General features: G+C 44.2%; 1 protein-coding gene across 2 annotated transcripts; it reads left to right on the forward strand.

Moving 5' to 3' along the window:
- The first annotated feature begins 63,167 nt into the window (after positions 1–63,167).
- On the forward strand, positions 63,168–109,106 carry EXO5 (exonuclease 5). 2 transcript variants are annotated; one of them, XM_069227005.1, is made up of 6 exons: positions 63,168–63,434; positions 75,870–75,924; positions 86,594–86,853; positions 95,221–95,325; positions 103,502–103,674; positions 107,923–109,106. In XM_069227005.1, the coding sequence occupies exons 1-6, from the start codon at positions 63,311–63,313 to the stop codon at positions 108,388–108,390; spliced, it is 1,185 nt and encodes a 394-aa protein (XP_069083106.1). In that variant the 5' UTR covers positions 63,168–63,310; the 3' UTR covers positions 108,391–109,106. The 2 variants fall into 2 exon arrangements, with proteins under 2 accessions (XP_069083106.1, XP_069083107.1); XM_069227006.1 differs by lacking the exon at positions 63,168–63,434 and adding an exon at positions 63,525–63,588.
- Positions 109,107–144,179: the final 35,073 nt, after the last annotated feature.

Genomic DNA, 144,179 nt, shown 5'->3' on the forward strand with positions numbered 1-144,179 from the left:
CCAAGGATGAAAAGTCTAACACCTATGAGTATGGGGCAAACATCGTGGAGTGATGTCGGGTTGCACGCGCTCATGATACGCCATCTCTTCTCTCTCCCCCTCCTAAATACCAACCGTATCACATGGCAAAGAAAACCTCAAACAGAGTTCGACCCAGAGGACTGGACAGACTCATAGAGGCATGCAACTGAGGGGCCAGGGAGGCACAAATGAAATTCTGCTTCTTCAAAACATTACATGACTGGAACTAGACCCCGACCAAACTGAAGGCCACAGGACTAATACCCCATGACAAGTACTGGCGATGTCCTGTCACCCACTGTGACCTGATACATGTCATCTGTGACTGCCCCTCTGTAGCAACCTACTGGGAAGAGGTGGGACAAACACTACAAGAGATTCCCCCTCTACAAATCCCACTCTCACGCTCCTTAATCTTCTTATATGAAACTAGGAAGATCCCTACATTGACTCGCCCGCAAGCCCGCTTACTACACACTGCTCTCGCCATGGCGAAACTCTGCATCTTGCGTCACTGGCACACCCCGAATTCCCCTACCCATGATGAATATCTCAGGACAATGTACCAGGAGGCGACATTCGAACGCACTGTTTAAAGCCTACAAGACAATCTTGATGCCTTCTTAACCACCTGGGAACCATTTTTAACACCATTAGCGACTGAGCAAGATGGCACAGCATACTAATATCCTCAGGCTCTTATATTTGCCTACAGAGGCCTGCCCTCCACTCATCCTAACCGCTTCCATCGCCACCACACACATACTTCACCAGCCGGACTGTCCCTCCCCCCACCCCTCCTCTCCCCTCACCTCACATACCATCCTCCTCTCTGGCCCTCCCCCCCCACTTTAGCATAACTGACCCTTCGATACATCGGCCCCTTTTGGTCTCTATATACCTATGCTAATAGCAACAGGCCAAAAAAGCGAACAGATAGTACCCTGTTCCTCGCTGACATACTCATCCAATCCCTGAAATCACCCTATATGGAGCGTTCATGGCAACAAAGAAATACCTGCCCATATTTCCATACCTGGACCCTTATCCCCCAGACCTGCGGACACACGACACAATCCACACATACGGTCATCACACATGTCCACACAGGATAGAGGGGTGTTCCCACCCCACCCTGAGACCTAGACACACACATGAAACACCCCCCACCCACCACGCTGGGGAAATGTAAATACTGTCACTCCAGCCGTGCAACCGTCCCCGACCAACTGCCACCCACGCCCCCACCCCCGCTTAGACTATCCCCTACGGTGCCCTGCAGACCGAGGTTTTTTAATTACACATATCAACCTTACATGGAATGTCAATGTGATTCCAGGTTCTATGCTTTGGCTCTGTTAATATCACAATGTACAGGTACCCCCGATGATGTGCCTTCTATCTCAAGGTACTCTGTTGTACCTTCCTGTTTGACCTAACCTGGTCTCATGCTTAATAAAGAATTGAAAAAAAAAACCACAACACATGCAGGTGCATCGAAACATTCTTAGTGAGAGAGGAACTTCGATCCAGGGACGCCAGGCTGAGCATCAGCCATATATATTGGAGATCAAAAGCTGGAGAGAGCTCAGAGTAGGAGGGGACAATAGTTTCTATAGGGCCACAACCAATACCTGTGCTGGAAGTAAAGTGTGGTCCTACTAGTATTGTAAACAAAGAAGCAGAAGTGGTGAAGATTTCAGGCGGGTTTATTTAGCACTGTGCTCTAATCCAACCATCACATATCAAGCTGTCACAACAGTTGATCACAGTTGTCAATAAGGAGAGCGTAGTGTGTTTAACATTCCAATATTCCAAAACCAACTGAAAGAAATAGCCTGAATATATGACTAATGTCAATAGGTAAAAAGAATATACAAATGCACACATGGATTTCTGCCCCCTTTGTACACCCAATACAAGTTATGTTTACTTTGCACCATACTGAACCTAGTCTCACATAACAGTTCTACTCATACAACTCAATGGGCCAGCACTTCACAGACACCATTGTCGCTGCAGGTTTGACTAACAAGCTCTCATATACCAATACTATCTCCTTCCTTGTCACTTACACTTTCTGGTGTCACAAATGTAGGACTACTAGGACTGTCTTGCAAAGCTATCCTCAGAGCAAAGTGACGACTGGACCTTGTCCCTCACTGGTAAATCTCAACTATTCAACAGGTGCAACACCAAGGCTGGGATTGTGCAGTGTACACAACGCGCACACTTTCAGAACCCTTTGAAAGAGGTTGTCAGGTATGGCTGACTTGAGTATCTCCTAGGTTAGGAAAAACCATTGAACTGGACTTATAAAGCAAAGAAGAACAAATAGACACTGGATGCTCTAAAACAGGAAGACAGAAAAATATGCTAGGAATCTAGGTGTTTACGTAGAAGCTGGCTCTATTAGCAGAGAGTTGATTAGAGATCCTCGTTAGCTTATCCAGCATTCTCCATATTGGTCTGTGCAGAGCAGCACAAGTCCTACTGTAATGATTGTTATACGCGCCCTAACTGAGGCTGCTCTATGGAATTCCCAGTGGTGCTGGAACGATTTGTAGAGTGTGGGTACTGGCCAGTGTTGCTAACTTACTACAGGAATAGGGGTTTTATCAAATTATTCTGTTTCCAAGCTAGTATTTTTAGAGAGAACCAAGTACTTTTCATAAGAGAATGACAGACAATTGTGTAAGAGATACACTACACTTTTAAAGCACATTTACTCCAAAGCATGACTACAATGTGATATAGTCTGATATGCTCATTTGTAGAATACAATATTTTCATCCAATTGAACTGTTCTTAAATCACTGATCACTCATAACTGTAGTTAAAGTACTTGGGACCCTATTCCCGAGAATACACTATCACAAAACAGAACACTCCCTCGAAATGCTGTGTTGAAACAAACTAACAAAGCACTGTGCTAATATTTACACATATATTACTCCACCCAAACCATGTGTTGGACGTGACCCTCTCTTTTTTACCATCACCTCTCCTGTTTTCTGAAGTTTGTTTTTGTTGCCTTTAGGATTCTATGCACTTTACCACTGCTAATCGGTGCTAAACTTCTTGTACTCACTCCTTAAGACATTGTACAACTGGAATACACCAGATTGATATATCTGATTTACTTATAAGTCCCTAGTAAAATGGTATACCATATACCCAGGGCTGGTAATTTAAATGCTACTAGTGGGCCTGCAAAACTTATTGTGTCAGCCACTTAAGTAGGCCTTAAACATTTCTCAGGTCTCCCAATGCAGCCAGTGTGCAGTGTTAAACTGCCAATTCGACTTGGCAAAATAAACCACTTGTTAAGCCTAAAACTCCCTTTTCAGACATATAAGTCACCCCTAGGGTAGGCCCTAAACAACCCAAGGGGAGGGTGCATATTTAAAAAGTTTGACATGTACATTTAAGTTTTACATTTCTTGGTAGTTAAAAACTCCCTAATTCATTGTCCACTACTGTGAGACTTACCTCTCCCATAGGATAACATTAGGTTGCGTTATTACATTTGTTAAGTGATAGATTTTGTTTGGAAGCAGGAAGAAATGTAATGTTTGTTGTCTAAGGAATTGTAATTTGTAATCATTTTAATGGTAAAGTCCGATTTAGAGTCACAAGACCCTCAGACCTACTCCTCAGTTCACCTCTGGACCTGCAGAGGATCCTCGGAGGCCTGTACTGCCATGTGTGCCCTGTTGTATACTTCAGAGGATTTCCTGGTGTACAAAGTAAAGAGGACTGCCCTGCTACCTGAAGCCTGCCCTGTGTCCTCAGATGATTGCCCTGTTGCTTGAAACCTGCTTTTCTGCTTGAACCCAGGACTTCCAGAGTGACTCCAAGGACTAGTTGGCAGACCTCCTGATCAGAGCCTAAGTGATAGAAAAGGCTCCAACCATCTTGAACCCACACCTGAACCCAGCCAGAGTAAGCCCTGACCTTCCAAGTGGTACCCCTCCAGACCTGGAGCTTTTTATGTGGTGTTAGAGGTGTCCAGATATCCCAAATCCAAAACTTCGGTCAGAGAAAATATTCAGCCAAAAAGAGCCCAGAGAACTGAGAGAGGACCGAGACCTATCTGCTCACTGATCCGCATCACCAGACCTGCCAATCCCACTTGCCGCTGTGCATCGTCAGTTAGCTTGACTTTGTGACAGTCCCTGCTATGTTCTTCTCTGCAGCAGAAAAACTTTTCAGCGGCTCCTAGCCAACGGGATATCCAGCCTTGTGGAGCCCTCATAGGCTACAGCATGCAGGTACATCTGGCAAGAGACTTTAAACTTCCATAATGGAGACTAAGGTGCAGATTGAAGAGCCACTAGCACCTCCGTGCACCACATTAGCATCTTTTTTTTGTACGCTAATGTGGCCCAAAGAGGGAAAAATCACCACGCCAGATTTACAAAGTGGCACAATGCATGCATTTCACCACTTTGTAACCCTTTGCCCTACATTATGCTTGCGGCAGGCATAATGTATGCAAAGGGGCGTTCCCCCATTAGGGGGATCGAAAAAAATAGTTCAAAGAAATCTAAGAGATTTCTTTGCGTCCTTTTTTGCCACTTTTAACGCCTGCTCATAAAAGGCATTAAAAGGAGGCACACCATTATTTACAATCGGCCTCAATGGGGTTTGCAGGATTAGCTTCAAAAGTTTTGACACTATTCCTGCAAAGCTCTGAACTAGCATCAAACATTTTGATGCTAGTTCCCCTAACTATCGCCGTGGTGCGCGTCATTTAGATATGGTGCACACATGGTGGCGTTAGGGGGGCGCTAAGCGGTGCAAGAAAAGTGGCACTGCGCTGGGTGCAGTGCCACTTTTCTTAAATCTGACCCTAAGTCCAAACGTAGTAAGCTTCATCATGACTTCATCCAGTACCCCCCCCCCTCAGATACCTCCAGCTGCCTTGCCCCACTGAATTTTACCTGCTCTGGCATTTGTTATCAAAAAGGTTTCTAAGTGTGAAGGTAAGCAAAGATCGAGCCCAATCCATTTCGTGTATTCGAACCGTGCTCAATCGCAGTCAGCCATATCTTTCAACTTTGCCCGGGTCTTGCGCAACTAGATGACCGCAGTTGGCACTTTGATCTTTTAGGTGCTATTTTTCACTTTAAACTGTAACATTTCATATCTCCAGATATACTGATTGCATGTTTGTCATTTTAGTGTCAAATAATGTATTAGATTTGAATTTATTTCTCTAAAATGGTATGGGATTTTCCCAACTTTAAGTTTCCTTCAACTAATATTTGCTAGAATGGCTATGGAGCTGCTTAAGAATGATGACCTCAGCAAGGCTGAGCTGCAGAAGCTCTGCAAGCAGAAGGGGCTGAATGCAGGAAAGAAGGTCACAAAGTTGGACCTATAGATATCCCTCCTTGCCTATGAGGAGGTCAAGAGTATCCAGTTCACCCAAGACGAGCCAGAAGATGCCAACCCTGAGGAACAGTAGATGTAGGGGAGAAGAAAGAGAAGGAGGCAGGCCTGGCCATAGACCCTGAACTACAGCTTCCTGAAGAGAACAACAACTTGCCTAAAAGGTACCCTGAGAATGAGAGGAGACTGGAACCTACCTGCTCACTGATCTGTATGACCAGACCTGCCGATCCCACTTGCCGACTCGCATCACCAGTTGGCCTGATTTTGCTGCAGCTCCTGCTACGTTCTTCTCTGTAGCAGCAAATCCTGTTCAGTAGCTCCTGGCTGAAGGGATAGGTAGCCTTGTGGAGCCCTTGTGGGCTACAGCATGCAGCTTTTTCCCGCTGGAGATTTTCAACTTCCACGGTGGAGAATAAGGGTCTGATTTAGAGTTTGGCGGAGAGGTTACTCCATCATAACAGTAACGGATATCACATCCACTGAAATATAAATACCATTGGATACAATGGGATTTACATTTCAGTGGATGGGATATCCGTCTCTGTTGTGACAGAGTAACCCCTTCACCAAACTCTAAATCAGGCCCTAAGTCTGAATGTAGAAATCTTCATCATGATTTTATCCAACAGACCCTCAACTATGAGGCCTACTTCTCGGATACCGATGGGTGCCTTGCCCTGCTGAACTTTACCTTCTCTGATATTTTTTATCAGAAATTCTTCTAAGTCCTAAGGTAGGCGGAGACCGGGCCCAATCCATTTCACATATCTGAACCGTGCTCCATCGCAGGCAGCCATAACTTTCAACTCTGCGCCAGTCTTACATGAATAGATGGCCGCGGTTGGTACATTGATCTTTAAGGAGCTGTTTTCACGTTAAACTTTAAAATTTCATAGCTCTACTGATTGGAGTTTTGTCATATTAGTATGTCAAAATATTTATTCACTTTAACTCTATTTTTCTAAATTGGTGCGGGATTTTTCTCGAGATGCATTTTCACTTTGCTACTGTTTAAATGTGCTTAAATACTTTACACGTTGTCTATAAGTTAAGCCTGACTGCCTTTGGGCTAACATAACAGAGGGGAAAGCAAAAGTTAATTTAGTGACTTTTTGTGGATTCCACTGACAAGGATTGTGACAAGGATTGTGGCTGTTGTCCCCCTCAACCAACAACACAATTTCTCACATTGGTGCTTTGTGATGGGATCTAGTGCTTGTGTTTGTGCAGTATCACACAGTGATTGGTGTAATAATAAAACCCCAGACAAATAATTTGACACCAGATTGTACCTTTTTGTTTTAATTCTCCGTGGTCTAGGATTGGTTATTTTTTCCCCTTCCCAAATGTAGGTTTCCCCTGCCTAATATCTGCTACAGTGGATATGGAGCAGCTCAAGATTCATGACATCAGCGAGGCTGAGCTGCAGAAGCTCTGCAAGCAGAGAGAGCTGAATACAGGAACGAAGGCCACAAAAGTGAACCTATAGATAGGGATATAGGTATCCTTGCCTATGAGGAGGTCAAGAGGATGCAGTTCATCCTAGAGGAGCAAGTGGATGAAAACCCAGAGGAAGAGGAAGTGAACTTAGAGAAGGAGGAGGAGGGTGTGGCCATAGACCCTGAACTGCAGCTTCACGAGGAACATGCATACAGGAAAGGAGCCCCCTGTCAAAGCAAGGAGTAGTGGTTCTCCCACAGCCTGTCCCCTTAGGAGTTGGAGGACATAAAGGCTCAAAATGAATTCATACTGCAGATGGCCAAACCTAAATTGAAGGGAAAGAAGCTGGCTCATGAAAGGAGCTGAAGCTGAAAGTCAAGGAAGCAGCAGGAATCAGCAGCAGTGGTCACAGCAGTCCAGTGCCCTATGGAGAGGTGAGAGTCTGCATACCTAAAGACTTGGTGCCCAGCTATGTTGTGGGAGTTGACATAGATAAATGGATTTGTGTCTATGAGGTAGACCATAGAATGCACAGGGTCTCTGGATGAAAGCGGAGCAAGGTTGTGGAAACACATGCCCACCATGGAGAGGGACACCTTTTTGACACTGAAGATGGAGGATCAGATGAAGTATAATTCTACAAAAAGCATTCTACTTGCCAAGTTTGGGCTGACCCCTGAGAAATATCACTTCAGGTTTAGGAACAGCCAGAAACTACTAAACCGGTCTTGGACAGATTTCTTGGACTTCTCTAGCACGGCACTGAGTGGCTCTGTGAATGGCAGCAAGATTGATGATTGGGCTGTGCAATCTAATTTTGAAAAAACATATGCTCAGTACTTTTTTTACAGAGCTGTGCTAATACCCTGTTGGTAGTAAGCTCACTGACCCGAGTGAGCTTTCTAAATAGGAAGACCTCTGGATTGCTATCAGAGTGTCTAAGAAGGTACTTGGGAGAGAACCCAAGAAAGGTGGTTCAGCGTCTCCACCCCCAGCAGAAGGGGGGAGAGGTCCATGGAGAGACAGTCCCAGAATAAAATGCAGGTAAATGGTTCCCATGCCCCTTCTGAGAAACAGGAGGGAAGTTCTGGTGGGTGGTGGTTCAGAGCACCCCATTTCCAACACCATTGTTCTAAGCTAGGACACAAGTGGGGGGCTCTATCTCGCCTAACAAACCATTCACTTGTGTAAACTCTACAAGGGTGGCCAATATGGCCTCAGAGGTAAGTAGTCCCCAGTGCTAGTAGAACATGCCCTAGTCTCACTTAGGTGGGAGTTATACTCAGAGTGTGAGCTTGTGATCCCTGAAGATGAGAGTCGTCACTTCACCCAAGTTACAATACATGGGATCCCTGAGGGATACCAGTGCCAGCCAGCTCCTGGTAGTGAATGAGTACATCGGACATGTATAGGGTGACTAAGTCCCAGGGACAGGATTTCTTCTGCCCTATGGTTCTGGTGCTACTTGGAGGAGTTGATGAAGTTCTGTCAAGCGCAGAAGGAGTGTCCCATTTATCAAAGACATTCTGCACCAGGTCGAGACCCAGCCAAAGGCAGATAGTTCTGGTGATCATCTTGTCAACTGGGAGAATGATCTCCTGTATGGTAAGCATACAGTAAGGTTCCTGAGCCTGGGTCAACCCACGCCTGACCCTGGGGCGTTTTGGTGGTCCCATTGCTACAGGTCCTTTCTACTGGGACTGGCTCATGATGTACCCCTGGCAGGACATCTGAGGCAGAGTAAGACTTGACTTCAACTAAGTTCTGTATGTCCTGCATTGTTAATTACTGACAATAACAGATAGACATTCTTGCATTTCACAATTTCCTAGTCTTAAAGTTCCCTCCTCAAGTTCCCTACTCTTTCCTATCAGAGGGTTAAGCAGGGGCTAATTTAGTAACTGTTTGTGGTTCACCTTAACAAGAAATGTGGCCATTGCTTGGGAAGGGTTTCAGTGCCCTCAACCAGTTATACAATTCCCCACATGGGCATACATCAATGACCCATAGAATATAAGAATTAGAGGATGCCCAAAGAATATCATGCTACAGAATATGACCTTGGAATATACAATAGAATATGTTCATTATCTTTAGTATCAGTTGAAACAAGACAGTTTAGTACCTGTATCAAACATATAACAGGTCATCCTTTATAGTTGCAACCATTTCAAGTAATATTAAAGACTGACTGTAATTCAATTATAACTATTTTGAAAAGTTTCTTGTCGATTTTTGATTTAGAAAAAGTTAGAATTGACAGGACCTTTCCACCTTTGCAGCCCTTCTGCCTATTTCAACCAACACCCAGAAGACCACCTTGACCACCTGGCTCACTATCACCACTCAGGAACCTGCAAAGACCATGCAGTCCATACACTCCAGAGCACCTCTGGATCCCTGCCATAACCAAGTCTTCATCAAAGAACTAGACCCCATCAGCGCAGATTCACCCTTATACTGAGTGACTCAACCATCAGAGCCACCGTCCCAGATACCTGGAAACATGTCAAGTTACTCCCTCCTCCGCAAGTAACCCTGAGTAAACCCAAAGACATTATCCAACTACCAGCTCAGATACCTGCTTCCTTAATTATCAAAAGTCATTAAAAAGATGAAAAACACATATTTAGTCACCCACTTCAATAGCTACCACCTCCTCAAGATCGCTCAATCTGCATTGAGGTCAAACCAAAGTACAGAGACCCCCCCTCTTCGCCACAATGGACAACATCTGGTTGGTCATGGACAGAGGTAATACCCTGGCCCTAATCCTAATGGACCTTTATGAAGCCTTCAACACTATTTCCTACGCTATCCTTATCCAACAGCCGAAGCCAGGATTCAAGGACCCACACGTTGCTGGATCTGCTCCATCCTGACAGGCTACACCATCAGTCAGTCAGCCTGGACTCCTTGACCCAGAATGCAACCCTCCTCACATTGTTCGCACCTATGTAACCCAACTCATCAGCATTGTCCGCTCCCACAGAATCAACATCATATACTACACTAACAACACCTGTTAGACTTGGCATCCTTGGCACGGTCTCCCCTAACTTTTTGCCTCTGTTTCCCAAGTTGTTGATGTGTGCTGGACTCTGTTTTGACTGATTTTGGATACTCTAGGCACTTTACCACTGCTAACTAGTGCTAAAGTGCAGGTGCTCTTGTGTAAAATGTAGGTATAATTAGAGATTCCTGTTGAGAGCAGATAGAAATTTCGAGTTTGGGGTCTCCAAGGTCACAATTTAAAAATACATCTTTTAGTGAAGTTAGTATTTGGATTGTGAGTTTGAAAATGCCACTTTTAGAAAGTAGGCATTTTCTTGCTTAAACCATTCTGTGGCTCTGCCTGTTTGTGGATTCCCTGTCTGGGTCAGTTTGACAGTTGGGCTGTTTGCACCTCTCCTCTAGAAAGTGACACAAAGGGAACTGGGGTGTAGCCTGCATATCCTGATGAGCCATCTGTGCTAGGAGGGGAGGGATGAGTAGTCACTCACACCTGAAAGGGCTGTGCCTGTTCTCACACAATGCTCTCTCCAGGCCCCTGGTGTGTGCTTGGCCCTGGCCTGGGCAAGGCAGGATCGTGCAAACAAGAGAGACTTTGCTTTGAAGTTTACCAACTTCAAAAACAGAAAGGTATAAAAGTATTGGACCCAAAACCCCTGCAAATCAGATTACTTCAAGGATTCAAGAGAAACCTCTTCCTGGAGAAGAGCTGAAGAGCTGAGGAGAAGTGTTGCAATGGCCTGTGACTGTGCTGAATTGGGCTATCCTGCAGTTGATGCTTCTGCCTGTGCAAAAGGACAGAGACTGGACTTTGTTTTGCATTCCTGCTTGAGAGGTACCTCCAAGTGCTTGGAGTGGAGCGTGCCTCCTGTTGTGAAGCCTCAGGGACAGCAAAGGTTTCACCACCCAGTTCTGAGTCTGCCTGCCGTGGACTCTAGCTTGCCAGAGGGTTCCATTCAAGTTCTTGGTACCCTGGAAGTGAATTTCTGGAGAAAAACCTGCCTAACAATGCTGGATGAGGCAGTGCGACTTCGTAAAGGATGCCGCTGTCTGGAACCTCGCCGCCTTCCCCAAGGCCGTGGACCTCGCAGAAGTGCGACGACCCCGATGACCCTGTAGGCTTCACGTTGCTGCAGATCCCACCTGACTTCGCTGACTTCGGAGTGTCATAAATCTGACATCAGTGACATTCGACACAATCACAGCACCTGCAGCTCTGTGACGTTACCATGACCCCATAAGGTTGGCCCGCAGCATCATGACTTTACCGGACTTCGTGCCTGCTGGAACCAAGGGACCAACTTTGCAACCGACGCCGCTTTACCTCCACTGCTCTGCAGTAAGGACCCAACACTGCTGCAGGACGCCTTTGCCCTTCTGCCCCGTAGCAACGGAACCGATGCAGCATCGGATCCAGGAACGCTTCGCTCCCAGGCTCCGTGCACCAGCCTGTTTTCTACTTGTTTGCTAAGGTACTGTACCTGGGGGTTGAGCGGCTCCGTAAATGGCGCCATTGGCATTGCATTATAGGTAACAACTCAGTCACGACACTGCTTTATTCCATCTTGCAGCGTTTGTGCCTCTATGCACTATTTTTGTGCTTTTAAGTGCTAAATTCATATTTTTAACAGTATATTGTGGATTTTTAAAATAAAATAATAACTATTTTTCTAAACTTGTGTTGAGTCAATTTGTAGTAGTTCACTGTATTACTGAGTGTGTTGGTACAAATAGTTAACACATTAACTCCGAAGTTAAGCCTGCCTACTCGTGCCAAGCTACCGAGGGAGTGAGTGGGGTTTAACTGAGTGTGATTCTCCTCTACCAAGACTAGAGTGAGGGCCTTGCTTGGACAGGGGCTAACCTGACAGCCAACCAAAGAGCCCATTTCTAACACCACCCAATTCATACTGTCCCTCTGTGACAAGACGGCAAATATCCAGACCAATTTCTCTACCTGCATGACCAAAGTCACCAAATGGATGTAAACCAACTGCCTCAAGCACAACACAGACAAGAAGGAAGTAGTAATCTTCAGTAGAGACACCTTGCTATGGGGCTCCAATGGTGGACTGCTGAACTTGGACCCACATCCATCCCAGCAACTCACATAAAGAACCTTGGAATAGTAATGGACAACCAACTCACCATGACTAGCTAAATTAAAGAAATCTCCATCTTCTGCTTCCACACATTCAAGATGCTCAATATCTTCAAACAGCTCTCCACCAACACCTAAGCCCTCATCACCAGCAAGTTTAGCTGCGGCAAAGTATCGTATGCCAGAATCAATGCTCAACTAACCGGAAGATTCCAGACTACTGTATTTTGCCTTTGTAGCATTAGAATGTAGAAAGTACTTTAAAGAGTACCTTGTGTTTGTTTTGTGGACCTAATAGTGGCAACGAGCTGCAGCTCGTGTGAATATTTTCGTGGACCAGCCCAGTTCATCTATTTTTGGGGTAGCATTCGTTACAGGGAGTATCTCTGTGTAGTAGTGGCTAAACTTTGAGTAGAACTCTACAGCTGCCTGCATTGCTTCATGCTCACAAGATAATGTGAAGAAATTAAGGAATTCATGTTTTTAGAATTTACCTATAGGTGTTTATTGTTGATGCTAGTCTCTGTTATCTGTCGAGCCGCATGTGACGGTTCAAACGCTTTCTTCGTGGATGTAAGGAGCCGCATGTGCGTTGCAGGCATACACTCCTAACTGGTAGCCCTCACGACCACACATATGTATTCCTGGCTGTGCGTTTCTGTTTATTTTACCTACGTTACTCGCAGATGAGGAAGCAAAAGAACATGATTCCACCTTTAAAGCACTCCTCTCATCAGCCGGTTCTTCACAATGTCAATTATTTTAGAGAGGGGTACAACACACTGTACCTAGAGCTGACTGAGTGAAACTAATCTACTAACCTCAATGTAATTGGAGGGAAGGGTGTTAAATCTTTGCTATTGGCAGAATATATAATGCTTGTATTTGTGAGTGAAATATTCTTGGCTATTTGTTCAATGGAAGCTGGAGCTGTGAAAGGACATCGGTGACTATCTTTCTTACAATAATATATTATTTTGCATCTTCTGTATGTTGCAGAGATGTCGTTGACTACTTTTCCTATGTACGTTTGTTATTTTTATTACCAGACTACTTTTATTTCTTTAGTTTTTTTTGTTAAGGACTAAAACTTCATTAGTACAGTTAACTTGTGTTGGAAGAGTAGTTGTCATATTTTGTTCCAGTGTTACTGTTATTACTGTATATCACGAAGTAGCATTAATATTCAGCCATGAAGTCAATTTCGCCTCCAACCACGTTTTTCGCCACTCCTGGTGACCCCATTATTGCATGGAAGGATTGGCAAGGACCTTTCAAAACTTATTCAGAGTCTATCGGGGGAGAAGACTGCAGCAAAGAGAAAGTTAGCATTGCTTAAGTGTAGAGTAGGAGTGGGGGTTAGAAAAGTACTCAAAGCCTTACCGGGGTGAAAAAGTCACTCTGGCAAAGGTGACAATGACATGGATGATGAGTTAGATGATAAACACATGTTGGCAGTAAATGCAATAGAGGGGAATTCCGGGAAGAAAATAAGGCGCATATACACAACACCACCGAGTCACACAACATAACAACCACAGCTATACAAACTCATTGGCAAGCTGTAGAAGGCTGGCCTGGTTTGTAGTGGGTATCTATGGTACATACACCTTATAACAGGTCCGGTTATCCCTTATTAGTGAAATGTAGGCAGTGTCTAGAAGCAAGGCTCTCTAGAGGTAGATGCAGCTGAGCAGCCAAGGCTTATCTAGGAGACATGCAAAGCTCATGCAATACCACTGTAGTCACACAGTACTCACACACATGAAAGAAAATACTCAGTGTTACAAAAATAAAGGTACTTTTGGTGACACAAATACCAAAAATACCATAAAGACTATACTCCCTTAGGAGGTAAGTAATACACAAATTATACACACTAGTATGCAGAAATAGGCATAAAAACTGTTAGAAAAGAGTGCAATTAGTGAAAATCACAATAGTTAGAAATGGGCCTAAGGGGGAACACAAACCATATACTAAGAAAGTGGAATGCGAAAGTCGGTTTCCCAACTAGGGAAGTGTAGTGTGTAGGGGATTGCTGGGAGTACTAGAAAACACCAAAGGTAAGTACTAGAACCCACCCTACAGCCCAGGAAAGCAGGAGTAAAACACAATTACTTTCCCAGAACACACACAGACACGAGAAAGAAGATTATGCAAGAACCAGAAGAGACTTTAAGACACCAACAGTGGACTCCTGGACCTGAGGACCTGTGGAAGAAGAGGACCAAGTCCAAGAAGCACAGAAGAGTCCAGGGAGAACAAGAGCCCCTGCTAACTCAGATGAAGGTGCAAAAGAAAAACCACAGGTGAAGAAGAACAGTCAGTACTGCACCCAAGAAGATGGAGTTGGGTTCCTGGTTGGTGCAAATGATGTCCCACGCCGGATGGAAGATTGCAGTCTGGTATACATTGTTGGAGTCTGCCAACAAGCCAGCAAAATGTATTAAATATGTGATATAGAAATAAATAAAAACTATATACAAGAAAAGGCCATTGACCAGTCCAATGTCTTTGGACTTAGGCTCCTCAACATGCCCCAACTTGACTCCTGGATGCAAAATGACCTCCACAGGGTAGGGGCAACAATGGGGCAGACAGGCACTTCAGGGGTGATAGGAGAGGTTGGATGTGGGGGTTTGGGCTTGGGAGGGGGGTCCTTGGGTTTCGGTCTGGGGGTCCTTGGGGTTGAGCTTGGGAGGGAGAGAGGACCTTGGGTTTGGTGGGTTGACTTTTTGGCAGAGGGAAGGGCATGGGCACTACCAGGGGTGGCAGGGGAGGACTTGGAGGTGGAAAGACTGGATTTGGGGAGTGACACGGAGCACGTCAGGGACTCACTGGGTGGGAGAGGGGTAGGGAACAGGGAAAACTCATACAGAAAATGTTTCTTTGGCTCACAAGGGCGGTCATGGGAATAGGGTTTGGGAGTGGAGGGAGTGGTGGTAAGATGTGTCTTTGTGGGTGTCTTGGGTGCAGGTGTGTGCGTGGAATGCTTGTGTGTGCTGGGGGTCTGTTGGGAGGGTGGTTGAGGGCGTTTAGGTGTCTTGGGAGAAGGGGGGAGGAGGTGCTGGGAGATGCCATGCTGAATGGGTGGCTGACTGTTGGGGTGGTGTCTGCAGGTTTGGTACATGTGCTGCAAATGGGTGTGTTGGTGGTTGTTGTGAGTCCGGATGTGGTGACTGGGGTGGATGTCTGAGTGTCTGCTATTGTGGTGACTGTGGGTAAGACAGGTGATGTGGCTGGATCTGTAAATGATGATGTGCTGGCTGCAGGAGTGTCAGGTGTAGTGTCTGTGAAGGAGGGGGTGGTGGGGAAGTCTGTGCAGGGCGTGGATGTTGTTGTGGCTGCAGGTGGGTGTCGTCTGTGTGCATGCCATTAGTGGGTCTTGTGGTGCATGCGTTTGTCAGTGCCAACCGTGTCTGTTGAAATGGATGCATGCCTGTGTGAATGTGTGCTCTGGATGGGTGTGGAGAGAGGCGAGTGGGATTGGGAAGAGGTAGGTGGAGGGGGAACGGTAGACAAAGGGACACTGGCTGCCGGCAGTGAGGAGGCCAGAACCTGAAAGGATCACTGCAGGCCAGCCAGTGCACCATGAATGTCTTCCAGGAGCGCATTGCTCTGTTGGACTTGAGCTGCCAGTCCCAGGATGGCATTCACGATGGTGGACTGACCCAGAGAGATGGACCTCAGCCTCCTCACTGAGAGCAGCAGGGCTGACTGGGGCAGGGGCAGAGGTGCCTGCAGAGAAGGAGATGCCCACCCTTCTGGGTGAGCGGGAATGGCGAACTGGGTGGGGAGCTACAGGGAGGGTGGTGCTAGTAAGGGGAGTGGCGGACAATGGGTCCGCCACCACCAGAAAGTGTCCACTGTAGGAGGATTCTGAGGAAGATGTTGTTGATCCGGTCTCCCCAGTGGCACTCCCCTCACCCTTCATCCCACTGGGTACCTCGCTCTCTCTGGTGGCAGTTTCCTGGGTCCCGTGGGCTGCTGCTTCCCCACTGGCCTGTGCCCCTTTTCCTATGCCTGATGATGCTGATGCACACTAGGCGAGAGTGAGAGAGGGAGGGAGGGAGCGAGAGAGAGAGAGAGAGCAAGGTAGGGTGGAAAAGGGTCAAAACATACCTCCCATAGACACAAATAAACGTTCACATCTCTGACATAACATATCATTGCAGGGCAAATGCATATGGCAATAACATAACCAACATCATGTCAGTACATGTCACTACTACCCACACCTGTATACTTAGACTAACGCCCACAACAGTCCCTAAGTAGGACTGTACTACTAGAGTCATCCTCCTGATTCCAAGCAAATATATGCTGGCTGACACATCATGCCCTGGATGCTGTACCTATTGCCCAAGCCAAGCTGTAATAGTCATTGAAGATAAGATGTGCACACAAGTTACCATATTGACATGATGAAGGCAGTAACTCTGCATTGCAGCATAGGAATTGCCAGGGCTTTGTCATAGACGACATGAACACACAATGGTGATAATTCAGGGACCTCCCAGGGCACTTACCACATCTAGTACCATCCCATTATTGAAAGGCCAAGTCCCCCAATGATACTCCAAGGACTTCATTTTCTGTGGAATCTATTCTCATAAAATATCAGTTTTCAGTAGCCCATGGTTGTCTCCCTACACCTACCCTACACTCTGGAGTTGACATATATATGCATAGCCAGCAATCAGGGCAATACTCCTGTCCCATTGATGCCCTTCATCTGGTAGAACTGTGATGCCAGCCCCACAACTAGCCCATGCCAGCTACAGTACAATATCTAAATTTTCTCAGTTATTATAGGAGAGTAACCCAGATGGGATTGGACTTACAGCTCAAATACTTTGATGCAGATATATGGAGCTGGCCATACACAATTCTTAGGGTGTCAAAACACACCCAACAATTGGAAATGTAAAATGTACATCCACTGACAGAATAGTATTGTCTTACATCAACGATATATACCCTGCCAAGGTGGCTGATACCCATGTCCCATTCTCAATGTGCATGTACTATTGTCCACAATCACATATTCCGACTAGTAAGCCACCCAATCCCACTCAAGGCCTGTCAAGTCTGCCCTCAAGCGCCCATCCACCTCAGGGTAAGCCACAGCCAAAATGGGGGCCATTAGGGGGGTCAGGGTCTAACGGGCACCCCTCCCTCATTAGGAGGACATTCCCAGCTGGGCCTCCATGGTCTTCCGGGCCCAGCGTCTCAGGTCCTTCCACCACTTTCAACAATGGGTGCTACACTGGCTATGGACCTCCAGGGTCCGCACTTGCTTGGCGATTGTAGGAAAGTACCATCTTGTCTGGCATGTTACCCCCATATTTCACTGTGTATATGTTGTTTTAGTCTATGTGTCACTGGGACCCTGCCAGGCAGGGCCCCAGTGCTCATAAGTATGTGCCCTGTATGTGTTCCCTGTGTGATGCCTGTAGGAGGCTGGCCTGGCTTGTAGTGGGTACCAGAGGTACTTACACCTTGTGCCAGGTCCAGTTATCCCTTATTAGTGTAGAAGAGGTGTTTCTAGCAGCTTAGGCTGATAGAAGGTAGCTATGGCAAAGCAGCTTAGGCTGAACTAGGAGACATGTAAAGCACCTACTATACCACTGGTGTCATATGCACAATATCATATGAAAACACAATACACAGATATACTAAAAATAAAGGTACTTTTTTTTTATGACAATATGCCAAAAGTATCTCAGTGAGTACCCTCAGTATGAGGATAAGTTATATACACAAGATATATGTGCACAAACCAAAATTATGCAAGTAATAGCAGAAGGAAGTAATGCAAGCAATGTAAAGTTACAGTAGATTGCAATAGGAGCACATAGGTATAGGGGCAACACAAACTATATACTCCAAAAGTGGAATGCGAACCATGAATGGACCCCAAACCTATGTGAGCTTGTAGGGGGTCGCTGGGACTGTAAGAAAACAGTGAGGGTTAGGAAAATAGCCCACCCCAAGACCCTGAAAGGTAGGTGTAAAGTGCACCTACTACCCCCAGAGAGCACAGAAGTCGTGATAGGGGGATTCTGCAAGGAAAACAAACACCAGCAATGCAACAACAGTGGATTTCCGGACCTGAGTACCTGTAAGACAAGGGGACCAAGTCCAAGAGTTGCGACAGTGTCGAGAGTGGGCAGGAGCACAGGAAATGCCAGCTGAGGGTGCAAGGAAGCTGCCACCGGGTAGAAGAAGCTTGGTGTTCTGCAAGAACGAAGAGCACTAGGAACTTCCCCTTTGGAGGATGGATGTCCCACGTCGTGAAGTAGCTTGCAGAGGTGTTCCCACACAGAAAGACCACAAACAAGCCTTGCTAGCTGCAAGGGTCGTGGTTAGGGTTTTTGGATGCTGCTGTGGCCCAGGAGGGACCAGGATGTCGCCACTTGGATGAGGAGACAGAGGGGGCACCCAGCAAGTCAGGGAGCCCTCATAGAAGCAGGCAGCACCCACAGAAGTACCTGAACAGGCACTTGGAAGAAGAGTGAACCGGAGTCCACACAAAGTCACAAAAGGGAGTCCCACGATGCAAGAGGACAACTCAGAAGGTTGTGCACTGAAGGTTAAAGTGTCAGGGAACCAGGATTGGCGGTGCATGAAGGAAATCCTGGAAGAGTGCACAGGAGCTGGAGCAGCTGCAAATCATGCCCAGCAATGCAGTCTAGCGTGGGGAGGCAAGGACTTACCTCCACCAAACTTGGACTGAAGAGTCACTTGGACAGAGTTGCTGAGTTCCAGGGACCACACTCGTCGTGCTGAGAGGGGACCCAGAGGACCGGTGATACAGTCTTTTGTAGCCTGCGGTTGCAGGGGGAAGATTCAGTCGACCCACGGGAGATTTCTTCAGAGCTCCTGGTGCAGAGGCTACCCCCAGAGCATGCACCACTTGGAAACAGTCGAGAAAGCCGACAGGATGAAGCGATACAAGGTTGCTAGTAGTCTTCTTGCTACTTTGTTGCGGTTTTGCAGGCGTCCTGAGCAGTCAGCGGTCGATCCTTTGGCAGCAGGTGAAGAGGGAGATGCAGAGGAACTCTGATGAGCTCTTGCAATCGTTATCTGGTGAGATCCCCAAAACAGAGACCCTAAATAACCAGAAAAGGAGGTTTGGCTACCTAGGAAGGAGGATTCGCTACCAAGAGAGGTAAGAGCCTATCAGAAGGAGCCTCTGACGTCACCTGCTGGCACTGGCCACTCAGAGCAGTCCAGTGTGCCACAAACACCTCTGTTTCCAAGATGGCAGAGGTCTGGGACACACTGGAGGAGCTCTGGGCACCTCCCCTGGGAGGTGCTGGTCAGGGGAGTGGTCACTCCCCTTTCCTTTGTCCAGTTTCGCACCAGAGCAGGGCTGGGGGATCCCTGAATTGTGTGGACTGGCTTATGCAGAGATGGGCACCATCTGTGCCCATCAAAGCATTTCCAGAGGCTGGGGGAGGCTACTCCTCCCAGCCTTCACACCTATTTCCAAAGGGAGAGGGTGTTACACCCTGTCTCAGAGGAAGTCCTTTGTTCTGCCTTCCTGGGCCAGGGCTGCCTGGACCCCAGGAGGGCAGAAACCTGTCTGAGGGGTTGGCAGCAGCAGCAGCTGCAGTGGAAACCGCGGAAAGGCAGTTTGGCAGTACCCGGGTTCTGTGCTAGAGACCCGGGGGATCATGGAATTGTCACCCCAATGCCAAAATGGCATTGGGGTGACAATTCCATGATCTTAGACATGTTACATGGCCATGTTCGGAGTTACCATTGTGACGCTGTACATAGGTAGTGACCTATGTACAGTGCACGCGTGTAATGGTGTCCCCGCCCTCACAAAGTCCAGGGAATTTGCCCTGAACGATGTGGGGGCACCTTGGCTAGTGTCAGGGTGCCCTCACACTAAGTAACTTTGCACACAACCTTCACCAGGTGAAGGTTAGACATATAGGTGACTTATAAGTTACTTAAGTGCAATGGTAAATGGCAGTGAAATAACGTGGACGTTATTTCACTCAGGCTGCACTGGCAGGCCTGTGTAAGAATTGTCAGAGCTCCCTATGGGTGGCAAAAGAAATGCTGCAGCCCATAGGGATCTCCTGGAACCCCAATACCCTGGGTGCCTCAGTACCATATACTAGGGAATTATATGAGTGTACCAGTATGCCAATGTGAATTGGTGAAATTGGTCACTAGCCTGTTAGTGACAAATTTGGAAAGCAGAGAGAGCATAACCACTGAGGTTCTGGTTAGCAGAGCCTCAGTGAGACAGTTAGGCATCAAACACGGAACACATACAGGGCACATGGTTATGAGCACTGGGGCCCTGGCTGGCAGGGTCCCAGTGACACATACACTAAAACAACATATATACAGTGCAATATGGGGGTAACATGCCAGACAGGATGGTACTTTCCTACACAAACCCCCCAAACGAAGGACAATAAGACTAGCCATGACCTGATGAGTCTTCATTGTCTAAGTGGAAATATCTGGAGAGTCCATCTGCATTGGAGTGGGTACTCCCAGGTCTATTTTCCACTGTATAGTCCATTCCCTGTAGAGATATGGACCACCTCAACAATTTAGGGTTTTCACCTTTCATTTGTTTTAGCCAAAGTAGAGGTTTGTGGTCTGTCTGAACAATAAAGTGAGTGCCAACAGGTATGGCCTCAACTTTTTCAGTGCGCAGACCACAGCAAAGGCCTCCCTCTCTATGGCAGACCAACACTTTTCTCTAGGGGTCAACCTTCTGCTGATAAAAGCAACTGGTTGATCCTGGCCCTCAGAATTCAGTTGTGATAAGACTGCCCCTACCCCTAATTCAGATGCATCAGTTTGAACAATGAATTTCTTGGAGTAACATGGGCTTTTTAGGACAGGTGCAGTGCACATGGCCTGTTTGAGCTCCTCAAAAGCTTTCTGACAGCTAGCTGTCCACAATACCTTTTTAGGCATCTTCTTGCTAGTGAGATCATTAAGTGGGGCTGCAATGGAGCCATAGATTTTAATGAATCTCCTGTAATACCCAGTGAGGCCTAGGAAGGCTCTCACCTGGGTCTGTGTTGTAGGGGGAACCCAATCCATGATTGTTTGGATTTTCCCCTGAAGTGGTGCAATGTGTTCTCCACCTACCAGGTGTCACAGATAAACCACCTTTCCCTGGCTGATCTGGCACTTTGAGGCCTTGATAGTGAGGCCTGCCTTTTGCAGGGCCTCCAAAACTTTCCAAAGGTGGACCAGGTGCTCATCCCAGGTGGAGCTAAAGACAGCTATGTCATCAAGATATGCTGCACTAAAAGCCTCCAACCCTTGCAGGACTGTGTTCACCAACCTCTGAAAAGTGGCAGGTGCATTCTTCAAAACAAAGGGCATTACTATAAATTGGTAGTGCCCTCCTATAGTTGAAATGCAGTTTTAAGTTTAGCATCCTCAGCCAATTTGATGTGCCAATACCCTGCAGTCAAATCAAAGGTGCTTAGATACTTGGCAAATGCCAGTGTATCTATGAGATCATCTGGCCTGGGTATAGGGTGGGCATCAGTTTTTGTTACCTGGTTGAGACCTCTGTAATCTACACAAAACCTCATCTTCCTTTTTCCATCTTTTGAGTGAGGCTTTGGTACAAGCACCACAGGTCTCACCCATGGGCTTTCAGAAGGTTCAACCACTCCTAGGTCAAGCATTTTCTGAACTTCTTGTTTTATGCAGTCCCTGACATGGTCAGGCTGCCTATAGATTTTACTTTTGACAGGCATGCTGTCTCCAGTATCAATTGTGTGTTCACACCAAGATGTGGTGCCTGGCACAGTTGAAAAGAGTTCAGAAAACTGTCCAAGGAGATTTATGCAGTTGTCTTTCTGTTCTGCAGTCAGACAATCTGCTAAAACTACTCCCTCCACCAGAGCATCCTCTTCAGTGGAGGAGAAGAGATCAGGGAGAGGGTCACTCTCTTCTTCCTGTCCTTCATCTGTTGCCATGAGCAGGATGAGATGAGCCCTGTCATAGTAGGGTTTTAGGCGGTTGACATGAATCACCCTAAGGGGACTCCTGGCAGTGCCCAAGTCAACCAAGTAGGTGACCTCACCCTTTTTCTCAACAATGAGATGGGGTCCACTCCATTTGTCTTGGAGTGCTCTTGGGGCCACAGGCTCCAATACACACACCTTCCTTCCTGGTTGGTACTGAATCAGAACAGCCTTCTGGTCATGCCATTGCTTCTGGGGCTCTTGGCTGGCCTGAAGGTTTTTACTGGCTTTTTTCATGTACTCAGCCATTCTGGATCTTAGGCCAAGTACATAGTCAACTATGTCCTGTTTGGGAGCTTTTAAAGGTTGTTCCCAACCCTCCTTCACAAGTGTTAGTGGACCTCTTACAGGGTGCCCAAATAGGACTTCAAAGGGGCTGAAGCCCACTCCTTTCTGGGGTATCTCCCTGTAAGCAAAAAGGAGGCAAGGTAACAGGACATCCCATCTCCTCCTGAGTTTTTCAGGGAGTCCCATTATCATTCCTTTGAGAGTTTTATTAAATATTAAACCTCTCTACCAGTCCATTAGTCTGTGGATGATAAGGTGTGGTGAATTTGTAGGTTACACCACATTCCTTCCACATAGCTTTCAAGTATGCAGACATAAAGTTGCTACCCCTGTCTGATACAACCTCTTTTGGAAAACCCACCCTGGAAAAGATTCCCAGGAGGGCTTTTGCCACTGCAGGAGCTGTAGTGGTCCTTAGAGGAATTGCTTCAGGATATCTTGTGGCATGGTCCACAACCACCAAGATAAACCTATTGCCTGAAGCAGTAGGAGGGTCAAGTGGGCCAACTATGTCAACCCCTACCCTTTCAAAGGGGACTCCAACCACAGGTAGTAGAATAAGGGGAGCCTTTGGTGTGCCCCCAGTCTTGCCACTGGCTTGGCAGGTCACACAAGACTTACAGAAATCTTTTGTGTCCTCTGACATCCTAGGCAGGGAAACATGGGGCACAAGCCTTTCCCATGTTTTGATCTGGCCCAAACGCCCAGCCAAAGGAATGTCATGTGCCAGAGTTAGGAGGAACTCTCTGTACTGCAGGGGAATGACCAATCTCCTGGCTGCTCCAGGTTTTGGGTCCCTTGCCTCTGTGTACAAGAGGTTGTCCATTTTGCTGCTTGACAGCTTGCTGTCTGAGACACTCTAATGTGGGACAGGATTGCTGTGCCACACTCAGCTCTTCCCTGGCAGGCCCCCCTCCACCCAAAAGCTCAGCAGTGTCTGCTGCCAGCTCCTCTGGTGAAGGTTCTGCACAGGGAGGAAATTCTTCTTCCTCAGAAGGAGAATCATCTATAGAGGGAGGGATAGTGGGTAGGGATTTACCCTTGCTACCCCTAGCTTTAGGGAGCACTTGGTCCATTGTTCCAGGATCCAAGTCACCCTGTCCTTTTTGCGTTTTGGCCTGAGCCCTTGTCAAAGCAAACATATGCCCAGGAATGCCCAGCATTGCTGCATGAGCCTCTAACTCCACTTCTGCCCAAGCTGATGTCTCTAAATCATTTCCTAGTAGACAGTCTACAGGTAAATCTGAAGCAACCACAACTTTCTTTGGACCAGTAACCCCCCCTCCCAGTTGAGATTCACAACAGCCATGGAGTGGCTAAGAGTGTTGTTATGAGCGTCTGTCACTTGGTACTGCTGACCAAGTAGGTGTTGTTCAGGGTGTACCAGTTTCCCTATTACCATGGTAACACTGGCACCTGTGTCCCTGTAGGCCTGAACCTCAACACCACTTATTAGGGGAAGTTGCTTGTACTTATCCATATTAAGGGGACAAGCAACCAAGGTGGCCAAATCAATGGCACCTTCAGAGACTAACACAGCCTCTGTGGTCTCCCTAACAAGACCAACCCCAACTAAATTACCAAAAGTGAGCCCAGCTATTCCCTTGGATTGGCTATTAGTAGGTTTGCTCCCACCACCACTGCTATTACTAGGGGCACTAGAGTTTGCAGTAGGGGTTGTGGTAGTGGGAGGTTTGGTGTTTTTCTTTGGACAACTGGCATCAGTTGTCCAATGGCCTTTGACTTTACACAAATAACACCAAGGCGTTTTAACTTGATTTGAAGAGGATTTAACCCACCACCCCCACCAGAGGATTTTTGTGGGCCTGATGAAGACTCAGTTTTACTTTTGTCCCCACCATTGTCAGAAGACTTACCATCCTTCTTCTTGCCATCCTTGTCACCCCCTGTATGAACTTTTCTGTTCACTCTTGTTCTGACCCATTTGTCTGCCTTCTTTCCCAATTCTTGGGGAGAGGTCAGATCTGAGTCCACTAGATATTGGCGTAACAAGTCAGACACACAGTTATTCCGAATATGCTCTCTCAGAATAAGATTATACAGGCTTTCATAGTCAGAAACTTTACTGCCATGTAACCACCCCTCCAAGGCCTTCACTGAACAGTCAACAAAGTCTATCCAGTCTTGTGAGGAATCTTTTCTGGTGGCTCTGAACTTAATCCTGTATTGTTCAGTGGTTAAGCCAAATCCATCCAAGAGTGCATCCTTCAAAACTGCAAAATTGTTAGCATCACTTTCTCTAACAGTAAGGAGCCTATCCCTACCCTTTCCATTGAATGATAGCCACAATATAGCAGCCCACTGCCTTTGAGGGACCCCCTGTACCATACAGGCCCTCTCAAGTGCAGCAAACCACGTGTTGATGTCATCCCCCTCCTTGTAAGGGGGAACTATCTTGTGCAGATTCCTGGAATCATGCTCTCTAATAGGATTACTATCAGGAATACTGCTTCTGCCACCATGGGGGCCCTAACCGCAATCTCTGTCTCTCCTTCTCCAGGTCTAGGGATTCCCTGTCTAGAGCCAGCTGATGCTGTTTAAGCTTCAGTCTGGTCTCTTCCACTCTCAACTTTTTGAGTTCCCTTTCTAACATGTTGTCTTCAGGGTGGGTGGGTTGGGAATGCTTAGACACTGAGGACAAATTGGAAACAACAAAGGGAGATCTGTCCCTAACAGCTTGGACTCTAAGAACCTGGCCTCCAGGTATAAAAACATCCCTACTATGATGGGAGCTCCTATTACCACCAGCATTGCTATGTGGCCTGCTAAGGGGCAGATTTGGAACAGAACCCTCTCCACCTCCCTCAAGGAGTTCCCATGAGTCAGAAAGGGAGCTATCTATTAACTTCTCATTTGAAGTGCCAGCTAGGGACTCATCATTCACAATGAGCATATTATACAGAAATTCTCTTGTAGGGTTCTTTCCTATCACTAAACCTCTATCTAAGCAGAGACTCCTTAGGCTCTTGAAATTTAAATTGGCATAGGTAGTATTGACCATTTTAAGAACAGACTCTACAGCAGACATGATAAAAGAAGGTTCAGAGACAGTGAGAAGAAAGAAAAAGTTTCAGAACTTTTTTAAAGAACAGAAACAAAAACTTTTTCAAACTTTTAGAATGTTTTTTGAAGTTTTGGAGTACTTTTCAGCACTTAGTAGAAAGTGTAATAGGAGAAAAGCAAAACATGTTTTGTTAGGTGTACATACACTGAACTTGTTTTGTATATTATTCTCTTATGAAAAGTACACAATGACAAAGTGGTAAGTAGTTACAAGTACTTATCCCACCGCTGCACAACCAATGTAGGAGGCTGGCCTGGCTTGTAGTGGGTACCAGAGGTACTTACACCTTGTGCCAGGTCCAGTTATCCCTTATTAGTGTAGAAGAGGTGTTTCTAGCAACTTAGGCTGATAGAAGGTAGCTATGGCAAAGCAGCTTAGGCTGAACTAGGAGACATGTAAAGGGAATTATATGGGTGCACCAGTATGCCAATGTGAATTGGTGAAATTGGTCACTAGCCTGTTACACCCATATAATTCCCTAGTATATGGTACTGAGGTACCCAGAGTATTGGGGTTCCAGGAGATCCCTATGGGCTGCAGCATTTCTTTTGCCACCCATAGGGAGCTCTGACAATTCTTACACAGGCCTCCCAGTGCAGCCTGAGTGAAATAACGTCCACGTTATTTCACAGCCATTTACCACTGCACTTAAGTAACTTATAAGTCACCTATATGTCTAACCTTCACCTGGTGAAGGTTGGGTGCAAAGTTACTTAGGCGGTCACCGCCATTTGGCCGCTCCGCGGTCAAAAGACCGCGGAGGCCATTCTGGCTTTCCCGCTGGGCCGGCGGGCGCCCGCCAAAGGAGCACCCGCCGGCCCAGCGGGAAAGGCCCTGCAACATAGAAGCCGGCTCCGAATGGAGCCGGATGTGTTGCAGGGGTGCGACGGGTGCAGTTGCACCCGTCGCGATTTTCACTGTCTGCTATGCAGACAGTGAAAATCATACTGGGGCCCTGTTAGGGGGCCCCTGCATTGCCCATGCCAGTGGCATGGGCAGTGCAGGGGCCCCCAGGGGCCCCACGACACCCGTTCCCGCCATCCTGTTCCTGGTAGTAAAAACCGCCAGAAACAGGATGGCGGGAAGGGGGTCGGAATACCCATGGCGGCGCTGCTTGCAGCGCCGCCATGGAGGATTCTCCCAGCCGGGGGAAATCCGGCGGGAAACCGCCGGACCCGGCTGGGCGACCGCGGCTGTCGGAATCCCAAATGAAGCACCGCCAGCCTGTTGGCGGTGCTTCCGTGGTCATCCACCCTGGTGGTCAATGACCGCCAGGGTTGGAATGACCCCCTTAGTGTGAGGGCACCCTGGCACTAGCCAATGTGCCCCCACATTGTCCAGGGCAAATTCCCCGGACTTTGTGAGTGCGGGGACACCATTACACGCGTGCACTGTACATAGGTCACTACCTAGGTACAGCGTCACAATGGTAACTCCGAACATGGCCATGTAACATGTCTAAGATCATGGAATTGTCACCCCAATGCCCTTCTGGCATTGGGGGGACAATTCCATGATCCCCCTGGTCTCTAGCACAGAACCCGGATACTTCCAAACTGCCTTTCCGGGGTCTCCACTGCAGCTGCTGCTGCCAACCCCTCAGACAGGTCTCTGCCCTCCTGGGGTCCAGGCAGCCCTGGCCCAGGAAGGCAGAACAAAGGACTTCCTCTGAAAGAGGGTGTAACACCCTCTCCCTTTGGAAATAGGTGTGAAGGCTGGGGAGGAGTAGCCTCCCCCAGCCTCTGGAAATGCTTTGATGGGCACAGATGGTGCCCATCTCTGCATAAGCCAGTCTTCACCGGTTCAGGGATCCCCCAGCCCTGCTCTGGTGTGAAACTGGACAAAGGAAAGGGGAGTGACCACTCCCCTGACCTGCACCTCCCAGGGGAGGTGCCCAGAGCTCCTCCAGTGTGTCCCAGACCTCTGCCATCTTGGAAACAGAGGTGGCTGTGGCACACTGGACTGCTCTGAGTGGCCAGTGCCAGCAGGTGACATCAGAGACTCCTTCTGATAGGCTCTTACCTCTCTTGGTAGCTGCAAGATAAAGGGGCTACTTAAGTGGGTGGCACAACCAGTGCTGCAGGCCCACTAGTAGCATTTAATCTACAGGCCCTAGGCACATATAGTGCACATTACTAGGGACTTATAAGTAAATTAAATAGTCCAATCAGGTATGATCCAAGGTTACCATGTTTAAAAGGGAGAGAGCATATGCACTTTTAGCACTGGTTAGCAGTGGTAAAGTGCACAGAGTCTAAGAGCCAGCAAAAACAGAGTCCAAAAAGTGGAGGGAGGTAGGCAAAAAGTTAGGGGTGACCACCCTAAAGTATGTCAGGTCTAACATGTGTGTCCCCCAGCTGAAAGTGGGGAGAGCTACCCGACCTCCTGGGAGCTCTCATCGCTAAGGCAGAAGTATCTGGAGAGACCATCAGCGTTGGCGTGGTCAACCCCTGGGCGATGCTCGACCGTAAAGTCCATCCCCTGTAGGGAAATGGACCACCTCAAGAGTTTGGGATTCTCACCCCTCATCTGCATGAGCCAACTGAGGGGCCTGTGGTCTGTCTGAACCCGGAAGTGAGTCCCAAACAGGTAGGGTCTTAGCTTCTTCAGTGCCCAGACCACAGCAAATGCTTCTCTCTCAATAGCACTCCACCTTTGTTCCCGTGGTAATAGTCTTCTGCTAATAAAGACTACTGGTTGGTCTGAGCCCTCCTCATTTAGCTGTGCTAGAACAGCCCCTATGTCATGCTCTAAAGCGTCTGTCTGCACAATAAATTCCTGGGAGTAGTCAGGGGCCTTGAGCACTGGGGCCGTGCACATAGCTTCCTTCAGAGAATCAAAGGCTTTCTGACAAGCCTCTGTCCAATTCACCAACCTAGGTTGTTTGTTGGAAGTGAGTTCTGTCAAGGGGGATACAATGGTACCAAAACCCTTGACGAATCTGCGGTAGTATCCAGTGAGGCCCAAAAAGGGTCTTACCTCGGTCTGTGTTCTAAGTGGTTGCCAGGCCTTGATAGTCTCAATCTTGGCCTGGAGTGGCTGCACCTTGCCACCACCTACTAGGTGTCCCAAGTACACCACAGAACCCTGCCCAATCTGGCACTTACTAGCCTTGATAGTCAGGCGTGCCTGTTGCAGAGCCTGAAGCACCTCCTTGAGGTGGAGCAGATGTTCCTCCCAGCTGGAACTGTAGACAGCTATGTCGTCCAGGTAAGCTGCACAGAAGGCATCTTTACCAGCTAGGACCCCGTTAACCAACCGTTGGAAGGTAGCCGGGGCATTTTTCAGCCCAAATGGCATCACCCGGAATAGGTAATGGCCATCAGGGTTGGAAAATGCTGATCTTTCTTTAGCCCCCTCAGTCAGGCCAATCTGCCAGTACCCTGAAGTAAGATCGAACGTACTCAGGAACTTGGCAGCGCCTAGCCTGTCAATGAGCTCATCAGCTTGGGGGATGGGGTGAGCATCAGTCCGGGTCACTGAGTTGAGACCCCAGTAGTCCACACAGAACCGAAGTTCTGGCTTCGCACCTGGGGCAGTAGCCTTAGGAACCAATACCACAGGGCTGGCCCAGGGACTACTGGATTTCTCAATAACCCCTAAAGTCAACATCTTGGAGACCTCCTCCTTGATGCTGGCCTTCACCTTATCCGACAACCCGTAAATTTTGTTCTTCACAGGGGGACTGTCACCTGTGTCAATGTCATGAACACAGAGGTGGGTTAGTCCAGGAGTAAGGAAGAACAGGGGGGAGAACTGCTCTAACAGCTCATAGCAGACTCCTCTCTGGGTTAGAGTCAGGGAGTCAGAGAGAATGACACCCCCCACTGACCCATCCCCTTCTTTGACAGCGAGGAGGTTGGGGAGAGGTTCACTCTCCTCTTCCATGCCCTCATCGGTGACCAGGAGCATACTGACCTCAGACCTCTCAAAGTGAGGTTTGAGCCGGTTGTGATAGAGGACCCTTAGGGGGTGCCTAGAGGTCTTGAGGTCCACTAGGTAAGTGGCCTCCCCTTTACGCTCCTTGATCTCAAAGGGGCCAGTCCAGCGGTCCTGGAGAGCCCTAGGCTGTACTGGCTCCATCACCCAAACTTTGTCTCCAGGTGAGAACTCAACTAGAGTGGCCTTCTGGTCATACCACTTCTTCATCACCTCTTGACTGGCCTCGAGGTTACTCTGGGACTGCTTCCAGGAGCGTTGGGTTTGGTTGCGGAGGGTCAGCATGTAGCTGACCACATCCTGGGGAGGTGACTTGGGAGCTTTCTCCCAGCCCTACTTAACAATGATTAGGGGTCCCCTGACAGGGTGACCATAGAGAAGCTCAAAGGGGCTGAACCCCACCCCTTTCTGGGGCACCTCTCTGTAAGCAAACAACAGGCAGGGTAAGAGGACGTCCCACTTACGCCTCATGGCCTCAGTCAGCCCACCAATCATGCCTTTCAGAGTCTGGTTGAATCTCTCAACAAGCCCATTGGATTGAGGATGATAAGGGGTGGTAAAACAATAGGTCACCCCAAACTCATCCCACATGGCCTTCATGTATGCAGACATGAAGTTTTTGCCCCTGTTGGACACAACCTCCTTAGGGAATCCCACACGGGTAAATATTCCCAACAGGGCTCTGGTCACCACCGGTGCAGTCACTGTTCTCAGGAGGATTGCCTCTGGATAGCGGGTGGCATGGTCCACCAAAACCAGGATAAACCTGTTGCCCAAGGCAGTTTTGGGGTCCAAGGGAACAACAATGTCGATGCCCACCCTTTCAAAGGGGGTGCCAACGACTGGGAGTGGGATCAGGGGAGCCTTAAGCCGTTTCCCTGTCTTCCCACTAGCCTGGCAGGTGGGGCAAGTTTTGCAGAAGTTATCTGAGGCTGTCCTCATTCTGGGCCAATAGAAGTGGGTGTCAAGCCTGTTAAAGGTCTTTTCTTGGCCCAGGTGTCCTGCCAGGGGGATGTCGTGAGCCAGGCCCAGTAGGAAGTTCCGGTAACACTGGGGGACCACCAGCACATGGGGGCCCCAGGACCTGGAGCCTTACGCTCACTGTAAAGGAGATCATTCTCCCAGTAAATATGGTGAGCACCAGAGGCGTCACCTGCTGCTTGGGCTGTGGCCTGTTGCCTCAGACCCTCAAGGGTGGGGCATTCCTTCTGCGCCTTGCAGAATGCTACTCTGGTTGCCCCCCCCCCCTACTTGCCAGCCAGCAAGTTCAGGTAGGTTACCCAGGTCAGCTATGTCCTCCCCAGTTGGCTCAGGGGCCTCCTCCTCCTCAGGGGCCTCGTCCACCACCGTGGGAACATTTGAGGCGGGTTTCCCGCGCCTCTTGCCCTTCCTCTTTGCAGCTGTCTGGGCCATCTTTCCAGGCTCCAGACGCCCTTGACTCCCTTCCCGGGCAGCCATGGACCGTGTGGTCATGCAGACCCACTCAGGTAACCCTAACATCTCCAGGTGAGATCTGAGCTCTACTTCTTTCTAAGCAGCATGCTCAAGATCATTGCCTAACAGACAATCTACAGGCATGGCAGGACTCACAGCTACTTTCAGAGTACCAGAGACCCCCCCCCCACTCAAAGGGAACCAGAGAAATCGGTAGGTGACTCTCATGATTGTCAGCGACTATGACCTGGTGGAATGTATTAGGGACTATCTGCTCTGTTGACACCAGCTGACTCTTGATAGTAGTCATACTGGCTCCTGTGTCACGCAGAGCCTCCACCTTTTGCCCATCAATGGTGACCCACTGCCTGTACTTGGAAGTATTTCGGGGCATGTGGGCTTTGGGCACCATTTCTCTTTCTCCCAGGGACACTAGGGAAATCTCTACCTTCTCCCCAAAGCTATCTGGGTCCATCTCCCCCCCCGAGTGCTACACTAGTCAACCCAGGTGTCTGTCGGGTAGTGGACGGTGCCCCCTTTGAGCACTGGGGGTCGCCTTTATAGTGACCATACTGGTAACACTCCATGCATTTGGGGTTGGATTTCCCTGATTTATCAAATGTCCCTGGCTTTTTCCCAAATCTGGAAAAGGAATGGTTGCCACCCCCTCCCTGGGAATTCTTTTGGGGGCCTTTTGAGAGTTCCTTATCTGTAAGTTTATCTCCCCCCTCTTTCTTCTGTTGGGAACCCTGACCACCTTTGTGGGTGTGTCCCCCAGGTACCTTTTTGGACACTCTGGTGCTAACCCAGAGGTTCGCCTCCTCAGCAAGCTTCCTGGGATCAGTCAGCTTACTATCTACCAAGTGCTGGCGCAACTCTGTAAAAGTAATATTGAGCATATGCTCTCTCAGAATCAAGTCATATAACCCTTTATAATTATCTACTTTGTTGCCCCGCACCCATCCATTCAGTGCCTTACTGGATAAGTCAAAGAAATCTACCCATGTTTGTGTGGCTTGTTTGGTGCTGTCCCTGAACCTCTGACGGTATCCCTCAGTGGTCAGCCCAAACTTGGCAAGTAAAGTGGCTTTCTGAAGTGGGTATGTGTTTTGATCAGGTTGATCCAATGTGAGAAGTGTGTCCCTCCCCAGTGGCGGCACATAACCCCACATAGCTACCCCCCATTGCCCTTCAGGAACCTCATGAGCCCTTAGTGCAACTTCATAAGCAGCTAACCATTTATCTATGTCATCTCCCACCACAAAACTGGGCACCACATTTTGGGGTATACGAACTTTCTTTTCTCCAGCAGGTCCTGTCTGTATGCTGCCACCATTATTGCTGGATTCAGACTGTCTCGCCTTGATCTCCAGCTCCTTGAGACTCAGTTCATGAGCCAACAATAGTTTCTTTTCAGCCAAAGCTCTTTCAGCTTCTCCTTGTTTGGCTTCTATCTCTGCCCTCTTTTCTTCCTGTATGGCCTAAATTTTCAGTTTTGCTATTTGCAATTGGAACTCCCTTTCTTCTCTCCTTTCCTCTGCTGTCAGACTTTGCACAGACACACTGCTCCCTGGTCTGGAAGGGGGCACAATTGCAGTGCTAACATCATCCATTGATAGCAACAAATCCTCTCAGGGGCCATTTTCTGGCTCCTCTTCCTCATCATCCTCCTCTAAATGGGCTTCTGCCCAGGCCCTCAGCGCCACTTGAAAGTCCTCCTTTTTGGAGGCCCCTTGGGTGGGTACTCTCATCACCCTGCAGAACCCTCTTAGCTGTTTGACCGTATATGTATCCAACAGGGCTAGGTCAAAGTCTCCTACTTGAGACCCAGTCAGAGACATGTTGAATGAGGAATTAGATTTTGAAAATTGACAGGAAAACGACTTTGCAAAACAAGTGATAAAAATCAAGTTGACCTTCAACTGTGGGTAGGTAGTGAAATACTTAGCTACTGTATGTCACTGCGAAATACAAGTCCTATCCTCGCCGCTGATCACCAATGTTAGAAATGGGGTTTTTGGTTGTCAGTCAGGTTACCCGCTGTCCAAGCAAGAACCCTCACTCTAGTCAGGGTAAGTCACACACAATCCAAAATTATCCTGTGCCCACCCTCTGGTAGCTTGGCACGAGCAGTCAGGCTTAACTTAGAAGGCAATGTGTAAAGTATCTGTGCAATAAATCATACAATAACACCATATAGCACCACAAAAATACACCACACAGTGTTCAGAATAATATATAATATTTATCTGGATAATTGCAGGTCAAAACGAATAAAGATGCAATGTGAAATTGTAGAGATATCACTGAAAAGTGATATAAAGGGTCTTAAGTCTTTGATAAGGAAACAAAGTCTCTTTCAAGCACAAAGTACCTGGTTTAAACTGGAAAAGGGCCGCAGAAGAAGAGATACATGGAAAAATGATGTGTGCGTCGATGTCTCCCCTGCACACACGGACCTGGTCCGTTATTTTTCACGCGGGGAAGTCGTGCATCGTTTTCCGCTGCGCGGACAGTCTCTTTCTGTGGGTCGCGGGATTACCAGATGTCCCGGGGTCTGTGCGTGGATTCTTTGGCTTGATTTCCGGCTGCACGTCGTTCCGCGAGGCTGTGCGTCGAAGTTTCGATCTCACGGCAGGCGTCCCGTCGATTTCCCCTCTGGAAGTCGGGTGGCGTTGTCCTTCGAGGCCGTGCGTCGAAGCCCTTGGAGAGCACTTTTACAGCCAGACAAGAGTTCAGCAAGGCAACAGGCCAACAGCAAGGCAGCAGTCCTTTGTAGAAAGCAGACAGGTGAGTCCATTGAGCAGCCAGGCAGTTCTTCTTGGCAGGATGTAGTTTCTGGTTCAGGTTTCTTATCCAGCAAGTGTCTGATGAGGTAGGGCAGAGGCCCTGTTTTATACCCAAGTGTGCCTTTGAAGTGAGGGAGACTTCAAAGAGTGGCTAAGAAGTGCACCAGGTCCCCTTTCAGTTCAATCCTGTCTGCCAGGGTCCCAGTAGGGGGTGTGGCAGTCCTTTGTGTGAGAGCAGGCCCTCCACCCTCCGAGCCCAGGAAGACCCATTCAAAATGCTGATGTATGCAAGTGAGACTGAGTACCCTGTGTTTGGGGTGTGTCTGAGTGAATGCACAAGGAGCTGTCAACCAAGCCCAGCCAGACGTGGATTGTAAGGCACAGAAAGATTTAAGTGCAAAGAAATGTTCACTTTCTAAAAGTGGCATTTCTAGAATAGTAATATTAAATCCAACTTCACCAGTCAGCAGGATTTGGTATTACCTTCTGCCCATACTAAATATGACCTTCCTACTCCTTTCAGACCAGCAGCTACCACTTCAATACTGTTTAAGGGCAGCCCCAATGTTAGCCTATGAAGAGAGCATGCCCCACAGTAGTGCAAAAACGAATTTAGGAGTTTTACACTACCAGGACATGTAAACTACACAGGTACATGTCCTGCCTTTCACCCACACAGCACCCTGCTCTAGGGGTTACCTAGGGCACACATTAGAGTTGACTTATATGTGGAGAAAAGGGAGGTTTAGGCTTGGCAAGTACTTTTAAATGCCAAGTCGAGGTGACAGTGAAACTGCACACACAGGCCTTGCAATGGCAGGCCTGAGACAAGGTAAAGGGGTGGACTTAAGTGGGTGGCACAACCAGTGCTGCAGGCCCACTAGTAGCATTTAATCTACAGGCCCTAGGCACATATAGTGCACATTACTAGGGACTTATAAGTAAATTAAATAGTTCAATCAGGTATGATCCAAGGTTACCAAGTTTAAAAGGGAGAGAGCATATGCACTTTAGCACTGGTTAGCAGTGGTAAAGTGCACAGAGTCTAAGAGCCAGCAAAAACAGAGTCCAAAAAGTGGAGGGAGGGAGGCAAAAAATGAGGGGTGACCACCCTAAAGTATGTCAGGTCTAACAGTAGCCAATCCTCCTTCCTAGGTAGCCAAACCTCCTTTTCTGGCTATTTAGGGTCTCTGCTTTGGGGACCCCACCAGATAACGAATGCAAGAGCTCACCAGAGTTCCTCTGCATCTCCCTCTTCACCTTCTGCCAAAGGATCGACCGCTGACTGCTCAGGACGCCTGCAAAACCGCAACAAAGTAGCAAGACGACTACTAGCAACCTTGTATCGCTTCATCCTGCCGGCTTTCTCGACTGTTTCCAGGTGGTGCATGCTCTGGGGGTAGCCTGCCTCCTCTCTGCACCAGGAGCTCTGAAGAAATCTCCTGTGGGTCGACGGAATCTTCCCCCTGCAACCACAGGCAACAAAAGACTGCATCACCGGTCCTCTGGGTCCCCTCTCAGCACGACGAGTGTGGTCCCTGGAACTCAGCAACTCTGTCCAAGTGACTCCCACAGTTCAGTGACTCTTCAGTCCAAGTTTGGTGGAGGTAAGTCCTTGCCTCCCCACGCTAGTCTGCATTGCTGGGTACCGCGTGATTTGCAGCTGCTCCGGCTCCTGTGCACTCTTCCAGGATTTCCTTTGTGCACAGCCAAGCCTAGGTCCCCGACACTCTAACCTGCAGTGCACAATCTTCTGAGTTGTCCTCCTGCATCGTGGGACTCACTTTTGTGACTTCGGGTGGACTCTGGTTCACTTTTCTTCTAAGTGCCTGTTCAGGTACTTCTGCGGGGGCTGCCTGCTTCTGTGAGGGCTCCCTGACTTGCTGGGCACCCCCTCTGTCTCCTCATCCAAGTGGCGACATCCTGGTCCCTCCTGGGCCACAGCAGCATCGAAAAACCCTAACTGCGACCCTTGCAGCTAGCAAAGCTTGTTTGCAGTCTTTCTGCGTGGGAACACCTCTGCAAGCTTCTTCACGACGTGGGACATCCATCCTCCAAAGGGGAAGTTCCTAGTCCTCTTCATTCTTGCAGAACACCAAGCTTCTTCCAACAGGTGGCAGCTTCCTTGCACCCTCAGCTGGTATTTCTTGGGCTCCTGCCCACTCTCGACACTGTCGCGACTCTTGGACTTGGTCCCCTTGTCTTACAGGTCCGGAAATCCACTGTTGTTGCATTGCTGGTGTTTGTTCTTCCTGCAGAATCCCCCATCACGACTTCTTTGCTCTCTGGGGTAGTAGGTGCACTTTGCACCTACCTTTCAGGGTCTTGGGGTGGGCTCTTTTTCTAACCCTAACTGTTTTCTTACAGTTTCAGCAACCCTCTACAAGATCACATAGGTTTGGGGTCCATTCGTGGTTCGCATCCCACTTTTGGAGTATATGGTTTGTGTTGCCCCTATACCTATGTGCTCCTATTGCAATCTACTGTAATTTTACATTGCTTGCATTACTTCCTTTTGCTATTATCTGCATAATTTTGGTTAGTGTACATATATCTTGTGTATATTTCTCATCCTCATACTGAGGGTACTCACTGAGATACTTTTGGCATATTGTCATAAAAATAAAGTATCTTTATTTTTAGTATATCTGTGTATTGTGTTTTCTTATGATATTGTGCATATGACACCAGTGGTATAGTAGGAGCTTTACATGTCTCCTAGTTCAGCCTAAGCTGCTTTGCCATAGCTACCTTCTATCAGCCTAAGCTGCTAGAAACACCTCTTCTACACTAATAAGGGATAACTGGACCTGGCACAAGGTGTAAGTACCTCTGGTACCCACTACAAGCCAGGCCAGCCTCCTACAGCGATGGCATGCCAAATCCCCTTCTTCTGATAGGTGCTGACCTGGATGGGTGACACAGACAGAAGGAGAAAGTAATGAAGACTGGCACAACATCAACAGCAGCAGACTAAACACATCAGGCATACCATATTCCCACCCAAATCCATGGTAACGGTTCACACGCCTTAACTCCATGCACCCTGCATGCATGTACTCCCTGGCGGTATGCCTACGCCATTCACCCTGACACACACCCCTATCACACATGACAATGGCATAGGGCTCACCTGCTCCTCTGGTGCCCCATACAGCTGTCCATACACGAGTAGGACCCCGTCCACCAGCTTCTTCAGCTCTTCTTGGGTGAAGGCCGGGGCCCTATCACGTGCAGGATGAGGCATGATGGCTCCCAGAGACAGTACGCAGCGGCTCACATTGTGGAGGTCTTGCTTGCAGGAGTGTCAGGAGTCAAGTGAGCTAGGCGGCAGAAAATGTCGGCCGCCGCTTACATGACCGTCACCACCGGCGGTGATCTTCATTGGCCCATTGGATGTTCATAGGCAGCAATGTAAACCAATGAGAAGTTACACAGCAGTTGCAACTGCCTACGGCCATGACGACATATGCTGGTGGATTTAGATCGCTTCCATCTGCCCTGTGCTACAGGACAGGCAGCTGCCCTTTTATGAACAGTTAATGGCTTGTTGCAGAAAAAATAAGTGTGTCATGGTAGTAACATGCCCAGAATGCTGAGCTGGCCCATGTTGTGTCATCACGTTAGGCTCATACATTCATGGCACAATGCTGTCATATGGGTGGATTTCACATGAAGTGTATGTGCCGCTACTCGGTGCTTTGTAGGCTGTGTAACCCCACAGGTTACTGGCACAAGTACATACATGGTCCATGCAGGACCCATTTGTACACACAACATGGAACATTACACATGTGTGCCACAACCTATTGTACAAGGCCAGCAATAGGCAGCAAGGATGCTTAAACTGGTGCTTCTGCATGCACAATTTAGTATGCGTCAACTGTTCAGGCATGTCTGCAGTGTTAGGTGTGTGCCACAAGCTCTTGTACAGCTAACATGTGTGGAGTGCGCATCACATTGTACATTCTCTCCTTTCTATCCTAGATACCATGTAATGGGGAGAATGAGAAATGCACCAGTGTACCGTTCGCTAGTCGACCTTGGTACCCTGGAAGAGAGACACATCATCCAGACCTATCGTCTGAATCGTCTGACCATCATGGACCTATGTAACCAGTTGGAGACAGATCTACTGCCTGCTACCCGCAATCCCTATGCCATCCCTCCCACAGTACAACTCTTGTCAGTGCTACACTTTCTTGCCACAGAGTCCTTTCAGGTTACAGTGGGCTTGGCAGCAGGGATCCCACAGCCCATGTCCAGCCTTGCGTTGAAGGATGTGCTGTGTGCTGTTCTGAAACACCTGGACAGCTACATCAGGTTCCCCCAACCTGCAGATTTGCCCACTGTGAAGGTAGTCTTCTGTGATCTTGGAGACATCCCTCATGTGATAGGGGCCACTGAGGGCACCAATATTGCTTTGGTCCCTCCTAGTGTTAATGAGCAAGTGTGTAGGAACAGGAAAAACTATCATTCAATCTATGTCCAGGTTTTGTGTCTAGCGGACCAGTACATCGCCCAAGTGACAGCCAAATTTCCGGGCTCTGTCCATGACTCCTACATTCTGAGGAACAGCAAAGTCCCACACATGATGGCACAACTACAGAGAAAGAGAGCTTGGCTCATTGGTATATATTCATATAGGGTATGTGTCCCTGTTGTGGCACCTGTCATCACAATCTGCCCTGTGGCTGTACCTGGATTGTAACAGGTCCTACGTTTATTCACAGATTGATTCAGGCTATCCTAACCTTCCCTGGCTGTTAACACCAGTGAGGTACCATGGGGAAAACCGTTTCAACGAGGCCCACGGCAGGACGAGGCATGTGACTGAAAGGACTTTCAGCTTACTGAAGGCACAATTCTAGTGTCTACACATCTCTCGAGGTGTCCTCCTCTACAGTCCCCAAAAGATATGCCAGATCATTGTTGCCTGCTGCATGCTCCACAATCTAGCACTGAGACATCAGATCCCATTACTGATGATGAGGACGTGGGAGCTGGACCAGTGGCTGGTGATGGTGACATGCAAAGTGATGAGGATGGTGCAGCTGACTCTAGGACTTAGCTGATCAATCAGTACCTCCAGTGACATACAGGTATGTTGTGTATGTAGTAGCAGGTGTTATATTCCCTCCTCTTTGATTAATGACAATGCTCCCCCTAGCCAGGTACAGCAGTAGAGATGTTCAGTGTACCTATCCCTATGTGTTGTTAATGCTAGAAGACAGATTGCATGTCAGGAGCAGTGTTACTGGTCTCAACTCTTCTCAATGCAGGTTGCTAGGTTAACATCTCCTGTGACAGTCCTGTAGTGTGCAATGTGTCCTGTAATCTCCTATCCAGATGTGACTCCAGCCATTGACTTGTACTGTGGATCTTTCCCTATCGTACCTGTTGCCTGACCCATTCTTGTAAATTTGCCTTTGCTAACAGTTGCAAGTGTAGAGATTAGCCCATTACAGCTGTCAGCTGCAGCGTTTTAGTCATTTATTTCCTGTGATTGTTGATGTAGAAGTGTAATCTGTTGTGCCCTGTTTCCTTGCCAGTCCACACTGGGCACAACAACAATGACCAGCATATGTGCTTTGAGTGCCACCATGCCCAACATCCTGATGTGTGTCTCTGTCTTGTACTTTTTGCAGGTTGGATAAGTGGATCTACCCTGGTGTGTGCCTTGACTATTGACTCCCTTACAAATGACTTTTGTGACATCTCTGATGTACTCTGTCCCCTGCAGAGGATGCCTCCCTCTACTGTCAATTTCACTTGCTGTTGGTTAAGGGGAATAATCACACATAACTGATTGGTGACCACACATTTGTACATCACAAAATAAAGTCACAAATGCAGTTGCTGTGATCTACAGTGTGTATTGTGCATATATTGTCCAACAGTTGATGAGTGGGGTCATGGTGGATGAAATCATCAACGTAGATGGCCTAGCTGTAGGTCCAGTGTCCAAGGGCCATGGGAATGTGGAGAAATTACATTGACCAGTCTACAGGGTGTCTCAGTGGCACACAAGGGAGAATGTTCAGGAGGGGGTCACTTCCTGACAGTGAGTTTGGTCTTGTCATCTGCTCCAGCCGGATGTCTGGATGGACGACCATGTTTGTGGTGGGGTTCCTCGGCTACAGTGGGAGGGGTGCCAGTGGCCTGTGGCTCCCCTGTCAGGATCTCCAGTCCAGTAGCTGCTATGGATATTGATGGCTCAGATGAGGGGTACATAGTGGAAGGGGCCTGCTGGTGGGTGGAGGTGGCACACAGGATGGTTGGGAGCTCCTTGAGCACCCCTGCAATGATTGGCCATGGAGGCATTGAGTGACTTCTGCTGCATGGGCTCCTCATGGTATTCCCTCTGCAGCCTTTGGTTTCCCCCCAAGATGGTGAGTATTTGGCCCATCTTGTCCTGGGATTGCTGGTATGCTCCTAAGACTTGTGAGATGGACTCCTGGTCAGTTGGGTCCCTTGGTTGCCCAGTCCTGTAGCCCACAGATTTTCCATGGCCTATGTGCCACTGGCATGGTGGGCCCACTTCCAGTGTCACCAGGACCTTCATTGTCTTGAGTTTGAAGGGTTGACTCTGGTTCCTGTACTGTGGGACACACTATTGATTAAACAGTCCTTGTGACACAGGTTTGGGGATGAGGGGTTGGCTGTGCCGTTAATGTCACTAGGTGGGGGGTTGGATGTGGGCAGAGTGAGGCTGGGAGTGGAGGACTGACCAGGTGTACACGATGGGCCAGGTAAGTCGTCAATGTCCAGACATCCTGAGGCATAGTCCTCACTGGGGCCTTCATCCAGGGAGGGCTGGCTGTCTCTGGCATCCTTTCCATGGAGGCAGTGGCAGGGGTACGTGTGGATGGAGTGGAAGAGTGTTACATGGTGTAGGTGTGAATGGTTGTCTCTTTGTCTGATGCATACTGTGTTTTGACTTTATTTCCATTTATGGCAATGACAGATACAGCACTGCAGACATTGTTTGTGGGTAGTGGATTGTGACCTAGGTACCATGTTCCATTGAGGGTTGAGGAATACGGATTGCATTGCAGTCATTGCCATGTAGTGGTCCTCAGTCGAAGCATCCAGTTGGAATGGCAGGTGCAATAGGTTTACATGCAGGAGTTGCACTGTGCAGTGGACATAGCAGGTTTAGATGTAGATGGGCTGGTCCATTGTGGGAGTTGTAGTGATTGTTATTGGCAGTGCTATCCATGCACCTGGCAGGAAGTCTGTAGACATTGTTGCTTGGTGGTGGTGTGGAATGCAGGTGGGCATTAGGTAATTGGGTGGGAGGTGAAGTGGAAGATAGAGTGACTTGGGGAGACATAGGGCGGTGGGGAAGCATGCTGGGCAGGAGTACTTAGTGTCAGGGGAGTGATAGTTACTTACCAGACTCCAGTCCTCCGGGTATTCCAGTCAGGCCCTCAGGATGCAGTATTTCCTTCTCCTCCCACGTTGTGAACTCGGGAGGAGGAAGTGGTGGCCTACCACCAGTCTTCATTACGGCCATTTGGTGCCTGGATGCCATGGCACGGACCTTCCCCCGTAGCTCGTTCCACCTCTTCCTGATGTCCTCCCTTGTGCATGGATGGTTGCCCACTGAGTTGAACCTGTCTACAATTCTCTGTCATAACTCAATTTTTCTGGCTACAGATATTTGGTGCTCCAAACAGTTGTGACTCTATCCTGATGATTTCATTGACCATGACCCTCAACTCATTGTCTGTGAAGCGTGGGTGCTTTTGACGGGACATGGTGGTTGTGTTGTGGGTGGTGGTGTGTATTGTGTGCAGCGGTAAAGTGTAGGGTGCTTGGTGGGATGGGGGGGTGTTTGGTTGTGTGTGCTGGTTGGAGGTGGTGTTTGTGTGCAGTGTAGATGTGTGTATTGTGTTGCTGGTACAGTTGTGTGGTGTGTGTTGAGTGTTGAGTGTGATAGTGCCTATGATATACAAGTGCAGAGTCTTCGTTTGTGCGCTCCTTGCTGTCTGTATTGGTAGTTGTCGTTGCAAAGGATTGTGGGTTGTGTGGGGGTGTGTTATATAGTGCAGTGAGCAGGTGTGTGTGGGGTGTGTATGTGTCTCAGGTGTGGGGTATTCGTACTGTCCAATGTGGTGGTGTATTCTAGCGGAGGTGGGTTTTTGACCATGGCAGTTCGCATCGCCAATGGTTTTCCACCATGCAATGACTGCCGTGCTGATTTGTGAGTCATAATCTGCAGGGTGGAATGTGGTTGGCGTGGCAGTGCTGGTGGTGAGCCCGCCTCTATCCCGCCCTCGGTTGTCCTGGCAGTTTTGGATTTGTGGCTGTATTTTGGCAGTGTTCAGTGTGTGACTCATAATACGGGGTCAGGTTACCACTTCTATTATAGTCTTTTGGCGGCCGCCACCGCAGCGGTCTTCGGTAAAGACCGCCAAACTCATAATGAGGCCCTAAGTGTGGTGGTGGAGACATAAATTCTTTTCTACCGCACAGTTAGCTTGTGACACTGTTGACCAATATATGGCTGAATTAAGAACTTTGGCAGCAGCATGTAATTTCAAAGATCTTCAAGAGGAGATCATTAGGGATCAATTAATTATTCAGACTTAGAGTTTATTGCACCCAGATTCCAAACATCTAACCTCATTTATGACACTTGAGGGTGCATATCACTCTGTGTGGATGCCATTCGGGCCGTCTTCGAATTGGCAGTGCTTCAATATGTCATGCAATGTTTGTTAGGAAGGTTAGGAGTAATTTTCTTTTAAGCTGATGTGGTAGTTCGGGGTATGGACAGGAATGATCATGATAAGTTGTTAAGTAAGGTGCTGGGAATTTTAGAAGGAGCAGGACTCAATGTGGAAATTGACAAATATAAATTTGTAGTTAGGGAAGATGAGTATTTAGGACACACTATTTCTGGTGAAGGGATAAGACATAAAGTAGAGTTGAGGGAGGGAATAGAAAAAGTACCATGCCCTCCGAATAAAAATCAATTAAGATAATTACTGAGTTTAGCCGAATACTACACAATATTTGTTGATCACTTTGCTGAAAGAATGCAACCCATGTAAGTGCTGATAAAGGGACAGAAGTATGATTTGACATCAGCTTGTCAAAGTGTTTGATTAAACATTGCATTACACGAGATACAAGCCTAAACCTTTTGATCCCAAGTATCACAGCATTATATACACTGATGCCAGTATGCACTGGTTAGGTGCTGTTTTATTGGAGATGAATTGTAGAAAAGAAAGAGTGGTAGCATTTGCTTCTAGGACACTGAGTGATGCTGATGTGAGCTACTCCACAAGCAAGAAAGAAAGAAGCATTGCCTTGTTGGTGGGGAGTTTCACATTTCAGAAATTATGTGTGGGGTTCAGAATTTGAGTGACAAATGTACCATAAACTATTGATTTATTCACCTCAAAAGGACCCAGCAAGGCGATGGCACAAATAGCAAAGTGGTTGTAAAGGTTTGCAAGAGTTTGTATCTGAGGTCCACTATGTTCCAGGAATAAAAAATGCGAAAGCAGATTGTCTCTCCCATTTACCACTGCAGGTGCATGGAAACCACCTATATGATGATTGGGTGGTGGCTGATGTTGAGCGCTCTAGTTTAAAGGCAATAACTGTGTGTGAGTGTTAATGTGTTGTAGATGAAGAAATACAGAAGATAATGAAATTATTACCCCAATAAAGAGTGGGGGGAACAAAATTACAAATCTGTTTGGTCGCAATTATTGTGTTTGGATGGGATTGTCAGATGGGGAGACAAGTTGCTGGTACTGAAGGTGTTTGAAAGAGAGATTAATGATAACATTACATGAGGAACATGGAGGGATGTCTTCCATGAAAAGGAAGTTAAAGCAAACATTTTCATGGCCGGGAGTGGATTCGGATGTGGAGATGTTTGTGAGGGGATGTATAGCATGTGCCTGTAATGATAAGAGTCACTTGGTGAGGGAGACCCTTGCTGGGAGAAATTCAGTTGTTGGTTGACTGGGGTCGGACCCCTGGTCAATCCTTGTCAGGGGAAGTCACAATTCTTGTCAGGGGAAGTCACAAACAACCCCCAAATTAACCTTTGCTCACCCTCTGGTAGCTTGACACAGAGGAATCAGACTAAACTTGAAGGCAATGTGTAAAGTATCTGTGCAGCACTTCAGACAGTAAAACAGTGAAGACACCATACAAAAGGGATCCCACACGGGGTTAGAGCTTTAATTAAAAAATAACACAAGACAAAAATGACAAAAATCCAATAATCTGAACTTGAGTTTTTGAATTTTTGAAGAATAAACTGATAAATAGCAGTTAAAAGCCAAAAGCGTCTACCAGGGATATCCAGTCGTGTCAGACAAGGACAAATTCAAATGTTTAGGCCAACAGTGTTGGAGCACGGGCCGCCTACAGGGACACAATTAGGCCTGCTGAACCAAAGTACCTTAAAACCGGGTTGCAGAGAGTTGCATTTGTCCAAAACAAAGATGCATCGCACAACCGAAGCGTTAAATTGGTTCTTGAAGTCCGGCGAGGCTGTGGTGTGAGGTCTTGTTGCTCTGTTGTCAAGGATCTTGTTGATGAGGCTTGCGATGCGAAGGCCAGTGTCGAGGATGTGTTGGCCAGCTGAGGTAATGCTTCGGTTCTGATGAGCTCTGAGGCTGTGATGCAGAGTTTTAGCGTCATTGTTGAGGCTGCCATCGATGAGGGATGTGAGGAGCCTGTGACAGGGAAACTGCAATGAATGGACTGGTAAAGCAATTTAACAGAGTACTGGGTGAGAACATACAATTTTCAGTACAAAATGGTCTGGATTGGAAACAAGAGACAAAGGGCCAGTTGACTCTCCCCTTTCAAACGAGGCCTTCCGCTGCGATCGAGGGCCAGGAAACCCTACTAGACAACAGGGATTTCACTTGAAGGGGTGGGCCCCCTCGGCAAACAGGCCACCCAACCTCCCCCCCCCCCCCCGAGCATTTATATATTTTTTTTGGTAGGTGTCCGCTGATCCCCTGAGGGGCTCCTGACCGGCTAAATTTAAATAAAAAAAACAAAAAACTGACATTTGTGATTTACAGTCTATTGTGTGAGCCTCACGATCAGCTTTGCTGTTGTGCTAGTGCGCTATTGTTATTATTGTTATTTCTGTATTCTCAGCATTCCGGAGCGCTTTTTCATTTGTGGAGTTGGAGCGATCATACACCCTCAATCCTCCAGTTGGACCCCTCTTCTTGAGGTGGCGGAGTATATCTAGGAGCTTATTAGGTTGGGTTTCGATAAAGAAGTAAGAGACAGACTCCATGCAAAGTGTCCGAGACGTGACCTAGATGGGAAAGTCGCTGATACTCCTGAAGTTGACCCTACGATGGTCACTTTTATGAAGAAGTGGTCCAAAAACCCAAAGAAGGGACTTAATTGAGCCTAGCGATCCTTTCAGAATAAACTGTTAGATCTTCTATCCAAGCTATATTCCCGGCCCTCTCCACTACAGGGCTCTCAGAGGCTCAAGATTTCTCATCTCCAGAAGGGGTTATCTTACTTGGAGAAGGTCCCCCTGTCAGAGGAGGCCAGGACAGAGATAACTTGGTGGCTCGGAAATATGGCTGCCTGGAATAGCAGGGCGATTTTTGGCAGCTCTACAGATGTCATCCTACAGTTGGATGCCAGCAGATGGGTGTGGGGAGCCCATTGCGGGTCCCAGGCCACAGGGGGGTCGATGGTCAGAGAAGGAACTCCAGCTCCACATAAATTGTCTGGAACTGCTGGTGGGCTCATTTGCAATCAGGAGCCTTACACCTCTTCGATCAGACTGTTGCATTCTTCTGTGGATGGACAACATCTCGGCAGTCAGATATGTCAACAAACTGGGTGGTTTGAAATCACGCCTTCTAGTGGAGATTGCCAAGGATTTTTGGCATTTTCTGTCTTCAGCACAAGATTCTGGTGATTGCGGAGTATCTTCCAGGAGCGAACAATTCAGTGGCGGACTGAAATTCCAGATTCCTCCGGAATGGGAGTGATTGGAAACTGCAACCAAGAGTATTTCACTGGATCAATCAGCGATGGGGCCCATGTTCAATGGACTTCTTCGCCTCTTGCCTGAATCATCACTTACCCAGGTACTTCAGTTGGAGACCAGATCCAGAGGCAACAGCCACGGATGCATTTCTGCAGGACTGATCCAACAAGCTGGGTTATGTGTTTCCACCTTTCAGTCTGATTCCGTGAGTTCTAGCGCAGGTTCATTGGCAACGAGTGGAGATAACCTTGGTGACTCCTCTTTGGAGAGCAATGTCATGGTTTCCTGTAGCTCTGGAACTCTCTTGCGATGTCCCACACCTGATCCTGGTTTGGGGCAACTTGTTGCTGGACCCGTTAGGGAACCCGCATCCGTTGATCTTGATGGGCAAGTTACACCTAGAAGCATGTAGAATTTCAGGAGACGCTGTCACATGCCATGCATTTCTTCACATGCTTCCTTTTACATTAATCAGGCATGGTCATCAGGCACCCATAAACAATATGCCTTCACTTGGAGACGATGGGTGCACTGGTGTTCAGAACGGGATTCCGATCCCTTTAAAGCTGTTACTCAACACTTTGGGATGCTAATAGGGTATTATAATTTCTACAAAAGTGGCCAGAGAATAGATACCTTTTCACGAAAGCAACTATCGGCCAAGTTGACCTTACTTTTGTGCCTTATAGCCTTCAAAACAGTGAAAGATGACAGGGCTCTCGATTTGGCTGGGAGAATTTTTTCTCCGGAAGGGGTTTCCTTTTCTATTTCTAGATGGATAAAAACTAATATTAGGACATGACCTATCGAGCATTTCCGCATAATTCTAAGTTGTGCGTGGTCCAATGAAGCGGTCACTAATGAATTCAGGAGGGATCCTTGAGGACAAGTGCTTATTGCTCTTCAGAAACCTTTTAATACAGTGACTGCCACCACCATGGCTAGATGGATTCGATGGCTGCTCTCTGAGGAATTGACACCTCCATTTTTGGAGCTCATTCAGTCTGAGGAGCTATGGCTTCTAAATCCTTTACTTTGGGAATCAGATTGGAGGACATTATGAAGGCGGCTGATTGGTCAACAGAGTCAACGTTCAAGGCCTTTTTGTTAGGGTTTGTACACAGCAAAGAGCATGTCCCCTCTCACTGCACTTGTGGGTTCTGTAATAGCTCCCTTTTAAACTTACTATTGAAAGCCTTTCTTGTTATCTCACCTTCCCCCCCCTAGGCTTCTGTGTATGTTGTTTAATGTGCTGTTTTGTTTACACATTGGGCCTTGCTTTTACCAAGGCTTCTTTAAAATACTCCTCCCTAGGCCATGTGTTAATCCAACTCATTTGTATAATAACTGAAACTCTGCACACCTTTTAAGAACATGTGCAGCATGTGAGGACCACACCCAGCTCTTCAAACCACACCCAGCTCTGCACACCTTCCAAGAACATGTGCAGCATGTGAGGACCACACCCAGCCCTTCAAACCACACCCAGCCCTGTCTATAAAAGGCATCCACCGAGCCTCACCCAGTGCTTGTGCTCGTCTACCTCCCGCTTACCTGAGAACAGATCCCTCGGCGCTGGCACTCCTGCTCTTTACAGACTTTCATTGACTTCAATGGGCGCAGCTTCTGGCTCTTCCTTCTTCCGGTTTCCGGTTCCTCCTTGCTTCAGCCTCTCTCCTATGAGTAACCTGCAAAAGAGAAAGAAGACAAGGTTAGACTAATCAGTATCTCTTGCCAGCAACAAGTAAGTGCAAAACCTTTTATTACCTGAAAGAACTTTGACAACAATTTCTGGATTCGTGTATAGACAATTTGAAACGAAATACCTTCCACGAACATTGTGATTCAAACTCTTTGTTACAAGAATATTTTGCAGAACTTTGTGAAGCAAACATTTTTTTTTCTCATGGAACTTTTAAGAATCGAACAGTGGAAACCATTAACAGCAAGGCAAACAGTAAATCAAGGACTTGCGCAAATTACATGCTGTATTTTGATGTAAAAGTACAGTATTTGTTTTATAAAAGATTCTGGAAATATGGGAAAAGTGAGTCTGCTATTGGGAATTTAGGCTTTAGTTATATTATGATGAATGTTTGATATTGGTAATTCTGATAACGGTATTTGTTTAATGTTTTAGAAGCTTTACAGTAATAGAAAACACATCCCAGAGCAGTAACACATTCCAAACCTGGAAACTAGAGACCAGGATCCAAGAGGTACTTTTAGAAGAGAATTTCTAATAAATAAAGGGATAGTCAGGAACCCATTTAGGAATAGGTTGCACTTATCTGTTCTTTGTTTATGTTTCATTAGGCACCAGTTTCTACAGAAGTCAGAAAGGGCCGCAGATTTGTGCAGCACTTCAACAGTGGAAACGCAAGAACGGTGTTGTCTCTCTTTTTAATATTATCCACTTCCCCCCTTCCCTTGAGCTTCTGTTCTTAGTGCACTGTTTTTAAAAACTAGTGTGCTGGAACAAGCAGTTTCAGGGTGGGGTCGGATTGTCTTCAACCTCCATCAGAACTGAACAAGAACTCAGGTGAGCTGGGCTTTGACAGAAGCACAAGCCTTAAAAAATTTCAGTTCTGGTGGACGATGAATACCGGGGAAGAAATAGAGGGCATTGACGTCACGGATATGGCGCAGGCCCTAAATGAGGACTTGGCTCATAATGAATCAGTGTCTGGCATCTTGCAACATATGCAAGAGGAAATAGAGAGATTAAAGATGGAGAATACCTCTTTAAAACAGGATTTAAGCAGGTATAAATTTAGGGGATCTCAGTGGAACACAGCTTCTACGCCTTTGTTTAAAACCTCCTCAGAGACAGGGGCGCCATCAAAACATACAACTTTGTCTTCCCCAGTTGAGGTTACTGTTAATGTTCCTAATGTTGTGCCCTTAGCAGCACCTGAACGTTTTCATGGAGATAGTAACAAATTCCATGTTTTTATCAATCAATGTCAATTACACTTCATTTGTAAGCCACAACAGTTCCCTACTGATGATACGAAAGTGGCATTCGTCTTGTCTTATTTGGGTGGCACAGCAGCCAATTGGTCAATTCCTTTCGTGGATAGAGATGATCCCATCCTCCATAATTGGAATCAATTTAAACGTACCATGACCAGCCTTTTTGCAAAACACACTTTCATGCAGGCAAGTGATAATGAGCTTTTAAATCTTAAACAAGGTAACAAGGATTTATTGACCTATCTCACTAGTTTTAATCGTTTACTCACCGAGACACAGTGGCCAGAAGAAAAGTGTGTCTCCCTTTTTTATAAAGGTTTGAGAGACGAGTCAAAAAAAAAGCACTGGCTCATATCGTTGATTTGCCAAAAGACTATTCGGACATTGTAGATTTAGTTGTGAAATTAGAACATAGACTAGGAGAAAGAAAGGGAGATAAATACAAACTGGAATCACGGTTAACTTTTATTAGACACGAGAAGAAAGACACAGATAATAAACTCCCTGAACCAGAGCCTATGCAAATAGGGACACTCAGAAGTCCACTCACATCAGAGGAAAAAGAAAGAAGGAGAAAATTTCAATTATGTTTATATTGTGGCAGGGCAGGTCACTTTGCCAGAGAATGTCCAGTAAAGCCTAAAACTCCACGAAAGGGTGCTGTTTCCTCCACCTCCTCAACTGAATCGGGAAACGATTAAGCTCGACAAGGGGAGAGGTTACTTGTTCGAGAAAACATCTTAATCAAACCTCTAATGCTGCAGCCTTCAGGGTACCGCACATACCTAGACATTTCATAATTCAGGTCATTTTAATTGTTACTACCCAAGTGAGGCATTCTCTCCCTGTCCTACTGGACTCAGGCGCGACAGGAAATTTTGTGGATAATAAGTTAGCTGAAATCTTAGGACTTCCTATGTGCCTAAAGCCTTGTCCAGAAGCAGTATGTGCAGTGGATGGGTCAGAATTGACCTCTGGATTAATCACAAAACAAACAAGTCCACTTGTTATGGTCTGTCAGAACGGGCACACAGAGGTGATTAGCTTTGATCTGATAGATACTCCTAATTTTGGTTTGATTCTCGGGGTACCCTGGTTAACAACTCATAACCCAAAAATTGATTGGGTGAATAGAACTGTTACTTTGGATTCCTCTTTCTGTAGAACCAATTGCTATCAAGAAGCAGGTACAGAACAGAGCACAGTATTACACTGTGCTAGTGTTACACAAGATGAACCAAGTCTCCCTCCTGAATATTCTAACTTTAAAGACGTCTTTGATCCAGTAAAGGCTAGTGTGCTGCCCCCACATCGGTCTTATGACTGCCGTATAGATCTTATCCCAGGGGCCCCTTTACCTAATAACAGAGTATATGCTTTGACTGACGAAGAAACCAAATACTTAAGAACCTACCTAGATGACCTACTACAGTCTGGGTTCATCCGTCATTCCACATCTCCGGTGTCATCTCCACTCTTTTTTATCCCGAAGCCGGATAAATCCCTGCGCGCGTGTATCGATTATAGAGGACTAAATAAGGCTACAATAAAGAATAAATATCCTCTTCCTCTAATACCTGTGTTGTTGGATCAATTAAGACATTCTACTGTATACACTAAACTAGATCTGCGGGGAGCTTACCACCTGGTCCGAGTAAAAGAGGGGGATGAGTGGAAGACAGCTTTCAAGACAAAGTTTGGTTTATTTGAGTACACAGTAATGCCCTTTGGGTTATGTAATGCCCCTGCGGCCTTTCAGTTCTTTATAAATGAGGTCCTACACGAATTCCTGGACGTTTGTGTCATAGTATACATAGACAACATCCTCATTTACTCTAAGAACTCAGAAGAACATACCCAACATGTTCGTGCAGTATTATCAAAGTTAAAAGAAAATCATCTTTTTGCTAAGTTAGAAAAGTGTACTTTTAATGTCAACAAGGTGGACTTCTTAGGATACTGCCTGTCACCTCAAGGAATAACTATGGATGTAAAGAAAATCAGTGCTATTGCTGATTGGCCAGAACCATCCTCTGTAAAAGATATTCAGAAATTTCTGGGTTTCGCCAATTTTTATAGGAGGTTTATTGCACATTTTGCAGACATTGCAGCCCCAATAACTACCTTGTTGCGGAAAGGGCAACGATTTCTTTGGACTGATGAGGCGGCACACGCCTTTCAACTCCTAAAACAAAAGTTCACTTCGGCCCCAATTCTGAAACATCCTGATCCTGACTTGCCCTTTTTTGTTGAAGCGGATGCTTCACAAGTAGCTTTAGGAGGAGTTCTCTCTCAACGAGATGCAGTAGATGGCCAGTTACATCCTATAGCCTTCTATTCTAAAAAGTTATTGCTAGCTGAACAAAATTACACTGTGGCTGAAAGGGAACTACTAGCTATCAAAGTAGCCTTTTCAGAATGGAGGCACCATTTAATGGGAGCCAAGTACCCAGTTACAATCTTTTCTGACCATAAGAACCTACAGTTTTTTGGATCACTTAAAGCACTAACACCACGTCAGATGCGCTGGTTAAATTTTTTTAGCACATTTGACTTTGTTATAATCTATAGACCAGGTGCACAACAAATTCAATCTGATGTGTTATCTAGATACGGACATACCTCAGACATGAAACAAGATAAAATAGGAGAACCCATTATTCCTCCCCAAAAGTTGTTGGCACCAGTACAACAGAAGGATTTCATCACAGATCTATATAATGCACACATGCAAATAGCACCTCAGGATTGGTTAAAGGATTCCCATAACACAATACAACGAGGTTTATTGTATCACGACAACATGCTGTTAGTGCCCACCTCTGAATTACAAACACAGGTGATAATTTGGCATCACGCCTCACCGTTGGCAGGTCATCCTGGTTGGGTAAAAACCCTGGAAAATGTGCAAAAACACTTTTGGTGGGACACTATAAGAAAGGACATTAAGCAATTTGTCACTACCTGTCCAATTTGTGCAAGACATAAATCTTCTCATAAGGCTCCTGACGGCTTGTTAATACCAATGCCAACACCCAAACAACCTTGGCACACTGTGAGCGTAGACTTTATTGTAGGTTTACCACCTGTAAAATCCTTCACAACAGTGTTGGTTATAGTGGATTTTTTATCTAAAATGGCACATTTTGTACCATTACGGAAATTACCCACGGCGGCAGAGTTTGCCGATATTTTTATAAGGGAAATTGTGCGTTTACATGGTTTGCCAAGCAAAGTGGTGTCAGACCGAGGGAGCCAGTTCAACTCCAGATTTTGGAAAAAATTATGTGAAAAACTGAAAATAGATGTGGCCTTATCCACTGCTTTCCACCCAGAGACAGATGGACAGACTGAACGACTGAACGACTGAACCAAACCTTACTTCAAACGCTACGTTGTTTATTGGCTGATTATTCTAGTGAATGGTTGGAAGCTCTCCCTGTAGCAGAGTTTGTTTATAATAATACTGAGCATTCAGCTCTACTTTGCTCACCATTCTATTTCTTGCAGGGGTATCATCCAAGAGCTCTACCCATTTTGTTAGAAGATTCCCTGTTGCCTACAGTAACGGATAGACTAACGAGGTTAGGTGACATACAAGACAAAGCCAGGAAACATTTATTAAAGTACAAGGAAAGCATGAAAAGACAAGCAGACAAACACAGGTCTGAGGCCCCAATGTATAAAATTGGTGACAAGGTATGGCTCTCCACAAAGAACCTAAACATAGAGGGATCCCGAAAGCTGCAACCACGTTTCATTGGACCCCTTAGTATAACTGCCATAGTAAACCCGGTAACAGTAAAATTAGATTTACCAAAAGAATATCCAGTACATACTACATTCCATGTGTCCTTGCTTAAGCCGTACAACTCAAAAACCCGACCTGAACCACCACCTCCAGCCATACCAATTAAGGGAAATCTGGAATATGAAGTGAAAAGCATAAAAGACTCAAAAAGAATTAGTGGACGTCTGTTTTATTTAGTAGAATGGAAAGGATATGATGAATCTGAGAATTCATGGGAACCAGCATCATATGTACATGCCCCACAGCTGATTAGACGGTTTTATTTAAAAAATCCAGGAAAACCCCGTCCTGTAGGAGGGCCTTTGAGGGGGGCAACTGTTAGGGTTTGTACACAGCAAAGAGCATGTCCCCTTTCACTGCACTAGTGGGTTCTGTAATAGCTCCCTTTTAAACTTACTATTGAAAGCCTTTCTTGTTATCTCCCCTTCCCCCCCCCTAGGCTTCTGTGTATGTTGTTTAATGTGCTGTTTTGTTTACACATTGGGCCTTGCTTTTACCAAGGCTTCTTTAAAATACTCCTCCCTAGGCCATGTGTTAATCCAACTCATTTGTATAATAACTGAAACTCTGCACACCTTTCAAGAACATGTGCAGCATGTGAGGACCACACCCAGCTCTTCAAACCACACCCAGCTCTGCTTACCTTCCAAGAACATGTGCAGCATGTGAGGACCACACCCAGCCCTTCAAACCACACTCAGCCCTGTCTATAAAAGGCATCCCCCGAGCCTCACCCAGTGCTTGTGCTCGTCTACCTCCCGCTTACCTGAGAACAGATCCCTCGGCGCTGGCACTCCTGCTCTTTACAGACTTTCATTGACTTCAATGGGCGCAGCTTCTGGCTCTTCCTTCTTCCGGTTTCCGGTTCCTCCTTGCTTCAGCCTCTCTCCTATGAGTAACCTGCAAAAGAGAAAGAAGACAAGGTTAGACTAATCAGTATCTCTTGCCAGCAACAAGTAAGTGCAAAACCTTTTATTACCTGAAAGAACTTTGACAACAATTTCTGGATTCGTGTATAGACAATTTGAAACGAAATACCTTCCACGAACATTGTGATTCAAACTCTTTGTTACAAGAATATTTTGCAGAACTTTGTGAAGCAAACATTTTTTTTTCTCATGGAACTTTTAAGAATCGAACAGTGGAAACCATTAACAGCAAGGCAAACAGTAAATCAAGGACTTGCACAAATTACATGCTGTATTTTGATGTAAAAGTACAGTATTTGTTTTATAAAAGATTCTGGAAATATGGGAAAAGTGAGTCTGCTATTGGGAATTTAGGCTTTAGTTATATTATGATGAATGTTTCATATTGGTAATTCTGATAACGGTATTTGTTTAATGTTTTAGAAGCTTTACAGTAATAGAAAACACATCCCAGAGCAGTAACACATTCCAAACCTGGAAACTAGAGACCAGGATCCAAGAGGTACTTTTAGAAGAGAATTTCTAATAAATAAAGGGATAGTCAGGAACCCATTTAGGAATAGGTTGCACTTATCTGTTCTTTGTTTATGTTTCATTAGGCACCAGTTTCTACAGAAGTCAGAAAGGGCCGCAGATTTGTGCAGCACTTCAACAGTAGAAACGCAAGAACGGTGTTGTCTCTCTTTTTTATTTTATCCACTTCCCCCCTTCCCTTGAGCTTCTGTTCTTAGTGCACTGTTTTCCTTAATAGAATTGAAAATTCTTGGCGCAATAGCTAGCAAATATTTTATTCTATTTCAGGACCGGAGCCTCAGATTATGCTAGTTCAAAGCTGATAGAAACACCCTTGTCGCAATATCACCCTCCGGTTTATAATAAAACTGCTTGAAAGTAGAATCGGAGGACCAATCAGCTGATTTCATAATATCTTGAATAGTTACTCCCAATTCAAAAGACCTGGAGGCCATGGCTCCTCTAACTGAATGAGCGCCAAACTGAGTAACGTCAATCCCTGCCTCTGCCTAAATACGGGGGTCAATAGGAACACCAGTCTCCCTGGCTTTCAACGCCATTTCAAGTATTTTTGCCAGGAGACCCATCAGATCAAGAAGCTTGTCCTGGCATGATCACCAGGCCCGGTCAATCCCCTTCTTTGGATCTTTTGCAATTTTTTTTAAGAATGTCAGCATGCTGGCATCGATCTCAGGCGTCTCCGCCACCTTTTCTGGGAGCTCGGGCCTAGGACATTCGGCTCGCAACCTATTGCGCACCTCCTTGTCAAAACTCCTGTGCAGCTTACCATGCAAATTTTCCGCCATCTCCTGTGCAAGAGCCCAGTCTGCAGAACGGGGATGTACTATGCCCTCCGGATTGATTTGATTTTTTGCACTTGCGCAAAGGACTGCTGGAGTGAGATGAATCTGACTCACTGGGATCAGAGTTCAGTGAAACTCGAACCCCTCTAGGGAAAACACTGGAAGCGGATGGAACAGAGCAATACTGAAGATCCTCAGACGAGGGGTGTTGCAGTGTGGCCATGACGCCATCATGAGGCCAGGCGGAAGGAGCGTCCTTTGAAGTATTACGAAATGAAGGACGCCCTACCGCGGAATTACCCTCTTGAAAGGGAACAAGATTTTGCTTCTTAGCGAAGACCTCCAACTGCTGCGTGAAAGGATTTAGCGCCACCACCAACCCTTGACTGATCTGTTGAGGAACAGAAACTTCCAAGGCCCTGCTGACCGACTGCTGAACCGAAGCACTGATCGCCTCGGACACACTGTCGCCCAGAAATTGACCGTCTTCATCATAACACCCATAATCCTCCTCGAAGGGCACCCAATCGGTCATTTTCACAAACTGCCACAAACAGTATGCACCGAGAGTACCCCAGAAACAGAGGTCACTCAGGATTCAAGGGAGGAGTCACCCCTAGTGCTAGAGAAAAGAATAAATGACTCCTCAGCAAAAGCTGTCCACTAATTATTACAGCCCCCCAATACGGAGGACGTGTTGAGAGCCACAAGTATTGAGGAAAAATGCAACTAATACGAGCGTGCACTCGGCTCCTTTTCAGGCCCAACTCGATTATTGCAGCCTGAGATGGCGTCGAGAACACTGACAAAAGCCAGGAATTCGAAAAATGCACTCAATTCCCGGCGTCCTATTAGTTCCAGAGGAGGAGAAACGAAGGTAGGACAGCGCGTAGCCCAATCCTACTACAAAAGAGCAGAATTAGGCTACGCGCTCACATCCGGCTCTCCGCCTGGGCCCGGCATTGTTCTGCTTTCCTTCTTATCTCGTATCAGAGCTTACAGAACATATCAAGAATGCACTTCTGAGTTCAAAGAAGACCTTTATTGTTGTTAATTCCTCCCCACCCACAAGTTCTTGAGGGACGAATTAATAGATTTCAAGCACACGTTCAAATGAGTAAAAGTATCGCAGCAATGAAAATAAAATATATCTCAGTTCTTCTCAGTTGCAATGTACACAGCAGGTTATATATATAATGCAAAGCAAAACAAATACTTCACAGTGTGAGAAACTATTTACAGCTTCATCTTTCTGGGGTCTGCAAGTTGATGACTCCGGTCAACTGCGAGAAAGAGATTATCTACCCACACGGGAGACTGGCAACTGGCTCCAAGTTCCAGCCCGAAGTCAGGCAGATTCGAATCTAATTCTCTGAAGCCCCGAGCCATCTTTACAAAAGCGTGCCCCCTCCTCTCAGACTCAGGAAAACTATGCAAGCCTTTGGAGACTGGCCAGATCTCCTAGACTTCTCCTCTTCCCAAGCCTGAGCAGAAAGGAAAACACCAAATGTACTCTCTCTTATCAGGTCTAGTCTGGTGTGAGAAAAACAGTTTGGTTCATCTTGTGGAAAAACACAGCTTGGAAAAATACAGCTTGGATTCTCAACTGCAATGTCTAACTCCACGTTAAAGGCAATAGGCAGCTAACCTAAATATCAAATGTAATGTCTAATGTCATGTCAAAGCCAATAGGCAGCTGAGCTGAATACAAAATGTGATGTCTAATATCATGTCAAAGCCAATAGGCAGAATACAGAATGTAATGGCTAATGCAATGTCAAAGCCAATAGGCGGCTAAACTGAACAAAACATATAGGGCCTGATTCTAACTTTGGAGGACGGTGTTAAACCGTCCCAAAAGTGGCGGATATACCACCTACCGTATTACGAGTTCCATAGGATATAATGGACTCGTAATACGGTCGGTGGTATATCCGCCACTTTTGGGACGGTTTAACACCGTCCTCCAAAGTTAGAATCAGGCCCATAATGTGCTACTGGTGAACATTGAGCAACTAATATGCGCAGTAGTGAAACACAAAGTCATTGATCAAACAGAATTAATAGCATCACAGGCATGGGAAGGCTCCGGGCAGCAGCAGGATCGCTGCCTGAGGGGGAAGGAAAAACTTGCCGGATGAGTAAATATTAAAATATAACCTCTCAGCACACCACCTTAGAAAATTACTGACCTGCACCCGAGGAACGCCACATGCTGAGAAGCAATCAGCGCTCCGCTGAAGAAGAAAAAACCAGCACGCCGAAGAGGAATGCACGCGCCACGCGCTGATGATGAATGTTTTTTCTCAACGTGCGGCGCGCTGCGTGTACAATCAGCACTCCCCGTGCTGAAGAAGAAACCAGCGCACTGCACGCTGATCAAAGAGGAATGTTGCCAAGCGCAATGGCAGGAAGAGTCCTGAGCGTGGGACGAAAACGGGTGCTAAAGGAAAACCATTAAGAGAACAATGTAGATTTTCCTAGTAGGTTAATTTTATTAAAGACACAGAGGCGAGTATTAGGCTTCTCTATCTTGCTTTATTTTAAACAGCAGCAGTCAAGAAACTACAACTCCCATGGGGCTTGGAAAACAGGAAAGCCAATGGGAGGTCAACAAGTAAAACGAATGCACCAATCACAACGTCAGGGCATACGTGACTACTAAGCTTGACTGCGACCAGCCCTCTTTCTTGATGCGAGAAGTTAATCAATGTGCGAAAACAACTGAAAAATAGTGAGAACAATTACAACTGCCAAAATTAAAGAACAAAGTTCTTGGATAAAGTTCAGGCAAAAGAGGAAACGAGGAGAAAGCCGGAGAATGGTTGGGAGACTCCGCTGGAACGAAGCTGGATATCCAGAAGGAGCCTCTGGAACCGGCAGAACCAAGGTCCGATCAGGTAGATGGTTGAGATGTTGTGGATGTTGCTGTGAGGGAGGGAAAAGAAGACAAAATCAGTAGATTGTCCTACTTGAGGCGGGATAATACTCGCCTCCGTGTTTTTAATAAAATTAAGACTTTCCATCATAACCTACTAGGAAAATCTACATTTTATGTCAAGAACGGAGGCTCGTATTATGCTTTTTTAAAGCATATTAATCACCACAGAAGTTGCAGTATGTACAGGTTTACAATAGAATGTTCTGAAAACATTATCATTAGACCAATCAGCCAATCTCAGAATGTCTTCCAAACTGGAACCAACCCAGAAAGATTTAGAGGCAATAGCACCTCTAGTGGAATGAGCCCCAAAAATAGAGGTATCTATACCCGCCAAAGACATTACCCAGTGAACCCATCTGGCAAGAGTTGCCAAAGAAACAGGCTTATGGGGTTTGCGAAAAGAAATAAGTAACTGGGAAAAAGAAGACGTTCTGAGATTGGCCGTGCGTTCTTCGTAACATTTAAGACATTGTCCAACGTATAACTTAGGTTGATTGGGGAAATATGGATAAAAAACTGTATGCAAATTAGTTTTGGTACGTTTGTCAATAGATAATAAGACCCCCGTAGGGGCGAACTGTCGAGAGGAAACATCCAAAGCTTTAACGTAAGATAACTGTTTGATGGAAACTAAACAAAGCAACATAGTGAGTTTGGCAGAAAGCGTTTTCAAAGACAACTCATAATTATCTTGCCAAGATAAAAACAAATTTAATACTACATTTACATCCCATAACTTTGAGTATTTAGGTAAAGGAGGACAAGAACATTTTACTCCCTTTAACAAGCGGCAGAGAACGGGGTGTTCCTCCACGGGTTTCCCATTGATGTAAGCATGGTGCATGGAAATTGCTGACCTATATAGGTTGATCGTCCTGTATGACTTACCTGTACCAGCCTGTGCGGCCAGGGAATTCATTACATAGTTTATATCTGTTGAAACTGGATCAAGGTCCCTTCCCACACACCAGCAAGACCAAAGAGACCAGGCGGAACTATATGCCTTCCTGGTACCTGGGGCCCAGGCCTTGCTGATGAGGTCCGCAGCTTCTTCCGAAATTGGGATGGGAGGTCGGGAAGTCACGACACTTTCCATGCAGAAAGCTGGAGAGATTTGTTGATGACAAGGGGATGAGGGTTCCCTAGATGGTCCAGAAGAAGAGAAGGGAACAAGGGGAGAAGAAAGGGGGAGTCGATTGCCAATTCTAAGAGAGGGGGGAACCAAATTTGCGATTGCCAGAAGGGGACCATCAGCACAGTTGTTGCCTTCTGGCGCCTGATCTGGGCCAAGACCCTGGTGATCATTATGAAAGGAGGAAATGCATAGTTGATCGTTTTGAACCAGTCCTGAAGAAAAGCGTTCAAGGCCAATGCGGATGGGTCTGGACGCAAACTGAAAAAGAGGGGTAACTGAGAATTGAGGCGGGAAGCGAAAAAAAAGGTCTATAACAAAAGGACCCCATTTGTGAAGAATAGAATGGAAAACTGAGGGATGAAGCTTCCAATCGCTGTAGTCTTTGAGGAAGCACGAGTGCCAGTCCGCCGTTTGGTTGAGGGACCCTGGAAGATATTCTGCTGAAAGGGATATCTCGTTGAGAAGGCAAAATTCCCATAGGCTTTTTGCCAGGTCTGCTAATGGTTTCGATCTGGTTCCTCCAAGATGGTTTATGTAACGGACCGCCGAAACATTGTCCATGCGGAGAAGGATGGTACACTGCACTCTGTCCTTTGCCAGACTTTTGACTGCAAAGGACCCCGCAAGCATCTCTAAATAACTGATGTGCAATTTGGACTCCTCAAGTGACCATGTACCTCCAGTTGAGATTGTACAACAGCGGGCGCCCCAACCCATCAGGCTTGCATCGGACTCTAACACAAGATCGGGGGCTGATGGAAAAATAGCCCTGCCGTTCCAGGCGTCTAAATGGTCTATCCACCATTGGAGTTCAAGACGAGATTCGTGATCGAGAGCAACCATTTCCGAATAGGAAAGTCCTCTTCTGAGATGACGGATTTTTAGCCGCTGAAAAGCTCGGTAATGCAGCGGGCCAGGAAATATGGCCAGGATCGAAGCAGACAGAAGACCCACAACCCGGGCCAGAGCTCTGAGAGAAACCTGAGATCTGCTGAGAGTTTTTTGAATTTCTGTCTTTATGGTATGTACTTTTTGTTGAGGGAGATGGAGAGTAGAGGAAGAGGAATCTATCTCGAACCCTAAGAAGTCTATCCTTTGAGATGGGAGAGAATTTGACTTTGCCTCGTTGAGAAGAAAACCGAGTTGGGAAAGAAGGGAACAAATTATTTGTAACTGCGATAGAAGAGTGGAACGATCTTGATGTAATATGAGAATGTCGTCCAGATAAATTAACAGTCTGATGCCCAAAGATCTGAGATGAGCCGTGACCGGTTTCATTAACTTGGTGAAACACCAAGGTGCTGAGGACAGGCCGAATGGAAGGGAAGAGAACTGATACGTCTGACCTAGCCATTGGAACTGAGGATACTTTCTGTGATTTGGATGAATGGGGACTGAAAGATAAGCATCTTGAAAGTCAAGACGAACCATGAAATCGAAGGGAAGAAGAATGTCCCTGAGATGTATAATGGTCTCCATTTTGAAATGTCGGTAAACGACAAACTGGTTGAATTCTCTGAGATTAATAACGGGTCTGAACTTTTTGTTTTTCTTCTGAACCAGAAAGAGAGAACTGAGAAAACCGGAGGGATCTAGGGGAGATTTTTGAATGGCTCGTTTTGCAAGAAGAGATGCTACTTCTTCTGAAATGAGAGTAGACATCTCCGTGGAGAAACGTGGAGGAGGGGGAAGTTAACTTTGGTAAGGATTTGAATAGAATTCTATTTGATAACCGAAAATTGTGGCGAGAACCCAAGGATCTGAAGTTAGGGTGCAGCACTTTTGGGTGAAATAACGAAGTCGACCCCCGATTGGAGGAAGGCCAGAAACAGGGCTTACCTTGGTTGTTGTTGGACCGGAATCCACGTTGACCACGACCCCTTTAGCCTCTGCCTCGTTGGGGATAGAATTGGGGTTTGTAGGATTGAGATCCATAGGTGGAGTGTGAGGAATAAGAGGAGCCCCTGTTTCCCTGGAAGGACCGGCCGGTAGAGCGGCTCCTGCCTGTACCGGCCCTGGCAAAAACACGCTGGTTGAAGACCTTTTTAATGTTCTGTTGCGCCTTGTCAATAGAGGCAAATGTGAAACAAATTTTCCTAGGTCCTTAATGAAAGAATTGCCGAAGAGGCGACCATCGGCCTTGATACCGGGGTCCATGGTTGTCAGATTTGACAATTTGGGGTCTAGCTTTAGGAGCAATCCTTTTCTCCTTTCATGAATGATGGAGGCATTCGCATTGCCTAGAAGACAAAAGGCTCTCTGAGTCCATAAAGAAAGTTCTGCAGGATCAATTTCTGCCTCGTCCATTTTCGCAGATTCTGCCAGGTCTAAAATACGGGCCAAGGGCCCCACCAAATCCAGGAGTTTATCCTGGCAATTTGACCAGGCCTTGTCTACCCCCTTACGAGGGTCTTTACCAAATTTGGAGAAAAAAGTCATAAGTGATTCATCAATGGATGGAGTCGCTGTGATATGAGAAAAAAGGGACGGTCTGGGACACTCCGACCTCAATTTGGCTCTCGTCTGTTTATCCAGAGGAACCCTCAATCTGGAAGCAATGTATTTGCCAACGTGGGATGATGGGGACCACTCTGTGGAATTAGGGCGGTGAAGGAGTGAAGGATCAAACATGGGGTTACCATCCGCATCGAGAACAGTTTTGGCAAAAAACGGGTCTGAAACGTCCAGTTTAGGCTTTTTTGTAGGGGAAGCCTGAGATTGGGAACCCCATATATCCGAGACGTCATCCACCTCATCCGCATCAACAATATCATCATCAGTATCTGATATGTGAGAAATCACAATCTGTTTTGGCGCCGAGACAGAATGTTTAGTCTTGGATTTACATTTACCAGAAAAAACTTTAGAATTCCCCTCCTGAGAAGGAGGCCTGGGAGGAAACTCGTCCTCAGCCATGGGTGAAGAAGCTTCACCAGTCAGAAAAGCTCCATCGGATGGTTTTTGTATGTACAAATCCTTTAATTTTCTTTTTCTGCTATCCCCCGCAGAATGGGCCAGGAAGGATTTGTAGACCATGTTCTGGACAGTGGTCTCAAAATTCTTTGACATCTTAGTCATAGAGGCTGAAACAGCCTTGGCCACAGCCTCATTAATGAAGGCTCCAAATTTGTTGGCGTCAGGTAAAGAAGAATCCTGACGATCCATTATTCGGAACAGAACAGGCAAAATGAAGTAAAAACAGTGTAAAAACTGTGACCGTTAAATCCCCTCACTGAAGGGGTTAACAAAACCAGGAAATGCTGTGGGGAATTTGAAGTACACACCCCCAAGGCGTGTCTGGCCGAGGAAAATAATTTTTGGAAGCAGATGAGCGAGGCAGAGAAGCGGCACGGCTTAGAACAAATAGCCGAGGCCGCCTGAGTATTGGAAACGCGCGAGCCAAAGAAATAGAGACCAACGGTAGGAAGCGCTGCCGTTAGAATGTTGGGGAAGGAGGCAGAAGTTGCCTCAGGCGGCGCGCGAGCAAGCGGGGTTTCCGAACCCCGAGGGGTGAAAGCAACGCAACGGAGCGTTCACGAAAGAAACAACACTATTAACAACATAAGGAAAGAGAACACTAAATAAGCGGTATCGTTAGTGCATAGCAATCACCCAAAACATTATGTAAATATTTCGCAAAACATAAGAGAAGTAAATAACGCCACTTATCTTGACTGTGAGCAGCAAGAAAGAGGGCTGGTCGCAGTAAAGCTTAGTGGTCACGTATGCCCTGACATTGTGATTGGCGCATTAGTTTTACTTGTTGACCTCCCATTGGCTTTCCTGTTTTCCAAGCCCCATGGGAGTTGTAGTTTCTTGACTGCTGCTGTTAAAAATAAAGCAAGATAGATAAGCATAATAGGAGCCTCGTTCTTGACATAAAATGTGAAACGCACTTATCTTATGCTGGAGCAGCAAAGAAAGAGGACTTCAGGATGCCGTTCGGGGCTCTAATAGGGCCCGGAGAGACATGATTGGTGGTGACATTGAGATGTGCAAGATGGGAAATGTAGTTTATAATTTTCTGAAAGAGAAGCATAATCTGAGCCTCCGGTCCGGAATAGAATTTAACAGGCCATGCCCAAAACGGGGAACATTAGAAATGCGAGCCCCAGAATGCAGTTTGCTGTTGGTTTAAAAACCGATGAGTGAACCTGTCACACCTGAAATGGGCCAACTAGTGTCTTAAATTATGTAATAAAAATTAATTGCGCCCAGCGTCCAAGCTTTTTATACAATGAAAACATTTAAAACCTCTATGACTAACAATGTCGGTATAAAGATAATAAAGCGCTTTTACAAGATGGCAAAGCACGGAGCTTAAGAAACGATCTGTTCTATCCTAGGGAATCAATAAAATAAAATGACAATAATGCCCCTTTTCTCCCAACAACATGTAGCTCTTCGCACACAATTCAAACATGGGTCAGCGCTCTAGTTGTTCACTGGAAGCTTAGCCTTGCCTGGCACTTGCCGAGGGAGTATTGTAAGTTTTGCTATGGGGGTGTGGCTTACGGGGCTGCTAGAGCCAAAGACCAGGATACGGAACAGAGAGCTCCCGTATTCTGGGCACTTAAGACTCTTTCCAGTGCCCGGGAGGTGCCGCCATGGGCACAGCTGAGCCCCGTGCATGACGGACGGCTCGTGCAATGGCGGACCCGGAGAAGTTGGCCGAGACTGAGGACAGCGAAGGAGGCTTCTCCGACTTCAGCGACTCGGAGCTACTGCTCGCGGACCTGCCGGACACGGAGCCCGCACCACCAGCGGCTGCAGGTAAGCTCGAGATGCAGCCTGGGGGCGGTGAAGGGGCGTGCCGAGCATGAACGCGCCGCGCTTGCGTGGGAATGTGGTTACCTACCGCGCCAGCAGCATTGTGGGACGGCCTGGCAACATGGTTACATGCATGGCAACATTTTAGAAGAGGAAAGTAGGTGATTAAAAAAAATAAAAAAATCTGGAGACTGTATTTCTTCCTTAGGGTAACATTGAAGCAGAGGCAATTTTAGGCGAGACAGACAAAATAAAGATGTTTTTGGCTTTACAAATCGGGAGTCTCCCGTCTGAATTGGGACTATTGGCATGCATGATCCCCCTTTCCTACTATTCTAACGCCCCTTTAGGGTTTGCAACAGTTTGAGGCGAGCACTATTGTGCTTTTCACCTGGCCCAGGCTAGTAATATAGGGTTTTTTTGAGGAACGAACATGACTAGCCACCAAAGCAGTACTCGCGCTGCTGGGTAGGCAGTGGCACACCACAACATTTTCAACAGGTGCAGCACAGCTACTCAATGCCTTTTCAAAGACGTTGTCACTTTTCTACCCATTTAGAGCATAGTTACGCTGTGGCGTGCTTGCTCCTAATAACAATACCCTGTTAGATTTTTCTTTCTTAATACATGGAACTGGCCAAATAGCAGGACATCAGCAGACAGCAGCAGGACTTTAAGGCTGCTGACTTGAAATACCACCTAAGCAAGAATGTTGCTAAAACACAAATTCAAAAATTGTCCCACCTATACATTCAACTGAGTGATTTAAGCGCCCACATCAGAGATCTGTCTGTAACCAGGCCTCGAGAAATCTACTTTCCCACTTGCTATGGCGAGTCAGATTTTATCATGTCGAGCTAAATTTAAAACCAACTTCACCCGTTCTGGCGAGTTGACAAAGATCAGGTGTTCTGTCCACTCAGTTAATGAAGGAGCAATAAAGATACCTTTAAATCTTGTTTTTATCTTGTCCCATTTGCTCTTTGTTCAGAGAAAAGGGTCAGAAATCAGGCTACGGCTAACTGCAGAGTTCCAGGATTTCGTAAGGTGACCTGTCTTACCTGCTGTACAAATAGTGTGAAATGAAAAGCTGAAGGCTGTCAGATTTTTCCTAACACACGGAAATTAAATAGCTAATAAGTTACCTGTGCAAACATTTCAAAATGTATTTCAAAAGTTGTGAAAGCCTATTTTTTCTACTTCTGTGAGATGAAAAATATATTTTTATAGGATGAAAGCAAATCAGAAAACTTTAATTGGTGTTGTGCAAATGATAAATATGTTTTTTGAAACCCGATCTTCACAGATTATTGTTAATACACTATATAGTTTTATCAGTAAAGCTGCAAGTTAGTGGGAACTTTTTTTTCTCATTTCAATGGGAAATTTACTGAAAGTAAATGACAGTGCACTACCCCATCATGCTTTAGAAATATATTTATTAAAAGTGAGCGTTTAAACATGAGCCAAGAAACTCTCCTGTCCTGATGGCAATGCTATTAGTAAAATTAAGAGGCAAGTCAAGTATCATGTACCGTAGATGTGGGCTATTGGTGGCCAATTCAGTGTTGTCTTGTGATTCAGAATGGCGTGTGCTGATGCAAACCTAGCTGTGTCTGTCCTTTGAAGTTTGGAAGCTTCCACTGTTACTGACCACGGTTTTAGTGTACCTGTTCTATGAAGAGGGGAGTTTCCAATGCTGCCGCCCCATCTTATAAAAATGCAAAAGGTACTTTGAATGTACATTCCCAGGCCAGTCAGAAGCTTTTTTTGAACTCATAGCACAAAGTAATTGCAGGGCCCTGACCAAGAGGTCCTGGTTTGAGTCACAGTTTCCCAGCTTGACCAAACTGTGTGACCCTGGATAATTACTTTTCTTCCCTCTGTCTCCTTTTATAAGATCATAACATTTAGAGCATACAAAATAATTCAGTTCAGTTTGTGCACTATACATAAACCTTTCTCTTACACGATTTAATAAATCTTAATATTGCTTCATCTATAACAGCAATAAAGTCCTTTTACAGGTGGCACCAGACAACTGACTTGCCTACTAGTTCACTGATAGAATTGCCATCAAGGCAGAAGGGGGAGAGATAATGATACCTCTCCAGAATCAGAATTGCACAATGTCTAATCATGAAACCCTGTTCCAATCCTAGCTTACAAACGTGGCCAAACATGATAACTCTGGGTGATTATTTTTCTTCCCTATGCCTCCTTTTCCATGATCATCACGTCTGAGGGCACCTTCAAATAATTCTGTTTAAGATGCACACTGTACATTCATCTTGCTTGTGTGTGCTTTAATGGTCCACAGTGCTGTCCCATCTATAACAAATAAAGGCTTGTATAGGAGAAACAAGACAACTGAAATGACTCAAATCATTAGTAAACTCACAGCAGAGAGGCTGTGGTTCACTAATTCTAATAAAGACCACTCAATGCAGTGTGTAATCTAAGATGCTAAAGTGAAACAATCAAAAATACACTTTTTATGTGTAAGTTTGTACCTCAGCTGTACATAAAGTTACAGACTGCAACCCTTTCAGCAGGACATGAGGTTCAGAGTGAGCTAAGAGCTATTCTCCTGCGCTTCCACAGCTCTGCTTTTCCAGACGGGATGCAACATAGATGAGTATGAAGACAATTATGGGACCTGGCCATCACTGCCATACTACCACTGCCCTATTGGTGCTGGTAGCGAAGCAGGAGATGCTTTGGTGTTGGGTGCATGGTTCGCAGCCTGAAGGCCAGTGCACTCTTGTTTCTCAAACTCAGTCATCCGCAACTGTGGTTTGGCACGTGAGCTTGGCCTGTTTAGTAGCACGGGTTACAGTGACCTTTAGACATGAGAAATATACTGCACATACAGACATCCTTGGCAATAACATGTGCAAGGCCTCCTCAAGGAGTGGGACCTGAGGAAATTTGCCCCATCATCCCACCTCCCATTTGAGGCTGCTGAACAAGCAGTAGGAAGCAGGGACTGTTTCACAATATTTGATGTGAAAGACCTATATTCTTAGGGAAGATATCTGACCCTAAGGGGAAATATTCAAGCATTGAAACATACTAATTGAAAAGAGAAGAAGGGTCCAGTGCTCAGCCCTCCTTTTTGATTCTTGTGGTAGGGAGACACCAGTAAACAACATTTTTAGCTCACCCACGTACAGTTTTAATATAGGTCTCACAAAAGGAGAACATAAATGTTGACATAAGTGACATAGCTGCACCAAAACTAGGAAACCCATAGCAAGGAGACCCTACAACCAGTGAACAAAACTACTCTTGAGTGCTTCCCAGTGAAAGATATGGAGCCCATTGATGAAGTTTACCACACCACAAGTACACCACCAGTGACGTTTCACCTCCAAGGCAGAACTGGCCAATGGGCAAGTATATGTGCCAACTCTGAGGCCCACCTGTGAGCTGTGTGCTGTTTCTGTATACAAAACGTAACCAGGCAGGTAGGCACAATACATTTCACACATGCATAGAATTAACATTGTTTGATGGGTGCTACAGTTTTGAAAAGGATTGACTCCATTAGAGCCAAGATATTTTCTGTCAGGTGGGTAAATAGAAGTAAAAAGCAGGTGGTACTTGCCAGATGCGGGTGAATGAACGGGTACGCAATCAGGAGTGCTGCAACGCAGGCCTCACCCACTCTCAGCTAGGCACATTAACAGAGCTGGCATTCAAAGTATCCTCATGAATTTTTTCAAGAACCGTAAAAAGCCTGTATGGAAAGGTTGGGTTGTAATGATGAGGATGACTTGGAATACAAGTAATGAAGATTACCATTAAGTAATCAGGCCTTTACTTCTACATACCTCATTCTTGTCCCAACAATTACTTGTAAACTGTACCAAAATGTAAATGGATTAGACACGTAATCCTTATAACAAAAATCAGAACCAGCTTCATAGAAAACATGACATTGTTAATGCATTATGGTGATATCAAATTTACAAGATCATGCTTATGCCATTTTTTAGCTTATCAACCAAGCAAACCACTCTATCTTTTTTCAATTAACAACTCTTGAACAGTAATTTTACTGTATTCAAACTCCACTTTAGACGATAATGTTTCACAGACCTATGTTCTGAGGTCCATGTCCCTGGTCTACATATCTCCTGAAATGATACCTCATGAAACTGAACCCCAGAGGCAGAAACTCCTCTTGTAGAGCCCTCTTGAATGTTTCTCAGAACAGCAAGCTCTTGTGCAGTATAACCTAAAGGAATGATCGCTTTAGTCCATCTACCAGTTGTCTTCTTGAATGCCTTTTTACCTCTAACTAATATATTGAAGGTTATAAATAATTTGTTTTCCTGAATGTACTGATCTGTTGAGATAAATTGACAATACTCTTTTGATATCACTGCAGTGCAACAGACATTCTTTCTCAGAAATAGAAGGAAAGAAGGTTGGCAAGATGCTCTCTTGAGATGAGTGAAAAAAATTAACTTTTGGCATACAGGGAAGGATCAGAAGAAAAACGTGATGAATTTACTGTTCTAGCTTAATTCATGGTGCTTTTGAGAAGAGACAGATTTTAAGGGTCTGTTTAAACCAGGCAAGATTTTGCTCCTTCTAGATGTGCTAGTTTATTGCAGTGCCGAGCTGTGGCAATTTGGAGGTGTCACTAGACGTTAAAAGACAAGGAGACTGATCGAAGGCAAAACGAATGTCCAAGAAAGCTCTCATTGAAGCATAGACAGCTTTGTGCTCTAGACAAAATGATTCAGAAATTGCATGTTCCTTCACAAGAAACCAGTGAATGGAGAGCAGCGCAAGAGAAATATTGTCCAAGGCTTTAAGCAGCATAATCTGAACCATTCAAAGTTTGTAGATCAGCTATAGAGGGAGATCTTTGCTCACCTCTTTACAGTAGAATAACCACAAAGAAATAAATTTGCTCAGAATCACCACTTTGAGGGAGAAAGAATAAAGACCAGGGATCCTTTTCAGTGTTCTGATTTTAAGGAACATGACCATCATCCCCTGTTCCATCATAGACAGGGTGGAGACAATTTTTACTCCTAAAATGTTTACAATGGGAACTGGAATGAGCTTTGGTCCTAACTGAGATCACCAGTAAGGAAGGTACCAAAATGGTGAAGGTTGGAAAGGTAGTTTACTTTAAGGTAATTATTTGGTCATTCATTGTTGAACCTGGAGCAGGCAAGAATGGAATTGGGCAGATACTTCCTCAGGAATGCTGGTGATCTTTAAGATGATATGAGTGATGACCTACATGTACGTGACTGGGTCAGCTGGGTTAGGGAGGGTAATTATAGGTTGAAGAGCAGAGCAGACAAAATTGACCTCTGTGTGACCCTTCAAAATAGTAACCAGACTTTGGAGTGATAAGCTCCAGTGCTGGTTTGAAATGTGCTGTTTGATGAAAAACTGAAATGAGGAACAGTCCTTGTCATTGATACCTATGTCTCCTAAACGGAGAAGTAACATCTGATAACTAATGGTATCAAATACTGCTGAGAGGACTAATAAAATCAGCATAACAGTAAGGTTGGCATCTGGATGGTGTTGCAGATCACCTAATGCTAGTGTCAACACTGCCTCTGCCCCCCTAACCCACACCGACTTACCTCTCCAGACGAAAACCAACATGGAGAGAATGCAGCAAGTTGTTACACTCAATAGAAACATATGTCTGCTGAAAAACAGGTAAGGTAGCTGGGATATAGGGCTGTAATTAGACAGAACCTCCAGACCGAGGGAGGTTTTCTTCAACAGTTTGGAGATGGCTGCAAGTTTAAACTCGGAAGGGACCTCACCTGTTCAGAGAGACGCATTAAAGATGGCTCGAGATACATTTTGCAGAGTTATTTTAGAAATCTTGCAGGGAACAGGTTTTTGGTAGAACCAGTTGGGTTATTTCCCCTCAATTATTGAAGGAGGGTCTCATTGTGCAAGAATGAAAATTGTGTTAAGTGGTAATTCATATCCCTGGATTTGAACATTTGAGGTAGCCTGAAGAATGGCTATATGATGGCATGTCATGCGTGGTAGTTGTATTTTTCTATTTAAAATAATCTGTCATCGAAGTAAACTTATCAATGGATTCGCAGTTCTTGGTAGTACTGATTGTGGATGTTGAAGCTCTTAAATGGTGAAAAAAATGCCAGCTGGCACTTTGAGCTGAGTAATTTGTGTAGTAAACAAATATCTTTCAGTCTTATGAGTAGGGCATTTTTAGATATAGTTTAGATGCTTCCATAATTTACAGCAGGATAACAGTTCCATCACTAGCTGTATTCTGTTGCCTGCAGATCTCTGTGTCACCGGCTAACTCTTTGCTATACTGCTTCCAAGATTTATGTAGGGTATTGGTCCTCTTGCTGATATCAGAGCCACCTAATTGTAAACATTGATCAAATGGTTATAATCAGACTTCACCCCTGGCTAGAGATCATTGACAGTCTTAAAAAAAAAACAATGGGGTAAGTGGTAAGCTAGATTATCAGCAGCAACAGGTTTCCAGTCCCTCACACTGGAAACCTAGACATTAAAAGGCATGTCAAGCATACATCTCCTTGCTGCCCTTTTTGAGATGAAAAACCAAAAGGTAGGAGGAAATGGTCTGGCAGGGGGGAGAGAATGTCCCAAAAGAAGACAGAACGTGGGGAAAGTTGGAGCACAATGTGTCCAGTGCATGTCCCTTAATATTAGAAGGGTATGGAATGCTCATGGCAAGGTAAAAAGTGTTTTTAAGCTCAATAAAAGAGTTGGGTTTTCAAAGTACAAATTGAAATCTCCTAAGGCAATTACTTGGGATATATATCAAAATTGGACTCCAACATGGCTGAAGTCACTACCATAAGTTCTAGAACAAGGTAGCAGAAGCTAAACAACTTAAAGCATTGTTACAAAGAAAAGCTAAACCACCACCTTGCTTCTCTTGGTTGTGGCAGATAACATGGGTAGCCCAGAAGAATTATCTTGTTGAAAATGGCTCTTTCTACAGGGTCACTCACAAACATTTAGCCTTTTACTCCACTTCCCCCATACTTTTAGCTGAATTTGTTTTTGTTGGATTTAGGGCTCAGAGCACTTTATAGCTGCTGACCAGTGCTAAAGTGCATGTGATTCTCCCTTAAACATGATAATATTGGTGTATAGACAAATTGCAGTGCTTAATTTATAAATAAAAACGCGCTGGTGCCCAAAGCTCTCCTCTGAAACACACGGCTGTTGCAGTTAAATGCGCAAGCAAAGAATACTGAGGCAGTATAATCCTAAAGCCATCTCCGGCTTCTTTAATACATTTACAGCCACTCCCTGTCCCTTTAGCTCACTCTGGCAGCTTTCTGCTTTCTCCCTTTGTGACGCTTTTTTGTCTTTCTCTTATTTCGTCTTTCCCATGTGTCTTTTGCTCGCAGTAAATGCCTAATGCCAAAAAATAAGTCCGGCTCTCAAAAATAATGCTGGTGCCCCCCCACTGGAAACCACTGGCTCAAATTAAGCACTGCACAGTTGGCATATTTAATTTACTTATAAGTCCCTTGTAAAGTGGTATACCATATACCAGGACCTGTAAATTAAATGCTACCAGTGGGCCAGTAGCCCTTAAACATTTCTTAGCCCTGTCATTATAGAACCTGTGTGCGCAATTTCATTGCCACTTCAACTTGGCATTTAAAATTCCTTCACAAGCCTTAAACTCCCCTTTTATTACATATGTCATCCCTAAGGTAGGCCATAAATGGCACACAAGGCAGGGTGCTTTGTAAGTAAAAGATAGGAAAGGTACTTTTAAGTTGTGCATCTCCTGGCAGTGAAAAACTCCCATCGTCGTTTTTCTCTACTGTGAGGTCTACTCTGCCCATAGACCAGCATTGGGAATTCTTTGAAACACTTCTTAATCTGTAATTTCTGATCAGAAAGGAGTATCTACAACATGTTTCATATCTTTGGAATGGTAATGATAAGTCCTCTTTACTGGTAAAGTTGGATTTGACATTACTATTTCAGAAATGCCACTTTTACAAAGTGGGCATTTCTCTGCTCCTACTGCTCTGGGTGCATTGCAGCCTTTCTCCAATATACGTCTGGGGTAAGTGACAGCTACACTTTGTGCATTCCCTCTAGATCACCGGTCTCCAACCTTTTCTGCATTGAGAGCTACTTTTGCTCAATGAAAATCCTGCAGAGCTACTAGCATATTTTGTCACTGTAAAATAGTGACAACACATGTTAACATTACACTATGACCACTCTAAGCAGGATTATAAGTGGTAACCACCCAAGCATTCCAGACAAAGCACAACGTGGCCTCAACATCCACAGGGGACAAACCAAGATTCTGAATCCTAACAGAGTCAGCACAACTGCAGTCATCCTGGCAGGTAATGCATTGGAAGAGGTTAAGGCCTCACCTACCTGATCAGTGAAATAGACAAGCAGAGCAGCACAGACACCAATGCCATGGCAAGATTCGGCACAGCAAGGGCTGCCTTCCTTGACCTAAAGAAGCTCTGGAGCTCCAAGGACCCAACGTTGCAAACCAAGATCAGGTTTTTTAGCACCAACTTAAAATGAGTTCTTCTGTATGAAGCAGAAACCTGGAGGACAACAGTGACTGCCATCAACAAGATCCAGACCGTCATCAACACCTACCTATGGCAGCACACGATTCAACTCACTGCTCATGAACAAATCCTGAAAAGATGCTGGGGCAGCATAGGTCACACCCTCTGCCAGCCCTCATCAGACACCACCAGGCAACCCCTCACCTGGAACCCTCAAGGGAAAAGGAAAGGAGGAAGGCCAAGGCCTTGAAGCTGACTGCAAGGAGATAGGTTACACCCCGAGTCCGATTGAAAGAAAAGCCCAGGACGGCGATGGCTGGAGAGTACTGGTTGATGACGTATACCATAGGAGGGCTAGCAGGCATAGGTAGATAGTAAGTAAGCATTCCAGACAAGGTATGGTAGGAAAACCCCTTTTTCAAAGTTAAATGCCCCCAACTCCCTACTGAAGTGATTTTTAAATCACCACATGCTCGGTGGTGCAAAGGATGTAACCAGACCAGTAAGTTCCTGAATTGTTACTTGGCTATCAACTTTAAATGTGTTTTAGCACTGCCTTCATCAGTATATATATATATATATATATATATATATATATATAGGTTTTTAAAAATACACATTTTTTTCTATAAAATACTACTTTCCATTTTGGTCAAACAAACTCAATTTTCCAGGAGAAAAACCTACTTTTGCCTTTTAAAATATCAGTTTTCATTTTTAGAAAACACAGAATCTCTAAACATCAGCATTGTCATGTATGAATGCCTCACATCGACACATTCTGCTTAAAGTGCCCAGGTATTACAATCATAGGTCATGGATGTTCACCGTAACACCAAGGATGCCTATGTTTATGCCAATAATGCACACCATTATACCAGGGCCACCAATGTGACAAGGCTGAAAAACATCATACCCAGTTTGCCCTCTGTATCTGTCATGGCCATTATTACAGGAGGATCAGTCACTGTTCTGTCATGGATGGCTAAATGTAGGCCAGTCATGCTCTTAATGTCAAAGATGGCAGCCTGAATGCCACAACTAGACAAAAAATGCCCATAATGGTCAAGGATGACTATTATTACGCCATGCAAAAACAACAGATGATGGACGGAATGCAAAACAAATCAAACATTCACCCCAGTCACAGATCTGGGTTTAATCCATCAGTTTGTTTGCTTGCCATGCCATTCCAGTTCGGACCCAGCCATATGCAAATCAGCCTTGACCCTGTTCCCCATGGGAACAGTCCAGCCCGAACTGCCAGGCCAGGTCTTTCCTGGACCAGAAACCAGCATCATGGGACCGGTTTCAGGGTATCACCCTTCATCAGCCAGGCTAGCTTGAATCTGGTGGCATAGCAAGCACGGAAACCAAGTCTGGGCATACCCTTCCCACTTGGGGTGACAAATGCAAAAAATGCAGAACAAATCAAGCATTCACCCCCAGTCACAGATCGGGATTTAATCCATCAGTTTTTTTGCTTGCCATGCCATTCCAGTTGAGACCCAGCCATATGCAAATCAGTCTTGACCCTGTTCCCCATAGGAACAGTCCAGCCCGAACCGCCAGGCCAGGTCTTCCCTGGACCAGAAACAAGCATCCTGGGACCGGTTTCAGGGTATCACCCTCCATCATTTGTGTTTTGCTTTATTATTACGCCATGGGCACTATTTTGTCATGAACAGACATAATTGCGCCAGAGATAAACCCCTTATGATGTGGTCTAGCATACACATTTGACAGCACTTGACACTAGGCATAGCTCCCAAGAAACAAACCTGTTTATTAGGGAGGAAGATAATGTGAGACAGACACACACATAAATGAATGCAGATGAGGCTATTGTTTTTTCTTTGCTCTGGGTCCATACCCTGCTTCTCTCAGCTCTTGGGCTGATCTTGCCCTCAGCTAAACAAATTTTCACTATGGCTCCTGCAGTCCCACACTTTGGTGGGTTAGCAGTGATTACTACTGTCACTCTTCTTTGAAAACGCATTGTTCACACATGTGCTGTGACTGACAGACCGGGGCTTACAACATGGCCAGTCCCTGTGTGACTTAGATTTAGAGTGGATACAGATGGTCATGTGGCAGACCCCAAAACCCAACACAGTTTGTGTTTGAGTGTTACTAAAAGGCTCTGCTATTGGTTTGGCTTACTTCCACTCTAAGGGTTTTGAGATGAACAGGACTGCCTTGTTTAATATGCATAGACTCAACTGAGATAGACTTGGGTTGTCTTCACCTCTTAGAGTTACTTTCAGTGTGCTGGCCAGCTGCCAGTAGCTCCTGAGCTACTTGTCTTAAGACCCCTGCTCTACGCATCAGCAAACACAGGAAGGTTTGGTGTACCTGAGCCCTCATCTGCATTCATCTGCACTCTGATGGGCCTTCCTGGGTAGGAAGGATGGAGGGGAGCTGAGACTAACACATGAATAGGAACGTGCCTGTCCCCACACAAAGGGCTGATTACCCCTTACTGACAGTCTAGAGCTAGGGTTGGAATGAAAGGGGACCCGTGCGCTTCAAGGAACTGCTTTGGAGTGACTCCCACTTCAAAGGCACATTTGGGTATAAGTACTGGAGCTCTGACCCTTCCAAATCAGTACACCTCTGGACGTGGGAAGAACTTTGCTGGAATAAAGCATGCTGTGCTAAAGGATTGCCACTCTGCTCGACTGGCTGTTCTGAGGATCTGCTTCACTGCTTTGCCTTGCTGAGCTGTCCCTGCTGAGGACAAGGACTAGACCCATCTCTCTTGAACCCAGAGTGTCTCTGAAGGGCTTGCTGACTTGCCTCCTGTTTTCTGAAGTCTCAGGGACACAAAAGACTTCTTCAAACTCACCTGCTACAGCTTTAGGATCCGTTGAAATTGCTGATAATGAATGTATGAGTTTTCTAATTGTGAATATTGTGTTTATATGCTTATGAGGGTATGAATTGGGTAGGTCGTGTTAAGGGTAAGGCACGCAATTTTGTTTACCTGCTGTGCGAAATGCAGAATATAAGGCATTAGGTGCCACAGGCGAATTTGTAGTTCAGTTACCAAGCATGCATTATGTGTGAAATATATATTTTTTGTCATTGGCATAACCTGTTCGAAGTAAGTGCTGTCTTAACTCCTAACATTATTTTTTGGGGGATAGTGATCACCGCAAGCGCACTGTTGGGCTCATGTCCAAAAACCTAGGTCACAAATAGCACAGGCAAATTGAGCACCAAGGGCTTCCTTTACAAGGTCCTTGCGCCTCTGCAGCTTCATTTTTTTTGATGCTGCAGCAAAATGCCACACAGAACTGATGCAGTGAAATTTACAGCATATCACTCTGCGCCTTCACTGCATCAGAATTTAACTGCTTGCTCATAGGAGGCGGTATAAGTGATGCAGGGCTTTTGTCTATGGGGCCTCCTCGCATTGCTGGAGTAGCGTCTTTTAAAAAAAGATTTTAGTCCAGCGCCACAGTTGCGTCCGAATTTCTGACGCATCGGTGAAAACCTGCGCCATGGAGCTCTGCGTTGTTAATACAGCGCATTCATGGAGTTTTTAGGGGGTCCCACAGTTGCATTTGCAAAGCATTGGTATATTTCATTGCGTATCACAGAAAGGAGGGGATGGTCCTTTCATGCTCCCTCGTAACTGCATTTGGAATCAGTAGCAAAATCCCTTTTGGTGTTTAGGAAAGGCTTTTCCAAGTTGTACAATGGAATTAGTACATTTTTATAAGATATTGCACTCACAAATCCTGTGATTTTGTGAATTGCAGGGTTTGTCACTGCAAATGGTTTACGCTTACTTCCTGTAAACATTTCAACCAAGTACACCCTGATGTGTTAGTAATGTTTTTTTCCCACTGTCTTAATCTTTCCAAAGCTGCACCTGCATCTAGCCTTCAGAGACAAAGAAGACTAAAGGGCATTATTGAAAGGTATGTATGCCTAACTGGCAAGTACCTCACTTTGCAATTAATTGACTTCTTTGTATCCATCCAGTGCATTGTTCAAATCGCTTTCACGTGTTCTACAGTTAGCATTTGCTTTTACCAAAGCTCACTTTGAATTTTATACCAGTTATATCAGTCTTCAATTTTCCTTTCCCCAGAGCCCTGTTTTTTGGAAGACCATGGCCCAGACAGGGGCTACTAAATAACAGCTGTTGGGGCTTGGCTTGTTTTCCTCTAATCTCCTGGGGCCATTGTTCAGTGGCTCTGTGCACTGGGTCAAGTACAACCCTTTCAGAACATGACTTTTAGTAGGAGTCATGAAGAGCAATCACAGGCTTCTCTGGAAGGCTCATGTGGGTTTACTAGTGCTCAGCAATCAACAACACCTCAAGCAGTGCAGCAAGAAAATTGTAGAGCAAAGTGCTTTTCTTTATGAAGGCAAGCGCTATGTTACATAAAAAGAAAAGAAATTCACACTATACTAATGCTAGAATATCTGACTTGCGGTGTAACTCTTTTATGGTTCAAAGTAAAACTCCACAGATGCTACCCACCAAGTCCTCCTTTTGTCTCAGACTCATTCTCTCTTGTATGGATTCAGCACCTCCTTCCCCACTTCTCTCGGCATAGAGTCTCCTGGGCTGTAGGACAGTTTCAGTCTCTCACCCATCCATAGTGGTGTATTTGGGGGGCTAGGGGGGTGTTGCGGTAGTGGATTCACCGACGGTGGTGAAGGCCTTCACGTACAGCATGTGGCAATCCCACTGGAAGCGAGCAGCTGCCGACTGTAGGGTGAGCCTCTGATCGCCAGCGAGAGGAGCAGATGCTTATTGTGGAGGCCCTCTTAAGGGCTCCAGTGATTGCTCCGAGCTGGAAGGACTTGAGGATTTGGCAGGCCCAGTCCCGTCACTTTGGTGAGTCATTCGTCACTGGGACCTTCCTGGTTGGAGGAGGGCAATGACAAAGTGAAAGTACCCAGATTAGAGGGGCGCCTCAAATCTTAAGGGTAGAGCTTGCTACCAGGCACATCTCGGGCAGTTACGGGTTCTCTACTCACATAGGGGTACTTTGGACAAGCATCTGTGAATTGCAGTCTTTATTTTCTTGGGGTGGTCAAGAGCACACACTACCAGTGTTTTGATCACACCATCCATGCTCAGAGGCACCCAGCAGGTGCCATAGACAAATACCTAATCCAGTTTCAATTGGGCACCCAAACTCCATTACCAAGGTTAGTATGCTTCAGTAGTGCTGCTGCTCCTCTGATGAACCTGCTCCAAACAAGCACGACTCTTGGCTGCATTGACTGCTTAGATAGAGAGTCTCTGTTGGTAAGGACCCTTGCTCTTGGGCGAACTGCTACAGCCACTTCCAACAGTCTGCTCCTCCGGCAGGGTTGGTGAGTTCTTCCCTCTTGCTTAGGCATGGCATCTTGGGTGCGAGAACAAGTGAGCTTTTCTTCCTTCACATTGGACTTCAGGTGATGATCTCTAACCTCAGCGTAATGAGCTTGGTTTCACAGTGGTCCTGTGAGTACTCAGCGGGGTACCTCTTCCTCCGTGAAGAGAACTTGGCACTGGAACAACGAATGGGTCAGCTGATGCTGCTTTTAGACAGAGTTTTCAGACAGGGTATTTTGAGTTGCAGTATGCCTTTTCAGAACTAGTTTAGGTTGGTTCTCTTTTTATCTGTCCTTATCAGGCTGTCTTCCTTTGTTGTGGCCGATCCTCCTCGCAGAGGTGTTGTCTCCAGGCTGGACCAACCATGACTGAGGCATAAAGAGTAGTGAGCACTCTGTACCTTGACTATCAATATACACAACTGGTAGTGATCAGGAAGAGAGACAAAGGGCTGCTTACAATACAATACACTTGCACTGTTTGGGAAAGCAAACTCATCTCCATTTTGTGCACATGAACAGGCCAAAGTCTTCGAGATGGAACCCACAGGCCTCTGTCACTCTGGCTCTATCATACACCCACGTACTGCACACCACTCCACATATGTTTCAGTACACAAAATCTTGGACCTAGGGCTTCCGGGTTCACGATGAGCTGTGTAACTTTTGAGTGAGTTGCTCAGTAGGTCTAGTCCGATAGAAATTGCTATAAAACATGGTATGGTGCCAACACTGAGCTACATTGGATGGTGCCAACACTGAGCTACATGTGTGAAACCCATGAATAAGGACAGTAACATTAGTATAGCTGTCACTTTAAGGGGTTGGATTGGTGCTGCCTTCCAGGACAAGTACAGAACCTCTTGTAAGTCAAGGGCAGGCCTAGGCCTCCATGCACACACTGGATTAATGCACAGATGGAGGCAAAAAACAGGAAAACAGATACTTGTAATTCGGGCATGGAGGGTAGGGGTCATGACTGCTCACCACACAGTGGATGTTTCTATCCCAACATTTTCCAATGACTCTCCCATTTGAATTGAGGAGACCCTTGGCAGTCTGAATGATTAAGTACTTCTTAGTCTGGGTTTGGGAAACGTTTGGAGGCCCCAAGTGTTTGTCAGCTACAATGGAAATGTTCCAAAAATACAAATTAGCAGACCATGTATTACTTGTTAAATCAGTGACAGGCTTCCAACAAGAGTTGGTTGTTAATCTAAGACCAAAAAATGTGTCTCCTACTAAAACATTTGTTTTGACAATATGTCTTGGTTTCTTACCTTGTAGACAGTTTTTCCGAAATGGCTCTTGAGTAATCTTCCTACTTTTGCTCACTGTCCTTTTTCTTCATTCATACTTCATAACTTATTTGAAACTCAGATTTGTCCAGCTACAAATTCTTTGTGGCATCCCACAAAGGCTTTAGTATTTTAGTATTCCTTTTTTGTGTTTTATTTTTCTTCAGGGAAAAATCTTGCTTGGGATAAACAAGGAAATCTTACCTTCTGAGGTCCCACCTCCCTTTGATGGCCTTGGGATGTAGTTCCAGCCATTTAAAGGTCAAACAATCTTCCCAGGATGCTGGATATCTTCCTTATGGCCACTCATTAATCTACCAAACGGCTGAGGGCAGTGTCTGTTACACAAGGACATAGGTAGCAGTGAGGGACAGGTTAAACCACCCACTCAAGTCAAATTCCAGCCAAATTAAAGTCCTAACTTATGTTGTAGCTTTTCCACAAAAATGCCTTTCTTTGTCTTTTATCTCCTGGTAATACAAGAGTCTAGCTGTGCTGACTCTTGAAAACACCTTTCAGTACACTGGAAAGCAGGACCATCCTCAGTCCTTTCCTTGTAGGTAGCATCCGGTACCTACTCCTGCTTGTCTTCTTCCAGGGATAGTTATGTTCTGAAGGTTATAGTGTGGGAGCTATTCTTATAATCATCAATATCTAGTGATTGGTAATAGGGCATAAGCCTGTTCTAAGGATGTTCCTACACTTCATTCAACCCTTCGTTTCAGCAGTTCCTGACACCTTACTGCACAACAATCTCAGAAAACATTATCCTAGGGTCTTCCAAAATTAGAGCACTCTAGGGTCAACTTTTTTTAGCTGTCACAAGGGCAGGCTTATTGAACTGAGACCTTCCCCACCAGCAAGAAACCTACCACTCAGAACTATCATCTGTCCTGGGGTGGCGCTAGCTGTAGGAAAGTACCCTCTTTTTGGCATAGATACACCCACATTTTGCCAGCTGTCAGTGTGTTTTTACTTTGTTCACTGGGATCCTGCTAACCAGGACCCCAGTGACTGTGCTCTCTCCCACTAAATTTGGTTGCTTATGACTTAATACTCCCCACAATTGGCATACTAGCGCCCCTATGTAAGTTCCTAGTATATGGTACTTGAGTACACAGGGCATTGGGGCACCAGGAGTTCCCCATGGGCTGCAGCACCTATTGTGCCACCCATGGGAGCCCATGCAAAATGTGTCTGCAGGCCTGCCATTGCAGACTGCATGAAAAGTTGCATGCACCCTTTTACTACAGGTCACTGAACCAGGTCACTGTAAGTCACCCCACGGCACTCCCTCCTAGCCCAGAGGGCAGGGTGCAAGTACCTATGTGTGAGGCACCCCTGCATGAGCAAAGGTGCTTCTACGAACTCCAGCTCCATTTTCCTTGCGGGGAAGCCATTTTACCCATGTACTGGACACAGGTGTGTATAGCTACATAATGGTAACTCCGAACTTGGTCATGTTTGGTATCAAACATGTCAGAATCAAATACCAATAATGGCAAGACCCTCTCCCTTTGGAAGTAGGTGTTACATGGCTTGGGAGAGGTAGCCTTCCCAAGCCACTGGTATGCTTTAAAGGGCACATTAAGTGCCCTTGCATAAACCGGTTTGCACCAGTCCAGGGACACCCGGTCCCTGCTCTGACACGAAACTGGACAAATGGAAAGAGGGGTAACCACTCCCCTGCCCATCACCACCCCAGGAGTGGTGCCAGAGCTCATCCAGGTGGCCACTTGATTCTGCCATCTTGAATCCAAGGTGGGCAGAAGCTCCTGGGAGTATCTGAGTGGCTAGGACCGTCCGGTGATGTCACAGCTCCCTCCTGATAGGTGGTCACCCTGCTAGGTGACCAATCCCACTTCCTGGGCTATTTAAGATCTCCCTCCAGCGTGGGTCTTCAGATTCGACGTGCAAGATTCCAGCAGGAGTCTTCTGCATCATTTACTTCATCTTCTGGCCACCAGGACTGTAACTGGACCCTCCAGGAACCGACAATCTGCAAGTCCAGCTAAGACTCTGCTCTGCAGCATTGTTTCTCCGGCTCCTTCCAGCAACTGCAACATTTCCCTGGATGTGCATCCTCTAAGGGTGACGAGTCTTCAGCCTGCACAAGAAGCAAGAAGGAATCTCCTTTGGAGTGAAGGAGTCACTCCCCTGCACCCGGAGGCACCAACTGCAACATCGACCGTCCGCATTGAATCTCTCTCCTCCGGAACTCCCTGGATCCTGCATCACAGGTGGTGGTATGGAGTGGTCCCCTTGGTCCTCTCTACCAGCTCTCCAACTTGGGAGATGGTAAGCCCTTGCCTCTCCTGGCAGGACAGTACCCCTGTGCACTGCAACTCTTGCCACTACCAAGGCTTGTTTGATTGTCCTACCAGGGGGTCTTGAGGCTCCTTGTAGCCCAGCCTCTAGCACTCTTCCCTGCAAAGCACAGTCTCCTGGCTACTGCTCCAGTGAAGTGGGACTCCTGTCCAGGAGTGCTGTGTGAGCCTTACTGCGAGTCCTATGCCTGCTGACTGTGAGTTGCTTGTTGGGGCTGCATCCTTGTCTTCCAACTCTCCTCACTGCTGAGAGTCACCTGAGACTCCCCTCCTTGGTTTGAGTCCCCCTGGACCTTGCTGGTCCCCGGCAGCTCTGCATCTCTTCATCTGCGACGTTTGCCTTTGCCAAGGCTTGTTGGTGTTTTTCCAACACTACTGACTGACTGCAACTCTTCATCCATTGTGGGACATCGCCTGCATCACTTCTGGAACTCTTCTCCTGCTCCGGCGCTGCACGGCTGACTCCTTGTATCCATCGTCGACCTGGTCCTGCATCTCCGGAAGGGTGGGTAGTGCCTCCTGCCACAACCAGACACTCCAACTTGAACTGGACCTGGTCCCCTTATTTTGCAGGTCCTCTTCTGTCCGGATCCATCTTTGGTTTCTTCCAGTCTTGCTTGGGTCTTGCACAGTCCTTTTCCAAAGTTTACCTGTGGGTTTCGAGAAAAAACAGATACTTTTTCCCCTGGTCGCTAGGGGGCACCCTGGTACTTCTCTTTTGGGGTTCCTAGTTGCTCCAGCTCCCCTCTACAAATTCCACTTCCTTCGCTGGGGGACTGCCTTTCACCTTCCACTTACTTAGTATATGGTTTGGTCTCCCCCCAGGGCCTTCACTATTTTCTATTGTTTTTACTATTTACTGTTGCTTCCTATGCTAATCACTGATTTCTAATGTGTATATAATACTGTGTTTAGTCACCTCCTAGTGGAATATTGCCTATACAGTATTTGAGTAATTGTGTTACCATAATGAAGTACCTTTTATCTTTGTAGAATTGTGTGCTTCTTTCATGTGTATAAGTGCTGTGTGACTGGAGTGGTATTGGATAAGCTTTGCATGTCTCGTAGATAAGTCTTGGCTGCTCATTTACAGCTTCCTCTAGAGAGCCCTGCCTTCCTAGACACTGTCTACACCTCACTAATAGGGAATAACTGGACCTGGTATAAGGTGGTAACACCATAGGTGCTCACCCGGCCAGCTTCCTACACTAGGCAGTCTGGCTATGGGGCAGGCCAGCATCAAACCCAAAAAACACACTAGAGCTCTGTTCAGCGTGAACAGGTTTTGCGAAATCTGGGTCAGAGGGTCTCAGAGCAGCCAGGGGATGTGAGGCCCAGTTGTACAACTGGTTCTTTTGCCAATGTTATCCAGTCTCACTTGTACTGATAAACCCAAACTCGGAGCCAAGTAGCCTTATTTAGCCCTTGTCTCTCAGGTTAGTGAGGCTGGACAGTTCAAGTCTTACTGTTGAGAGGTGCTGTAGGCAATCATGTTGATGCGACAGTGAGCAGCAGGAAATCTTTCCCTTTCATTTTTGACTTTTAAGCTCCATTGACGTTTCTTTTTGCAAGCAGGTGTCCCTGTGAGTGTTGAGGTGTGAGGGTGCCTCTCAGCCCATTTACTCCTGGCCAGCTCCCTGCCCGCCCGGCACTGTTGCTTTGTGCCATCTAGGGAGCTGGCTCTCTCCTGTGTTTCCCTAGCCCATCAATGTCAGCATGGGCCAGAGTTGCTGGTGGTGCCACTCTCCTCCCCACCTGGACAATACATGGAAGAGGGTGGGGAACAAGCACTTTGGCGACTGCTGGCATAGGGAGGCAGAGCTTCCTGGGCCAATTTGGTCAGGCCCAGCAGACACCTGGAATCAGTGACTATTCACAGCTGTGGCTGCTGAGTCGCACATTTCAATATTTGAGTGCGACACATTCAGCGTTTGCTGGTCTGCCAGGCACTGGCCATCCCCATTGGTAAATAAAGAAACAAAGGGGGGGCCAGAGTGTGGCATGTCACATGATCCCTCAGGTGGGCCTCTAGGAGCACTGGTCCACCCCAGGAGATAATTGATGACTAAACACACAAGATGATGAAACAAATGCTTGGGTTAGTACTCCAAACCAGTTGTTCTTTTCCCCATCATGCTACCTCAGTTTGGACCCGGTCATATGAAAATCAGCCTCAATCCTGTCCAGTAGGAACAGTCCAACCCGAACTATTAGCCCAGGTCTTCCCAGTATGATCACAAGCATCTCAATATTGGTTTTGCCCTGATTGGGGTTCATCAGTTGGTTGTTGCTTGGTTCCAGTGACCGAGTGAGCCCTTGATCCAATTTGGGATTAACCTTGGCACTTAGGGCGGTACATCAAATACACAAAAGTTATCGGACGTAATGCTTCCAATTTGTCAAACCACAGGCTTAGGGTAGCACTCCAACACATCTTTCTTTTGCCCACCACACCATCTCAGTTTGACATTTATTTTTAACTTTTAAGCTCCGCTGGTGTTTCTTTTTGTCCGCAGTGCCCTGTCTCCTGCATCGAATTGTGAGGGTGCCCTTCAGGCCACGCAGTCCTGGGCGGCTTTCTGATGTTCCAGGCCTTTTGCTTTGTGACAGCTTGGAATCTGATGTTCTCCTGATTTTCTCAGGCCCACCAGTTTCAGCACGCAGAGGGGTAGCTTGCGGTCCTACTCTGCTGCCAACCCAAACAATATGGGTATTGGGCGGGGGCACAAGCGGTTTGATGGCTTGTGGCCTGGGGAACCCCCACCCCCTGGGCCAACTTGGTCAGGTCCTGGAGCTCCCCGGGATCTGTGACTGTGCGCAACTGTGGCTACTGGGTCATAAATTATAATATTTGAGTGTGTCACATTCAGCGTTGGCTTGTCTAATAGGCACTGACTGTCACTGAGGGTAAATAAACAAGGCCAGAGGGGAGCACCACATTCATCCCTCAGGTGGGTCTCCTGGGGCACTGGTCCACCTCAGGGGATAATGACTAACCCCTTTGAGCATGGTTTAGATTTTCGTGCCCTGGCAACCTCAGGAACCTCCTGGGCAGACCTCAACAGAGTAGACTAAACAATAATTGCTCTGATCTCATAAGCCAGTTTTTATGTGGTTTGTTGCTTCTTGCTCTGGGTGGCATGCCCAAGCTACCATGATTGCTTTATTAGCACCCCGTGGCCTCTAAGAGTTTAGTAGTTTCCTGGTGGAGCTTTTAATTGGCTGCTCTTCCTCAGAGACTTGCCATGCAAGCCTTCAGATCTTCGTAGCCTGTCCCAGAGTTGATCAACAGCACCACCTTGTGACCCACAAACAGGCAACACCATCAATCTGCAGTCCTCAGAACACACATCTTTCTTGCCACCGTTAGGGCATCTATGTCTTTTAGTGGTCTGGGAAACGCTCTGTCAGGGCAGTCCAGCCAGAAATGGGTCGCACACATCCTAAGGAGCCCTCACTTTCAGCGATTCCTGCAAGACTCTCCCCTGATGTCCCCCAAAGAGAGTGGGATGCTAGTGCCACTAATCCTGGGGGAATAGATTAACAGAATCCCAGTACAACTTCTGAGTGTCATTACACGTCATACACAAGCTTGACTTCCTTTCTCTTCTGTAGTTCCTTCTCCAAATTTCTCCCTTGTGGTGGACGTGTCTGCCCAATCCAGAAGTACCACATCACCCCTTGTTCCCCATCCGCTTCATGTTGGATACTTTAAAGAAGTCAAAATAAATTGATGGCCTGTAAGAACTGTCTCTGGATCTTTTATCTGCCCCCAACTGGCTCAGCAAAACAGATTCTTCCCCTCAAAGTTTTCAAAGGGAAGCCTTGGTGTGATGTGACTGGTGCCAGAAGTCTGCCTATTTCCCTATTATCCCTGTGTAAAGTGTGTGTCTGTGAAGTACCTCTCTTAACCAGACTATGTAGACCTTTCCCCCCACCTTCTTGCCCTGCGAAGAGAAGGCTAATCACACTAAATGGGCCCATTGTTGCAGGCAAGCATAGTAAATATCATAGATAGGCGGGGTAGGTCAAAACCAGTATTTGTTTTAGGTCTGGCTCAGGGAAATGTTGCAAAAAACAAATTAAGTGACAAGTATAGCCAATTTTATTTGTGCTCGGACCTTTAAAGCATAGGGAAAGTGACATTGATTCACGCAGAGCGATCCAAAATGAATAGTTGATGAATTTTACAGTAAAGCACTACAAACTCAGTCCAGACAAATATAAATGGGATTTTTTTATGTTCCCAATCGAATTATAAATTCTGCACAGGCTGCAACAAAGTTATACAATGTCCTATCTGTGACAGGCTGCCTGTGCATAAATACTGAGCTACCGGCTAAGTTAGACAGTAGCCCTTACTCGCTCAGTGTTCAGATATGAGTACATGCGTATGCTCACATGGAACCAGCATAGTCTTTTACCTCAACTGTGCAACAGTGGGCCTCATTTTTAAAAGCCGGCACCATTGGTTACCACTCAGATGTTAGGTGAAACTCAGTCGGTAAGACTCACTCACTCCAAGGATTCAAAAAACAGAATCCCAAAATGATACAGTCCGGGAAGGAGGTAATGGCATCAAAGTGAAACTTTCTATTAATTTGTCCACCATTTTGAAGAGTTCTTGCTTATTATCAAAGGACAGAATGCCAACAGAACGGATATGTTGTCATGTCTGTGAAGATTTTGTATTTAGCTCTCTTGGTTGAATCATATTTTAGCACCAGGCGCTCTCAGATTTTCAAAAGCACATTTAAGATTATGAGCTTGTTTAGAGAAACAAGGTGTTGGTCTAGATCTATTTTTGGTTCAGTTCGCAACAACAGAAGAGGGAACGGAGCATGAATTGGATCTAATTATGGTAATCTGAATAGACACCAAAGGGGTCAGTCAGATGGGGCGGTCCTATGAAATTCAATGTGTGTCTTTAAAAAAAAAAAAGTAAAAAAAATATTGAAAAGCAACTATGTCTATGGGATTTTCAGTGAGGGCTTGGTCAAGAGAGATACAACTCACTTGTATATGTAGTACAAAAGATGGGTAAGTTAGCTGGTGAACAAATTTACCTTTGTTTGGGCTAAGTGAGTGCTAGATGTAGTAGGTGACGATGGTCTGGTTGGTGTGATGAAGAAAATAAGTTGCAAAAGTACATGCCATCGAAGGTGATCTGTACAATTGTTGCAGGTGCTAGTTGTATTTTTAAATCCGCTCTTGATTTTTAGCTTTTTTCCAAGTTTCTCTTTGCCGAACGGGCTGGCAGAATATAGCTGAAGAAATCACAATATCACCCCTGGTACCCAGTCTATCTGAGCTCTCCGATGACAGGTTTGTGAGTGTAGAAACTCTCTGGTTGGACAAGGTGCTGAATCAGGCAGGATAGGTAACAACATACCATAAAAAATACATTTTCATTTATTTTCGTATGGCATCTAGAAGTGTTTAAATTAATAATTGCTGCATGAGACGGCGTTGGGTACCCATGGTTCTGTATCATTCAGAATATGTAACATATATTCCATGTGACCTATGAGTAAAAACAGGTTCATATAAATGACACATGTTGGAGGATGTTGTGGGAGACTGTGTGATAATATGTTTATTTTCTTTCTGTGGTTACATAAAATCTCAAGCACCTCCACTGTTCAGAATGATGAGCCTAAGCAGCACGAGGACTCTGGAGATGATGTTGATGGGACTTTACAAAAGAAGAGAAAGCCAGATGACCAGAGTCCCCTGAAAAAATACAATCTGAAATACTTATGTGTAACTGACCTTTGCTCACAGAGCTGGTGTGAGCAAAAGATGGTTTATGGATTTGAGCTACCTGATGTCCAGCAGTTGGATGCAGTGCCGGTAATCACCGCCGGTTCTAGCATACATCTAGCCAGAGGTAACAATATTCTGTGATACTTCTCTACCACTCATTAACCATGTTTTCACTTACCGCAGATTTCCTTTTTGAATTTTTGTTGCATTCTGCCTCATTCAGATTCAACCTGAATACTTATTATTTTAGGACCAGTGAGAATCGGGGAAATTATTTGAGGAGTAGGGGGAATTAGAAAAGTTTCCAGATCCCTTTTACCTCTCCTTTGCTCCCCACCTCCATAGAGCTTTTGGATTGTTCAATTAAAATAGCATCTATAGAGAGGGCTTTGCGGTTTCTTTGCTGGTTTAAAGCGGTGGTCTAGGAGCATGGAGTAAATATCGGTATAACCGCATAAGTTACATTGTATACAATCTAAATGGAAATTATGAAGAAAAGTAGTTGCTATCCTAAGAAAAGTACCTTGGTTTAGTTAGCACCAAAGGAATGTTAATGGTTTGTTTTGCTTTCACCAATGGCCTAGCTGACAAAAATCCCTGGAATGCACCTCTTAGTTCTAAGAAAACATTTATTATTATTTCCCCAGGAGGTTCCTGAAAAGGAGGTTAGCATGTTAAAAGGACACGTTTAAAAAAATAGTCACAGCAATGAAAGGAAAACATACTAAAATGATTCTCAACTGCAAGGTACACAGCAAAGATATGTAGTTCTATTATATTATGCAAAGCAAATAATGAAGTAAAAATTCATCATCGTAGGGCCTGTCTAGCTCTTCATCTTTCTCATGCCAGCAAGGTGATGACACCTTTCGACTGCAAAAGAGAAAGAGATAACCAACCTCACGGGACAGATATCAGGCATCCAACGTCAAGAATCCTGATTGAGGCCACTCTCCCTCTCGCTGTCGCATTGGTCTTTTATATCTTAAAGAACCAAAAGTTGCTTTCTGGAAAAAAACCCTAATTTAGCAATTCAAAACATGCTGGCTAGCTTAGGTCTGCTTTGAAAATAACAAGTTGTGATTTGGCCACAGTCCCAAGATGCTAAATCAAAAAAAGGCTGCTCCCTGCCATCTGAGTACATCCTTATCAACCAAAGCCCTTGGTGAGAAAAAGCACGTAAACAAGCTCAGTTTATAATGTGGAAAAATACGAACACATTTAACATGGCAGTGTCTAACGCTACGATAAAGTCAATAGGCAGCTAAACTGAATGCAAAATGTAGTCTGCAACTGGTGAACACTGGACAGCTAATCTAGGTGTAAAGTGGTGTAACACATGGTCAGTGGTCAAAAATACATATTTCACTACATCGTTCTAACAATTTTAATGTAACTCATATTCATTGCTTTTGAAAACAATCTACTCTGATTAAATAATAAACGAAAAACTTGTGGCACAGGAACCAGTTACCATATATTTTTTTTTTTAAAGAGCAAATATTCTGGTGCTGCACTTGCAGATATATTACAGAAAATCTTGGCCAGTGCTTTTTGTTTGCACCCATTCAAGATTCCAGGATCGTTTAGGAGAGTTTGAGACACATACAGCTGAATTAATATAAAGTGCAGTTATGGCAATCTATACAAAAGATACATTTCAAAGATTTTCAAACTACCCTCTCCCCTTATGTCTTAAGCCCTGCAAACGTTTCTCTGACAAAATAGATTCACAGTGCAAGCAGGAAGTCGAAGAGTGCTGTATATAAACCTTAAGCTCTTCCAAGCTTCCAGTCTTGCTAGTAGTATTTGTGGATTCTGTGTTTTCAGCAGACTGTCTTGCGCGAATTAATTAAATGTGAGTAATCCTGATAGGTTTACAAGTTTCTGATATCTTCCAAACTTCCCACAAACATTCGGAAGGGATCCAGCTCATCTAAGGCTTTTGCCAAACTCTTCAAATTAGACCAAGTTTCCATGAGAGATTCTGACACTTAAAATTGACTGTCAAGTAGTTTATTGATTCCTGACTAACCTGGTGTCAGGGAAAGATTTGTGTAGGTGTCGTTTGGCCACAAATCTTAAATAGTACATCAAGGATAGAGACAAAGTGTTCTATTTATCCAGTTCTTCAGTGCTAACCATCACCAACAATAGGCATTCTAGAATGTTGCTTTGTTTGATATCTGCTTAGATTTGGTGCTGCATTGTGACATTATTCACCAGATGGCACCTTTAATGTGATTATGAGGTTTGACATTGAAAACAAATCATTCATCACTTTGGGCTATAGAACGTTTTACTAGTTCCAGATTTCCAAACTGTTAGTAATCAATTCCATGAAATCAAAACTTGTACAATAAGATCATTTATTGTTCAGCATCCACGACAGTGCCAGCTCCTCGTCCCTGCTTCCTTCCACCTTCTACCCGTCTCTCCTAGAACCCCCCGGTCATCACATTCCGTTCTCTGACATCACTGGCTCCAATGATATCAGAGACCAGCAAAGTCCAAAACACATCTCCCTCCTGTAGAAATAGTAACAATTTAACTTAACCATAACTTGATAACATTGCAAACACAACATGAAGATAAAAGGTTCATCAGCAAAATTGCAGCTAAAGCACATAAAAGTGTAAACAATAAAACATTGAAATGACCGTAAGTGATTAATATATGATCAACGTATAATCATGCAATGTGTAATCTTCTCATGACATCCTTAACGTGTAAAATCATCTAGGTATTTAGGAGTTGTTCTATTCCTTACACTCCTTTTAATCTTCTCACTAGAATCCAGATTAGATCCGTGCAGATTTCCCTTCTTATATAGTCCATCTGTTACTGGTCTACCATTCATACATTTAGCTAGACGCGACATGCTCCACACATCACCTCCTTCAAGAACAACAACATTTTTTTTTTACTTGCACAATTTTCCTCGGACCCATACACTAATACGCTCCCTTTTTTGACCAAAAAGGTTTTTTAACGTACACCATGTGACCTTCGTGCCACAACCTTTGATGGGCACCATGTTTAATATCAAATGCTTCCTTATACTTCGCCTGATTATCAACAATTTTGTGTTGGACAGAACCCTTGTCTCCAGGTGATTCCCCAAATCTCTTATCAACTAATAACCACAAGTGATTGAGTTTAGAACCCGCCAATCTACCCCTCAATAACCTAAAAGGAGACATACCAGTAACAGCATTACTGTAAGCCCATAATTTCTCCCTGAGAACAGCTTTTAAAGGAATGCTATTGTCCATGGCAGTCTGAGCACTGGCTACCACCAATTGATTCATTTTCTCAACCAACCCATTGGCTTGAGGGGAATATAAAGCCGTACGAAAGTGAGAGATGGCCAAATTGTTGAGAAAAGTCTTCGTTTCCAGTGAAGTAAATTGCACTCCATTATCAGTGATTATCACTTTCGGAATGCCTTTGCATGCAAAAAACATCAGTTAAGAACTCTGTCACCACTTTAGTGGTGATAGCACTTACACAACAAGCAGTGACCCATTTGGACATATAGTCAACTAACACAATCACAAATCTCTCATTGTGAGATAGGTTTTCAAATGGCCCCACAAGGTCTAAACCTAGTTTGCACCATGGCTCATCAGGAACACAAATTGGGGATAAAGGGGCAGTTCTTACATTTCTGGATTTATCACTCCTTGCACAGTACATACAATCCTTTACTATTGCCTCAACCTGTCTGTCCAAGCCCGGCCACCAACAGCATTCTCTGACCCTGGACTTGGTCAAGTTCCTAACCAAATGTCCTTCATGGACTAAATTAATCAACTTCTCATACAACCCAACTGGAGGAATCAATCTATCACCTCTGTACAAATCCTTCCCTACAATGCTCAATTCATCCTTGACATTCCAAAATGCTTTAATACCATCTGGACAATTGCGTAAATCAGGCCAACCTTTCACAGCATACTCTAAAATGAGTGCACGAACAGTGTCTTGTTCACATTCCAATTCCCATCCTTCTTTATCAATGGCTGGCTCCTACACCCACAAAATTGGGACCTGAACATTTGTGGTATTGTCCGACAAAGGTAATCTCGAAAGAAAATCTGCAGGAATATTCTCCTTTCCTGGAAAATATTCCACATGGAAATTATATTCCATTAGGTCCTCCACCCAACGTTTAATGCGAGGAGTCATATTCTATATATTGCGACACGAAAACATTTGTACCAAAGGCCTATGGTCACTTCTAATTACAAATGGCAACCCCCAGAGGTAATATTTAAAATGGTTAACAGCCCAATTACATGCCAAAGCTTCTCGCTCTATTATGAGTAACGTATTTCTGCCTCTCTTAGGGAACGAGAGGCAAAAGCCACTACTCTCTCCTCACCATCAACCAACTGTGAGAGAACTACACCCAAATCCTTAAGGCTCGCATCTGTGGACAACAGAGTCCTCCTTCAAGTATCAAAATGCCCGAGTGTAGGCATCTCTCCAATTCTGGATTTGACAATATTAAAAGCTTCTTCACACTCTGGAGACCACACAAAGTCTACACCTTTCTTCAGCATAGCTCTTAAGGGCTGAACTACACTCGCAAGATTTTTAATACATTTCGAGTAGTATTCGGCTAAACCAAGGAATGAGCGCACTTGATCTCTGTCAGAAGGGATGGGCATAGATATGATAGACTTAGCCAGCGTCACTTTAGGCTTGATACCATCTCCAGAAATGGTGTGCCCCAGATAAGAGACTGTGCCAACCCCAAATTTACACTTTTCTTTTTTTAAGGTTAAACCCTTTTCTTTTAGTCTTTCCAAAACCGCTCGGAGAGCAACATCATGTTCCTTTTCATCCTTCCCATATATTAGCATATCATCTTGAAAGAATAACAATGAATTCAAACCCTTAAGGACTTCCTTCATTACCCTTTGAAAACATGCAGCAGCCGATGCTAAACCAAACAGCATTCTAATAAATCGAAAAGCTCCCAAAGGCGTGACAAAAGAGGTTAAATGTCTTGAGTCTTCCTGAAGTAAAACTTGATGATAAGCCGCCAATAGATCTAACACACTAAATACCTTAGCCTGCGAGAGCATGGTTAAGGTCTCATTGATATTCGGTAACGGTTGGCGATCTACCCATATGCACTGGTTGAGGCCTCTCAAGTCTACACACATCCTAATTTTAGAACCGTTACCCTTGGGAACCAAAACAATGGGGCCAAACCATTCTGAGGCTTCAATTTCCTCTATAACACCCAGACTTAACAATCTATTAAGCTCATCCTGCAATGGAGACCGCATCAAATGAGGGACCTTTCTCACCTTATGTACCACTGGTTTGGCCGAAGCTTTTAGAATGATTTTATGCTTGAAACCAGCTAACCAGACCAATTTGTCACTAAACACCTCAGGAAATTCATTTACAATCAAAGTATCATTCCCTATATTAGCTTTGGAAAGAACCTGTTCAGGGGAATTTGGGATGAGAATAATGCTCAGATCCTTTTGATGTCTCCACCCCAACAAGTTGTCACCTCGTTTAGCCACATAATTGTTTCCAACTGTTTCACGCCCTTTGAATTTGAAAGTCATTACAGAGTAGCCAAATAAGTCAGTTCTCTGTCCCCCATAACCTGTGGGGTCAATGTCTGGGGGGAAGAAGTTCAGTATGGTCATTTCCAAGGTAAAAGGAGAATCTGAATCCGCAAGAACAGGAACAATTTTACCATCAAATTCTTTATCACATTTTGGCATAATTAATTTGGTGTCACTATTTATAGCAGAATTTTGAATATTAGGACACTTCACATTTAAGATCAATTCTTGAATTGACACAGTTTCATCTACTGCATTGACCTGATTCTTACAAACCTTTGCCAAATGTCCTTTCTTCCCACAATTTCTACAGATGACATTTCTAGCAAAACATTTTGGATTATTCGCCAAATGTCCAGGACTGCCACATTTGTAACATCTGGGTTTGAGATCCTTGGTCATTTCATTGCCACCTTTCAAATGACATGCTACTGGTTTCTGTATATTATTCTTGTCTACTTGAGTTGAGACTCTAGCTACTGCTGAGTTAACTAAAGATTCAGCTAAACCGTTCGAAGTGGTGTTCTTCACTTCTTGAACCCAAGAAGTAGCATGCTCTAAACTTTCCACAATGGCAACAGCTTCTTCCAAAGAGGGATTCTTTGCTAATAACTTTTCTTGTACTCTTGGCTTATTGGTGCACCTTACTAGTTGATCTCTGATGAAAGAGTCAGTTAAACCAGCAAATTCACAAGTTTGGGCTAATGTCTTCAGAGAAGCAATGTAATTACCCACTCTTTCATTTTTAGCTTGTGCCCTCATGAAAAATGTATGTCTTTCCATGACTACATTTATACGTGTATCAAAATGTTTCTTCAACATCATAACTGACATGTCGTATACATCTCTAGGGTCCCCATCAGCAGTGCCAATTGCAATTGAATCAAGACTGTCATAAATATTTCTTCCCTCAATACCTAAATTATGGAGAAGAATACCTTGCTTCCTTGCTGGCGAAAACTTTTCTCCACCTATACCAATTAAATAAGATTTAAAAAAATTAATCAATTTTTTCCCAGGTATAATGGGTTCTCCACGTTCAGATAAAAATTGGGGTGGTTGAGCCAAACTAAGCGTAGCCATTTGAGACATGGTGTGAAAGGTATAGTAATAGTGTGAAACAGTAATAATAATATATACACAAAAAAAAAAGTATAATAGTTAAATTAAATATAGTGAAAATACTCAAAATTGAGTCATAGACAGTACTTTCCCACATTCAGTAAAATATAAATATGGATACATTGCATGCCAGCTATAAGCAAATGAATAATGAACAGAAAACTGAAGTTAGCAGTCTAGTCATTTGTGTTTGAAACACACGCAAGACTTGATATCTGTGTCAACCTCGCGGTGTTTGAGAAGGAAACTTCTCTACACGGAGTCTTGAAGGACTGCGAAGAACCTCCGGCACACTTCTCTTGAAGTTGAAGAAAACGCTGCAAGGTATTCCTTTTAGCCCTCTTTTTTTTTTTCCTTTCCCGTTTTTGTGTGATAAAAAAAAAAATCCTTCCTTTCCTTTTTAATCGCGCACCCGATGTTCTTTCCTTTATAAAGTCGCGCGCACAGTATTCAATCGCGCAACTTCAAAGAACATTGGCGCGGCTTCAGGCAATGATCGCGGCTTCAAAGAACACTGGTGCGGCTTCACACGGGGAGCACTTTGAAGGACTCCTTGGGTCGCGCGATGAAGAATGCTTTACGTCGCACACTTAAGAATTCTTTCCCAGTTCAAATTTACACAGAGATTCAACTGTGTACCCAGGCCACCGCCGCAAGATAGTTAATTTGTATAACAAATGCCATGACAGAGCTTGTAAGAGCACTAAGAGGCATTAGTTTGGGAAGAAAAAGAACAAAAAAACAACAAAAAAATGATAAGCGTAGCGAAATACCTTTAACTGCAGTTTTACGGCACACTAAATGGTAACGCTGCTCGCCAGTGTAACAAAACGGCTTTTCCAATTATCAAAGTTGCGGAGAGACCGAAAATTGTAGAATCACAGTTCTCAGATCCAGGCTATTAGCATAATGCTGAAATACCTGTAGCATCAGTGTGATAACATTGCAGCGGTTCTTCTTAACAGGAAAAAATCTGTTCAATCATTGGTCCATTGCACGCCAGGTTCAGTGGATGCTGAAGTCTCTCGTCGCCACTGTTAGGAATCAATTCCATGAATTCAAAACTTGTACAATAGATCCTTTGTTGTTCAGCATCCACGACAGTGCCAGCTCCTCGTCCCTGCTTCCTTCCACCTTCTACCCGTCTCTCCTAGAACCCCCCGGTCTTCACATTCCGTTCTCTGACATCACTGGCTCCAATGATATCAGAGACCAGCAAAGTCCACAACACAAACCTTTGCTGTTTTTTCTACATAAGTCTCACAGATAAAGCAGTCTTACATTTGGTTCAGTACAACATTATCTTGCTGCTTTTCTTCAGTCAGACACAGCTAACGCAAGCAGTCTCATATGAGGGACACAGTCTTGTTGTTTTGTGGCAATCCCACATTTTGAAGAAAAAAAAAACGTATTTAGCCTATTAATTGCTCCTGAGTCAAATTAATATTTGCGGGTAAAATATTTGTTCATTTTCACCAGTATGCTTTAGTCTGTTAACAGTTGAATAAATATTGAACATGAATCAAGTTTGACCAAACTGTTTATTGTGGAATCATCAGACTGGGGGTGTGATTCCACTTCCCCCAATAATAAAGTTACCTTCTCTCTTGTGCTTCAGTTTACTTTGTGGCAAATATTACTGGTGTATAGATTCTTGTTGAAATACCAAAAGATATCGCTGTATAATAATAATGAATTCACATTTGATAGCTACATTTATAGTAAGACTTGAGTTTCTCTGCGTCCCTATTCACTCCTATCATATTTTATAGAGCTGGAAGTCCATGATATTGTGTCTGTGAGCACCACCACGCGAGAAGATTCCTGGGCAGTAAAATGTCTAAATCTCCTGTCCATGATTCCAGTTTTGCAAGCAGGTACAGTAAACAAGACAGACCAGGTTACTCTCAGCATTCGGTGTGTTACAGTTATTTTTATGTTTTTCATGTGTTGTTGGATTCCTGGGCAAAGATAAAATTCCTATTCGAGAAGAGCTGATATGCAGATCTAGGTCGTACCCCCCTAGTTGAACAAGTTCGCCCAGATACAAATTTTCAAGCCCTGCAGAAGAGGACAAACCCCCTTAGTGGAGTGCTACATATTTCATTTTAATTTAATTGGTAAAGGACGATGTGTGTTTTTTAACATTATTATGCTGGTAAGATTTGGGCTGACCCATAAAAGGAATTGGAACTTTATTTCTAAATTGTTTTTACTTTGAAACTTGCTTTTATTGTCTGCTGAAAGTGCAGTAAAATGTTTACCACCAGTTCGCCTGTATGTATCGGACTTTAGTATATCTACAGTAGTATCAGCATAGAATAGCAAACGGTTCACCCACTAAATGTCAAATTGAAGATTAGTTGTTTTGTTTTTTGCCTATAGGATTATATGTATAGTAACTGGGCTATTCAGGAGCAGAATTATTAATTTAAGAAGGATTTTTCTAACAGGGCGAAATTGTTGGACAGACGTCCCATTAGTGATGGATACTGTGCCTTTTCAAGTGAAAAATAGCTATAGCTATACCTTTAAAATTTATTCTGGCTCTTTCCCACCTGAACACTTCTCTGACACAACAAATAACTCCAAACTGCAGCTTCTTCTTGATACAATATTTTATTTAGTTCCAAGATGGCCACCACGTTGCATAACACAACAAGGGGTAGAGGGAAAGAGGCGCTTATCCTGTGACACCGAAGTGCAGCAGTGCTCAGTGATGGAGGAAGTTGGCAACAGAAGATGACTAGGGTGTGGAGAGAGTGAGAGGGAGTGCATGAGGGAAAGAACAAGATACTGCAGAAGGATCAGCACATGGTCTCCCATGGAGTACCAAACCATAAGTGGAATAAAGAAAAACAATAGTTATTTGACACCGGCAGTGGAAGTATACAACTCATCCAGTCGAAAACCGGAATAAAGTATAAATGGTATATGAGCTGGACAGTTGCTGGAGTAGGCAGGAAGGCCGTCAAACCAGAAGAATGGAATGAATTGGGCAAGAAAGCAATCCAATAATGTGAAAGGGAGTAACCCAAAGCCCACTCTATCTCAGTATTGTGTACAATGACATCTCTCATATATACCTAATGGTGTCTTTAGCAAGACCGAAAAAAATGTCTCATTAAACTTCATAATAAAAGCATACATATAATAACTATATCTTTTGAATTTTACCAAGCACTATTATTAGAGAGCAACTTCTGTATTGTATATTAACATCCTCAACATGTATATACCCTTTATACCCGTGTCACAGGTCAATGAGCTCTCATTCTTTTTGTGTGTATTGTAAAAACGATCAGGAAAGCTGACATTCAATCTTGCTGTGTTGGTACATAATTGATGAACATCAGTTGTATGATTCACCACTTTGATAGTGGTTTAAGTCACAGTATGTTTTGCCTGCTATACAAAGACTCGCATGGGGGAAATAGGTAAAGTGATCTTTTTTCTGAATCCAAGCAACCATTACAGATTAGAAGATTAATGTTAGAACCCGTAGCCTATTCCCATGTGACTCTCTCTGAAATGTATTTGTTAGATGTTGGTTAGATAGTTCTTTTGTCTGTGGAATGAGAGATTTTTTTTATTGTTTTACTCAGATGGTTTTGCAGTTGTATGCTTTTACTGACCTTGCCCAGAATATTAAATTTAAAGTGCATTAAATTAGCCCACTCAACTTCTATTTTGTCAGCCATTGCAAACTTATTATGGTGATCCCAATGCAAAGTGTGATTTTGAACAGTAGAATTTTTTTTAACCATTTGGCCGAACTTCTCATGGGGAGGTTGCCACATATTAAGAGTTTCCCGGTAGGTCAGTGAGCAGAAATTTGAGTTTACTCCCACTAGCCTAAAGGGAAACAGCCTACAGCATTGTCTCCAGCTCGTAATTGTGCCGGCAGCAATGCTGTAGGATGCAGGGTGCACCAGGCCCCTCACAATGTTCACAGTCTGCAAAGCAGACTGTAAACATTGCGACAGTGCTGGCCAGGGGGGGCCCTGCACTGCCCGTGCCATGCCAAGAACTACACCTAGGAATGGAAGCAGTTGAAATACTTTTTTAAATTGGCAAACATCGGCAGTAGTATATCTGGAAAGCTACAGCATTCACATGTTTCCAACCATACTACAGGGAAATTCATATGAAATGTTTTGACTTTGCTATTTTTCGCATATATGAAATTGTATGCACCATAAAAATCCATACTGGGAAAAAAATCACATTTTATTAACTTTTTTGTCAGCATAATGGGAACCTTTTTCCTTTGGAAAAACATCTTACCCACAAAGTTGGATGTGACCATTTTCCTTCCCACCCTAGAAGTGGAATTACTCCAATGATTTGCTGAAGCAAACCTGCCACCATTTCCAGTTAGAAAAAGGTTTGAAACTCTCAAGCAAAACCTCACTTTGAACTACCCACTTCCCACCCCTTGCATAGAGTTTACTGTGGCATAATGGTGTATATTTATGGAGTATAATTATGCAGTCATTAATTCATTTTTGCTTGCATGGCTTCTTTTTGTGGGTACCTGACATACCTACATTGGGCCATCTTTAGGTATGAGGTTGAAAAGGCTATGTGATTCAGGCAGAGGTGTAGCTTTGGTGGGGGGTGTACCGGGTGTTACATCCCCCTAATAAATGTGTTTTCTGGTAAACAGTTATGTACAGGTGCTTTCAGTCGGATATGTTGAACTGTCAGATTTCACAAGGCACTTTCCTACACCCAGACAAAATCTTACTCACACTCTAAACCCTCTCCTGCTTTGAAAGTCTTCAAAAATTTTATAATTTATCTCACTAGTACCCCCACCAACCCGTATTTGTCACCTTTTCCACTGCCCCTAAAGACTTTCTTGTGCACCCTGCTTTTCACCCTGCTTTTCAGTAATGCATACACTCCATTCCAAAAAGATTGTTGAGAAATCTGAAGTTTGCACCCTCTGCACACCAAATCTTAGTGACCAAGTTATGCCCCTCAATTTAAGCCAGATAACTCTACAAGGCTTGAGATCAGCATATCACATTTTAAATGAGCCTTAGTAGAAAATGAAGTTGTGAAGAAGAGGGAGGGGGGTAGGTGATGTGGTGACCAAGAGAATGAAAGGGAAGAAAATAAAATAAATCAGTGGGTAGGGAATAAAGGGTGGGGAGAAGATAAGGCTAGGGTTCCATATATCTACAAAGGGTAGTACTACCTAAGCACATTAAAACCCACATTGTAAAGAAGGATTCAAGGATACCACAGAGGATCAGAGACCTCACAAATATTCATATAAAGTCTGTTGACTAAGCCCCATCAGCCATTTGTTGTGCTTTAGACCAAGTAAAGGGTGTCTAGGCATCCCTAAGGATTCTCCTGAGATGTCCTTTAATGGATTTATCCAATTGTTAACCAAAGTGAGACAGGTTTAATTGCTGCAACTATATATATACTCCTAAGTCCTTATCCTCCGTCTTGAAGACAGTTGCAGGATACTTGGGAAATAATAATATTTTCATTCTAAAACTATTTGCGCCTTTTCTCATTACTAGCAGATTAGCTGTAACCAGTTGATCAGACACATATAATGCACTTACTGTGGTCTTAGTCTGGTAAACTTCTAATTATTCTGCTGCATTATTGTCACTTGAAGGCAGTTCTTGTAGTGACTGGAGAAATCTGTGCAATAGTTGTGTTGCATTTAGCAGTTTGACTCTGGACACATCTGCACCTAAGTATTTAGGGCCTGATTTAGATATTGGCAGACAAGTGGGATTTAGATGTAGTCGGATGGGATATCCGTCACCATTGTGACGGGGTAACTCATCCGCCAATATCTAAATCAGGCCCTCAGTCTTAACACCCATTACAACAGATTTCTGTGAAACTTATTTCATGAGGCCACACATCATAATCGTTTACTTGACTGCATCTATTTCCAGTTTCTTTTTGGAACAATGTTTCTCAAAAGCAGTCATCAGTTTGTGTGCTACAAGTTCTTCAGGTCAATAAAACTTGCCTGTGAATAAAATACCCAGAAATTGTTTCCTATGTCGGAAATGTTTGCCTTCCACTTCTCCAGTGCAGCATTTGCATTATTGATGCGTGGGCTTCATGGCAGTTGACTCGTACCTCCCAGGAAAACAAATAAGATCCATTACAGTTCTCCAGTGTGCCAAAGAAAACAGATATAATTTTGTTATGTGCAAACTTTTATATACCTTTTGGCTACAAAGTCTCAACGAGAGATACGTTTGCATTTTATATCATGTACTTTGCTGTATCAACATCGAGTCAAAAGTTGTAACCTTTCCCACCTTCAGCCACCCCAGAGAATCCAACAAAAATGTGGAGTAAACCCTGGGATAAGCAAAACCTTCTTCTGAAACTGGGGCATCAATCTCCAGAAGCAGTAGCATTCACTGCTCTGTAGATAACAGAACCTTGCCAAAGTATATTTCCTTTAAATATGCTTATAAATTGCTTGTCAGGTTTTGAAGCCATACCCATCTTATGGAAATTATTTGCTCACTCAACTTTACCAATGTTAAATTGGTAGAACTTGTCACTATACCTGTGTCAGGCAGAATCTAGCTTCTGTAACGATCTTTCAGAGTGGTCACATCGACCTCATGAAGGCAGAAGAATGAATTTTCTATTCTGTATCTGAAAGCTAGTTGAAAAGATTCCTGTATTTTATATTTGAGATCTTGATGTTTCACATAGACCCATTGCATTGTTACAAACCTGTATTAGGCATTTATCTCCGTTTTTGTATGCCTTGACCATCTTTGGCAAGCTTAACCAACTGAAGTTTAGTTTTGTGGCAATCTCCATTTTATCAAGCCTGCTGGTTCTGTCTTTCAATTATTCAAAGGTTTCTAAAGGAACCACCTTATTTGCTGACGTAGGTCACAGTGAGTTCTCATAGTGGCTGTTCCCTTATAGACCAGAGGATTGTGCTCAGAGGATTGTGCTCAAAGGATCCACATCTCCTTTCTGGTCAGACCTAACTGATTAAACAGCTTCTTCTAGTAGCTTGATTTCGTCCCCAGACTTAAAAGTAGGGAGTACAGGAATTATATATTAACACAATAAATTTTCTGCTAAGTTTCCAAATCAGATCTCCATTTCTCTTCAACTTCCAGTAAGAGTTGCAGACTTATCTTTTCAAGAAGCACAGTGTAATCAAGCAGTGGATGGACCACCTGAAGGGATTCCTGTAACCTTTTCTAATCTCTCCATTGGGCTCCTGTCCCCTGGTTCCTTTTAAGCTCCACACACTTGTGATTCTCAAACCATTGTAATGCTGCAGCCCTTTTGATGCTTAACAAGACCTCAGTCATTTGAGCGTGACATCAGTGACGAGAAACCATAGTTCAAGGTCATAGATGTCCTGGTGTACCTAACTCTAACTCTAGCTCTAACCTGTTTGCATCCCTCATTCCCTTCTTTCCTGGCATGGCTGCAGATTTTATCCAGTTTCCATCCAAACCCTTAACACATTCTGAAATATTAGGAACTTGTGAAAAGAAGGGGCTAACGCCTTTGTAATTTGAAGAAGAAATCCTTCACAGTCCCCATTCTGGTGTCCAGTTTGGCAATCCATATCTCATATTCTGAAAACATCTCTGCAACAGAGCCCACTGGGGTGCAATCTGAGCAGAAATATGAGGCTCCAAATTGTGGCCATCCCTTTTTGACCGGTCAGGCCAGTTTCAGCTTTCGCTATGGTAGCAGGAGCCAGGAATATATCCTCAATGTTTTTTTTGTTTACTTTGCCCTCCACAACCCCTATTGACAAAGTCAGCAGAAGGATGGATGACTTTAGAAGGATATTCAGAATATACTCTTCATTTGTAAGGAGGTTTGCACATTTTCTGTTTATTCTCTCCAGAAGGTTTAAACTCATATTTCTTACCCAAAACCAATAAATAGTTCTGGAGCCATCTTAAGGAGGGAGCAGCGAAAACCTTTTAATTCACTGATTTTAAAACGTCTGTCTTCAAACTTGAGTTTGAGATGAAAATGAAGTTGAAGGATGAGTTGCAAGTTATCTAAGTGGGTAGATAAACAGCCAAGGTATGCGAGTCACCTTGAAGGATTTTCAGACTGACTTGACCACATTGACAACAGTCTTCTCTAAACACTGCTCTCTTAGTAGAAATGTAATCCACCATCTCAGCGTGGTGGGAATAAGAATTGCCAGAGCCTCCAAAAAAGAGGAGGGCCAAAGAAATAGGTCCAGGGCCAAGAAATCTAGAGAAGAGATGACAGTGAATGAAGGGTCTATTTGGTTGCATTAGCTAGACCACAGTAGCAAGTTGTCCCATGCCAGAATTGCAGCGATTGTATTCAGTGGTGCTCAAACTAATGCCATTCACAAGGTCCTACTGTAGCGACATAGGTTCTGAAATCTGTTGCCCATCTGACCTACTTGTAAGCACAATCCTTTGATGATGGAACAACCTGGCCAGGTCTGCGGATTGACACAGTCTTCGTACCACAATGATTGTATACACACCAATATATACAAGTCAGGCTGAGTGTTTTCCCCATCACATATATTAAGATGAGCAAAATCGTAACAAAAAGATGATAGCAGATATGATGCAACCCGGTACCACACTTCTGACTGTCTTGCAACAGCTGCCGCATAAGCTACACTAAGCCTTTTAAAGTGTTTATTATAACTTGTATTTGATTGCCTTGCTCATGTTTTACCAGATCCATGCACTACTTTAGTGATCTTTGATGCAAATAACCTGCTTCAGGAGATTAAATAGCTAGTGGACATGAGCAGTATTTTACCAACACATATGATGTAAATGTCTGCTTGAAATGGTAAGAGCACTAGTCTTTTTTTGTTTTAATGGTGATGGTATTACTTCTTATTTTTGACAGTTTAGACATTTGAGTGGCCCAAGTCAGTTGTGATGAGCAATGCCTTTTATCGTGCATCCTTAACCCATAAACTATAAACATCCTTAAACTCAGTTCTTTGTTTAGGAAGTATTCAGTTGCACCGCTTATGGAATCTTTACATTTTATGGCTAAAACTAAATTTGACTGCTCATACCCTATTTTAATAGTTCAGTTACCCATGATATAAAGCATCCCACTTGTTATCTTCAATGAGGCTAATTTCTGGGCTTCATAAATGCTCTAAAACTATGGTAATTCTCACCATTGTTATTGTGACTGGTTAACCATTTTACTACCTTCTCTGCCTGGAAGCATCTCTAGATGTTTAAGATCTATTCAGTTACTATGTTGTAATGGTTCCCTGGTTCAAGTTTAAACATACCCCAAACAGATAAAGTGACTATATGATAATAATTGTTTTGTATAATTGTTATGTGTTATAAAAATCTAGCACACAATGTGCCAATGGTAGGACATTGTAATAATGTACATATTCCATTGTCTCAGCGACGTGACCACTAGCATTTAATGTTTTCTTTCACTTTGCTGCAACAAATAACAAAGTGATGGAAATAATGCTTGAAATCTCAGCGAGTCACAGTTGCACGGGCGGCATACGAGTCGATCATTGTTCCCCTTCTTTGATACCGTGGAGATGGACCAGCCTTATGCAGATCAGCCCTATCCCTTCTCCAGTAGGAAAAACCCAACAAACCTTTACTGCTATGCCAGGTTTCCTCCATAATGAAACACAAGCAGCCCCAGACAGCTCTCGGTCATCTGGCCAATTAATCTCAGCCTCTTAATATAGCTTAGTCCACATTCAAGGTCATTGTATGTTTGTTTATTTTGCCACTCTAGGCAGGACAGAGACTAACCTTTAGGAAATCAGCGTGTAGGAAACAGTAGGAACTTTCCAGCTTATACTGCCAAACCTGGTATCCTTCAGACAGGTTGGCAAGGGCAGGCAGCTTCAGACCACTTTTGGCCAATTTAGGCCCCATCACTGAGGCATTTTGTTGTTGTTAAACAGGGTGTGTAAGTGACACACAATTGTAAATACAAGATTGGTATGATGTATGTTGAGAAACATATGTGTTATGAATTGGCTAACCTATTTCCTGTTTTGCACAAAAGGTGGAAGAGTTCGTGAGTTTCCAGTTTTTGGAGAAGTAGAAGGTATTTTCATGGTGGGAGTTGTTGACGAGCTACATTACACAGCTAAAGGAGAACTTGAGCTTAATGAGTTAAAGACTCGGGGAAATCCCTCATTGCCCGGAGAATCTCAAAAGAAAAGTCACTATTTCCAGGTAGGTAGATTGTACATCATCGTATCTTCACTTTTTGTTAATTTTACTCTTATGTAGCGTAAAATGGCCTTACTTGTGTGAGAATGTAAGACTATCATTAAAAAGTATATTTCAGAAGGCGTATGGTATTTTCAGAAAGGAAAAAAAGTGAATATTTCTCACTGAAAGTCTATATACCTTCTTCTTCTATTGACTTGACAAATTAAAATCCATCAGTCGCTGTTTGGAGAAGTGTTGACCGGTGAGTAGATTAGCACATCAAGATAATTTCCACAAGGTTCTGGATCTCCACGTTAACCAAGATAAGTCAAGCCTCACTCTGATTCTGAGTTCAACACTTTGGACTAGTGCTAGAGCCAACAGCTAAAGTTCCTCCTTCACCGGACAGATAAATAGCTGTTCCTGTATAAAGACATTGTCATTCCCAGTGTTCAGACAAGACTCTTGTCTCCTGTATTTTATGATTATTTTCATTTTCCTGTTACCACTTACTAGATTAAATATCCTGCTTCTTCAGGAATGTTCAGAGGATCGATGGTGCCAGATGTCTTTCTCATTGAGATGAAAGACTTCTGATGTCCTGTCACCTTGATAGTCCCTGGTATAGTGTGTCTATAGAAGATGTGCACAGAGCCGTCTCCTTCCAGTAGCCTACACGTGGAACAAACCATCATGACAGACTGGTACTTGCAAGCGGGGTAGCCCACTTAGATAACCTGACCCCTCCAGGAAAATAATCTTCAAAGAACAAAAATATCATCAACATGTTGGTGTTTGGCGCATTCCATCTAGACCTCTGTATCCATCAAATCGATTTGGTATTAGATACTATCAAAGAACATTTAAGCCATGGCAAAACATCTCCTGGACTATCCGAATTCAGTGACAAACAAGGACTGCAGGCACCTTTTTAAAGTAGAGGCATTTCTATGTTGGTACCCATACACCGGGATGGGTTCTGCCTATTCCTTACCTCCCTTTTGGCAGTGGGAAACAGCAAGACAAGGAATTTGCATCCTCCTCGTGTTTCCAGGCTTGAGAGAAAATTAGTGAACACCAGGAGCAATGACCGCCTATAAATACATTTGTATGGTACTACCCAGTGAATAGACATGGCATAGTGTATGTGGGTTTTGGTATTTAGCGACATTGCACCCATATCACAACAGCACTTATTGTCGGATCACCTCATGTGATATGGAGATTGCGCATTATATGAGCCAGAGACCTAGATGTCCTGAAGAAGGCCACTGACCCATTAGGGGCACTAGGATTATTGGCTTAGACATGTAATGACAGGGTGATTACTAACCCTTGTATGTCATTCATCTTCAGTTCTTAACCTTATCAGGGCATCCACTAATTTATATTTTTTGGACAGTTCTAGATAGTTTTAACATCTGTATACTTTGGCTGCTGATCACATTTTTTATAGAGCCTATTCTAAAAAAAAAAAAAAGAAAAAAAAAAGGAGCCTTGCTCCCAAGTAAGGTGGTAGAGCCTACCTTGGTCCCAGTCGGGTCAAAGGTATAGGAGGCCCAGTTATGAAGAATGCCACATAGTATATGGGTGAAGGCCTTACATTTCCCTGGGATTGCAACAGCAGCCCTAAAGAACCTAGACTTTACCTTGTGATATTTGGATTTGGGAGGACGAAGAGGTAGGGGTTTCTTTCCTTTCTTCCCTCAATTGTGAATGAAGTACTGCTGTTTTCCTGCTGTCAGTCTTGTTGCTAAGAGACCTCTTTCGTCATATGCCTTTTCCTTCTTTGCACATAATAGCTGCTGCTATGTCTGTGAGCCCTTTTTGACCAGAAACCTCAGGACTGATTTTCATTTAGGAAAATTTGTATTGTTTCTCCTATCCTATATTTCTGCACCTTGCTTTCCTTACGTAATTCAGCTTATGTTATGCTATCTTATAGGATTCTTACACAGAGCTTGTTCTTGCATCAGACCTCTTTATGTGTACTGTGAAACACAATAAAATAGGTTGTGGGGTATTCTCACTTCCACTTAACCATGGGTTGAATAGAAGAGTTTGAAGTTTCTCAAAATGCAGTTCGATAGGCCTAATTGAGAGCTAACACATTCTAAGAGGGTTGAAGTGTGAAAAAGAGTGGCCTGCAGCTGGGCTCTTCTAATATGAGAAACTTTTAAAGAGATCTTATGAAAGTAGCATAGCGATCTAGAAGAAATGTGTTTGACAAGACAATAGTTAGGAAATTCTGGTTACCTGGCATAAATAGAACAGTTAACAAAGCAGAGAACCATGAAAGAGACACTAGCATTTATGGGAACTCAGAGATATTGCTAATAGGCTGGAAATGCTGTAGTGAGCTTAGAGCCAACATCACTTGTCTGCACAAAGCTGTTCTTGAGCCCAATAAGGGAGTGCTTCCAGAATGGTATCCTTGAAAGCTGAGGTGGGGTTAGATTTTGTGTGACTTACACATCTAGTACTTTTTAGAAGAGACTACAGTGGAAATGTCCAGGTTGAATGGGAAGCCCCCATATCATGAGGCCATTAAGAGTGTTCCCTTAAGCCTACACTCCCATAGTCCACCAAAATGTGCTTAGTTTTAGGCTTTAACCATAAACAAAAATACTTTCTAATTTAAATTGAAGCAAGTCACCATGCTGTAATGGCCAAATACTTTAAGGAAAGTAACTCAGACAGATTATACACAATCATGGATGAAAAAAGAATGTAATTAAAATAACCTTTATAAATCAGTAGGCATAAGACCACATATCTTGTAAAGGGCCAGTGCTCTTAAAGCTATCATCTGAATAATGATGGAAGGAACACTGTGACACTCATGAGATAATTATTGTTAAAACTTAGTGAAAAATCAGCGCAGAATGCAAAGAAGAGTAGTAACATAAAGCACAATTACTTGGTTCAAGATTGAGAAGGCACCTGGTGAGAAAGGTATCACACGTTTATACTATCTCTTACATCAAACTGTAAACTATGACTGATATGTTTGTTGCTTAAGGCTGTAGCCAAGAGGAGATTTGACTAAAACACACATTGTGGATGTGACAATGATTGCAATTTATGTACATTGGACATCATGCATGTAGATAGTGTGAACAGAATACACCAGAATGGTAGTAGCGCCGTAATCAACTGCACATCCTTTAAGTGTCAATCAGTAACAAATTAATTGTTCAAGGATGGTGCTGAATGGTTACCAGTGCCCTACTACCCAGGGCACCAAAACAAGCACTCCAGCCAGAGTGCAAGTAATAGCAATAATACCACTGTCCACACAGCACTCAATACCAATTGGTGTGTTCAGTGGCAAATCAAGTATATCTTAGTCCATAGTTGACTTGTTAGTCGATGAATACATATATATCTTCCTGTGGTATTGATCCAGAGCAGCCAATCGTGTTAGATGAATAAACTTTACTTTATTCGAGATGCACACAACCACTCGAGTATATATGAACAGCCAATGCGTGTTTCGTCACTACATGTGACCTTTTTTAAGGCTGCAAAGTGTAAAATATACACGCAAACATATTACGCACAATATCATATGGGAAAACATGACATCTTTACTGGATAGTTACATCCATCACCACCGAAAATGTAGTGTTTCAAATAAATCGGAAATAGATGTATATTGAAAAAAATAGGCAAGATTCACCACGTGGTCGTGCTTCAGCAAATGTCATCTTGAAACTTAAAAGTCTATGGTGCCCAGTATAGAAACAGAAAAGGAGAAAAACAGAGTAGGGTATATGTAGACCACAAAGCCCAAAGTTGTGCCATTGTCTCAACACAAGGTACAACTTTAATGAGTTTTCATTAAATAGCACTAGTGACTTATTGAATTTTGTTTATTACAGTCATGATGATTATTTTATCCCTATGCCCTTGCGGTCGCATTCCTCTCTTAATGCCTCTACTGGTAGGTTGTACCTCGTGTTGATTGACTGCCTAGGAAAAAATGCCAGAGCAGGGAACACCGGCATTGGGGGGGCTATGAAAATGATTTTGTAAGAAGCTTTAGTCTTGTGTGATTGGCACCTTTCCAGTGCGCATTTAACTTATCAAAGCGTCCAAAAAATGTCTACTTGAGCTAAATTTCAGATTTCTTACGAAGTATGCATTTGTGCCTGTAAATAGCTATTATACATAAAAATAGATATTTGTTCACCTAGTTCGTAATGTTTCTAACAAAATGGCATTTCAGACTTGGTTAGTAACTAATTTCTGTGTTTTCTCACTTAGGTTTGTGTATATAAGCTGATGTTTGATGCCATGGTGAGGGGGAAGATAAATTCAGAAAACCTTCTGAGTCACCTTTCTTTGAGATCAAACCAGTCTCTGGGACCACAGGTTCAGACTCATGCTCAGAAAGCTGGCTTTTCGGTGAGCACCTTTGGTGATCTCCTGGAACTGACATGTCTCAATTTGACATTTTCTGACCTCCCCGCGATTGACAGTTTAAAAATTGAATACTGCCACCAGGAGAACAACACTGCACTTGGAGTGGAGATAGTGGACTTCAAGGAAGAAAATGTACGGGAGCAACTGCAATACTACATTTCTTACTGGAAAGGACAGAGGGAGCTAAGAGGTGTGGACATCGAGGATGCTTGGAAATGCAGAACATGCTGCTTTTCAGACATTTGTGAGTGGAGGACAAAAAAGGCAGAAGAGACTTCACAGAGATTCCTGTCAAAAAGAGGAAAATAAAGACAACTTCAGTGCTTCTAGATTTTCTAACATCTGTGTACTGTAGTTCTGCATTCCATGTTTAACGTCCACGCAGAACACCAGGGCTCAGTGGACATCTCTAGTGTGATTTTATGCTCCAAATTTCTGGGCTTGTTTGTGAATTTAAGAGTGATCTACCAAAGGTTTTTCCACAGTTGACCCACAAGGCCTGGATGCGTGCCAGATTTTCAAAATAAACACAAACTATTTAATTAATTTCTATTTAAGATGTTTCATATATAAATGGATTCCTTTTGAATATTTTGAAAATCTGGTATGATTCCAAACCATATTGAATATTCTAGTGATTGTCTTTGAGGGCTCATGGATGTGGAAACCAACCAAGTTCCTATTTTCGTCACACACAATACAATTATGTTGTGTGTTTACTGTAGAGCAGTAATTAAACACTTTATTACAACGGAAATAGCACCTTTGCCAAAGTATGTTTCAATACCTTGGTAATTAGAAGAGTCAAACTAAAATGCTAGGAAACAGTTGTTGGCTCTGATTTCGTAAGCATTCTTGTGGGGATAACTGTATTTTTAAAGCTCATTTCACAAAGCTAGTAAAATTGTCAATTATTACGAAACCAAATGTCAATATGTCTCACAATTGTTGGTAGAGTTGTGTGGCTTATTACAAAATTCTCTCAAACATGTATTTATGGTTAATAAATGTCACTTCGGCCCTTATATTATAAGCACTTGTTGAGAAAGGAAGGCTTGAATAAGGATTGAAACAGTCCGGCATAGTTGTACCTTAAATAGTAACCAGCACTCCTAATTGCCTTTCAGAAGTCTAGTAGATCCTAAGTGTTTTTACAGGCAGTGTAACAAGACTGCCACATAGTGACTTCTTGTTATAGATAAACATGCTCCTCAAATAAGGGAGATGCGTACCTTTCAGTAGTCCGCGTCTTAGGATAGGAAGAGTGGAGCCACTAAGTGATTTAAGGGTGCAAAGAACTTCATAATGATGTTTGTGTTGCTTCCATTGTTTGTCTTCTAATTTTTTGCAACCTACTGGGGCCAGTGTGTGAGAGAATGATTGTTTGCAAACGTGAATCTTTTTGAGTGATATCCTCCCGTTGTTCTAAAAATGTTTAGCAATTGTTAATTAGTTTTGCGGGGTTCTGTTCCAAACAGTGATTACGCTTTGAAAGATATAAAGGCCAGGAGACAATAGAACTGCTTCTAGGACAATGAAAGGTGGGAACTGTTATAACTAGCCTCTAATTCTGGAGTGTGGAACTGTTAACGCGTCCCTTTATGACTAATTTACTCAGTTCGGGACTCGTTTTAGGCCAATGAATGTTTTGACCCTGATTGAAGATACCTTAGGACGAGATAGCTAATCAGTATGTCAATCAATATGTCAATAATGTCATCAAAGTTCACAGTAATACGACAATTCAAATTAATCAAAGACATTTAATAGAACTTGCAAACCACCATGACCTTTCAGTCATGAATAACCACACCAGTTTAGTATGATTTTGTGAAGTTTATTACCTACTGATTACAATTCTACGAGCAAGTTTATTAGTCTCAAAACCAAGAAACACATTAGCATAGTCACAATATGGCAACTCTGATAAGATTTCATCAAAGCAAGAATCACAAACAGAATATAACACGGCATCAGCATAGGTTATCTTTGACAGAGTATCATCATAATGTTATTCAACAAAGCATAGATTTGGTCATTTGTCTATTTGCGTCAGTTTAGTGAACCCCTCTCCTAACCTCAAATTAGCATTGGCATGTTGGGCTTCATGCAAAACAATTTGGTAACACCAATTTAGAAAACATCTAGCTATGGACTCTGTCAAAGAAGCAGTTGGTACCTAGAAAGGAAAAGCAAACAGACAATAACAATTTCATTGTCATATAGTTACCCTCCGTATTTGGGTCAGCACTCAGGTTCGGTCTTCGTCCTCAGGACATCAGTTGGTTCCCCATCAGGAATTCAGCAATTGGGGAAAAAGGGGGCACTTCCCTCATAAGGAGGTAAAGTGTAAACGGGCAATATAAGGCAAGAATGGTTTTAAGAACCAAACAGCAAAGTCTCTATGCAGAGTGACAAAGTGTCTGGGTCATAGCAAATCGCATGAGCATCTCCCTAACTCTCTCCTAGTCTCCTATTCTGATTTACTTCCTGGTGTCAGGGGTTTTTATCCCATTTTCGTTGTACATTCCCCTAAAATTTGGTTGGACAAGGGGTTGCACCCCACTATCTTTATCCAATTGTCTTCAAATTAGCTCATCGAATTTGTCACCCCATAACAGTTCTCACGTATTTTATTGGTCCTTATGATTGACGTCTTCAGCGTGTGGAATGTCCGGTATGATTTCATAGTCTTGTGGTCCTTTCCACATCTTCAGTCAGTGGCTCCATTGTCTGTACCGGTTCAGGCGACCTTGTACCTGCGACTAGTCTACACTGTTGCATTCAGCTAAAATGTTTCTACAAGCAAGTCGAATTTCATGAGAACTAATCTACTATAGTTACATTCAGCTTCTAGTTTAGAGGAGAACAAGAGTTCATGTCCTTCAGCAAGTCACCACACTGCACGTTAGAAAAACACATTTAATATGAGAGTCAGGCAGCTAGGCCTCAACTCATGCTAACTAAGGCCTAATGATTTTATTAGCAAAACCTTTACATATACCTATTATTATTAGTGTAGAATCATATCATAATATAACATTTCAACATTATTAGTCAGTTTCATTAGCCCCCGTATATGTTGGCGGCCACTCCCCGTGGGCACATTTCAAACGCACGTTATAGCAAAATACATTAATACATTTTCTATGCAGCATTATTACACATTAGTTCTTAATCATTTAATGTTAATATTGCGTATATAAGCTACGCTCTCTCAGTAGTTTGAGCTGGAGCAGAGATGGCATCAATACGAACAAATCTGCGGCCATTTCATTTTACATGGTGGTGGTAAACATGTGTTTATGTGAACACAGCCTTTGAACTGAGGAGCCCCCAGGGACTAGGCTACTGTCTCTGTTCACCGTTGGTGGGGGCAAGGGTAGACCTGTTCCAGATTAGTAAATGGTAAGTTAGCAAGGGTAGATCCTGGTTTTCATAGGGAGGGTGATGGAAGAAGTTTGGGAGTTCTGAGGAGCCAGGGTCCTGCCATTTTTCACAAATGCCTCTGTGGTAGTTTGCTGATTAGGTGGCAATACAGGCATAAAAACACAGAACCCAAATACTAGTTCATCAGAACATAACTAGAGCTGGTGAACTCTCTAAAAAAAGGAAGATTATGTCTAGACAGGCTCTTGAAGAGGACTGAGGGGGATTCTACACTGCAACTGTAGCACTAATACCTTCAAACTGGAAGTGGTCTCTAAGGGTAAATTAAGTGGCCTCCTCTCCTGTCTCAGGGCTGGTGATTAACTCCATCCAGCTACCTATTCAGGAGTGGACTGTACTGGAACCTGTGGAGCTGTGGCTGTTGGGTGGCATGGACCCCCATTCCCCTTTCTTCAAAGTTTGCCAGATGTGGGAGAGAACAGAAATATCTCTTCCACCATTGCAAGTAAGATACACAGTATTAGCACACATGCAATAGTATATAGAAATTCAATAGTAATAAGTAAGTTCTCATGCTGATTATTTGCATATAATTATCCACATCCCAAAAGAAACAACAAATTACAGTTTAACCAAATTAGCATGCTCCAAAAAAGATTTCATCAAACCGTTATATACAATATAGTTCATGAAATTATTATCACTTAATCCAGTTCTAGAATAAGTATAATCCAATTTACAAATTCTTCATAAAAGAGTGTTCATTTCATTGTCCTGCTGTCACAGTTACATTAATTAGATCCCAAAAGTTCATTGAATTCCAAAAAATGAATATAATCCAATTTGAGAGTTATTCCATTCCATCGTCCCGCTGTCACAGTTGCATCATTTACATCCCAAAAGTTCTTCAAATTTCAAATTAGGTATAATCCAATGCAATATGGTTCATGTGTGAGTATCCATCCTATCATCACGCTGTCATTGCTGTCAACACGTGTTTCATCCTGGGAGTGCCCACGAATTTCTTCAGGACCTCCTTTAGCTAATTATTCCACTACTGAAATTGATGATGTGTCCCTTGTCATCTGTCCAATAGTCCACAGTCCGCTATTTTTTTTTATTATTGATATTATCTTCGTCGCGCGAGTACGCCGCTCCGACGGCTTACAGCAGATACTGTAACTGTTAATTTTTTGGAATTCAATGAACTTTTGGGATCTAATTAATGTAACTGTGACAGCAGGACAATGAAATGAACACTCTTTTATGAAGAATTCGTAAATTGGATTATACTTATTCTAGAACTGGATTAAGTGATAATAATTTCATGAACTATATTGTATATAACGGTTTGATGAAATCTTTTTTGGAGCATGCTAATTTGGTTAAACTGTAATTTGTTGTTTCTTTTGGGATGTGGATAATTATATGCAAATAATCAGCATGAGAACTTACTTATTACTATTGAATTTCTATATACTATTGCATGTGTGCTAATACTGTGTATCTTATTATAGGTAACTTTGGGTTACCTTTTTAGGGGAGATTGGAGGGTGCAACCCCAGTATTTGGCACTGTGCACTATAATATTAGTGCTATTAAATCTATAGAGGCAGGAGCGCCATATCACTCTTATCCACCCCCATTTTAGATTTCACCATTGCAAGTAGTTGGGAACTAGTCATTTGTTTGGTTTCCCAAGGAAAAGGGTAAAGTTCCAAAGTTCCTGGGACTCTGAATTGCTAGTGTATCTCACTCTGAGGTTCAGTGGAATGTAGAGGGTAATGCAGGAGGAGCCAGAAAGAAATATTCAACCTTGTGGCACCCTCATCAGCTATAGCTTCATTCTGTGCCTTGCTGGAGATTTCTGAGAACCAAAAATTAATCTATTTGAATATGGAACTGGGTCAAAGTGGCAAAGTTAGGAAGCAACTAAGAAGGCTTTGCAGCTACAGAACCTAGTTTTGTCATCCTCGGAGCTTTAGTTGGCAGTATTGTCAGCTTCAGAGGCAGACTGGGCTTGAAACATCCAACTTTGGGGCACCATTGCTAGCTTCAGCATCATATCTTACACCTGTGGTGGAGTCTGACATGCATGAAAAAGACTAACTCTCAAGGTGTGATACTCAAGGCTTACCCAACCCCCACTTCATAATTGTTAGCCTAAAATAGTCCCAGTTCCCAGTAAAGCACAACCCTTAACTTTAATTGCCACTTTGTGTTTCCTTGACACTTTTTGCCTTAAATCCTGAAATCCATAGCTCCTTGTCTTGATTTTTACCATTTATGTGTCATATTTCTTATAAGTCATATATCCATCTATGGAAGATATCTGAGAATCATGGAGATTGGGCTTCTTGTACCTTGGATTCTAATACTGTCTCCAGAGTTACAACTTTTAAGTGTAGCAGTCTTACCCCAACAGTTGCTCGGGGACCCAGTGCTGACAAATCGGTAGGCAAATAACAAAATAGTGCAAGAGCAAACTACCTATATAGGCGAAGAAATTAATGACCTGACTACCTGTCAGCTCACCTTTCTCTGTCCCACCCCCGCTCAACCCATAGAAAACTGCTGGATTATACTCCCTTAAGACTTATCCCTAGAGGATATTTTGGTGTAGCATGCTGCTCCATAGTGCTTGGTATTTTATTATTTTGGCCCAATGTAGACATAATAAGAGAATTATGACGTCATTATAGGATACATGTCTGGATAGAGAACTGTAGAAGGAATGCTAGATTTGAATGGGGTTAAATAGAGAGACTGCTCTAGCATCCCCATGAACTCCACAAGAAGAGAGCTCAGGAAATATTTTAGACCAAAAGAATTTCTGATACTTGTATTTGCTGTGCCTCAGATACTGTAGACACTGTTTTGCCGTTTTACCATTGCGGTTTGTGGGAGAGTATTGTTTCAGCCCCAAGAGAAAAGAGTAACTGGAAGATGGAAACAGTGAAGTCTGTGGGTTATTTATATTAGTAGTGACCTCACTTCAGGTACTGTCAAAGACAATGGCCTACCTCAGTGCAGAGACGAGTGCGTCAGCCCCATTAGACAACTCCTTCATAGAAACCACAACTACCTAAGACAAAATCCAAAGCAAATTTTATGCAAAACCAAATCCATAGTCTTGAAGGCTGTTTCCACATCTAAGCAATGCCTTTGTTTCTTTCATCATCAATGGGAGGAAATTACCTTTAATGAGCAGTAACCTAACTGTTGTCAGGCAGGTGTACTGTATCAAATTCAAGCACATACCATAACGTCATTCACCATGAAGGGACTCCTTTAAAACCCCAGTTGAAAAGGGTTACAACGTTGCAGGGTAAAGATGCTGTGTATCAATGGTTCCCAACCTGTCGCCTGGGGATCCCTGGGGTCCGCGAAGCCTCATCAAGGGTACCACGACTCCTTAGACAATTCAGTAATATGAACAGATTAGGTCCCCAGCTTTCAGTAATGACTCGGGGGGGGGGGGGGAATCCCAATATTCTACCCCTGGGTTCCAGTATTGATAAGAGGGGGAGGAATCTACAGAGGTCAAAAGGTTGGGAACCACTGCTATAGATGATGTGCCTCTAGCAGAACAGGGTAAGGAGACTCTGCTGTCTACTCTCTTTAAAGAAGAATGACACTCTGAGCCCTTTAGTCGACCTCCACATTAAGAACTAATATGTTCAGTGCACTTCAGGATGATGACTCTTGAAAAAAATCTGTTTCAACATCGGAATGCTTCTGGTGCATTGAGTACCCGAGGTTTGTGGCAGCTAGTGAACATTGTCAGTCCAAGTGTGAGTATCTTTATCTAGGTGAGTGTTTGGTGAAGATAAAATAGCATTGACAAATACGGACGAAGTAAACTGCTCCAGTGGTTAACAAACTGAGTTTTATCATCAACTCTCCAAAGTCACGTCCCTCAGCCATTATTTTTAGAACAGACATAGCTTAACCCACAAGAGCAGGCTCAGTGTTTTCTGACCATGGCGCACCTTTATCAGATATCACAATCTCTCCCAGGGAAACGTTTGATGTGATAATTGTGCATGATGACCTCATGTATAACCATTCACAATGCAAGGTGGCACATATAACTGCTCCAGTGGTTTGGGTCTGGGAGGGTTTAGTGCTGGTGATACACAGGTAACAGCAGAAACTTCAAGGGTGGAGCAATTTGCTGGAACTGAAGTTATTCTTCACTGGTACTTAAAGTTTTCCAAATTTTTCCCCCACAGGTGGTTTTGATATGCAGAGACAAAAAGGCAATCGTACTACATATGAAAGAAAAAGGCATGTGTATCCTACTCTTGCTGACAATTTGACAGTAAATTTGGCACTAAGGCTAAAGCAGACACGTACACTAGCCAGTGATAATTAATTTTCAGATTTTCTCAGCATTGTCACCAGGAGCTGCATAAGTGGGATTGTTCAGGAAATGCAAGTGTTTTATGGAAAAGCCATTCATGATTCAAGAAAGACCACAGTCATATTCCACATTTAAGAAAGGCTCTAGAGTGGTCTCTTTATGAAACATTCCTTTACCACACAGTTGAAAGGGAGCTACAAAACTGCTGTACATACATTTACAAAAGATCACTTTGTTGATGTACAAACCAGACATCAAGCCATGAGTTTTAATATTCCCCCCTTTGTCCACTATTCACTTCTTTAACAAAGTTGAGGGTTTTTCACAATTTATGCAAAACACAAAATGTTACTTACCTGTAACTATCAGTTTGCATCTTGTTCACTTGTATAGTCACATGAAATCTTCCTACCACCCTGAGGGAGTAGGTGGAGTAAAAGACATCAATTTATCACATGATCATGTGAAAGCATAAATATCACCAATCCGGCACAGAGTATTTTCTGCTGAGTGCTCAAAGAACAATTACAAGTTATGATCATTTTGTCTGAAACCAAAAAAAGGACCTTAAGAGACAACTTGTAATATTTCAAACTCAACACTAAGCGGAGGAGATTACTCAGCGTGTGAATCGCAAAAAAACTGCTAACGGATACATAAGTAGCATGTTCACTTCAATGCTGCTTCCTGGGTGGCTTGTTGGCTCTGCCTTTTATTTTACTCTTACTTTCTGGCTCTATCATCTTCTTAACATTGCGGGCAAACTGATAGTAGCAGGCATTTATCTACTTTATGAGATTTTTGTTTGCTTGTACTGTGCTCATACTAGAACATCATACTCCAGGCCAGCCCCTCTTCCCCCCAAAGGGCGTTCTACTCGCCTGTTCTATTTTTGAAAGTGTGATTCGGTCATATCCAAGACTTTGTAGACACTCCCCACCACAGCCACTGTCACCATTAAAGTCCTCCATTCATTTAGCCACTGATCTGAAAGTCTCTGGACAATAAGTATGAAACTCCCACCGACAGCCTAGTCTTTGGTTCTGGGACCCCGTCCTCTCTGTAGTCGTGATGAACTCTTCCCTGGAGAGCAACGCACCTTCCCAGACTAGACAAAGCTAATGCCAACATGGCAATATGAGGTGGATTAATGTCTCTGTATAATAAGTGCATTTCCTTCCTGCCACACTCTGCCCAGGATGAGTGAACTTAAATTCGAATAAGTTCAACCCATTTAGGCCCCCTGGAATTTTGACTATTCAGTTTTTGATGTTTTACAGTGAGCGACTCTCACCATCTGAGCCTAGCACACAGTAAATTAATTGTGAAATGAACTCCGAATGCTAACCTCCAGTGTCCAGCTTCTTTGATAATGCCACTGCTGCACAGCTAAGGTAAAAGGCTCAGGTGATCATTTATGAATATGAGAGCATGCATGACTGCAGCCTGCGCATGATATTATCATCTTGCACAGCCTGGTATTATCACATAGATAATCTGTCGCAGAAGGGACTATTCAATTATTTAAGATTCGACATTAAGCTGGTGTTGGACCTGGCCCTTTTTGCAGGGTCATTGCCAGGCCCAAACCTTCCCCTTTTGTACATGTAAGTCACCCCTAAGTTAGGCCCTAGGTAGCCCTTGTGCAGGGTGCAGTGTATGTTAAATGTGGGACATGCACTGATGTGTTTTACATGTTCTGACAGTGAAATACTGCCAAATTCGTTTTTCACTGTTACAAGGCCTATCTCTCTCATAGGTTAACATGGTGAAGTTGTTTTTTAGATTGTCGGTTTGAAAATGCCACTTTTAGAAAGTGGGTATTCTATTGTTTAAACCATTCTGTAACTCTTCCTGCTTGTGTAGTCCCTGTCCGGTCTGACTGAAAGTTGGGCTGTTTTTGAATCTCCAGTAGACAGTGACACAAAGGGAGCTGGGGTGTAACCTGCATATCCTGTTGGGCCATCTGGGCTAGAGTGGAGGGAGGAGCTGACACTTAAACCTGAATGGGCTGTGCCTGCCCTCGCACAATGCAGTCTCCATCCCCCAGTGTGTGTATGGAGCCAGGCCTGGGCAACGCAGGATCTTGTGACTAAAATAGACTTTCCTTTGAAATTTGCCAACTTCAAAGGCAGAAAAGGGTATAACGAGTGGACCCAAAACCCAAGATTTTTAGAATACTTCAAGATTCAAAAGGAACCTCTGCCAAGGAGAAGACCTGGAGGAGGAGTACTGCCCCTTTGCCTGTGACTGTGATTTGCTGGGTTGGCCTGCAGTTGCTGCTTCTGCCTGAAAAAGTACAAAGGCTGGATGTTGTGGTATATTCCTGCTTGAGAGATGTTTCAAAGGGTTTGGACTGAGCTTGCCACCTGTTTTGAAGTCTCAGGGACAGCAAAGACTTCACCAACCAGTCTCTGTGTTAACTTGCTGTGGACTCTAGCTTGCCAGGTGGTGCCACTCCAGTTTCCTGGGCCTCTGGAATTGAAATCTGGTGAAATTGTTTGTGAAATGACTTTGGATGACTCTGTGCGACTTCCCAAGGACTCTGCTGCAAGAAACCTGCAACAACACCTGCACCTAAAACTGTGGACCTCGCCGAAGCATGACGACCCCACGACAACGCAGACTCAATGTCGGCGCAGCCACTGACGTCCTGAGAACTCTTGAGATTAGAGTGTTGTACCACTAAAGTGCATGACACCCAACTCCATCGCAGGGCTTGTGACCCTGTGGTGTGATTGCGACCCTGTGAGGTTGCCCCACAGCGTCTTGATTCCGCAGGACATCAACCCTGCTGGAGGTGTAAGGGACCGACCCCTCACACCCAATGCCGGCTCACTTCCACCGCTCCACAGCAAGGACCCGGCGCCTCTCACCAACGCCTCCGCTCCTTTGCCCGCGCAGCACCAGAACCCAATGCAGCGGATCCAGCGACGCCTCGCTCCCCGACTCCAGGCTTTTTTCCTCACTGTACTGTACCTGGGAGTCCATGTGACTCTTATCGGTGACAGTGGAGTCGCATTGTGGAAAACGACTCCGTCACAACACCGTGATTACAGCAAACTGCAGCAGTTGTGCTTCTAGGCACTATTTTTGTGTTTATTATTGAAAATTTCATATTGTTACTTGTGTATGTAGGATGTTTATCATTTTGGTCTTGTTTGATTTAGATAAATATTGGCTATTTTTCCAAACTTGTGTGGTTTTCATTTTGTAGTGTTTTCACTGTGTTACTGTGTGTGTTGGTACAAATACTTTACACATTGCCTTTGGGATAAGCCTGCCTGCTTGTGCCAAGCTACCAAGGGGGTGAGCACGGGTTATCCAAGTGTGTATCTTCTTTATCCTGACTAGAGTGAGGGTCCCTGCTTGGACAGGGTGCAAACTGACTTCCAACCAGAGACCCCATTTCTAACACCTGGGGTAGGTCTTTTCATGTGAGTGGGCATCCACAGTGTAGGTCAGGACTGCTTACTGTACATCTGTGAAGTTTACACTGTACCACACATTAAAGGTAAAATCTACACTGAAGTACAGTTTTACCCCCATTGAGGCCTGATAAAAATAAGCAAAATATCGCAAAAGTTAGAGTTTTTTTTATTTTTATTTTTTTTAGAAAAATAGGGGGAAAAGTGCCTGCTTTTTTCCCTTAATATGGCTTCCACGTTGGCTGACTAAAGTCACCATCTTCCCAGATTTCAGAAACAATCACAGCTGAATCCAAAAAATCTAATATTGTACCATAGTTTTGGCATTTTTCTAAGAGGTAGCCTATTTTCCCTATTTTTAAGGGCTCTGAACCTACTTACAGCTTGTGGTGGAAACCAGTGTGAAACCCATGGGTGATCCAGAAAAGCTATAGATTTCTGGAATGTAGACAAAATTCCAAATTCAGCAAGGGGTTGAATGTGTAAATCCCTCAAGGTTTAGCGAAGGAAAATAACTATTAAAATAAAGAAATATTAAAAATTAGTAGGAAATCTGTGACATTTTCATCAGTTACTTTTTTGTCGAGATGGCCAATTGACAATAAACAATATACCATTATGTTCGCTAGACCCTTCTGGTTGTAGGGTTATATAGGGTTTGTAGGTTCTCCAAGAACCCAAGGTACCCAGAGCCAACAACTGAGGTGCACCATACAATGTTTTTTCATTGAAGACAGATTATAGAACAATTCTTATAGTGAAATAGAGTGAAAAATGGGTATCACAGAAACGTATGTATTTCTGGAATGGGCACAATATAGAGTGTTTAGGAGCAGTGGTCATTTCTACATTCCTAAAATTGTGGGTACCCATACTAGTGTATGATTTAGAGGGTATGTATTAAAATGTAATCTTTTTTTAACATTGGCCTACATTTGAAAGGCACAAATGCAGCAAAATCCAAAAGGTAATAACAAATGTTCTACTATTCTATGCTCCCACAAGTCTATCAATAAAAATGGTATCTCACTCGTGGGTAGGCCTAGTGCCTGCAACAGGAAACGGCCCAAAACGCAACATGGACACAGCACATTTTTCCACTGAAAACTGGCCCTTTTTCCCCCAGTGCGAGAAGCTTGAGTTTTTGGACCCTAGCTCAGTCGGCACCTAAGGAAACCTAGCCAGTCTGTACATTTTTTGAAAAATAGACACCTAGGGGCATTCAGAGTGGGCTGACTTGAGTCGCTCCCAGCAAGTTTTTTTTTTTTACCCAGAATCTCTTGCAAATTTCAAACTTTGAATAAAATAAAAAAAATGTCCTCATATTTCTGTGATGGAAAGTTCTGGAATCTGCAGGATGACACAAAATTCCTTCCACCTAGCACTCCCCCATTTCTGTGACGTAAACTGCAGGGATCCCCAAGTTTCCTACTACTCGCAACAGGAATGGATCACACAAGGGTCAACGGTAGTCCTTCTATGAGGACTACTAATGACCCTGGGGTGATCCATCCCTGACTCGGGCACTATGCCCAGGCAGACAAGTGCGGTAGCGTTGTTATTGAGACAAGTGAGGGAATACTGGGCGGTAGGAAGTTTGTTTGATCCCTGCACATTCCTGTAGTTTACATCACAAAAATGCAAGGAGAAAGTGTTTTTATTCAACGTTTCACCTTTGCAGTGTATTATGGGTAAGAAAACTTTGGGTAATCCACACAAGTCACATCTCCCTGGACACCCCTGTGGGTCTAGTTTTTAGAAATGTCCGGGCTTGGTACGTTTCCCTAGGTTTCCCTAGATGGCCACTGACCCCGGGACCAAAAACATAGGTGCCCTCCTTGCAAAACCAGTTTGGTTTGTGATAGATAATTTTGATGTTCCACAATATGTTTTGGGCCCTTCCCCTACTCACCCAAGAGAGGCACAGTTTTTCTCAGGGGACTTGGAGGGGGAATCATAAGGTTGGTTTCTGCATTAACCCCCAAAATATCTTCAACTCCTCCAGCAAAGTAGAAGTCTACTGGCGTACCCTATAACTGGGCCCTATATGCCTCTATGCTCCCTTGGAAATTGTTTGGCGTGGAAATTTGTTTGCTGCACAACTTGCTCAAGGCAGTCAACATCCAAAAAGAGATGGGCATAGTCAATTGGCAAAAAGTTGACCCTATTGACTTTACATCCACCGTCACCAGTGAAAGGTGGAATTTGAGGGTGGACTAAATTAGGGGCTGCCAAGAGAGCACATGCTGCTGCACGTGGCTGCTGTCTGGGTTGGTCTAACCTGCTAGTGTTGTCCAGCTGCACAGACTGTGCTTGCGAAGGGACAGCACAACTGTCTTCATCGTCTTCTTCAGAATTGCTGGAGGAGGAGTCAGATGGGGCTTCATCCACTGAAAAATCACATCCAGATTCTGCTCCATTGTCCTCTCCCTCAGATGCTGCCTCTGTACCTGCTGTCTCAGTCTCTGATCCTGCCTCAGAGCTGTCCTCCATATCCCGAGTTAGGGCTTGATAAACAGTCATCCATCGAGATGCCATCTCTGCTACTGACTAAAACCGTCCTTCTAAAAACACTATCCCATGTAGAAGGCAGATATGTTGTTCACAAACTGTTGTTGGGTGTGTGGGTGGGTGATGTGTGCAACAGTAAATAACTGTCACCTTACCTTTTCTTCTTACCTCCATCAATATGTTCTCCAAAAGCACACAAAAAAAAAAAGAAGAATCAGTATTACTTCACCCTGCAAAATACTCATCATCACAGCCTTTAGCAGTGGTGGCGCCCAGTGTGACAATCAATTTTGGTGCCTTCTCTAATGACCTCCTTGGATTCCCATACTACGCAGCAAATTTTCCCCTAATCCCGCCATAGCTCCTCTCATATACATTTCATTTGTTTTTAAGCGCCAGTAATGACTGGCTTTACTAATCCCCTCAGCTATGCACACAAAATACAGATCTATTCTTTGCAGCAAATTCTATGTCCTACTTTATGCTGTCAAAACTGTCAACAGACAAAAGACCAATCTTTCTCTCTAGCAAGAACATAATCACAAGAGTTATCTTGACTTTTTTTATGTGTGTATATATATATATATATATATATATATATATATATATATATATATAAATACACCATCCAAAGGTCCAACTTGTGCTGCGCAAATTTCACGGGTGCAAACGTGAGGAAAGGACCATTCCTCCACAATCTACAACACCAACAATTGCAAAACAATTGATTTGTTTGCACTCCAGGAGAGTTTTATTACTTCTATCCAAAAAGAAGTGCAAAAAGACACCACCAACGTGTTTCAACCTCTCGGTCTTGATCACAGTTTACAAAGCAAACCTTCCCATGAGTCTCTCTTTATAGTTCATTTTCCTACCACCACCCAAGTGCATTCTGGGACACCTAGTCCCCTACAAGAACTTGTGATAATTAAAACATAATCAAAATCCACTGATCTTTTCTGTTATCATTAAACCTCTAAAACATAGATGAATAATTGAATACAAAATTATCTATAAAGCCAAGACAGATTCAATAATTTACATATATACAGAGATGAATAATATCTGTGGAGTACATGTTGCCATGTTTACCATATGTATGGGATGTTGGGCTAATGGTTGCATCTTATGCATGATATATTACTTGCAGTATTTACATTATGAGAGTAATGGTGTTCACCTATTTCCCAGGACAATGATCTTCCTCGTATCTATTAATCTGCTATATATGCCGGATATAGTATTTAAAGCCACATATTCATTGCTTTATGTATACCTATGGTCCCCTGGGAACTCATACAGACATAATACTCATCTTAGTGCATATAAATACCTACAATCTCTATATCTTCAACCTCATTCTTCAATATGGTTGATCTAATATCTATTACCTCACAGCCATTAGGTGCTTATTAGCCCTTCATAATATCACTTCATTAAATGGCCTCTAATTACACTAGTTACTTTTATAGCCACAAACCATCATAGGTGGTAATGAAGTTCTTCACCGCCATTTAATCCCCTCGGAGTCTTTGTTTTGAGTTGTACTATTATTCTAGACTCCAAGCGTCTAAGCTTCAGCTCACCGTTCCCTCCTCTTTCATTATGCTCGATGGTTGCTATCCCAAAAAACGTCATATTCGTCCAGTTTTTACCTTCATGTGTCACTAGATGTCTAGCCAGAGCACAGTTTACATCCTTATTTTGCACAGCCCTGATATGTTCAAGTATGCGTTTTTTCAAAGGACAAATTGTACTTCCTACATAACGAAGACCACATTCACATTCAATTATGTACACCACATGAGTGGTTTCACATGTAATTCTCTTTATAATTCTTATTGATCTTCCTTTTGAGTCTGGGTATTCCCTTGTATTTACACCTATCCGACAGGCCTTGCACTTACCACAACATGTAAAACCTATCGTCTGAGTCTGTAAACAATTTAAAGGTTTAGTTAACTGAAAGTGACTATTCACCAGAAGGTCTTGTATAGATGATACTTTCCTGCATGTCACCATAGGTCTTTCCCCAATCAATTTTCCAATATCGGGATCCTTCTTTATGATATCCCAATATTTGTTGAGTATTTTTAGGATCCGATGATTTTCCTTAGTATATGTCATGATCATCCTAATAATGGAATCCTTATTGTCCCTCCCTGATTTAGATTTTTTCAGAATTTCATCTCTCGTTTTGGATCTAGCTTTACTTTCTCCCAAATGTATATCTTTTAATTTATATTTCCTCTGTACAAATCTTTGTCAAGTTTCTTTAAATTTAAATTCCATTTCATGTTCTGTAGAACAATTGCATTTGATCCTAATAAACTCTCCATATGGTATGCTTTTCTTCAGGGATGTCGGGTGAAAACTATCTCCATGTAGTATACTGTTTGTGGAAGTAGCTTTACAATATAATGTTGTTTCAATCTTATTGTTCTCAATGTATACTAGAACATCCAGAAATTGAACACACTGGGAGCTTATATTATAGGTACATTTTAAACCCACTTCATTCTCATTCAAACGTTCAAAATACTGTACAAATTCCCTTTCAGTTCTATTCCTAATGATGAATAAATCTTCAATATATCTCAGCCACATAATGGCTTTTGTTGCAAATATCTCATTGTCGTCACTCCATGCTACATGTTTCTCCCACCATCTCATCATCAGGTTCGCATAACTGGGCGAAAAGGAAACCCCCATCTCTGTCCCATATATTTGGGCATATAACTGATGGTTGAAAAGAAAGATATTATTCTTCAAGCACAAATCTATCATCTTCATTAGCATTTTTGAATGTTTCAAATACTTCATATCCCGCTGTTGTAAAAAATAATGTACTGCCATAAGACCCATTTCATGCTTAATTGGTGTATATAAGGATACAACATCTATAGTGACAAGTTTATATTCTGGTTCCCAATTAATTCCTGAGAGTGCTCTTAAAAAGTCCCCTGTATCTTTGATGTAAGAACTCAGACTAGTTACTGTCGGGGATAGAAAGGAATCCACATATGTTGATAAATTCTCATATAAGGAACCACAACTGGAAATTATTGGGCGACCTGGTGGTTTTTCCAAACTCTTGTGAATTTTTGGGAGAAAATAGATTGTAGGCATAATTGGATTATCATTCCCCAAGAATAATCTCTCATCCTTATTTAATAAGCCATCATTGTACCAAGTATCCAACAATTGGTTTAATTGTATGGTTAATTTGTTGATGGGATTTGTATTGAGTTTAAGATAGTGATCTTTAATATTCAACTACCTGTGTGCTTCTTTCATATAGTCTTGTTTTTCCATAATCACTATATTTCCCCCTTAGTCCGCCAATTTGATTTCCAAATTTGATTATCCACGTTCCTGTTTAGTAATGTTTTCCTTTGTCACATATGTGATTTTGTTTAATCTGTCCAGATCTTCAACCACCAGATCGTAGAAAATAACCATCCTATTAACTGGTGACCATATTGAACAGAATTTTGATTTTGGTTTGAAATTTGTATAACAGCGTTCATCCATATTAATGTCTAGTTCTTCCAGTACTTGTGTTTCCGATAATTCGTGATCCTCAAGACTGTGCATCAGATCATATACTGTTTTCACATTTGACTTTTGTTCAATAGTTAGATTGATCAATTACATTTGTTGTGCTTCTATTGCTTGTACTCCTGGTGCTTGTTTAGAAAACAATTTAGCCAATTTCAAATTTCGCACAAATTTGTATAAGTCAATTCTTGTTTCAACATGATCATAATGCTTTTCGGGGCAGAAGGACAGGCCTTTATTAAGAATGGTTATTTCCTGTGGCGTCAATTCATGATTTGAAAGATTTACAACCAAATTCTCACTTAAGCTACTTTCAATTACTTGGTTTTGTTCACTTGTTTGCTTCTCAATGGATAGTCTTTTGTTCTTTCCAGACCCCCCTTCTTGTTTTCCGATATTTCCTCGATCCCAGGTAGGTTTTATTCCTCGACCTTGTGGTTGGCCCTGTCCTCTTTCCATCGATGTTCTTTGATCCATATAGACTAATTTCATCTCGTCTAAACAAAGTAGTCTTTTTTGTCAGTACTGCTCTTTCCTCTCCTTCACTTAATTCCACTGATAGATGTCTCCGGAGATTGCATCTTCTCCTCTAGAACATTAGTATTTTGCTGTTTCATTGTATCAAATCTTTTAGCAAAGGTTAAGATTCTTCCAGTTTCATAATCTATCTCATCTCTTCTAAACTTCCTTTGTTTCCGTTCCTCAATCATCTTTTCATGCTTTTCCAGAGTGGTATCCATAGTATGTCTTAACTTGCCACTTTCTTCCTCTTTGTTAAGTGCTTCGATTTTTTTGTTCTATTTCCTTTATTTCCTTCAGAATGGACTCTAAGTCCTTCCTGGTGTACTTAATAATAATGCGTATCATGTTCTTCACTCCATGCTGTTTGCATCCCATCCTTCAAACATTTCCGAGTTAGTATCCGGATGATTAGGTAATGTAAAAATTTCGTAATCCTCTTGGAACTCTATCAACTTCTATATATTTTTCCAAAGTGAGAATCTCCCAACTTTTTGTAATTTCCTTCTTCAATAGACGTTCCAATTGTATATACAGATACTTCAAATTGTTCTGTGTATGAGGTGTTGCTAATGTTTCAGTTGTCTCCATTGCGACCTTTTTATCTTTAGAGAACAGACTTTCCACTCTGTAATCTCTTGGCCATTTTTATTTCCATTTTTGTACTCTTCCAACTTCTCTCATTTATACACTTGAGATAAATACTGTGGTTTTCCTATCTTCAGCATTAACCCATGAGGAGTTCAGGTCGGTATCGCCTGTCCAAAATTATCAATTCAATAATTATATTGCATTATCAGTCACTTCTTTTTCTTTTTCTTTTTATCCACCAGAAATTCTCTCCTGATCACTTTCAGGAATACAAATAACCATTCCTTACTTCGATGGTGCCGGACACTCATGGAACCATCAATTAATCTCTTTATTAATATTTGGAATTGCCTCCAAAGTCACCCAATAACTGGGATCAGTTTTCCTCTCTTAAACCATAAGCCGTTTAAAATGGCTATTCAGAGTCTATCTTGCTTGCCAATAAATGACGGAAGCACGTCTCGTCGTTACTTCATTGCTGATTTTTTATATGTCATGCTAATTAAACTTTCCCTCTATAGGTGTTTTCGTTTTTTGATGTCTGCACTTTCTACACGTTTCCTATAACCACTGTGCCCTTCTTTTTACATTCCAATTGTACCACGTGTATTTTATATTGGGTGAGACGATAAACATTCACAATTTATTATTTGCAATTCACTTAAAGAGCCCAACTGCAAAACAGATCATTGTCCTGGGAACTAGGTGAACACCATTACTCTCATAATGTAAATATTGCAAGTAATATAGAATGCATAAGATGCAACCATTAGCCCAACATCCCATACATATGGTAAACATGGCAACATTTACTCCACAGAAATTATTCATCTCTGTATATATGTAAATTATTGAATCTGTCTTGGCTTTATAGATAATTTTGTATTCAATTATTCAACTATGTTTTAGAGGTTTAATAATAACAGAAAAGATCAGTGGATTTTGATTATGTTTTAATTATCACAAGTTGTTGTAGGGGACTAGATGTCCCAGAATGCACTTGGGTGGCGGTAGGAAAATGAACTATAAATAGAGACTCATGGGAAGGTTTGCTTTGTAAACTGTGATCAAGACCGAGAGGTTGAAACGCGTTGGTGGTGTCTTTTTACACTTCTTTTTGGATAGAAGTAATAAAACTACCCTGGAGTGCAAACAAATCAATTGTTTTGCAATTGTTGGTGTTGGATATATATGGATATATATATATGGATATATATGGATATATATGGATATATATATGATAGTTAGTACATATATATATTTAAATAGGGAGAGATTGTCTCTCTATATGTAAATATAAAGAGATCACTTTATTATATGTGTGGTGATCGGCCCCTGGGGACAGCACACATCTGTAGAAAAAAAAGTGGCCTCTATATTTATGTATACAAAGAGATTTCTCTCCCTCTGTATAGGGAGTCTATCTCTCTCTCTCTCTCTCTCTCTCTATATATATATATATATATATATATATATATATATATATATATATATATATATATATATCATTTCTTTTTATATATATGTTTCCCTGTGGTACAATTGTGGCCCCCAGGGAAACCACACATCTAAAAAAAATATAAAAAAATAGCCCCCCCACAGAGGTTCGGACTTGCTGACGGGCAATCCCCTGTCAATTTCACCCGTCACTTTTCTTTATATATATATATTTTTTTTTACTTCAAAGGGGGCCATTGCACCCCTTTCAGGAAGGCCTCAATTGAAAGGGGAGACTCTCCCCTTTCAAACGAGGCCTCCTTGGAAGCTTGGAAGGCCGTTTTAGCCTTTTGTTCCCCGCCAAAGTAGAGAGCGGCCTTACCTGCTGTGTCTCTGCTATGTTTGGGAAACAAATGTGACGTCAGTTTATCATGTGGCGCGCTGATGTCACAGATGGGCGGGAGGAGGGGTGAGGAGAGATGCAAGAGCTATTCTGCGCCTTCCCTGTTTTTTTTTGTTTATTTTAAATCCTCTAGTGCTTTGCACCCTGAGGATTTTTTTTTTAAGCCTTCCCTGGTGACGGCCAATGGCTGTCAGACACATCATGGGGCGTGTGTGACAGCCATTGGCTGTCAGATGCACGAAAGGGGTTAAACGTTTGACAGACGGTAAACTTTTAACAAAAAGAACCTCCACATGAGAGTTTTCCCTGTGGTATGGGGGTAATTTAAATGTTTTCACTTTCCAGTAAGTCAAAGTAAAAACTAGCCATTTGACCACCCACTTTAAATCCAGAAGGAAGGTGAGTGGCCAAACGTCCAATGATGCTTACTCTGTGGGGCGGGCAGAGGAGTATGTCTCTGGCAGAACACTGTAGTCTCCGTTCCTGACATAGTTAAGGTCGGCTGATTTATAAATGAAGTGGACGGATCTTCAGTTTGGCAATGAGGGTATTCCATTGCTGTTACGTATCAACCAGTTCCTTACAATGTGTAGATACTTACCAAATCTGATTATACTGATCCCACAATAAAAATATAAACTTCTGAAATGCAACACATCGAGGACTGCCAAATTATATGCATCAAGTGGCATAGAGTGTGCAAGATTTCTTTCTTTTCAAAATGTGGTGGCTTACCATAAAAGATCTCCGCACTAGACCACAGTAGACAGTAAAGTCATAAAACAGTTCCTTGCCATTTAAAATTAGAATTACTGCGCACATTTGGCTGCTCATTGTCCCTTTTACACGCCTAAGGTACCGGTGATGAGAACAGGATCATAAGGATTCATTTTTTTTCTTTTTAAACTTTATTTACAGTTTTTGCAAATTAACAATGCACCATCAGAAAATCACTAGTACCTCATAGTTTAGATACATATAATGCATAAGTGGTGGCATCTACAACTGGTGAACATAAGTAGTCTATCCAAGGGCTGTACCTGGAGGCACAATCAAGTAACAGTAAGTTTTTAATCACTACTGACACTGAATGTGGAGAAGGTTGAGTTCCTACTAAAAGATCCGTCGAGTGGGCAAGGGTACAGCAAGCATGCAAGCCAGTCTTCAGCACCAACAACACACAATATCTCACAGTTCCGGTTCCCACACCCCCAACAGCAATTTGCGACCATCCCTCCGTTAAATGGTGTCTATATATTGTCTTCCTTGTCCTCATCACCATGGTTCCCACCCAGCAAATATGCCTGGTATGGCCCCCACGTATTCCAGGGGCGACTATGGAGGGCAACATGAGGTCGTGGTAGATGTCTGGGTGTTGCAGTACGCCATGTCGGCATGCCAGTCCGCCATTGTCGGTACCGGACCCCTCATCCAGCGCATGTCAATTCTGCGTTTAGCCAGCAAAAGACCCATGGCTATGAGCCGCCTGCACTCTCATGGTATGTCACAATCATAACCAAGTAGTGCCAAAAAAGCTGCATGGGGCAGTGCCTCTCCCGTGATTTTTCCCAAGGCGTGGAACACGGACACTCAAGAGTTGTGTACGTCTGGGCAGTGCCATGCTGTCTGCACAAAGCCAGAGTTCTCTGCACCAAAGCGGAGGCAGCACACACTCTCCCCAGACCATATTTAAACAGCTGGACCGGGATATAATATACTCTGTTGAGATACTTAAAGTGTACGAGCTGATGGCGGCCGTTCAGAGATAAAGTGCAGTTCACATCCTGCGCGTAAGAGTTTAATATTTATACTGCCCGTCAGGGAGATGTTGGATTGCATCAAACATGTAAGAACAGAAACCTCGCGGATTCAACAAGATCAGTGTCCAACTGTGCCTTCCAGGCATGGCGTGCCCTATAGTATTGAAACTGTACAAGTACATAAGGATCAGTCGCCTGCGACTCGACTTGCGCCCAATTGCGTAGCACCTTACCTTCGAAAAAAACATCCATTTAGCGACTCTAGCATTGCACACTCCTGCCCCATGGGGAACCACCCACCCACACCACTCCAAAGGTAACCGTGAGGAATGGAGTAGGGATGCTTGCTGCATAGCTACCTAGTTCCTCAAAAGGTACTGCATAGTGCCCACTGGGTTTATAGTGCGACAGTGACACACCAGCTAGCCAGAGATGCAGCAGTTCCAATGGACAATGCAGCCAAAAGTAGGCCAACATAGCCTGCGCCGCTCTGTAATATAGTTGGAGGTTGTGCCAATTAAGTGTGCCAATGGAATAAGGTAGCGTGAGAGTATCCCACTGTATTTGCGGCTGTTTACCAGTCCACACCAGCCGCAACATCAGCGATCGCAAGGAGCAAAACAGTGCTCCTGGCAGCAATATCGGTATGTTCATAAAGAAGAACAAATGACGGTGGAGAAAAATCAACTTCCTGATGGATATCCAGCCAATTAGAGAGAGGGGGAGACGAATCCAGGAATCTATAGCATCTGCGAGGCGCTGAACAGCTTTCCCATAATTTTCCCATATAACAACCGCTGGGTCTGTGTGAACCTGGATATTTGAGTAGCGCACCAGCTCTGTGGTCCAGTAAAGTGGAAACTCTAATGGGATTGGTATTGTGGCCCCAGTAAGCGGGAAAATAAGAGACTTGTCCCAATTCACTCAATCCAGAATTGCCACCAAAGCGTACCACCTCCCTGAGGACCGGGAATAACTTTCGCTCCGGTTCGCGGATTTACAAAAGTGTGTCATCAGCGTATGCCAAGATTCTTCATTGGTAAGGTGAAAAGCAAATGCCACAATGGAATGATATTCACGGAGCATGCAGGCCAAGGGCTCCGCCACTAGGGCGTAGAGAAACGGAGACAGGGGGCAACCCTGGCACGTGCCTCTAGTGATAGCTATTGGTTCAGATGCCAGACTGTTTACCCGCATGTGTGCAAGTGGGTCTTTAATTAACACCCTGACAAGCTTCAGGAAGATATCCCCCGCCCGACACGGCACAGCATTGACATCATAAATTCCTATTTAACTGTACGGAGGCTTTTTCCTCATCTAAAAAGATGGCAGCAGCGCGAACAGCAGGATCAATGCAGGAAATGACTCCGAAAAGGGTCCAGAGATTGCTGGCAGATAGTTGGCAGTGGCCTGTGCTTTGGAAGGAAATTGTCATGTATACAAACCAGCATAATAGGCCTGAAACCTTCCTGCCCACTGCAGAGCCCCATGGCCAACTCCCCGCTCTCATCCAGTACCGTCAGCACCTCGCCGCATAAGGTGAGCCAGGGCAGTGCTTGGTCTCTCCCCCTCTCCATTCACTCTGGCAGTTGCATATTTGCCCAAGTCTGTAACTTCATCCTGTGCCAGCTCATTGTATTCTCCTAGTTTCATGCAAATCTGTCCAAGTATCGCCATGCGCTCGCTCAAGGATCACCAGTTCAGATTCTAATTTTTGCAACCGGCCGCATATATAGCGAAGAACTCCAGCCTGCTTCGAAATAGTTACCCCTCGGATATAAACTTTAAAAGCTTCCCATATGGTGAATAAACTTAGCAAGTGAACCCAGGTTGGTACGAAATAACTCATCTATTGCCTGTGCTAGGTCTTCACGAAATGCTGCATCTATTAACGAGTATTGCGGGAATCACCAGGAAAAGTCATGCGCCTTCGTGCAAACCAAGTCTTAAACCAGCAGCACCGCGGAGTGATCTGAATATGTGTGAGGCAGAGGATCACACTGACGCACCTTGGACAGCAGTCCACGTGAAGTAGGCCCATAATCAATGCGCGTGTGGATATCATGAAAGGTTGAATAATGCATATAGCCCCTACCCAGTGGTGAGCAATGACACCAGACATCCATCAGCCCACTGCCCTCAGATACCGCTCCCACCACACAAGCTGCCAACAATGGCTGCCTCAGGGGTCAGGTCTAGGTTCTGAACACAATTAAAATCTCCCCCGCCAAATCTGTGGCATGCTGCCATAGGTGGCTAGTTTTGCCTACAATGAATAGAAGAACTGGGGATCACCATAGTTGGGTCAATAGACCCCTACCAAGACCACTTCAAAAAATTATTTGCGGCAACGCGCCACCACAAAGTGGCCATGTACATCCACACATACCTCCTGCAACTTAATCCCTGAACCACGGTGAACCTAAATAAGAACCCCCCAAGCATGCATAGTGAACCCTACAGCACAACATTCCCCTCGCATACGTAGCAAGCTAAGCACCCCAACATTAGGAGCCAGATGGGTCTCCTGCAAAGTAGCTATGTCAATCTGTTGTTTTTGCAGGTAAAGCTCTACTTTGCGGATTTTATCATCTAACATTCCAACTTAGGAAACTCAGTTCATCATCCTCTATCGCACCAAGTCCCATCCAGTAGTGCTGTTGCCAACCAGTGAGTGCCACACACTTCCTTCATCAGAGCCAATTGTAAAACAGGTAGTATGTGTATCCAAATGCTTCATCTCCCACCCCCCTCTCGTGCTGGGTCTCCCAACAATTGACACAGCTGTATGCTATCCCCACAACCCACATACCCCCCAAACTAGGACCGATTCTAGTGTTACAGTGCTCCAAACTAGTAAAATACAAACAGCCATGCAAGGTACATTAACATAACCAACCTTATGTTGCTTATGTTAATCATAACCAACATGTTAGGGATGTTAGACATCACCAAATATTTCCTAGCAGAATATTGGAAGACAGCCCTAAGGACTGTTGAAATAATCAGCAGTCACAGCATCAACATAAAGTCCTCTGGCACATAATAAACAGCAAAGGCAATGCATACAACCCCACCATAGAGAAGTACGATATTGACTTAACAAACTTTTTAGGGTATGTAATCCAAAGCCAGCAGCAGTAATATATTCCTCAGTTTGAGGCTTGGGTGGGAACTGGAGACACACCTGCATTAGCACTGTTTGTCAAGTTCCTGTGCAGTTGTTCTGTCATCCTCCAAATGTTATGATGATCCACGATGAGCCCTGGAGGAACCCCTGCGCACTCTTGGGGTCAATGAAAATCTTTGATTTCCCATCAATAGTGAGATGCAGCCGAGATGGGTAGAGCATGGCATAATCAAGGTTAAGCTCCCTTAATTTTTTCTTCACTGGCAGGAACTGCCTCCTCACCTCCTGCACTTGTGGCATGAAGTCAGGAAATATGGATAACTCCATGCCCTCATATCTAAGAGACTGTAGTTCCTTGGAGTGACGCAACGCTGCGTTGCGGTCCCTATAGTTCAGGAGCCTCGCAATGATAGGTCTGGAGCAGCTCCAGGTACAGGCCGCAGTGCCAACGGGCAATAAGCCTGCTCAACCACGGAGATGACTGGAAAAGTGTAACGCCCCAGCAATTGTATGAGAAGACCTTCCACATAGGACCCCATATTATCATTTGCAGTAGACTCTGCCAAAACCGACAATTTATTCCACACAGTTCGGCCCTCCAGCTTCTCGGCCTTCACCTTCAGCGCCAAGCGAGACTTTTCCAATTGCTTTTGACATCCAATGCGTTCTGACATCTTGTCCATTCTATAGGAGAGCAAACCAATCCTGCTGTCTATTTTAGTGAGGCTAGCTGAATCATTGTGAGGATCTGGCACAGTTCACTACCCATTTCGGCAGCTTCTGAGTCAGCCATGGCGATCGATGAAGTTTCTTCTCGTGCCCTAGACACCCTGCATTGCTCGAACTGCAGTTTGGCTTGGGTCCTATCCCTTTTCCCCATTGTAGATTGTGAATGCACCTCACTGCCAGAGCCCGGATCAGGCAATAACCACAAGGTGCAAGCCAAACTATGGATCAGGGGATTCAATATTTTGTGGGGGCACAAGGAGCACAGACGACGGGCTGGCTCCCCCAAGGATGGGCACTAATTGGTACATGGACGAATGTTCCAGCACTTAAATGGCCTCCAGAGCGGCAGGGTTCAGATTTGCACTACTTTACAGTGCCCTGTAACGCTCTTGGCAGGGTGTCCGTGCCACGGCCCAGTGAACCACGCCCCTGATTCCACACAGCTGGTCCTACAGCAGGGGGCACAGCAAGAGTCCAGTTCACACACCAGGATGTAGTGTTCTATATAGAGGCTCCATCACCGGGTGCCTCTGCCCCGAGGTCACCACATACAATGGGAAGGTGGTGTCCCGCGCCACCCTCCTCACATGCCAGTTCTCCAGGCGGCCCAGCGGATGGTTCCTCCACGGTGTATGCTACCGCTATGCAGTGTGCTCCTAAAGGACTAGAAGAGGGCAAGGGGCAGACCTGGCACGTCCCCGCAGCCCAGTAGGACACGTCCCTGTGCACGATGAGCCCACCGCAGCTCGCAGCCCATCCTGCAGGTCACAGTGTGCCCCCAGGGCAAAAAACAGCCAACCGCCCTTCACTTTGCTGCAGACCCAGTAGGCCATGGGCAGCGTCAGCGTAACAATCGCCCAGCATCCAGAGTCACAGTACAAGCCGCCCGGCTCCACTTCTCAAAGGCTCCAAGTCTGCAGTAGTCCCGGGCGGAGAGGTGTCCCTCCACAGTAGCTAGAACGTCAGCTATCGTCTCACTGCCGTGCAGGCGGCACAGGCCTCCAATCACCATTTCAAGGAGGGACGCACCAGGTTGTGTCCGGCCCTCAAACGCTTGTCTTATGCTGGTATCATAGGTTCTGCCGGTACAGAGCGGCAAGGCCCTAATATCACTCTAATCCACTATGCCCTTTGGCCAGCAATGATGTAGGATACTTTAGGATATGTGGAAACGGCTGGAAGAGCTCGCCTAGCAGGCAGCCATCTTTGGGCCTAAGGATCAAGTGCAACTGCTTACTGGAACTTGAGTGCACCATAATCAGCTTACAAGATCTGTCATTTGTTTGTGCTCTGTTAACTGATCCAAGCTTAATTCCTGAAAATCTAGGTGCGTTTGGAGATCTGTATTAAACTGTATTATCACCTGCTTCAGTTCTGTAGCATTCTTGTAGCAACTGGCAGCTTTGGTAAGTGGGCATTCCTACTGATGTCCTTCGATTGTGCTCCCTCTTTCAGTTATTTTTGTAAGTTTAAAGACCACCGCCTATTAAGGAATTGCAAAGAGTGGCACATCAGGATTAAATCAGTCTTGTTTTAGGTCCCAGATTTATGTATTTATTTAATAAGTATGTTACCTATTGCATGCATCCCTCCCATCTCCTTTTGTGTTTTTGATGTAATATTCTAAGTGGCAAAGGGTATGCCCAAATATGCGTCCCATGCTCACTGTGCCACTGGAAGCAAATTACACCCAACTGAAGAGCCCTAATCGGAGCAAAACAAGTCTTGTGTTGCTTGTGTTCTGGTTCAAAGAGGACCTGGCATGCCTGTTTGGGCAGGACTGTTGCAAATGAAGCAGGGACAAGACTGATTTGCATATGGATGGATCCAATATGAGGTGGCATGGTGGGCAAAAGAATGGTGGGTCGAAATGCAAGCCTGAGCAATTGCAAGTGGTGAAACTTACTGCAAGTGAGACTAATTGCAAGCATTCCTTCCATCACAAAGAAATAATGTTTTGTTCAACAACTAAATACAGAGGCAATCTAAAAGAAATTTTGGAAAGTTAAAAGAGATGAGTTTCTGAAACCTAGGTTTTGCAAAAAGTGACTTTAAACTGGAACATCTGATAACCAAAGTACATGTGTAAGTATAATTTGAGCAAACAGCTCAGCGTAATGTTGTGCATGTAATGTTTACTCTTGTGTGATATTACCAAAGGGATCAGTCTGAGTTTTTTCCTTTTTTGACAGATCATTGCAATTCAAGAATGAGTACAAAGGAGAGGTAACACGGATTCTTGTCCAAGGATGGAATTCACAGTTGAATTCACTCACACCTGGTTTGCTCAATCCTTAAGCCAACACACCTCCCCAAAAAGTCATAGCCTTATTCACAGAACTTCAAAAATGTGTATGGAAGGTTGCCGCACAATGCAAGCAGACATGCTGTGTGTCATCCCAGCAGCTCCTCATGACTGACAGTTTGGTGAATCCGTTTTACCTAAAAGGCAGAGGTTGACAGAACCCTTGACAACTCTAAAGTGGTTTTGTTTTTTTCTTATTTGGATGGGTAATGGTAGAACTTGGTCTAGTATTCTTGTAGTGAACAATTACCTAATGCTATCTGACTTCTCTGCTTTCCAAGATTCAATGAAAAAATATTCTCCAAGCAAACTTTTATGCAGGCAGTAGTTTAAAGCAGGGAAACTGGGACCTTTTACCTTACGTCTCGCCTTCAACTGGGTGCTCCTTGAGGCTAAAATATATGTATTTTTTTATTGAGGGTTTATGAGATAAGTTTAAGGATGTCTTAGCACAGGCAGTATGTACAAGACATCTGTCATGTTACAAATTTGCACCACAGACTGAGTGAGTGCAAGGGTGGTTTAAGAAAGTCAGATTCTAAGGTGGTAATAATCAGAACTGAGAAAAGGGACTCGTACAGTTGGCTAGCAGATACCAGTGAACTAATGCAGATTGGTGGAGTTTGAGGACTCATCAAGATAAGAGAAAGATAAGAGGAGAAAATTTAATTTATCTTTCTGCATCGATGGCTTGGACAGTTTGCCAGGGATTGTTCAGTAAAGCTTAACACTACAAAATTGTCCCTGGTCACTCAAGAAGGATCATATAATTTGACAAACAAGAAAGTCTGATTGAAATTAAGTCCCTTCAGTGGGGAAGACCTATTAATACAGTCTTATGTAGTTTTGAGAACCCAGCAAAAACATGTAAATATTTGTCAATGCCTGTAGTTTTATTGATTTCCTCACATGAGTAGGTCCATAATCAAATATTATAGTACTTGAGGGTTACAGGACATTTTTTAGATGTTACTCTATCTAAACAGTTGTGTTTACCAGTAGTAAGAAAAGAAAGACCTATGCCCATACAAGCAGTAGATGGTTTAGAAACTTCATCTGGTTTGAATGCTCTCCAAACTTTAACATTGATCATGTTTTGTGACGACTGACATTTTGAAAGTATAGCCTTTGATGTAATTGACTCATCTCTATTTCTTGAGGATTGCTTGACTTAGTCCAGGATTGATTGGCAAATTAGGAAAGAGACTAATTATTTTTCTGTTTTGCCAATAACATTGTTATCCATAATGATTTAGCACTATAACACCACTTCCTTGTGCTCCTCTAAAAAATCCAGAGTCCTAAATCCTAAAAGCGGCCTCTACCATGCCAAGATTTCACATATGTATTTGGTAATGACCAAGCTAATGTCTTATCCCTACATTGATGTTTCGACTGCTGCATAGTTTTAGTTCCCCAGTGGTGACCCATGTAGTTGTATGTATGCTCAGACATAACAAGAAGCAGAACATTTACAAAGTTAAATGATTAACTACTGTCTCATGGATGTATTCACCAGCCCTTGCCCCAGGCTCTCCTCCATTGTTCTTCATTCCAAAGAAAAATGGAAGATTATAATCATGTATCAATTACTGCGCTCCCACCAAGGGAACTTTTAAAAATTTATATTCTCTCCCATTAATCACAGTTCTTTCAGATGAGCTTCAACACACAAACATTTACACAAAACTGGATTTTGTGAAGATCATTGTCTTGCCAAAGTCATAGAGGGTGATGAATGGAAGACAGTGTTTTTTGCACAAAAGATAGTCTCTGTGAATACTGTGTTATGCCTTTTAGACACCCTTGCAGCTTTCCTACTTTCCATAAATGAGGTTTGGTGTGAAATTCTTGAAACCTGTGTAATTGTTTATATCAATGATATCCTGATTTATTCCCAGTCAAAAAGTCAGCATATGCAACATGTACATCAAGATTTAGAATATCTGTGTCAAATCTTTAAGCAAAACTCACAAATTGCTTTTTCATGTGATCTTAGCAATTAGCAACTTTGGGGCTTTTATATTTCCCCAACCATAATAGAAATGGACAAACGAAAAGTTGATGCAATTCTGAGTTGACAAACTCCTACTCGTGTTGAAGATGTGAACAGTTTATTTCAAGATATGCTTGTTGTTTAGCATTGTTTCATCCCTACATTTTCTGATACACCAAATCAAGATTATAGCAGAATGGAGTCAAGTCTAACAGGTTCTCTGAAACAGATCAAACATTTCAAGACCTATAAAATGATTTCACATTGGCCTCAAGTTTACGCCACACAAACCTTCAATTATCGTACTTAGTGGAAGCTGACCTGCAGTCTAAATATATTCATCCAGTAGCTTTTTCTTTAGAAGAAGTTACTACTTAAAGAACAAAGTTACACCATAGTTGTTTGGGAATTGCTTGCAATCAACACCACTCTCCAGGAATGGATGCATAATCCCCTAGGTGCAATGCACACTGTCGCAGTCTGTTCAGATCACAGAAACGTGCAATTCTTACAATATTCAATAGCCCTTTCACACCAACAGTTATGATGGATGATATTCGTTAGAAAATACCACTTTGTCAAAACCTATAAACCGGGGACCAGGAATGCAAAAGCAGTACACAGTACGCAAAATGGATTGCTTTTGAAGGATGCTGTTATGTATTTCACAAGGAAAGAACACCAGAAAAAGGCATTAATTTGGTATCATAAATTGGGATTAGCAAGCCCTACAGATGAGACAAAAACCTTGCAGATCTTGCAATGATGGTTCTGGTGGGAAGCAATATCTCAGGATGTACATCAGTTCCTGCTAGAATGCTCAACTTCTGCTTGCAATAATGGGACTCATACATGTCCTAGGTGTCTACTATATGTTCTACGTATACCCTCAAACCTTGGCATACTCTGTCAATGGATTTTGTCTCAGAGCTTCCTAAAAAAAGGGTTCAGACCGTAACAGTAGTTGTGGATACTATAATAAAATGGCACATTTATTTCCCTTCCAGAGTCTCCCTACCACTAGGAATTTGGCAGACACCTTGTATTCTTTTAATTTGACAACATAGATTATCATCCATAATTACTTCAATCAGGTCAGGACAATTTGTTTCGAAAATTTGTTGGAATCTGTGTACAATTTTAAAACTTAATGACTGAGATGAGGGGGGCACGGTGAAGCGAAGGCCAGCCAGAAAGACTCGGAGTCTGGAGCCACAAGCAAATCAACAGCGATGAGAGATGCGCCTGCCATCTTGCGGAGGTGCCCTGAGCTCCAGAGGGCTGAATGGGCTAAGACACAGAGGCCGAGCACCTGTGAAATTGCCTGTACCCCCACCCAGGAGTGGGAAGGTCACAGCAACCCTCCCTGATGCTGACCGCCACGGGTGGTGCATCAGGGCTGGTGTTGGGCTGGCCGAAGAGAAAAGAACAGTGCCCACCATCTTGGGAGTTGATGTTGACCCTCAGAGGGCCAAGTGCAGTGTAGCAATGAGGCCAGAACTTGGCCGGACTGCCAGGAGCCCCAGAGGAGGATGCTTCACCCTTCCCATCCCCACTGCTTGAAAACCAACGAGCAGAGATAAGGTGAGTGGGAGCGTGCAGAGGAGGAAGCAATATCAGAGGGAAGGGCCCCCCCACTGTATTTTTCATAACCACCACAGGGGACCAAGGGTGCCTGCATGGGTACCCCAGAGGAGAGTGGATTAGAGGGACGGGATATGCTATCACAGTCCCTTATCAAGTGTGTGAGAGCACCTAAACTACCTTACTAGGGAAGGGACCAAGGAGGGTGCTCATGCCTGGGGTATATTGGAGGGAGAATCACAGACAGGTCTGGCGATCTCTCCACTTTAAGACTGGTGATACCTGTCAGAGGCAGGCCTTGATAAGACTCCAGTGGAGACGTGGGGTTGATAGGTTGATACAAACCCTCAAGGAAGACAACAGTGACCAAAACCTTTGATTGACCAAAAACTTAGATTGACCAAAACCTGCCAGATGCCTTCTGGAAAAGTAATGCTACCAAATGGGGCAACGGGGAAGTCCCACTCACCACTAGTTAGGGATTAGAATCTGGAGGTGCGCACTGCAACTATCCTGGCAGCAATCAAAGAAACCAATATAGCCTTGGAGCTTATAATTGACACAGACGTGCAGGAAGTCAACCTTCTCAGTGCTGATCACACAAAATTGATGGATAGAGCCTTGGATGTGGAGTTCACCCTGGCGCAGCTTTGACCCACTGTGATGGACACCACAACCAGTATACCGTATACCCTGGAGAAGGAACTCACCACACTGGCAGACAGAGCAGAAGATGCAGAGGGCCGCTCCCTCCACAACCACATCCGGATCGTGGGACTACCGGAGAAGGCCGAAGGCTGCAGGGCAGAACTATTCTTAGAGGAGTTGTTATTGATGATGGTCCTGGAAAACAAAACATTGGAATGGTTCACAGTGGAACATGTCCACAGGGCACTGGGAAGACCACTGATCCCCGGTGCACCCCCTGGGCTATGTTAGCTAGGCTACTAAATTTTAGGGATAGAAATACCATAGTACAGGCGGCGCAGTCACAAGGACCCTGGACAGTATAAGATGTGGCCATCAACATCTATCCTGACCACTCAACGCATGTAAAACACCAACAGGAGGCGTTCCGGGAAGTCAAGCAGCATCTATGAAAGCTGGATATCCAGTATGCCCTCTTCTTCACAGCAAATCTCTGTATAATTGGGGGAAAGCACATTTCTTCTCTGCTACTGCAGAGGTCTGGTGCTGCCTAGAGAGACACAGATACCAAGTACCACACGAAGATAGGGCTGCACAGATCCCAAGGTAGTGGGACCACAGGAAGTACTGCAAGATACAATGGCGGTCGCACACAGCGTCAACAAAAGGCCAGGCTAAGCTTGTGGTGGATATCCCTAAGACATACACCTGGGAGTTCCCCAACAAGTGGGAAACTCTAGGAATGGCAACTAATAGCTCCCAGGGCATGGGCTCCAACAACAATAGCAGAGGGGAGGACCCAGCACTGCTGAAGGTCACTCCAATGACGAGGGAGGAGATTGTTTGAGAAACTGTACTACCTGGAATAACTTCCCGGACAGATGTGGATACACCCTGGCAGCTCCATATGGCCTAGGGCCTGTCATCCTGCTCGTGGATGGCACCATACCTCCCTATTTGACTGGATGAGTATATAATACTGTTACCAATACTTGCAATGGTAATCCAGAAAGTTGTTCATTTGGAGCAACAGACATACCATGCATTGGAGCGGCGGCTGATTCATAGGCCCCGGAGTAGTAGGTCGGGTCAAGTTTTTTCAGTTTGAATTGTTACCTGTCTGCCCAGATCAGAGAAAAAGACCCCACCACCTAGGTCAGATAAATCGTGGTAATAAGCAACGATGACCACAATGACCGAAGGGCACACTCACTGAAATTACTGATGTGGAATGTAAATGGACTTAGCAACCAAATCAAATGTGAGTTAGTACACACAGCACTCACACGCTACACAGCAGATGTTGTGTTTCAGCAGCAAGCACACACGAGGGGGTCGAACTATAGTTCCCTGGGGATGGGGAAGTATGCAGTGATTAGCCACTCAGGTTTTACCTCTTATTCCAGAGGAATCGCAATTATCATAAACAAATCAATCCCATTTCAAGTGACACCAATCATATCTGATGACAGGGTATGCCACAGAGTGGTCCTGGGTAAATGAGAGGGGGAAATGATTGCCTGGGTGAATGTTTAAATACCTGCTGAATTGCAGACTGAGACACTGACTCAACTGGGTGAATTGCTGCTAGAGCTCCCCCTGATAATGACAATAGTTGGTAATGATAATGGACCGATATATAGATAGAACTTCCACGTGGATACCCCCAAGATAGGGAGACTGGGAAGATTTATGACAGCAATAGGCTTAGGAGATATATGGCAGACACCACATAAGACTCTTAGAAGTTACTTCTTCCACTCCAGGGAACACAACTAGTATTCCAGGTTAAACCACTTTCCACCATTTGCATCTCTACACATTCTCATTGTGGCTGAATTCAAAGCGTGAGGCGTATCTGATCACTCGCCACTATGGGTTACCCCAACTACACGGGTGCCACGAGGAAGAATAGAGTGCCTGGCAACTTACAAATGAAAAATTGCTTAATGGCCTTGATAACCACCCAGTACTCTGAAGAAAACACAGTGGAGGAGACCAACGCAAATAACCAGATGGGAGGCCTATATGGCCACCATACAGGGAGCGATCATAGCAGGTGAAATAGGTGAAAGAGAGGATTCGCTGCTGTAAAAAACTAGAAGAGAAACTCCTCGAACTTGAGGTGGACAAAAGCACCATCAGACACTGTACAACTATGTATTCACCTCGAGAAAGAGGAATATGGAGCATTAGTGATGGATGAAGTCCTCTTAACATATATCACTAGACAGAGGTGGTTATATGAAGTGGGAGACAAAGCCAGGAAACCCCTGGCTTGGCTCAGTAACAGAGACAGGTACCATGTTTGGGAAATCTCTGGCCCAGTTGGCTCAATCATTACGGGCAGTGAGGAGCAAGCAAAAGCTCTGGTTGACTATATGAGAAACTTTTATACATAGAAATACCCCTGAGCCAGACCTATGAACTTTATTCAAGACTGCTAGTGCAGGCTCCAGGATAAATCAGACATACGGGGGCTGGAAGGGACTTTTGCTGCAGAAGAAATATGCTTGACACTCATGCAGCTTCAGTCGTGTCGTAAAACACCATGGCTGAACAAGCTGCCAGCGGAATTCTTTAAGAGTCTGACCAACAAGATTGTAAAGCTGCCTCACGAAATGCACATCGGGGCATTCTGCAGAGGTAAGCTCCCCAGAGATCTTCACTCTCCAACAGGGCTTGAAATGGAAAAATTAAAGTGCAGGTACTCTGTGCCAGAGTACCTACTTGTTTCTGAGAAGTGCCGGTACTCTCCAATTAAATGTATTACGTTTTTCTTGAGATGTGCCGGAACTCTCCCTCTCAAAATGAAAAAGTGCCGGTACTCAGTACCGGACAGTACCGGCCCATTTAAAGCACTGCTCTCCAACGATTACCCTTGTCCTTAAACCCCGGACACCGATCTTACAGACCAATCTCCCTACTAAATGCGGATACCAAAGTTTTAGCAAAAGTATTAGCCAACACATTACAGTGTGATCTAATACCTAGTCCACCCGGACCAGGATGGGTTTATGCCCCACCAACGTACTAAACTACACTTACGCCGTCTCTATAACATTATAGAGGCTGGTACACTGGGAATCCCCTTAGCTATTGATGTGAACAAAGCCTTTGATTTGTTTGAGTGGCCCTTCCTATTTGCCGTTTTAAGCAAAATGGGCTTCTGACACAGATTTTTTAAATGGAACTGACTTCCCTACACCAATTCAAAGACCTGGCTCCTAATCAATGGGATACTGAATAAAGAATTATCCATACAGAGAAGCACAAGACAGGGGGTTATGCTGTCGCTGATGCTTTCTGCATTGGTGCTACAGGCCCTCGCTGAGTGGATCCGGGTATATGCTCAGGCTGGAAATGAGGGCGATTCTTTGGAAGATCTGATATCATTATACATGGATGAGATCCTACTATATTTTGCAGAACTAGAGATATACCTGGGAAGACTGAAAGACATCTTTCAAAGTGTTTGGGCACATTTCTGGCCTGGAAAATAATTGGGACAAATCACTGATTTTCCCAATCATATTATGGAGAGTTGGGAGGCCCCTTCCATTGTCTCTGCAGGTGGCCTCACATCTCTTTAAATACATAGGCATCTGGGTGTACAAGCAGGAGGAAACACATTTTGAAGATACGCTGGCCCTACTCCCTAAGGGGTTAGAAAATGAGGTACAGTACTGGAGATTGCTGCCATTGTCCCTTCATGGGTGTGGTGGGGGGGGAGGTGGCAA

This window comes from Pleurodeles waltl, chromosome 3_2 (genome assembly GCF_031143425.1).
Source record: "Pleurodeles waltl isolate 20211129_DDA chromosome 3_2, aPleWal1.hap1.20221129, whole genome shotgun sequence".
Lineage (NCBI taxonomy): Eukaryota > Metazoa > Chordata > Amphibia > Caudata > Salamandridae > Pleurodeles > Pleurodeles waltl.

What these genes read in the sequence shown, in the direction of transcription:
- EXO5 (XM_069227005.1), top strand. Translation starts at nt 63,311, where the DNA reads ATGGCGGACCCGGAGAAGTTGGCCGAGACTGAGGACAGCGAAGGAGGC. An exon ending in TAGCATACATCTAGCCAGAG is followed by an intron (nt 86,854 to 95,220) that starts GTAACAATATTC and finishes CATATTTTATAG; the next exon opens with AGCTGGAAGTCCATGATATT. An exon ending in AGAAAAGTCACTATTTCCAG is followed by an intron (nt 103,675 to 107,922) that starts GTAGGTAGATTG and finishes TTTCTCACTTAG; the next exon opens with GTTTGTGTATATAAGCTGAT.